The sequence below is a fragment of the Anser cygnoides genome, chromosome 8 (assembly GCF_040182565.1).
Source record: "Anser cygnoides isolate HZ-2024a breed goose chromosome 8, Taihu_goose_T2T_genome, whole genome shotgun sequence".
Classification (NCBI taxonomy): domain Eukaryota; kingdom Metazoa; phylum Chordata; class Aves; order Anseriformes; family Anatidae; genus Anser; species Anser cygnoides.
The window spans coordinates 12470989-12593615 of NC_089880.1; the positions used below are offsets into that span (position 1 = coordinate 12470989).

The 122627-nt window shown below is 44.8% G+C and overlaps 3 protein-coding genes and 1 long non-coding RNA gene across 7 annotated transcripts; 1 reads left to right on the top strand and 3 right to left on the bottom strand.

The window, feature by feature from the left end:
• Positions 1-14195: 14195 nt before the first annotated feature.
• On the top strand, positions 14196-55912 carry ABL2 (ABL proto-oncogene 2, non-receptor tyrosine kinase). Of its 3 annotated transcripts, none has more exons than XM_067001890.1 (11): positions 14196-14446; positions 44875-45045; positions 45819-46114; positions 46757-47029; positions 47797-47881; positions 49599-49776; positions 50388-50572; positions 50851-51003; positions 51500-51589; positions 52790-52963; positions 54014-55912. In XM_067001890.1, the coding sequence occupies exons 1-11, from the start codon at positions 14269-14271 to the stop codon at positions 55696-55698; spliced, it is 3468 nt and encodes a 1155-aa protein (XP_066857991.1). In that variant the 5' UTR covers positions 14196-14268; the 3' UTR covers positions 55699-55912. The 3 variants fall into 3 exon arrangements, with proteins under 3 accessions (XP_066857991.1, XP_066857993.1, XP_047929296.2); XM_067001892.1 differs by lacking the exon at positions 14196-14446 and adding an exon at positions 34596-35342; XM_048073339.2 differs by lacking the exon at positions 14196-14446 and adding an exon at positions 40447-41218.
• Positions 46003-51592, bottom strand: LOC125183931 (uncharacterized). The gene is made up of 3 exons (XR_010833400.1): positions 51457-51592; positions 49108-49211; positions 46003-46134 (listed from the first exon to the last, which is right to left on the bottom strand). It is a non-coding gene; the product is annotated as an uncharacterized lncRNA (long non-coding RNA).
• Positions 55913-58318: 2406 nt separating the features above from the next.
• Positions 58319-72144, bottom strand: TOR3A (torsin family 3 member A). Its single transcript, XM_048073342.2, has 7 exons — positions 70565-72144; positions 67951-69831; positions 67472-67585; positions 66475-66740; positions 65684-65859; positions 63631-63755; positions 58319-63112 (listed from the first exon to the last, which is right to left on the bottom strand). Exons 2-7 carry the CDS (start codon positions 68237-68239, stop codon positions 62862-62864), a joined length of 1221 nt encoding a protein of 406 aa, XP_047929299.2. The 5' UTR covers positions 68240-69831; positions 70565-72144; the 3' UTR covers positions 58319-62861.
• Positions 72145-72311: 167 nt separating this feature from the next.
• Positions 72312-97610, bottom strand: FAM20B (FAM20B glycosaminoglycan xylosylkinase). 2 transcript variants are annotated; one of them, XM_067001893.1, is made up of 8 exons: positions 97519-97610; positions 90232-90761; positions 87453-87539; positions 85006-85115; positions 82658-82829; positions 79981-80172; positions 77824-77883; positions 72312-76072 (listed from the first exon to the last, which is right to left on the bottom strand). In XM_067001893.1, the coding sequence occupies exons 2-8, from the start codon at positions 90606-90608 to the stop codon at positions 75841-75843; spliced, it is 1230 nt and encodes a 409-aa protein (XP_066857994.1). In that variant the 5' UTR covers positions 90609-90761; positions 97519-97610; the 3' UTR covers positions 72312-75840. The 2 variants fall into 2 exon arrangements, with proteins under 2 accessions (XP_066857994.1, XP_047929297.1); XM_048073340.2 differs by lacking the exon at positions 97519-97610 and adding an exon at positions 96948-97321.
• Positions 97611-122627: the final 25017 nt, after the last annotated feature.

The window sequence follows — 122627 nt, forward strand, 5'->3', positions numbered from 1 at the left end:
AAATAGCAGCATGGATGACAGCACTGGGAACTTTAACAAAACTGAGCCCATTTTTATCAACTCATTTTTAGCACAAGGCTTCTTAGAGATACTCTGAGTCAGGCTATCCATGACCACTGGTGCCCTCATGCTGAAAACGCTGTGCTAGCTTTTTACACAGAAGTGTCTTGTGGTGCCAGCATGACCTGGGTGGATGAGTGGAAAAGAAGAAGAAAAAAAAAACTCTCAAAGTTTGCTAAAGATGAAAAAATTGTTGATGAAACTGTTCCATCAAATCAGTAAAACCCCAACTCCAGACGGTAGGAAAATGAGATCCCTTTAGCAAAAAGGAAAGTGCACCTAACTTTCAGAGCTAGCCAACTTGCTTTGCTTACTTTGCCTCGAAGGGATAGGTGCCACCGTATTTTAACACCTCTTGAAAAATCTCTAAGGCCAAAGAAGCACGGTGTGGTGGGCACTTCTGGTCACTCAGCCGTTCCCTAAAAGCGCTGTTTGACAACATACCCTTCCTTTCGTTCTGAGTGCGTCTCCAGGCAGCTCACCCAAGGTGAAAAGCAAAGCAGCTCCCCTTGTTACGTATCTTCCCATCCTTTAAAAAAAATAGAAAAAGCCATTGCCACCTGTTTTTTGCCACTCATGCCTATCTTCTGTTGTTGTCTTCACAGGTCCAACCCGCTGTATTGTTTCATCATTTACTATGCCTGTCAGTAAGCTGCTTCTTGATTTTCTCGAGTGTTTTCCATTAATCCTGCTGGTTGCGTTGCTCAAAGGTTGCCTAACCACAACCGTTTCTGAGCACCCCTGGATGAATCACGGCGTGGTTGCCCCCATTTGTTGGCATGGCAGCTGGTGTCCCTGACACTCCAACCCTTTACTTATGCTTACTTGCTTCTGATGTTAACCCACACGTGCTGCCCAGGATGGACAAATACATCCGCGTGGTGACTGCTGGGGTCTGTGAGCATGGCTGGTGCTGACCGTGAGTTATGGCGAGACGGGGACAGTCAGGGAGCTGAGGCAGAGGGCTGAGGTCGTTGCAGCCCCTCTAGAAAACCTGTGCCCAGCCCTGTTCCTTTCCATCTTTCTCAGCGCTGTTGCAGCACAGATGTGATTAATGCTGCCTATTCCTTTTTCTGTATAACTGCTTTATTTACTATTTTAGTCAGCCCAGGTACTAAGTAGCTGTGGCTGTTTCTGATGCCAGCATTTATTGCCTCTAATTTTGACTGGAATCAGTAATTCCTTTAAAACTTCTATCTAGGCTTTAAATACAGTCACCTGGAAGCCTCAATACTCTCACATATTTCAGTGAAGTGTAGTTATTTCCTAGAATGTGCTGTTTACAGGTATGGTTTGTAATTTCCCAATATGCATGCACCATAGCAACATCCTACTGTATAAATGAAAGCGCTCCCTCAAGTGGTAGAAAATGTTGCTACAAGTTACACTTTTTAAATGTTGATTTTTTTCCTTTAAAAAAAAAACACAGCAGAATGAGAGTAAAGTTAGACCCATAAGGTAACGCCTATTTTAAGTACAGCAATGAATGAGCTTTTGTTTTTGCACAACCAGAAAAACAAAATGGTGCTGATGTAAGACTGAGGTCAAAACTCAATCAGGCAAGTGCTGCAGTTTAAAAAAAAAAAAAAAAGAGGCCTTTAAGAAACTGTAGAGGACTTCAGCCTGATCTGATAATGCATGACTGAATTTTGGCAAGAAAACCTAACACTGGCTCCAGCAGACATCACATCGCTGAGGATGCCTGAAGTGTTTGTAAATCATAAAAACTGCTTTTTAAACCTCCAGTACAACTTTTCACAGTTCCTGCTATCATCATGTCAAGATTTTGTGCATAATTACCCTTGTTCCTCTTTACTTTGTATGCGGCCTTGAGAGTTTTCAAAATATTTGGCAAAAGAGATTCAGATTAGCACACTTCTGAGAAAAGACAAGCAGCAGGAATTAAACTCAGACTCCAGCAAACAATTCCTCGTACAGCTACTTTCCAAGCAATGAAGTTGCTGTTTTTGCTGGCAGTTGAAACAGTCAAAGAAACAATCACATCTCTCTCGGCAGAGGGCAGTGGTTTCCTTGCTTGTGGTATCACACCACTTTTTGCTACTGAGCTGAAATCATCCTTTAAAAAAAAAAAAAAGCAAAGCCCTACTGCCTGGCAGCAGCAGGGTGCTGGATTTCTCTGCAAGCTCCGAAATTCAGGTGCTGAGCTTCTTGCTACAACCATATGCTTCTGTGAAACTTGCATTGTTTTCTGAGAGGCAAATCATTTTTCCTTTCCCTACCATTTTAAAGTAATAGGATTATTCTTGCCATCTGGGCTGGTATTTTAGTTTTATTTGTTTGCTTGTTTAAATTGAGGGCGTTCTTTCTTCAGTATAGTTAAAAAGGAGAAGATCCTTCTAATCTGGCATCAAATCATGAAAGGTATTGAATCTGTATAGGTATAACCCCTGTTTAACCCTGCCAAGCTGGACTGTTTTTTCTGCTACTGCTCTTTACCTTCTGTAACATCCCAGCTTTCTCTTTCTGTTAGGCTTGGAAACAATTTCATCTGGGTCCCAACCACATTATATATGATAATCACTCTCCGCGTGACATGAGCTCAAACCAATCTCAGATTTATTTTGCAGCATATGCTGCTGCTTATTAAAATTGCATGAAAGTATTGAACTGCCTCAGTGAGAGGGGCTCTGAAGTCATTTCAGCAGGAACACACTGCATTAAATGTGCAGTCAGCCCTGGAAGAGTGACTTCAGAGTTCAGTTCCAGAACAAACAGGCCTAGCTACTGGTATTGACTCTTCTGCTTCTAAGGGCTTTCTAAATATTTTTGTGGAAACACAGTGCTGAATTTGGCCACTGTCTCCTTCCCGTTCTTCCACCAGCAACTCTACATGCTCCTTGTGACTCCACAGACTGCCAGCTGTGTGGCACAGCTGGGGCCCTTCCTTGGGAAGGTAAGACACAGTAGGTGGAAGAGGGGATGCTTCACACCTATTTTAATGACTGCTCACTCTGTAGGTCATTTGTCCCATACTGTAGCTGTGGTGGACCTCTTGGCATGTCGTGTGGCACTGCTCTGGAGGGAGATGGCAGGGCATGTTCTGCCCCTGGCTGGAGGGGTTAACAGCTCCAGGGGTTGCTTTTTGATCCTTTCAGACACCTCCGTGCATAAACCTGGCAGACATTCTAAGTTTGGTCTTTAGTTCTGGTGTTCATTTCCAAAGGGGGATTTAGTGACAGATTAAAGGTAAGGAGAAAGCAAAAAAGAAAGAGGAATCAAACAACTGCAGAAGTACACAAATAGATACCAGGAAAAAAAAGGGGGGGGATGCAAATGTCACGTGGTATAATCCTGAAAGATGATTCTGGCCTTGCTGTGTCCTCTTTGTGGTGTTTCTTCTGAACCAAAGGCAGCCCAACACCATCTCCCAGAAGCAGCTAAGCATTTCTCTACCATAGAAAGGATGAGAGCTGAGGAGGAATTAGCATGACCTGTCATTAAAATCCATTGGTTAGCCAGTTTGGACCAGAAATCTCTTCCTCTCAATACTTCATAATAATTTGTTTCCTTTCTCTGTTTCCTAGGTAAAAATGAGGCACTCCGCTCTCCCCATAGCTGCTAAGATGCTTAGCTGGACAAAATAGCGTAAGTCAGTATTTTCTACCATTTCCTTGCCTCCCATTTATCTGTAACAGTATAAAAGCACTGACTGTTGGTGAACATGGAAGAGAATTGGTGCTTTTGTAATGACTGAGCCAGGGGAATTCCCAGGACAGGCATGTGAAGGTAAAAATCACAAAGTCCTACCTATTCTGTATGTTGCAAAGCCCATGTTATAGGGACTAATAACTTTCTGTGTGCAGTAAGCAACATTTTCATTTTCTGATGTGGGAGACTTCCATGGCTTTCCCCACCCCTCAGTTTCAGAAACAACAGCATGTTTTCAGGGCAGGGCTTTGATATGCAAACCATAATATAATTTTTTGGTGCTCTTTTAGACTGTCTTCAAAAATAACGTTATGAGGCTGTGGAAAAAGTGTGGGGAAAAAACACTGAGCTGCTATGGTGTGATCAGATCAGCTGGGTCTTCTCTTTGAGTGAATATGAGATCCCTGGGGTCATCAAGGAGAGATGTTACAGAGAAATGTCACTTAGCCACTGTGCTGGCTACTTAAAGAAACTCTGTGGGGAACACCATGGAGAAGACTAGGAGATTCCGAATGGCAGCTAAGATCAAAATGCCACGAGTGGTTGGTCTTTATAGCAAAAGCCCCCGCAAAGTAGCAAAACTATGACATATTTCTTGGAGGAGAAGATTGACTTTCCATTGTAAACTGAGAAAGAAAATGGGTTTTCAGCTTTCAGCATGAGGCATTTCCTCTTTTCCATTTTGTTTTAATCTCTGCAGAGATAGATGACGTCTACTGAAAGTAGTCCCAAGCAGGAGACATTTCTAAATCCGCCCAACCAGCTCTTTGGCTGTTTCCATAGCAATGATGCAGCCAGGCCTGCTGCTCTCCCTTCTGCAAGAACCTTTCCCAAGCCTGATGAGGACAGAGAACACCGTGCATTTGTGGCTCCCCTGCCAAAACCTTTCCTCTTCACTGCTCAAGGCCATTCCCATTTCTTCCTTTTTGCTTCTCCCTGACTTTGGAAATACCTGGCCAGAGAGGGAACCTATCCACGTGTTCTCTTCACTGCCTGCCTGATCAGGGAAAGGAGGGAGTGCTGCGGGTTGTAAAAACTTGAGAGACTGGAGAGGGCAGTACTTTCCAAGTTTCCAAGCTGCCTTGGAAAGAAGTTTGGGGTGATGGTAAGGGAGAACAGTGTAGGGGCCAGGAGCAGAAACAAAGCAGAAAGAAAGAAAATCCAGATTTCTGTCTAGTCTCCCAGAAGAATTGGACTGAAACTTGGCATCTCTGGCCATAGCAACAAGTAGAGCAGTAAAGAATGTACAGGCTTGGTACAATGCAGTGCTTTTTGAAGGAGATGACAAGCGTGAAGGAACACTTCCAAAACCCTGAATTCAGATAGATCCATGTCACAGCTGAGTCTCTGGCAGCTCTCAACAGAATTTCACTGAAAGTGAAAAAAAAAAAAAAGAAAAAACAGTCAGAGTTACAAAGCTGAAAGAGGAGCTTTAGCTATCAGCTGACGACCAGTAAAAATAGGAGATTATAATGAATCTATACTGGGAGGTGAAACAATCTGCAGGGTTTGCTGCTGCAGTTGATCGGCATTGGGCTGAGTTGATGTGGTTACAAGAACATCTTTGTGCTCAGCAATATTCCGTTGTTGGCCTAGTGCCTTGAGGCTTGCATGCTTTGGAAATATGGATGAGGAGATGAAAACTTGAGTTTGTTTAAAGGATTTAAATCTGAAGATGGCAGGCCCAGGAGAGGGATTCTGAGCTCAAGCATGTAGGTCATGCAAGAGAGGTCTTGTCTTCACTAGCAAGTTAATATGAAATATAGTAAAAGTGTTCCTGTTAGTTCAACCCTTGCCCCCACACACAAAAAAGTCCCCTCGTTGCATAAAGTGGCTGGAGAAACACGAATCAACAAACCAAGCAGAGAACAGGGTAAACCTTGAGTGAGTTCGGTTCATCCTTTGCTACTGCCATTTCTCTACAGTATGGACCCACATTAGAACCACTGAGACAGCAGCGCTTACTACCCACAGCTTTTCCACTTGTGTTTTCCTCACTGTCTGCCAGCTCCTTGCTTCCCATTTATGAGCTTATTCACCTAGTTGCAAAAGGCTTCCAGCACCCGCAATAGCAACCACCCATCTTCAGCGCGGAAGTCTGTGCTTTATTATTTTGAAAATGTGCCTCAGAAGACCTCATTTCACTGTTGCCTGCTGATCCAGCACCAAGTTATGGGAGAATCACTGGTGTGATGCTACTGTAGTCTGTGATTTTAGGGGGAAGGATCCAGGCTGAGAGCTTTCTGGAGGTAATCCAAATGAGCTGTCATGAGAAGAGAATCCAGTACACAAGACCTCAGTGCTGAGGGAAAATCAGAGGGTTTCATGTACTCAGAGAAAAAGTGTAGAACTATAAATGTTAACACAGTAACTCCCCAGGAATGAGCATGTGCCATGCTGGGACTGAATACATCATTAGCAAATCCCCGAGGCCAGCTCTCTATTTCAGACTGCACTGTATAACAACTCCAGGGAACGTACAGACACAGAGGATGCTGATAATTTCACAGTTACTGCTTCCCTGTGAGGCAGAAAATAGAAGTGCTCTGAAGCTCTTTCTCAGGAACACAAAAGTAATGTTTTCCTGAGCCATCAAAAGCTGGAGAATATAGGTGTGTTCTCTGCAAACCTGGAGAAAAGGAAACAAAATAGCTTTCTGCCCTCGCTGCAAAAGGAGCCACTCAGCTGATCAGGCAAGCTTCCTGGGCTGAAGCTATAGAACTGTTCCCTTGCAGAAGAAATACTGAGGGATGTAAAGTTGGCTTAAGTAAACAGAAATCTCAGGGTCATGTGCAATCCATGGTGGATTCATGCTATATCAGCGTCTCCCCTGGCAGCACGGACTGTTAATGCACGTCATACGTCTGCCCTTTATCACAAGCAGCCCCTGGGAAAAACTTTGAGACAGATCACTCAAGGTAATTTTGTAGTGTGACTACATCCTGAGAAAGAAGAGACAAAAAGGGAAAGGCAGACAGCAGACAGCCAGGCGGTCTCTAGCATGCTGAGGTCAAATTCCCCTTTCTGTCACTCTTGGGTATGAGAAAGTTGAGGATGACACAGATAGGTAACAGACACACTCCCGTCTCTGCTGGCAGAGACGGACAAGGCAGCAGGCAGACTTAAACATGCACTTGTGTGAGCACAGCGATATAATCTCTGACTATCAGAAAGAAGATGCCCGGGTTTCAGTCTTAAATGTCTCAACTTCTCTGCATAGTTCCCATTGCACAGTAAATATCTCAGCTGTATGAAATGTGCTGTTGGCTCTAGGGAGGTATTATTTCAGGTTGGCTGCAGCTGGGAGTACGGAGCATGGCTTCAGGCCTCATTAGGTGCACACTTGACAAGTTTTCTGAACAAACGTAAATGGAAGAAAGGTTTTCTTAAGAAGACAAGGCTTGTACAGTCATCTTGTGCGTGTGGTGAAGGGAGTGTCTGTCTGTCAGCCCCATCTGTCTTTTACCTCCAGTAACTTTCAAACCTGTTGGCTAATCTTACACAAATCAGATGGAGAAGTAGAGGTTCCAGAAATACTTAGTTCCTACGAGTTGAGGCTAGTTAGAGGACAGTCTTCATTAATGCTCTGAATGGAGGAAACATGTAGATGAAGAAGAATTTAAGTTGGCAGGGGTCACTGGAGCTCATCTAGGCCGGTCTTCTGCTCAAAGCGCAGCTAGCTTCAAAATTAGATCAGGTTGTTCAGGACCTCATTTTGGAGACCTCCAAGGTGTCAGACAGTCCACCCTGGACCTCAACACAAATGCAGAGTACAACTCCCTTGGCTCTGCTGCGCAGGCCTCAGCAAACTACTTTTCCCCTCTTTTAAAGAGGGCTTGGAAGTGGCAGCCGAAGGCAAAGTCTGCAGTGATCCCCCACACCAGGCAGCCCACAGGACTCAGCTTATGTTAAATATATTTAACCAGCAGCTAGTTACTTAATTTTGGCATTCTGTGTTAGTTAATGATTAAAAGTACAAAGGTCAAACTCAGAGACACAAGGCTTTGTATATCTCATTATTTGCTTTACCAGAAGCTACAAGGGAAGGAGCGCGGCTCTGTGTGAGTGGGAACTACGGGCTACATATCCAGCCTGACAAGCTAATGAGAACAAGTCATTCATTAACAGAAGACTTGCTGCTAGGCAAACACACACAGCTGGTATGGGAGAAGAATTTGGATGTGAAATGAGACAGTGTAGTTGTTTTTTTATAAGACATTTCCTACTTCAGCAAGTTTACAGTCTAAATAGAGACCACACAAAACACATTAAGAGCCTGATCAGAGAAAGATTAGGGCTTATGTATTTTCTGAGAGGCTTGGTAATGAGCGGAGAGGCAGAATTTGCAAAGAGAATGGAAATATTTGCATGTTTAACAGAAGGAACAAGTTTTAAACTTAAGTGAGATTTGATTACAAATGTATATGCTGATCTCTTGGGTACTATTCTATTCTGTGCACTCACACAAAGAAACACATTTGCAGAAACATCTTTAAAAACCCTGGTGCTTTCTCCTGCTTCATTTCTACAATTACATTTTTCTTTGGTTAGTTTCACATTACTGAGCACTTTTAAAGAAACAATATTCAATTTGAAAACTAAAAAATTGACATATTTAATTCTGTATTACAATATGAGGCAGGAACACTGTGTCATTTGAAAGACACAGTAATTGCTTGCAATTCTTGCATAATTAAATAAAAAAGCCTGCCAAGGAATAATCTACCAGGTCTTTGTCAAATTAAACAGTAATAATACTTGAGACTGAACTTTCACTTTAAGAAGTGATTTAATTATTTAGGACCATTGTATAGAGCATGGCATCAGTCATGGCCGGGGCACATGGGCATTTACCAAAGCAGTCCAGAGCAAGGTTGGATCCATGCCACCCTGAATTTGTAACAGAGAACACCAATCCTGCAAGAAGTTGTACACTTAGGTTTCCTGACAAGACCAGAGACTAAATTCAGAAATGTGTACGATTCAATGCCAGGAGTGCAATCACAGAGATTAATTTTTTTAACAAGGGCAACATTGCAATGTTTGGTTTTCAGTATGATTTAGAAAAGCGCAGTGAAGGTGCTGGGAACTCTGGCTGGCAAAGTGTCCTGAGCATGAGTGACAACCAGAGGGGGCAAGAAAGAAGACAGCGGTGAAGGATGCGTGAGGGGAAATCAGCATGTGAAGCAAAGAGCATGGAGAGGAATCACTGATAAGTCTTAATTCCATCTTATTTTAACCGCACATCTTAGAAAACCAAGATAAGATTTTTTTTTTCCCTTGCTAATGTAGCCTTTATTTTGTTTTGGACTACTATTGTGCTTTGCTGACTCTAATTTAAATATAGTACAGTAGTCATCAGAGGAATCTACGGTGGGATGAGTTTGGTCTTAGGGACATGGATGGAGATACAGTAAGCATTGCACTCTGAAGCATTTGCTATCCTTTAGCTAAATGTCAGCTCTTTGGCTACAAACTTCTCAGTGAGAAAAAAGCAAAAACACAAAACAAAAAGCTTCCATCTGCAGACTAGAGATCTTTCACTATCCAGTGAGCTAGTAAGACTTCAAATTAAGAACCAAAAGAATTAGGCTCCTAAACACGAATTAAGGCAATGCTGAAAGTCTGGTGGCAAAATACTCCTATTGACCCTCCCGCAGACAAATGCCTAAAGGCCTGAATCATCACCAACACTGTTGAGGGACCTCGTATTGCCTCAGCAAATGTACTTTATCAGTAGACATGCTGTGCAAGTTGAGTACTAATTTGCAATTGCCAGCAGGTGCAGAGACTTGTCATCATTTTCTGTTTGGTAGAGACATCATTTTCCAGAGAAATAGGCAAACAAACACCATTCTTAATGTTCTTATTAGCATACCCCTCTACAACCTCTCGTGCCTTAAACAGATGCTTGGGAAGGGCGGTGCGGCTGTAGCACTCACACAAATATATACCAGTCAGGAAAACAGTTACTGAAGAAGTCCTATAAGTCGCTTTTTCCATGTCCCCCCACCTCTAGCTCTGCTCCGATGGAGGCCATGAAAAGGTTAAGGGTATACGATGATGGGAATAGTTCATGCACAACCTCAGACTAGTTAATATGTTCCAGTGCACAGTTAATAGATATACACACAATGACCAGCCGCACTGTTAGGATCCTGTGAGGGTGGTTAGTTGGACAGTATACCTAATGCAAAAACAGAATGGATGTGTTTGTAGAGTTTTATTTTAACTACCTTGGAAGAAAAGAACAGTTACTAACAGAAGAAATTTCATCTGTTAAGGGCTGCACGTGAACCTTTTGTGCTGTTGGGCAAAATCTGTTAGAAAGCTGCACTTCCTGAGAAAGCTTTTATGTTTGTAGCTGCTCATTGAACAGGCCTGCAAGTACTTCAAGCAATCTTGCATGCACTGTGCATACATTCTAATTTAAATCATAGTAATGATTAAAAATAACTTTTAAAACAACACTGAAATGCTACCTATTGTGCCACGAAAGATCTCTGTGGATGGTGTATGTTAAGAGCTGTCAGTGACAGATGACAGGATGAGCGAATGTCAGAAATTACATTCTCCTTGTAAATGGCTCAGCACTTAACAAGCTTTCAGTGTTTATTGCAGGGTAACTAACTTCGTGTCACAAAGCCTTTATCAGATCTTAAAATCTTTCATTCTCTTTTTAATGTCTTTCCCTAGAACCCTTTTGTTCTGGCTCAGAGGTGGCTGCCTGCTGTTCGCACAGCTGAAGGCTGGGTGTTACAGGTAGCTGAGCGGCCATGCCGGGGCCATCTAGTGGACATCACCCTCTGCCTGTGCAGATATCCCAGGTGAGTTACAGCTGTCCTGATTTCCATGATTTGTTCTGGTATTGTAGTAAAAGCGCAATAATCTTGACGTGGGAAGCACAGGTATCCTTTACTCTTGAGGATTCTCCAAATGCCTAGGGTCAGGCCCCTGCTGTCCTAGGCAATTCACAAATACCTCAACTAATACTGGTCATATCCTAAATACAGGCCAAATGTTTAAAATACATCTGTTCCTCTGTGCAGCTTTGATACACTGAAGGTGTCTGAGCTGGAAGAAGAGCAAAGATTACTCCTAGAATTAATTTTCAAGCTGCCAATACAGTAATGCTAGTTAATTTTTCCCAAGTTACAAACAAAAACTGCCCAGTTGACTCAACACTCAGGCCCAGGAGTCTCCAATTTATCCACAGGCTTCTTCTGGCACGGAACCCACACTTCAGGCAAATGACAGCTGTGAGTTCATTACATAATGTGGAGCACATAGGACTGCTCATCCAGCAATTACTTAATCTTGTGATTTTTGGAGCACACTGTGGATGTGGAGCAATGTATTGTCAGTGCTTAGAAGAAACTCCAAGAAATGGGTATATGGTAAATATTTAAAGTCAGTTCAGAAGTGACTCTAGAAATGCCACATTTCTGGTCAGGCATATTACTGTAGTGTCAATGCTGCCTTTGTTTCTTGGTCCTATTATCCCTTACTCAAACAGCTCATGAGATGGCAGATTGACTGGAAGCCCAAAACTGCCAGGAGGGCAGTAACTATTAGGATACCACATTAACACAAAGCTGCCAGCCCTCTTCAAAAGAAATTACCTTCTGACAAACAACCTATTTCTGATAATGCATGAACCTGATAACATCACAGCTGATAATAATAGGTAGCATTGATACACATTTTACCTCTTCAAAGCACGTTGTAATCTTTGCATAGTTAATAACTGTGACACTCCATGAAGTAAATACTCATTAGCCCCTGTTCTAACAATAAGGAATGGCGTGGCTCAGTGTCATCAGTGACTCAGTAGCAAAGAGTCATTTTCAGTTTGGAAAGTTTCTTGTTTATATCCCATCGCTCTTCTAGCAGGCAATCCAGAAGAGTGGTCACCAACAAGGGCTTGGCATCCCCTGCTGTGTGGGGCCAGAGGAAACGACACCATTTAAAAGATGTGGTTGAGAGCAGCAAGTGGGGTACAGTCTGAGGACATAACTTGTTTAGCAGACTGTCCACAACCAGTAACATCTTGGGCACTGGTTTTGAAGCTTTTTAAATAGGGTATGGCACAATCTAAAAATACTACTATACAGTAGCAAATGGTAACCATGCTGCAGCCCCCTTCCCTTTGCAAGACCTTTTTAGAAAGCCCCTGCTTGACTCCATCCCCAGCTAAGACATATCTGTGTCAGACAATTTCTGTGCAGTCAGCCATTAAGAACCCACAGTAAGCTGTTATATGTGCACAAGCTGCTGATATGGAGAATGAGGGATTTCATAAGGTCTGAGGAATAAGAGCAGTGATTAAACCCAATTCTCTTTAGTGTACCTACGTATAATAGTCTCTTGATATTGGCATCTTCTTTTAAAATGCTAATAGCCTTCTTCTGTGTAGTTCTTTAGGATCAGTGAGTAAAATGGCATTAGGAAATAAAAATACTATTCCTGTTGATTGGAAAGAGTGGTTCTATCCTGCAAGGCAGCTGCAAATGGCACGAGGGAGTTTTATGTTTGTTGTCTCTCTGCAGTCTCCAGAGAACATATATTTTGATTACAAGGCAAACCATTTACAAATGCCAAACCGTGCAAATTCTAGCTGGAATGAGACCAGGAAAAATCTCCACTGCAGAGTATACCTATGTGGACCGGTTCTGCCTGAGACTGTGCGTCTTGCAGAGACACCCTCTGCTCATAGCCACATAGCCGTGTCCCTTGTAGGTCGCAGGACTTGGCAGTGCGTACCCCGTGCTACACCCCAAATATTCCCAGGGCTATTTTAGGAACTGTTTTGTTGTGTGCTATTAGCAAGCTTCTCTCTAATTCCTGATCTCTCCTGTGCTCTTAGTCCATGAATGCAGTAAGTGAAGGCATTTCTGGCTGCACAGGCTCCTCGCTCCTGTTCAACCTAGCCCATGTCAGAGAGCACACCAGTCTGGCTGGGTGAGCCACCCCTATTTCAAGGCAGAATTGTTATTGCAGCTTGGTGCATTTCAAGCACATGTGAGAGTATGGATAGCATTTTGGTAGCACGTGGTGACCCTGGGAAGGTAGAACATGACTTTAGAAGTGTCACTGGAAATTTCATACGTGAAAGCTGCTTTCCATGGAGGAGCTTCTCCTCGCCATCCCAGTCTAGGACAGCCACACGAAGGCTGATCTAGATGCGGGTTGCTGGGGCTCCTTGGAGGCTGGCTGCCAACAAGCCAATGTGACACTGCCCTTAGTGATGCAGTGAGGGCATCTGAGACTAACAGCTTTGCAGCTCATCCCCAGAGAGGCAAACATGGCCAATATATCGCTGAAATAGTAGCTAGCTTGGAGAGCGAAATACCGACAAGAACCTAGGTCTTCTAAACTGCAACAAGCACCACGATCTCTCAGGATGAAACCTCCTTCCTTCTGCTTTGAGTTGGGAAGCCTTACGCTAGAAGTAGAGAAGCTGAAAGAAGGGAGCTTAATTGCACACCAATTAGCGATGGTGTGTGCTCAGCCACCTGATGACAAGATGCTGCTGCCAGCCACACCTGTCCAGCAACACGCCTGATGTTAACTCACACCGCTGTGCCTTCCTGTTCCTCCGTGCCCTCAGCCCGGGGAGGATGAGGGCAGGTGACATGCCGCAGCCCAGGGAGTTCACCTGGGACCTGACGAGCAGTGGAAGAGGAGGCGCATGTGGTGCGGGCAATGCACAGGAGTGGGAACATGGTGCGTGCACAACAAAGGGGAGGGCCTGGAGGAGGTTGGGTTAGCCATCCAGACCTGCAGGCTGCCACCCGTGTGCCAGGGCCATGAGGAGGGTGTGAGTTCTCCTTCTGGGACTGGACCGCATGGGAAAGCGATCCCACGTTTAATCCACCTGCTTGGGCGTGTAGGCTACAGCCCAGGTAAGGGCCCAGCTTTAGCCTACAGTGAGGCTGCGTTCTGAGATTGTGGGGTCACTTTGCCATCAATGGGATAATCCCTGGGGACACGTGCAGTGACACCGATGCAAACACCAAAGTCCGAGCTCAAGCTGTGACAGACGCGTGGCCGGGCATCGCCTCGATGGCGATGGGGCTGGGCACCACCAGGACGGGGCTGAGCCCCACTCCTCGCAGGGCAGAAACACCGGGGCCTTGTTCCTGAGTGCTGCAGGTCTCACCCCAAGGTGTGAAGGAACCCGCTGGTGTGCAACATATCGCGATATGGGACGGCCACGAAAGCTGAAGGGCCACTTGGAAGGGACAGAACCCGAGCCGCCCAACGCTTGGAGGAGCACAAAACGCCCCGCCGGAGCTGCGGCTCCCCCCTCCTTCCCCGCGCCATCCATCGCGACCGCTGTCGCGACGGGCGGGGGCGGGCTCCCCGGGAGGACCGGAGGTGGCTGCGGGAGCCGCTCTGCCCGCTCCGCCGGCGCTCTGTGGTTTAAGATGGCGGCGGGGGCCGGGGGGGCGAGGCCGTGAGCGGCGGGCCGGGCCGGGCCGGGCCGGGCCGGGGGGCGGCGGCATGTGAGCGGGGGCCGCGGCCGGCAGCGCGGCGATGGGGCAGCAGGTGGGCCGCCTCGGGGAGCCGCCCGCCGGCCTCCAGCACCACCAGCAGCAGCAGCAGCAGCAGCCGCGGGCACCGCGCGGGAGCAGCGCGGGCAGGCCGGCGGGCCGCCGGCGGGAGGCGGCCGGGCGCACGGCGGAGGGCGGCTTCAACGTCTTCGCCCAGCACGGTGAGCGGGGGGAAGGGGCCGCGGGCGGCCTGCCGCCGGGCTGGGGGGGGGGGGGGGCTCGGGGGGTGGCGCCGGGCAGGGCACGGCAGCCCCGCCGCGCTGCTGCCACGTCCCGGGGGATGCTCGGCTCGGCGCGGGCCTGGCAGCGGGCTCGGGGCCGGGGGAGCTTCCCCGGGGATTGGGGGGGGGGGGGGTTCCAGGGCTCGCCCCCGTGCCCAGCGCCGCTGCGGGGAAGCGGAGCTTGCAGCGCTCCGTAGCTGTCACCGCCGAGGTTCCGAGCTCGGGGTGTGTTTACAAGAATAAACGTTACATGTGCTTGCAAGAGTTTACCGAGGAACTTATAACGTGCCCTTCTCGACCTATAACTCGCTGTTGGTATTATAGAGCCCGAAGCAGGAAAGGAGTTGGTTTTGATTGAGGTATTACAGCTGCCCTCCAGTTTGCAGCTGAAGTTATGCCTATCCATTTCTATCTTATCACTGTAAACTGATACCAGAAATGTGCAATGCAACATGATCCATTTGTAACTGCTCTTAGAAGGTGCCTAAAATTTCTAATCCCCAATGTTTTGCGATTGTTTTATTATTATCATCTCTGTGGCAGCTCCTTAATAAAATTCACAGGTTTGGGAAGGTGTGATGAACCGAAACCTGTCTGCCTCAGCAAGAAGATTGAGACTAGGTTTGTGGATGCATCCGCAATACTAAAGAAATAAATCTGCTGTGGAGAGCATCACTGGTTTGGCTTTTTGTAGTGGAGGGAGGTGTCAGTGTTTGTAGACCAAGGCTGCTTCTGACAAGCAGCCTTGTCAGAATTTCTTTTGCTCAATAGAATAAGCATAGGCAAAAAGATTAAGGAACATCCAACCAGCAGCCTAAATGTAAATATCATCTGCTGTGACTGCTGACATGTAAGTATCTATCAAAACAAGACTGCATCACTAAATTTGGTTCTTAAATTCTCAGTGTTATCACAGCTCTTGAGTTCAGGGAGCAGTATCAGCTGGGAAACCAAAACAACTCTGTGCTTGCCGAAATGCCCGACCCACTCTTACTGCTATTAAAGCTAAGGATTACTTTTTCATTGCTTCTTTCAACCATAGTTATCATCAACTTTTTACATGATTTAGTCTGTCATTGGATTGTATTTTAAAGGCACTTGGGGAGAAACATTAGTCTAAAATAGAGACTATTGTAAATTCACGATGTTAGGGAGCAGATCTCAGAAGCTACACACTTATCCTGGTTCTTTCAGTTTGCTGTAATCTACGTCTTCAGTAGCAGAACAAAATTGCTGTGTAGACTGCTAAGCATGACTTAGCAGGCAAAAGTACTTCTGCTGATGGGAATCTGTCTTTAGTGTTTTGGTACCCAGCTGACTACTTTGTTCTTGTTCTTACAAGGCAAGCATATTACGAGAAACAGCAAGGACATCTGTGGGAAGTATAGTTCGGCATGTAGGGCCTTACAGTTACTTCAGAGTAACGCAGTTAAGGTTTTCTTGACTCAAGTGCATCTTTTCATTTATTGCTGCATGTTTTAGTAGTAATTTAGTGCAGCATCCTGAACATGTCCTTCTAGCTCCTCCCTCTGTGCTACTAAATTTTAAAGGCAGAAGGTAGGGAGAATTATTTACTTGTAGTGGCAGGGAAATGGAAAGAAAAAGCTTTCTTAAGCAGGGAGGCACGCGAAACAGACAAATTAATGTGCTCTGCCAGCCCTTCTGCTCTGTCTTCCATAGAACTAGAAACAAGAATAAGCTTGGAAAGCAAACAGACTCTGAATAAAACTGTTCAGTGGCATATAAAAAGAGCGTTTCTCTCTTATAAGAGCGATCATAACTTTTAAAGTAATTTCTCTACTACTTATATTGCCTAGACTATTGCTTCAGTGGTAAGGTAATATTTTACTTAGTTTTTTGTTGCTTCTGTTATTTTCTTTGCAGACTGTAAAGGAATATTGAAAGTGCCTATTGAAAATAAGATACAGCTTTCTGTTCTTTTAGATTATAGAAATATTTTCTTCCTTTTCTTCTTTGTTTCCAATCTAGCTTTTGAGGGTTGCGCGGCAGCCTTCAAACTCTTGTCCTTGGTGAATGCTTCAACCCTGTTGAATTGTTCCCTGAGTCCACATACGTTTCAGTAGACATAAGTGAAAAGCTCACTATTAATAATCTATAGCAAATGCTAGTTAAAGTTGGGTACGTATTTAAAACGCTTGTCTTGGGCAATAACCAAAGATTCTTGTCAAGTTCCTGGATTTGGCGTTAACTTCCTTTCTCAGAGAAATTGTTCTCTTGCAATCCTGATTACCCTTGTCTGAGATTTTTTTTTTCTCTCTACTCCTATTCTTATTTTTCACTTACTGACCTTCTCCTGTTTTACTTAACCTGGCTTCCTGCTGGCTTTCCTTAAGCGCCACCCTTCTTTACTGAGACACTCTTGTTGCTGGTGGTATTTCTTGATCCGCATTCCTTTCTTCTAGTTGTTTCTTACTGAACCTGACCTGTCCTGTCTCCTGTAGGACATGTATTCACAGTATGTGGAAAGTGATGGAAAACACACAGGATTATATGCTAGCACTCTTGGACCAGTGACTAAACCAGCCAGTCTAAGGATGAGCCTAGGTTATCTGCCCTCCTTGAGATGTTCATTGAGGTGAGGAAGACCACCTCTTAACTGGGCTAGATCCTTATGGTTATACATCCCTGTTTTAGCTCACGTTGACAGGTTTCAAACTGTTGTCTCAGGAGTGACATGAACCTTGCCAAGGACTCTTGCCAAAGCTCATTTTGACGGGTTGCTGCTTCTTGACTGTTTATGAAAAGGATCGAAGTAAACGAGGTTTTCAGCCTTAGACCCGTTTTTGCCACAGGATTTTGAAGAACAGGTTGCGTCAAATGAATTAAGTATAATGTCTCTTATGCTAGGCTACCAAAAACCTGAGATGAGTATTTTTAAGCAATTAACTTGAAGTACATTTGTCTACAAAAAATGGAGATTGAGTTGAACCAGTTTGTCCCAAACTTATTTGCTGTGTTACAGAGGTTCTAGCTACAGCGGTGTAGCAGAAGCAGTACAGATATCCAGAAGTAATGCCTATATGTATTTATGGAAGAAACAAGGAATATGAAGATGTTTTCTGCTTTATGGAAGGAATATGGAAATCTGTATTGTGGCACCCCGCTATTCTGTCATGGAAACAGATACCTAGATTCCTGGGGAGTTCAACTCACTGTGGTATTGAAGTTGAACAGACCAGACCTAAGCAAGCTGATACGCACACATTATTTCTTATCAGTGGAGCAGAGTTCTCCAAGATGTAGAAGATGATGATGGATTTTGCAGCCTTTTGCAGTTAGGCCTTCAAACTGCCTCACTCTAGCATTCCTAGCACATAATCTGTGACTTATAAAAGCAAGCAATGGATCATCAAGCATGTTGGTTGCTAGTAAAGTACTAGAAAGGAAGAGTGTAAACTGAAGGATCGTTCAAACACTGCTGTTCCCATTCACACTGCTTCAGAGTTAACTGATACCACAGAGACAACAACTGAGTTGGGAGAGGCTGCAGTGAGCACTGGTTATGATCTAATTCCTACAGTCCAGTGCAGCCAGGAAAGAAAAGAAGTACTCGGTGCTGTCACAGGTCAAGCTTGCTTTCCCTTTCAGAGAAGGAACAGGGTAAAGAACAGGAACATAGTTTATCTCCTTATCCTTTCATTGGTTTGTCTGAGAGAAGGTGTACAACCAACAACAACTGACAACTTCCAAGTTGTGTCGGCTCTAGTCGGCTCCTTGTATGACCTTTAAACAGTGACATGCTCAAATTTTCTTTCTGAAGAGCAGTGATAACCGTCTACTGTACCAAGATATTCTTTGGAATGGTGTTAGCATGCTTTTCATCTCCGAAAAGACTTGCTGAGTGTTGTAGAAAACATACTGCAGGAAAATCAGATTATTTAAATCCTGGCTGGGAAGCCTTTGCTATACCTGTTTGCGATACTGCTACAGTTGCCTTGGTGATATATTTTGGGGTAATGGAAGGCGCTGCCACGCTTGAGCTTTTGATCCAGCAGGCGCAGGACATTTGTTCCCTGTTTTGTTTTCTAGAGGAGGAGTTTAGCAACCTTTTACTCAGTGCATCAAGGTCAAGCAAGATAAGCCTATACTTTTAAAAATAAAATTATCATTAAAGCTCCCCTAAGGCAGTTAGAGTGCTGTGCTACATGATAAAAACATTCTAAAACAGGAAGAAGCACAAATAACTATCCCTTTGAAATTCAGTGAAACTGAAGGGTTAGATATAGGAAAATGGAAAGAAGGAGAGAAAATAGGGACTGTTTAACAACTGTACTTTGTGGGCCTCCTAAAGTGTCCTTTATTTTTCATCCCAGTGAAAGGCAGCAAGCTTGAGCCAGAGCTACTTGCCCGCAGACTTTCCTGTCAGTAAATGCCCTACGCAGATGGAATATAATCACTGTATTCAGCGCCTGGCTCTTTGTACTGTAAATCAGAAATCTTGTGGGACCATTATGTATAAATAACTCTTAACTAATTATTTGGGAATAAAGGATAGTTCAGCTAAGCATCTAGAGAAATGTCTCCTGTAGAACATGAAATCATAGGCTCCTTGTTCTCTGCTGCATCATTCTCCATGATATCCGAATTATTCCATTATTCCTGCAAATTCGGTTGCATTCAATGCTCATTTTCATAACTGGTCTTAAGTCAGAATTTTTGCATACCGTATTTTACAAGTGAGAAGACTCTACCAACTCAATAGAAGGGACAATATAATGCAGACTACGGACCTGTTTTAATTCCTGGCAGATTATATATATATTTTTTTTTTTCTTAAAGTACTTTTCATATACACAGGGGAACACAGTCTGAAGACGACAGGAATGAAGTTACTTCAAACCATGGTAATCGGAACTATCTTAAAAATCAAATTTCAAAGCCTAGGCAGATCTCTGATTTCTCAGTTCTCTTGTAGCAGATGGTGTGGTACAAGTTGTTCTAGCAATATTTCACAAACTTGCTGTTGCTTGCAAGTGCAATGTTTTGCAGAAAAAAAATGTTGGATTTTTTTTGGAAATAAGGACACGGCCAAGTGAACATATCAATGGGAAGTGACTGTGTAAGCTATTGGACACAAATTGTCACAAACAGTTTAAATCATCTCCTTTAATCTAGCTGGACTGACAGCTCACATAATTAAGAGTTAGGAGATGGTTGGACTATCTCCTAGAGGTGCTGTGGCAGGGTTGGCTTTGGGAATATTTCATTGCTAGTGCTAATTACAGATTCTGAGACAGTAGGCTTGAAATCATGTTTTCACTGGTGTTCAGAAGAAGCGACCTGTTCTGTGACCCACTTACTTCAGCATATGTCAGGTTCCTAAAAGCAGGCTAGTCCTTGCTGAAGTCCAATCATACTTTTTAGATCTTTGTTTTTTAGGATAAAGCTAGATGATCATTAGCATGATTTATTCTAGCCCATTTCTGTTAGTTGTCACAACTGTTTCCAGTACACTTACCATTAAGCTGCCTTCTAAATGCCGGTAACAGCTGACTGGTTCACACTCGTAAGAATCCAACTAATATAAAACCAAGAGAAAGAATTTCATACTTATTCCAGTAGGGATACGTGTGAAAGTTATTAGAAGTAGTGCAGGGAAGTTGTCTTTAGTGACTTACCAAATTTATTTTCACCTGGTCGTATTTAAAAAAAAAAAGCCATGGATGGATGGCTGCAGCCTAAAGCCCCGCCTATATTATAACTGTTTCAGAATCTGATGCCCAAAATCCCAGCTTGCCAAGCAGTTAGTTGTTCTTTCAACGGTGTGTAATTATGAGTGACATGGAGCTTGGTAGCTGTAGTGAAGAGGTAGCTCTTGGCTTTGCAGGTGAATTTGCAAAGGAGAATCTGCAAGATGAACCTGCAAAGTTGAATCTGCAAGTTCCTTCTTAACAGCATTCAGAAGAGTATTTACTGATAAAGTAATATTTCTCATAGTTGCTCGGACCACCAGGAGACTGTCTCTCTCAACAGAGCAGGAAAGAAACACAAGCTTGCGCCAAGTGTGATAACACAATTGAGTTTCTGGGTCTGAAAAAATGTTTTTGTCACCATTACTGCATCGTCCCTGGCATCTGTCTGGTTTTGTGGTTATGAAATACTTTGTTTTATTTTAAAGGCTGCTCTTGGTATTGTCCATGGAGATTATTCTCAGTAGAATAAGTGACTGTTAGAAAACCATTGAGGCTTCCTGTTGGTAACACTGAAAACCACAACAACAAAGCTCAGTTATATTACCAATATCTGCTCAGGAAGTTTCCTGTGCTTTGTGGTCTTTATATAAAAGACATACACATCTCCCAGTACCAACTGTTTATCTGCAAGAGTGTAAATTAATCTTTTAGTAGACAGCTTTCATTAGCAGCTAAATCAGCACAGGAGTTTCAAAAAACAGCCCAAAAGCAACTTTGCCATTTCTTTGGGGGGAGAGGAGATGAAGATTCACAGAAATACTTCACTAACAACTGGATTGGTTTCGTTTCAATTTTTTGTGGCTCTTAAAAGGCCATTAAATTTATTTCTCACAAGAGTAAACTTTTTTTTTGTAAATTCCTTTCCCTTTCTCCTGTCTCCCTGCCCAAACATGCAGAAGTATTTCTGTCCACAAACATTGTCCTTAGAATCTTAATCTTACTGTGCTATTTCCATTAAAAAATAATTACATGTGTTAATAAACTTGGAGCTTCATTTATGCTGATTTGCAATTACTCTGTGATAATAATCACGTGAGAACTGGAACTACAATTATGTAAGAGGAAGCGGTCTTCAATGAATGAAAACTCATTTTCCATAGGGCAGTTTTGCAATCCCCCATCCTTCAATTTGAAGGATGATTACTGGTTTGGGGCTTGGCCTCTTTTCTGCCTTTTTTTTTTTTTAACAGGACAAATACTGAAGTGAAACTGAAGCAGCTGCTTCTTGATATAAGCTGAATGTGGCAAAGGCATAGGAACCATCTCCTGGTGCTATTTGGGTCAAATTAGGAATGACATTAGAGGAGGCGAGGATGAGAACATTTTGTATTTGTGACCCTATGCACATACAAGCCTATTTCTTCTTCCTTTTTCATGTAATAATTCCAGCAACAAAGGCACAGCAGAGACACACTTGATGCTATTTGTTATCATCTCACCTGGGCTATGTGGGGTGAACAACTATGGAGAAGAGTAACTCCAGAAAGACAAATAATGCTGGGAAGGGAAGAATGGGAATGAGCAAAGACTGGAAAAAGAGAAAAATGTAAAAGATCTTTCAACCTCTCCCTAATACTGCATTTTGGTACATGGGAGACTTTATCTCAGTTGCTCAGCTTTGGAGATAATCCTTTAAAATACCATCTTTGGTATATTTAATGCTTGTTGAATGAGACAGGTGGGCCTTCCACACTGATCAAAGTTAGAAGTGGGTTACTGCCTGAGGTCCCTGTAATGGGCGGCATGCCAACAGAGGGATTTCCTCATGTACCTAATGACTGATAGCAGACACTAAAATCCTGAGGTGCTGGAGCACAACCAACCACAAATCTGCAGCACTGGTCATTTTGGGAAGGAAAAACTCACTGGCAAGATCTCTCCCTTTCATCTTACCGGAGGTGGGATCAAGAACAATTGAACAGTGAATGCACATACACAGTCCTTTTATAAAGAGTTTGCACATGGGATTTACAGTGGGTAGGCAGACGATACCAACAATCACTTTTGTTGCAGGTTGTGAGCGCAGCACCATAGCTAATTTTAAATCAGGTGGCAGGCTTGGCTCTGGTTAAAAGAAATGATATCAAGATTGACTGCTATGGTGGTCGTATGTAGCACAGGTCATGAAATACATCAATTTTTCAGATTCTGTAGCCAATTAAATCCATAATTTTTGGAACAGTTGACCATAGAGGGTAGTGTGCCTGTACAGTAGATACACCAAAACATATAGGAGCTGCCAATTGAAGAAACGCTTCCCATCACAATCTGTGACCACTCCAAAGCGGCCCAGCCTAGAAGCTTGCTAAAATATTGTCATATCCAAGTAGGTTAGTATTTAAACTCCTACATTTACCTGATACCTGAGAGGTCCAAAAGACGTTTACAGAGCACGGATGTTTTCTAGAGAAAAAACAAAGCTTTGTATGTTCTAATTTTGTAGCCCCTGTATTGTGAAGATAACCCTTAAAATCCAAGCCAGAGTGTGAATTAATACAACAAGGCCTTCCTTAGCTTACAGCGTCAACTCAGTTTCTCAAGATTATTTCAAAGTCTTTGCTGCCCTGGGTTCATTTTGCTAACCAGCGATGTCACGGAGTTAACAAGACTGTTCAGTTTTACTGCTGCTATTCAGAAACCTGTGGGAGGCTGTGCAACTGATGAGAATATCAATTTTGTGTCGCTGCTTAGAAAAGCAAAGAGCAGAAGTAGAGGAGAGATACAGCTATGCTAGTATTTCGGAAGTGTATTTAATAACAGGAGGAGACTGAAGAATGATTGAGATAGAAGTCCTTGAAGGGATTTCCAAAGAAATCATTTTGAAGTGCTATTTCTGGTCCAGCGATCTAACATGCCAGAACTCGCCAATTAACGAAACGAAGATGATTGTTAAGATCTAAATGAAGTCTTTGTTTATGCAAACTTTTAAAAAAATCTGATACAAGTTATATCATCTGGGAAAAGTGAAATGAACTCTTCGTAGCCATGCGGATAGCGTTCAAGACCTTTTGAACTAGCTTGCAGCATAGCTTTCCTCCCCTACTAAATCACTGGCTCCAGCAGAACTTGAGGTTATGCTGCCCTGAGCCAGCACGGACTTACTGCTCGTGTTTAATGCAGTTTCTTCATAGAGAACCAGTTTTAATTGTAAAGCTTTCTTTGTGTCCACAGTTCACTTCAGTACAAGCGAGAGAAACGTGTCCTTTGTCTCAGAGCTGATTTGTAGTTCCTCTCTCCCATAACTTTTTTTTCCATCTTTGGAGTAGCTATAAAGCAGCAAATAAAATTGCTCAGTCTAATAGTTGGCAGTTCCCTCACTCATATCTGAAGTTAAAATAGCAACTTCTTCGAAGCTGAACTTTAAATCCCTAAGTGTCCTACATGTGCTTTTTAGAATATCCCTGTTACTAACAGAGTTGTGTCTCGGTAAGGATGCCGTTCGAATGGCGTGCTGATTACAGAAAACAGGCTGTGGTACAGATGCTCTGAAACGTTCTTTGACCACTTTGTGGTGGTATTACTCCATTCTAGTTTGTTTTCAGGCTTTTTTTCTTTTACTGTCTGGATTGGCCTCAAGTAAGCGGTGATGAGGTCGATCATTTGTGGCAGTAATATAAAAAAAATAGCGAGAGCCTGCTCTCTGTCTGCAGGCTCGGGAGAATTCTTGCACTGCCTCCTGACTAGAAAGATGAGGGGATTTGGGTATTTTTTTTTTCCTTTTTTTTTTTTTTCAGCCAGGGAGAGTTGTACAGCCTGGGGAGGGATGAACAGTGTTTTTGTAATTGATACTAGCTTGAAAGCTGTGCTCTGCCCCAATTACCCAGTGAAGCACAGCAAAATACCTTTCACTAGTTACAAGTTCTGTGCTTGTTATTCAGTACTATATTTGTTGGTTTTACTAAATTTTGATTTATGGGTGCTTTTAAAATCCCAAGAGTAAACAGAGAAAGCAGAGGTACTGTATCAGATGAAAAAGGCTTTCTCTGAGAAGATCCTTAGAATAAATAGGGAAATGGTATCTCATGTCTGCTCAAGAAGCTATGTGGGTGTTGAGGTTTACAACGTAGTTGTAAAAAAAAAAAAAGAGCTGTTTTTTCATGTTAGAAGCTGAGACTTTTTTTTTTAAATCAAAAGTCTGATTTGAGCTACAGAAGAACACCTAGCCTGCTTTTCATAGTTTTCCAGAGATGCATTAGGTGGTGTAGGATGGGTGTGCAAAAGCAGTAGATGCTCAAATGACAGTTTGCATAAGCCTGCTATAGCTATCTAATGAAACGTATCTAGCAGGTTCAACTCTTGTCCTTGTCATAACAGTACTGCTAATTTTGCTTTGTCAGAAAATGCTTTAATTTTCTGGCTTTAGATCATCATAATTATTAAATATTTAAATTATTTAGGGCAAAACCAGGAGGGCACTACGGTATAAATCCAAGCCATTTAGCTGAGCAGTACCTCACACACGTTAGCGCCACATTGAAATAAGCCAGATGTTTAAATCTGTCAAAGCTGAGCTTGTCTGGAGTCTTGCACAGAAGTTCTAATTCTTTCTTTGATAAGTCTTGATAGCTTCAGTCTGTTTTTTCATCAAATAGTTAAAGGTAAACTTTAGTGAGACACTTGCGTCATACCATGAACACAAGCTTGCACCATAACAGTAGAATTGCAACAACTTTTTTTTTCCCGTGTGCACCTTGCGGAGTGTTTCTGCTAAATCAAATATTTTTCTCATTTCAGGGTTTAGTGGCAAAGCACACAACTTTGTTTCTAGGTGCAGCCTAGCTCTTGAGTTGTGCTCACCTGGCCTCTCAGGACCCACACAGCCCCAGGTGGACAGACTTAGTGCCCCTAGTACACCCACCTGTGTGGTGGGCTATGGAGACTGGCATGCCTTACAGCAATGTAATTATGGACTGTTTAGACTCAGGTGAGCTTTGCTAGTTTTCTTGCTTTACACGTGGGGGATGGTATCCCCAGGTGCTGATTAACAGCTAACGCGCACAATTAAACTGCAGCTCATACATGAAGCATTGCTAGTTAGCATTTGTTCCTGGACAAGGACAGCACCTAAGGAACCTCTTAGACAGCCTCTTTGCTTTCTTTTGCCTTGCCCTCTCCGCACCAAGTTCGCCTCGTTGCTTTTCTTTGGAATGCCCATCGCATTGCCAGCAGGAAGCAGGTGAGTTTGAAGCAGAGCTATCCTGGTAGCTGAGGGGCAGCACACTGAACTTGAAGAAAGTAAAAGGATCAATTGCAGCTGCTTTTGTAGGAAATTATTTTCCAGCTTACCACGAGAGGGTGCTACAATGCTTTGACTTAGTTTATCTGTTACTAAAAGGTTTTTCTGTTAGTAAATTAAAAGTAGAGTTTTTCACTATTAGTGTGTTTTAAGTAACTGTTGGCTTAGGAAAGACAAGATCCAAGTTGCATAAGGCAGATGTAGCTGTTTTAAATTGTAGTGGATACATGTTTATTTTGCTTTTGCCTGTAAGAGCTGAACTGCTTCCTTTTTAGTTTTGTTTCTGTTGGGCTTTATCCTAGGTAACTTCATCTGCCAGAAGGAGAGGTTTTCCAGGCTGTTTTTGTATGAGAACGCAGGCAACCTTTTGTGCGTGAAAAGACAAAGTCTGATACTTCTGCTGGCTGACCTGAGCACTCAAATTAGAGCTGCTTCTCTTTGCTTCTGTGTGCTTTTCTCATCATGGCAATAGCACTTGCCTGTTTGTGGAGATGTTTAGACTTAACTTTAGCATAAACACACACAGGAAAGCTGTCTGCAGGCTAGAGGTTCGGTCACCCACTCTTGTCTCATCTTGTAGGCTGTTTGAGATGTGTTTGTTGTGGTTCTAGACTATTCCAAAGCACTTGTGGCATGATAATAGGTCTGAAAGGTTAGTGTTTGTGTTAGTAGTTCGACTTGTCTTGAAATGCAAACTCAAAGTACTGCTTTACTGGATGTTAAATCAAACTTGCATAAAGACCTTGCAGTTCTAGTGACTTGGCACCAGTTAGTGAACTTCAGCGTGCTATACTTGGTTGTGGGTATTACTCCACCACCAAACAAGAGTGAATTGCAGTAGGCGTTCGTGTAGTAGCATTGTTGGCTGGGAGACAGGATCTCTGCAAAGAGATCCTAAACTTGGTGTTAGGGTTTAGGCACGTAAGTACCGGAAAATCAAATCACCTGACACTACTCTGGTGTTCATCCTTGACTGCTCAGCTGTGGGGTAGTTGTTACACTACATTAGGACACATTTGTGTTTTTCTAAAAGTCACCTGTCATTCCCTTTAGTACTAGTCAGTGACAGGCCACATTAAAAGGAATACATAAAACAGACTACTGGATCATAAAGGTCATAAAACAGACTACTAGAAAGGACATAGGAAAATCCATTTAAAATATAACTAAGACTCTGGCTTGCGTATTATCATGTAAATGCAAGAGCATGAGTTCTGGTATGCAACAGCTGTCCGTTTCTTCTTCCCCCCCACTTTCTTAATTTGCTATGAGGTTGAGGTGTAAGTGCATTTCAGGCCTTGGCATCTAGCTTTGTTACATCCACCCACCCATTATTTCCTCTTACAGAAAGATTAAAACACTGTTCATCACAATTATCCCCAATGCTCCACCCCCTAGCCTCCTGGGAGATGAGCTTGTAATTTTCAAAACCATAAAAGCTGTTACAGAAGCAGCATCTTGGTTTGTTAACAGAGAAACAGGCTTTAGTATATGAACTGCTCTGGCACAGCAGCGCTTCAGTTCACCAAACGAAAGGCTAGCCTTCCAGGGGTTGCTCTACAGATTTGCTTTTAGAAATTAGGTAGTTATGCAGTGTGTTGAGAAGCAAGCAGTCTATTCTGAATACCCTTTGAAATGAGGGTTGTCTGAGGCTGAGGTAAAAGGCAGCAGAATCGAATGTCCAGCAATAGGTGCTGGTGACAAATTAGGAAGAATGACTATTTCCTTTCACATGAGCATTTAGCATTCTTATGCAGCTGCCTGTATCTTTGTTTTGAGCCATATCCCACCTGAAAATTAGGTGAAAATCATGACAAACCAGCTAAGTCTGGTCTTTCTGTTCCTTCAGTATATAACATTCAAGTCTGTGCTGTGGTATCTTCTATTACATGCTGCTGTACCACCTTTCCTTGCTTTAAGTCTGCTTTCTGGCCCTGCTTTTCCTTTCTGTGGTGTTTGACATACATGCCCCTTGTTTCTTCTGTGCTTTTAATCCTTCCTGTCACTTCAGTAACTTAATTTGCCTGTTTTTTCCTTATGTTCTCTTGTCTGGAGCAGGTCAGGCCCTCATCCTTCTTGTCCTTTTAACATGGGGTCTTCCTGTCTGTCTGTTCCTTCTCTCGATGGAAGAGTTTGTTCCCTAATCCTTTGCTGACAAATGAAGGCTGCCAACTTTAGAACCAGGAATGCAGACACCCAGGGATTGAAAAAATTTTTTCCCTTCATGAAGATACCATCTTTGCTTAAATACAAAAAGTGATATTGATAAAAATTCCTGCAGTTAAGAAAACTACTTTCTGTAGTACTTAGCTGTTTAATCTTTTTTCCTCCCGTTACAGGTAGGGTAGTAAGTATATAAAAGGAAGACAGTTTTATCATAGAGATGAGAGGCACGAGTAGAGAAGATGGTTTATGCAACAGATCTCTAGCAGAACTACTGACACTTTGAATTGTATGCTAGTGTCCTTTCCACAGGACCATGCTTTCTTTTCCAAGTTCAACCATAGGGGCTTTCTATTGTGCTTTGTCCTATGATAGAATTTCTTCCTTTTTTTTTTTTTGATGCTTGAATTTATCTTGTTTTAAACCTACTTCATTAGTATGAGGAAGTGTAGGGGAGTTTGTGGAGACAGCATCAGTAGTTTGAGACACTACCTGTTTACAAACTCTCATGCACTTTGTCTTGAAAGCTTTATTCACTAGTTAGGTACTGAAAGGATTTTGTTGTGAAATCTCTGAATATTGCATTTTAGGAAGGATGGCTGCCCAACACCAGTTTTAGTCCTGCTTTGCCACAGCTTCCAGCGTGATATTTAGCGAGTGACTGTTTTTTGCTTTATCCCTTCCTCTGTGTAGCAGGGATATCTCCCCACTCTATAGCGCTGTCAAGAGAATAAAATATCCAAACTGTGAGGCTCTGTATCAAGTGCTACAAAAATATCCCATGTAGTATCAAGTCATAATATTAGCATGCCCTGACTGAGCACGTTCTGTAGGCTGTGAATTTAGTGCATGTGTGAATAAGCATTTACTGCTAGCAGAAAGCACAGCACGCTTAGCTCTAGTGAGCGCCACCACCCACAGAGCAGGTTCAGCCTCAGCAGCAGCCCATGGTCTGGGACCTTACCCCTCTCTTTTCTCCTTTCCTACCTCCCTGCTGGGATGGAGCTGAAGACAGAGTGAATTCCTTCAGTTATTAACAAGTGTTTCAGCCAAATTTGTGGATCTTGCTGTTAATTGTGGACACTCGAGCAAGCCAAATGGTTACCTACTAGAAGGTTTGGAAACAAGTCTGACTAGAACTTTTACCCTCACTGGAAGAGATTGCTGCGTCTTGTGACAAGTCTGGAGAACAATTTTGTCCCTAGAGAGCAATTATCTGCTTTAGAGAACTTCGCTGTTTGGGATGAGATACTCATACTTGTGTTTCCTGACTGCCTCCTGTGTAAAAGAACAGACACTACCTTATGACATGTGTTCACTCTCAACATTACAAGTTAGCACTCATACAATTTTAAATCTGAAAAAAAAAAACACACCAAGAACGATTGCATCTCAGGCCTGGTCTCTGAGGAGGAATGCTCAGTCCTTTCAGCAGCGTGCCTCTGAAGACAGCTGCGCAGTTAGCGTTTGTGTCTGCCAGGGTCTGCACCCTCCGCAGTGATCCCCACCCCAAATCTCCAGACAAAAACGGGAGACGAATCTCAACAGCTGCAGAAGGCTCAGATTATGAATCTTAATAAGGGTAAGGAGTTATTTGAAGTGCTTCTTTTCATAAGTCTAATGATGGCTGTAAGGGCTACTACATATTCCCATTCAAGTTGTCAAGATAATGCTAACCTCTTCAGAGAGACGGAGTCGTGGCAGTGTGAGCCTGGGTAGATGCCACATGCCTATAAACATAAACAGTGCTCATACACAACATTGTGGTGGTTTATACTCTACCAGCGTGCCCTTTTCCTCTGCCCAAGTCACACCTTCTTTACACATGCTGATTTTTCCTTAACTAGGCTACCACCCTTACGTGATATACTGCTTTCATAACATTGGAGAAGTGCCCATTAAAACTGGGTTGAGACCTCCACACCCAGAGTTGAATATTTTTCCTCCCCAGTTTAAAGGAATGACCTGCATTTTATGTATTTGTCTTAGATTACAGCAGCCACCTTCATGTATTAAGAACAAAGCCAAGCCTGTCGGTTTCTCCGTAATTATGTTATACCTGTCATTATGTAGGAAGCCCTGCCCTGTCTTCAGAAGTCATTAGACTCCATCTATTTTAGTTGGATGAGTCATTTAGTTTCATTCCTGCCGTTCATGTGCATCTATTGTCAATTGTAATTTCACCCTAACAGGGCCAACTGTAGCAATACCAGTCATATGAAGTCCGTTATAAATAATCTCTTCACAACATTCAGTTAGGTAATTTTCAGAAGTTGCAACGAGGATTTTCAAAGTAAGAATAGTTGTCTTATTTTCTAAAATGGATGGAATTTTAAACTGATGCAAGAAATAACTAATCTCGGAAGTAAAGTTAGCCAAATGGTCAGCCTGCACCCTCAAAACCAGAGAAAACAAGTACAGTGGTTTTGTCTCTTGTGCCTGGGGGAGAGCTTTGTGAGTTGGGTTTAGGATGACTAAAAAAAACCAAAAAACTAATAGACCTTATTAGCATTGCAGTTCTTTAGCAAAGATGCTATCTGAAACAAGCCCCTTAAATAATGTCCTTTAATTTAACTCTTTGAAATTCAGAAGTGAGTTAACTCATACTTCAAGAGTGAAAGGCAGCATCTCTTCATAAGGCTACTCCTCCAAGTTTCTAGGAATAGGGATAGATCTTATCTGGTTTAAGTTTCATTTTTATTTTTTTAATGTTAGTGCTTATTGAGTTCTTAGCTCTAATGACTTTCTGCAGTGCTACACATGTATGCCTTTAATGAAAAGCTGGCTACAACCCAGTGCCCATGGACAGCAGCTCTTCATTGCACTAATTGAGCTGGTGAGATTGACAGCTGAAGGAAGAGACTGGCTGTCCTTCAAGATGAGTTAGGTGCAAACTTGAAGTAGGATAAACAAATGGATTATCTGACCAATTTTTCTGCCAAAAAAAATCTCAGTTCTGTGAACAAATCTGTTAATCTAGTTTCTCTAGTAATTAGAAATTAAGTTCTTGCACTAGTAATATTCTGCATTTTAATTAGACCAAATTCCCAATGTAGCTTTTTGACTAAACAGTCACATTTGATATTACTAATAAAAGTACATACCGACCTAGTTAGTCGGTCCTGCTGAGGACCGATTGTTTGATGTATTTGATGTGACAAGTTGATGTTTGACATTACTCAGCTTTTCCAGCTTCAGACCCTGAGGTGTGACCCTGCATATTTAAACTAAGGGTCTTTTTAGAGAAAAAGACTTCAGACTCCACACATGTCTCTGCTGGGTACTCATGAGGCTCTAATCTTTGTATTTCAGTGCTGGATTTATGTGCTGTTTTCTTCATGGGTGCTTCAGGGGGGTTTCATTTTTTGGTCACAGGCAATCTACTGTTCATGGTGAAAGAGTAACCTTAAGGGGTGATTGCCCCAGAATCTCTGCTGCTCCTTCATGCAGCAACTTCAGCATCCTTGGTGAAAGTGCTTAAGTGTGCTGAGTGCTTCTAGGTTTCTGAATTTCAGCTCTTGGTTCAGTTTCTCCAGGGACTGACTATGCGGGCTGTATAAAAATTTAACATTGTTTTGCTTATATAATTTATTTTAGATAGCGAGAGATTAAGATCTCAAAGCAATAATATGGTCATATAAATATCTTTCCTTGCCTCACTTTCCTCACTGTTTTTGACAGTTTTGGCTCAGTTCTGTAACCTATGCAGGAAGTTGTTACTCCTAAGCACCTCATGCAGCACAGTCATCTTGGCTTTAAGTGCTTAAAGTAGCTTGAAGGCAATGGGGAGGCTTTCTGGCAATGATGATGATGAGTAGGAAACATGCCATTAATTCTAAAGACCCTTCAATTAGCTTTCAAATATTAGCTAGCTTCTGATTCTCTAAAGTCTTCCTGAGCTGAGAGACCCATTTGAAGCCTACATGGTACAGCAGCTTTCAGTCTCAAGTTAATTGTATCTGCTGCTGGATGCTCCATTGCTTGCAGAGTAGCAGTTCTTCACCTGCAGCATGCCTTGTAGTTACCTCAGAGGTACTTTTTCAAAGAAATTTGGGAGTTAGGTAAAACATCCCAACAGCATGGAATTCAAAGAAATGCCCTAAAAGGCAGGGGGTTACATTTTTATAACTCAATGACATCTCAACAAGCCTGCAGTGGTGCTAAGAGGTCTCCATAAAGATGAGATAGAAAAGCCTGTATCTATGGAAGCTGTCTACATGGGATGGAAAATGTTCTGCTTTAACTACTGCACTGAGGAGGGCTATGGTTAATTTTGAAAAAAATTAAATACAGGATTGCCATAGATAACTGTTGCAAGTAGTAGAAATGTAACTGAAAATATCTTCCCCCTAGCTACCAAAAGCCAGAAGTGCTTTTGCTTCCAGTACCTGGACAAAAAGTGTAAGGCAGAACTCTGTCCCTCCATTTTAAGAGGCAAAGCCAGATGAGTTTAAGTTCACTATGTTTTTAGTTACTCAGATGTCTGATTTGGAGTAGGTTTGTATTAAAGAGGCTCAAGAGGAAGAATGATTTTGAGAAGCAGTTGCAGGACTGCCTGTTGCCTTGGAATGTCCAATTTCAAGACAGCACCTGGTGTGCTGCTATCAGCCCAGTAGTGAGCCCTGATCCCAAAGGAAGCACTTAGGGTGGCTGGTTCTTGAAGGGATACAATACAGCCCTGTGTAATCCAAGCAGTCAGCTGTCCTGACAACCTATACAGGCCAGCAACAACTGGGAATGTTTTTCAGTGGAGTGGGAGGAGGAAGGAATGAGGTGGAACTCTGTCAAATTTGAAAAAATCTTAATTTAACAAGATAAAGGAAACTTTTCTTGGCCTCTCAACCCAGAAGATGCGGGGGCACCCCATGCAAGTTCCCTTCTGGATGGTGCAGACATTGGTCTTAATCCCAGCTCAAAATTTACATTTCATGGAACTCCTAAATTAAGCAGTTTTACATATCACCCTCAAAGCTGTATGGCACAACTGGCAGAAATCTGGCCGTGAAACTGAAGGCAGCTGAAGTTCTGTTGTCAGATCTTATTTTCTACCTTAGGTTATATCATGTTGTACTTCATTAATTTCCCCACTGTTTGATGTGGTAGAGCACAGATAGCAGTCCTCCTGTGGGCTGGGGTACTCCTTTCAGCTACTGGGTTTGATTTCTCTGCTGCACGACTCACACAAGGTCACATTTTTGCTTTTGTTGGTGCATGCCCAGTATCAGTAATAATTCGTATCAAATTGGCTGTTTGTGATTCTACTTGCCACTGCTACCATTGCTGCTGGTGTAAAAACGTCTCAGTGCCCTGGGAGGCAGGGTAGTACTGGTTCATCCTCCCAGTTCGCGATGTGCTCTACTCCCTGTCTCTACAGAAAAGCCCGTTACAGACCTGATGTTGTAGACGGATGCAATTTAGGAGCTAACCAGCGCTTTACAGAGCGAGAGGAAATGAACTGCTGAGCAAGCAGCAACGTTGACCTCCCACTGGGAATTTCCAGCCCTTTCCCTCTTCCTTCCTTCCTCAGAAAACACACAGTAAATAGAGTAAATTAACCATTTGGAGAGGTGGCACCAAAGCAGTAATGGAGAGCAGAATAGCTGTCAGTTAAAAACTACTGACAAGGTAGTGCCCAATCCTCTGAGCATCCCAGTCATGCCACCACAAATACTGGCAGCAGGAGGGAAGTCTGACAGCAATGCCAGCATTAAGTGGGAGGAAGGCTCTTTAAATAACTAGCAGTGGGTCTTATTCCCGGGCTGTGTCAACATGGAGTTGTTGTTTTACCCTCTGAACAGCAGAAGTTAGTCATGTAGTTGTGTGGCAGGCAAGTGATGGAATTAAATCATTCTTGCTGCTTCTGGTTGCTGGGTCTGTTTTAGAAGAGGATACTGCCTATCATTTCACACTTCAGTTCAAGAACCTCGAAGCAACAAATGAGAAAGAATAGATTTGGTTCAAACTGGAGGAGTGGCACTATTGAACTTTATCACCGAAATAATCCAAAAGAATGCTTGTTCCCAGAGCTTCTGCATTTTGAGGGGCAAAAGCAGCATTGGTCCCTTTCCCTCTTGTTGTTAACCTTGAAATGCAACATGTTGAATGTTTGGGAAGTATTCTGGAGTAATATCATTAGCCTTTTTCCAGCGGCCTGTTGGCAATCACAAAGGCAGGATACTGGGTGGTGTGACCCAGCATGGCTGTTACATGGCTGAAGAATCCCACTTGGCAGCTAGCTGACTTGTTTGGACATCCTGAAGTGTTCTGGTAAATCCGAGAGGCAGAACTTGCTTTTCCTGTCTTACTTCCTATAAATGTGGTATAGCTTGATGTTAATAATCAAGAAGTACCTGGGCTTCTTATTAAGAAAAAGTCATCAAGTTGGTGCCTAACTTTACAGTAGATGCTACCTCCACAGAAGTGCACATACATAAAATGCACATTTGTATCTTAGCTGCACAAAGTTCCTTCAAGTTGAATATATTGGCTAATATTACCTTTATTTTAAAGCTTTTATAATTGTCTAAAAATACCAGATCTCTACTGAATAATATCCCTTACAAACTTAAGTTATACTTAATCATAATATTTTATTCATTTGCCTTTATCTTTTGTAAGGAAACTGACTATTTTATTAATACACCAGCAATTCAAACAGTGACTTTTTGTACCTTTGATTACTTTTAGATAATGAGTATTGGATGTGCTCAGTCTTACTACTGACTCTTTTCCTTCAAAACTGTATTAATTCTGCCATAACCCAGAAAGGATCTTCAGAAATTATTTAATTGAGTATATTCTTGTTTTAGTAAGGTACTGAGACACACAAGGTCTAAACACTGCTGTTAGGAGATTTGAAAAAGCAAACGTAGTGGCACAGGCTGAAACTGAAAAGCCATCTGAACTGAGCTAGGAATTCTATGGCCGAGGCTGGGGTTGTGTTACCCTGGTTATTTAGCAGCTGTTGGAAATAGCACTGGTGAATGGAGTCCCTTGTCTGGTCAGCAGAGCCAATTACAAGTGTCTGGGTTTAGCCAACAGGAAGTGGAACAGCAGCCAGTAACTAAGTTTAGTGTGATGGATGTGTTTCTGACTTCATCCATGCGTATTTACGCTGCCCCATACAAAAGTGAATCAGCCCATAGGACCGAGAAGGAGCAAGACAACTAAACCTCCCTCAGCCAGGGCTTAGCTGAAACTCAGACTGTGGCTCTCCTAACGAGAATCCATAGTAAGAGTCTTCCCTGGTGCTGAAGTTAAGACAGCATGCAATATTTGGGCAAGTATTCATGCTCAAGCTGGGCTTTTCTCGGATAAAAGGAAACGCTGGTTTATTTTCTAAGGCGTATGTATTTCAAGGAGACAAGATCACAAGAGTGTTTTAGTCAAATGAAGTAAATATTTTAAGAAGGAAAACTCTTTTTTGTTTAAGAGAAGAAAATGGCTGTGGACAATTGCTTGAACAGCATCTTGGTTGCTGACAATTGAGGTTGACAGCTTTGTGATTTATTTTTAGCTAGAGAATTTTGTTTAAAGCAGAAGTACTTCAGGCTGTGTAGCTTTGGCAGTTGCTGCATATTCAGTGTGGGTGGATGGAACTGAGAAGTCGCATCTGTGCTAACAAGCATTTTGGGATTGCATTAAAAAATTAAACTCATGTACTGGAAACTGAAGCTGTATCAGCTCACCTGGGGAGCTCTACCCTCCGAATATCCTCCAGAAGGTAAGTAGTGCTGCCTGTCCAAGGCAAAAATAACTACTTAGGCCTCAAGTTGTGACATCAGCTCAAGTTTGGGCTGTCAGATTGGCACGCTCTTTGACTTTTGAGATTACAAGTCAGTGAGTTAGACTCTACCCTCTCCATCCAAGTTTTCCCTCTGGCTAGAAAAGCTAAAAATAAATTTCAAAAAGCCAGCTGAGAAATAGATTAATGTGGTCATTGTTCCAGGTGCTGAGTCTAAGGAGAGTTCCTAATACTGTAGGACTTCTTATTAGAAGTAATTATGTCACTTGGAAAGCAGCTTGGACATTTATGTCATGTTAACTCAAAGGTCTGATCAGTTGTTGCTTTACATCTGCAAAATAAACCTCTCACCAGCTACACTTTGTTACTGTAGGTATTTCTGGCTTGCTATGGGGTCAGTTGAACCATGATTCTTTAAGTAGTCTTTTTGCAGAAGAGCTCTTCAAATGTTTGTCCTAACACTGTGTGAATAAATAGCAATTCATTTCTTTTTCTTAGAAGTAGATAATGCCTTGACTTTGATCTGGCCAGTATTACTGACTCCTCAGGAATTCCGTTGGAGTGAAGTATAATCCACATTAAGCAACTTCTCCCCAAAGCAGTGCTTAAAAAGAAAGCTAAATGACTTGCTGTGAGCTGTCATAATGTGTGGCCATCCCACCTTTCCTGGAGAAGGACTGCATGACCTAATCCTTCCTCTTTATACTGGAGAGGTTTACTGGAACTTACTGCGACTAGGGATATCAGGTAGACTTTTGATTTACATGTATACAGTTTCCCGGTTATCTCGGCTGGTGCCCTTTCATAGCACCCCTTTCCCTGAAACTGTCATTGTGGGAGTAGTTGTAGTCCACTCTAGGCAGGATTCAGAGGAACAAAGATTGGGACTTCATTGTACCGAATGGAAAGAGGTACGTAATACAGAGCACCTAAAGGTGGTGGTCTCTTCGCTTGTTTCCAGATACCAGCAATGGCAAAGCTAACTAGCTTTACAGGAGCTAAACAAATCTGTGTAATTTCAGGTAACAAACATTTTGTTAAGGTATTCAGGATCTGTGAAAAGGTTACATGTACAGTTTTTCATTCTAAAATCCTGTTTTGTCTGTCATTTTTACTTGCATTAGAATCTTTCCCACTGCAGGAGAGTGTTTTTATCTGTCATGCTGTTAGGTTTTGCTTCCTCACCCAGAGGCATACTCAAAAAAAGTCATATTGGTGCTTTGAGTTGTGTTGCCTCTGACTGTTCCCAGTTCCTGTGGCCAGGTCCATTGTGCCTTTTTTTTTAATTGATGCTATGTCCAGCTCCCGTGATCACATGAGTTCTTCACCTTAAAGCGTTTCTAAATGCATATAAAAACCTGCATCATTTTGCTAGCTGTGTTTATCCCAAAGTCACCTTCCTGCCAGAGTTCCACAAGGACAAGAAATCATCAAGGTAATAAGAGCCAATCTATTGAGTTAGCAGCATTTGTACTGAAGATGACTGATACTTATCTGCTTTGAAATCACTTAAAACTGCAATGCTGTCAAATGCTTCAGTAGAAGGTTCCGTCCCTTATAGCCTATACAGCTGATGATCTATGAAGAGATTCACGCATCTTGCATTTAGCAAGGAATGGATGAAATTTTTCAATTAATACTTCGGAACTTAAGCTTGATTTATTTCATTCTGGATTCTGTACCAAAATAACACTTTACCAAGAAGTGGAGAGAAAGTGGGGAAGTTCTACATTAGGTGATAATGGAGAAGAATGGCATACCATGTGTGTCACTAACATCTGAGCAGGGAAACGGGCTGATGGACACCTCTGGGTGTTCGATAGCATTAATAACAAATGGAGAGGATAACTGGAACCAGCGAAACAGAGGACAGGCAGTTCCTTCTCTCAGCATCTGTGTTTTCTCTTTTAATGGTTACCTAGACATGACAAGGTCTTGAATTTTTCATAGCGGTGTAATTAGCTGAGATCGATGTCTCTCTCCTTCCACCAGTTACTTCAATTCAGTGATACCAAATACCCAAACCTTGCCTTCATTTGGATTTTCATATCAAACTAGCCCAAAAGCACTACTGTGTAAAGACCCACCACTTTCACCATGAAATAACTGCAGGGGAATACCTCATGCAGCACATGTTCAAAATAAATCTATTCTTAAGAGGTGAGCTATATGGAGAGTTTTGGAGTTCTCCGTATATTTCACTCTTCAGTTATGTATTGATAATTAAGGCAAGAAGTCACTACTAGTTTGGCTTGAAACCTGATGTGAACATGATGCAATTTTGTCTCTCTGAAGTCTCCTCCCATTCTGTCTCCCTCAGCCTGGGACCATAAATAGAAACCTACTCCTTGCCCACCCCAAGCTCTTGGCTCAGAGCTGTATTTCTTGGCTTTATTCAGTGGGTTGTTTACGGTACTTAAACCTTGCACCACTCTGTGGGAGGCCCAAAGACTAACTATGGATCTGTGCTTAGCTCAAGCAAACCACGTTATTAAGAGTCTGGTTGCTTACAGGAGAGGAACACCTAGGAACAGCATTCAGTTAGGCTGCCTGTATTTTACCAAAGCCATATGGGAGCTGTCTGAATCCCTCTCAGCTGTTGTTTTTCGTGGCCACATGTATGTCAGCAGAAAGACTAGGTGGTCCGTTGAGGTGAGGCCTCAAGTCTGGTAACAGGGCAAGGAGAGTTCAGAGGTCTGTTTCTGTGCTACCACATTATTAGACAGCAGCAACTTGGCCTGCTCAGCACTGGTTTGCTCCTTAGCACGGAGTATTTTTGGTTAGTAGGAAGCACTGAGACTTGGCTACGGTAGCCTTGTTTCTGAAAAACTTGATCCTGTTCCAATCATGTCAGCAAAATAGGAAACCCACTCGCTGCTGTGTTATCAATTTTGTTTCCTTGTTAATGCAGAAAGCCTCCCACTAAAAAGCTGGTTGAAGTTCTTAAAGTCTAGTGTGTAAAGTGATGTACATTTTGAAGATTCAGTGGGAAATGCCAGTTACACCAGGAGCCACCAGTTGTTACGTGACAGTCTATTTCTTACACTCCGAGTTGACCAATGCCTGTTCTTTGGTAGTCTTTGAAGCTAGCACATAAAATGAGTCTTTGTGTAAAGTAACAGTGTGGATATTTATATGGATATTTAGTTTGAAAACCCTGAGTGGAAATAGAGTAAAAGATGTGGTATGTACAGGGGTCTTAGTGGCCTTATATTAAAGTGTCCCTTTGTATTAAAGAAATATATACACACCCCCACAGTATTGTTATTGGTGTAAAATAATATATCAAATTGACACTGTATGTAATAATCAGCATTTACCCTATAACCCTTTCTTTGTCTCTCTTCCTTCTCTTGAAAACCCAGTCACTTTGGGCTGCTGCCAGCAGCCCCAGATCCTTTTCAGGGCTGTATTGCTCTTTGCACGTTCTTTTGTTTGATTAAGAGACATTGACTGTGGGTTCATAAATTCAAAATGGAGCAAGGTTTTTTTTTAGAAGCTGCTTGAACTATACACTTCAAAGTAGTGTAGTCAGCAAGATTTCCTTGTACTTAACTTTTCCCCCATTGCTGGAAAAAAAATAGAGAAATACTTCAAAAGGGATGAAGTAAGTGGTACAGGAAGGGTAGCCACTCTCAGGAAACAGCTTTGAAGGGCACCGCAGGGAATAGTCTGAAGAGCTGCTCTGCCTGAAAGGTTTCTTCTTCCACCGAGGAAGCTGAGCGTACCAGAACGAAGAGCCTGGCTCGTCCACTGACAGCCAAGGGAATAGGAACAGGAAGCGTGTCGTGGTGGATGCAGATGTCAAGGTAACAGCCTACAGGGTAGAATAACTATCTAGGAAAATCAATTGTAAAAGAAATAGCACTTGTTCAGAGGTTGGGAAGAAGCCTGAATTTACTCTGCCTGGGTGCACACAACCGGCCCTTACAAACATCAAGGCACTGTGCAGGGACACCCATGTCCTTCCCATGCCAGTGCTGGCACCAGCTGATGGCCATCGGGAGCTCTCTAACAGGCCTGCCGGTCACAGGGCACCACTACTCAGCGAGGGGGGCTAAAAGTAACATGTTCAGTGGATTGGTTTGCAAGCTACATTTTTAATCCAACTCAGCTTTCCCCTAATCCTCCTTTATTCTGGAGATACCAGTTACTCATCTATTTTAACTAATGAGTAAATTGGTTGTTAACTTGCTTAATTATTATAGCTAATACTAATTGACATTTGCTGATGCCATTGCAGACCCACCTGAAAAGCTTATTTGCTGCAAAGCTCATCCCCATTTTTCTCAGGCTATGCTGCCTTTCTCTACAAATTCTGCTTATTCTTTGTGTATCAACAGATACACCAAGACTGCTTGAAATACCAGTGTGACTAAAGGCATCCAGAGCATATAAAAGAGAGTAGAAAACAAACTACAAGAAAAAACAAACGGGAAAAAGATAGCCTAGGGACTCCTAAGTAAAGGCATCTCAACCTCTGAGTATTGGGTAGCATGCTGCAAGGTTCACCGAGCCTCATTCTGGAGGAGAAGGAGGAAAGGTCACCCAGTTGTCTGAACTTCTGGAAGACAACAGCATGTTCCTGTCCTAAGGTATTTCCTTTGGCTGTGTTTTTCCACCTGCATTAGGTGATGGTGGAGGCACAAAACTCTTGGTACAGGCCACACAGGGAGAAGTAACTCCTTGTCACCACAGCATATCTGTTTGTTTTTTTTTTTTTAGAATGGCTTTTCACATTCACAACCTTGCACAACACAAATGCAACAATGCAACAAACCCAGTTGCTCATTTCTTACCTTTAGTCAAAGCTCCGTCCTCCTGACGTGCTGTAGCTGCCTTTCTCACGTAGCAGTGGAGTTTGCAGATTTAGAAATGCTGGTGGGCTGCAACAGCCTCTCTCCCCCTCCCAGAGGCCAAACCACTTGCTTCCCTTTCCCTGCTCCCTTTTATACCCCTTTGCAGCCCAGGTGTGAGACTGCCATGGTGAGTGCTTGTTCTTTAACTCTTCCCCTTCCACATGTTAGGAGGAACCTGGCCTGCTGCAAACCGTACAAACTTAGCTAGAAAACCAAGTCTTTTAAAGGATTCATCAAACAGATTTTAGGGTTTTGAACGGTAATTTGATGGCGTCCTTTCACAGAGCTGACCTGAACCCTATTAAATCATTAAATGTGTAGCTCAGGCATACTGTACAGCTCTTGCTTTCGGTTTCTTTCTGAAATCCTAAAATGTGTAACAGTTTACTCTTTCATTGCTCATACATCTCCTAGACTTGTATTTTCATTCATGTTTCCTGTTGATTCATGTAAATAGTGGCATTTATGTGGAGTGGAAAAATGAATCAATCTGGGCGGTCCCCGTAACGGGTGATCTGTTTTGTAATTTGTGCAAAGGAACTTCTCCAAGGAAACAATTTATTTTATTCCAAACACTTTGTTGCCTAACTCTTAACGGCACAATATTCTGTCTATAGCTCATCTCAAAATTGTTTCAACTCGCAGCCCAGTCCCCACATCCTTTGTTTGTTCAGCGTTTCGTGAGAAGCTCCACCCTTACTTCCAGCTGGTAACCCAGTAACCCGCAGCTCGATTTCCCTGGTTTTTCCTCACCCGCTCGGCAGCGCTTGCTTTTTCATTGGCCACCAGCGTTGCGAGCAGCGATCGCCTGCACGTGGTGGCGTTTGCGCAGGCAGTGGCAGTCCAGGACTTCTCGTGTCAGCCTTCTGCCTGCTGTGAGGCACAGCATGATCGTGGGGACCGTCCTGTTCCAGTCTAGCAGCTATGGCAAAGAGGGCAAGCTGCTCTGCTGCCTTGGCAATGAAGCCTCTGAGCCTGGTGTGTCAAGTTTCACAGGTAGGATGCGTAGGGATGTTACGCTGTGCCATCCCTTTCGTGCAGTACTCTGTGCGCTTAAAGGAGGACGTGGGGCCTTTCAAGTCTTTGTCTTGTAGGACAAGACTGGGTACAGGCAGGACTGAGGTTGCCTGCTTTTATCCAGGTTTGAGGATTATTTGAAATGCTCTGCTTTTATGAGCAGTTGCACAGTCAGTATTTCAGAAAAAAAAAAAAAAGAGGCTACCAGCACCTGATGTGGTTCTGAAGTTGAAGATTTAGCATTTACTAGACTCGCCCTGATCTTGAGCTGAAGAGATTGGTAACAGTAGCCTCGGTGGCAGAGGGTGGGAGACAAAAACGCCTCTTACGTGTTGACTGAATAGGAAAAGCATTCGTGTCTGGAGAGAAGCAATTTGTATTGTGGGAATAAAGAAAAGGAAGGAGGTGGGTGAAGCATAACATCCTTGCTTGATCATGCATTTCTTACTTTGCACTAAATGATGATGTAAGTTTCCAATTGTCTAGGAAATGAAAGTGGTCACGTATGATTTATGGTTAGGCTTCCAAAGGAGCTGATACAGAACAGAAGTTCCCAGCTCACTTCCTCACTCGGTGTGAATAGAGCTTTCAGACTATTTGGTTTGAGCGGCATCATTTGTGATACGCTTTGCTTATCTTAGTTTCCTTATTGAGGTCTATGCGATTGTCATGTTTAATTCACCTGTCTTATCCTTGCATATTGGATGGTATTGGATTGTATTGAGCAGCATAGGTTATTTCTTAACAGCAACCTGCAATAGGTACTTCTCTATCCCAGCAAATGCCCCTTTAGTTGATACTGGTTTACCTTACTGCTACTTGGGCAGCCGAATCACTCTAAAAATGAGAGTTCGGGAAGTTAGTGAGACATAAGCTCTTAAAAGCAGTTGATTTTTAGGTAATGTGATTTCTAGGTAAGCACTGTAGCTAAGTGATTGAAGCTCCTCATCAAACATTAACTTCTGCAGGCTTTTTCTGTACATGACGTGGGTGTTGAGAACACGTACCAACCTCCCAGGCATTCCCAAGGAAGTGGTGGAAGTCCCACATCTGCTTTGAATCCTGGCTGGCAGTCCAGCACAGCACCACAAATGGTTTCGTGTGGGCAGAGCTGCTCAGTGCTGAGCAGCAGGTGCCATTTCTGCCAGTTTTGCCTTGGCTGAAGTGCCTGGTGCTGGGCTGGCCGGGAGATTTGCTGCAGCAGCTCGGGAGCGGAGCTGACGCGGGGCTTGCCACTGAGTACGCGGCTAAATGCTTAGCTCTGTGCTTCTGCTTAGAGGGGGGTTGGATGCTCAGTTCCTGAGCTGCCGTGGCTCAAAATAGAAAAGCTATACATTGGTTATACAATAAAGCAAATACATATATTTTTGTTTAAGGCCTTTGCCGTTTCAGCAGATGTATAATTGAAAGTAGGAAGTTATTCAAACACCATTAAGGTATTCTGGAGCTGAAAGGTCAGGATATTTTATTTGGAAACACTGCCTGCTTTTGTGTTTGCTGCTTATGGCTAGCAAAGACGTAACACAGCTATTCTGGATAGCAGACTAGCTGAGTGACTTAGCTTAAGGCACCAAACCCCTCTCTCTCTTTCTAACACAAGTCATTGTAGGCATATAAAGAATATCTTATTTAATTAACGTGTTTGTACTCCGTAAAGAGAGCTGGATTTAGGAATCACTGTTATTTTCTCTTGCCATTTCATCTGTTACTGATGCTTAATAACTGCATATGCACACACCCGTCCCTAAAAAAAAAAATGCAGCAGTATGTTGGCAGCCATGCTGTCGTGTAGGTAGCAGGGCAGGCACTGGCCTTTCCTCTCTTCTCCATGAGAGCGCCAGTTGTCCTAGACTCTTTATCTGATAGGTTAGTATGTTGTAAAACTAATTGCACTTGATAGCTAGCAACAAGAAGCGTATCTAAGTACTGCATCTGCAGAAACTGAAATTAAAGAAGTGATATTTTGGTAGCTTAGTCTCTGGTCACTTCTGTTCTTGGTAGGAGAACCATGATAGGTGCTACTTTGGCAAAGCTGGGAGGCAAGAGTTCAGCAATTGCACGATGAGCGGGTTATGCCAGCAGTATAACCCCGAGTGATTACCAGAAATGCAGTCAAAAGCCACTTAGCTATGTGTTTAAGAACAAGCCAGAACAAACCTCAGCCATTTCCTTTCTCACGTACATATAATATAGTTTAAAAAAAATTGAACATGGACTCTGGGAAACACCCCCGACATTCTAGTTTTCCAGGCTTGAGCTCTGTCACGTGCACAGATTTGGCCTGTGTTTGCCTATTGCTTGGTATAGGCCTCTTCCTGTTTTGTGTCTCACCGACTTCCCAGTTTTCCTCTCCTGCATTGCATTTGGGCTCTTTGTTCTCTTACGGTGCCTTACGACTAGTTCTTGCTCGCAAACGTAGATCTCATGAGAATGTGTGTGTGTAGGGAGTGTAGTTACATGCACGCATTCTCCTGCAGTGATCTGCTTAAAAACATCCTGGGCCTGACTTCCCAGACCTGCAGAAATGGGCCAAGCCTGTTTATAATACAGTTTCAAACCCAAGTTCAACAAGAGGCTTTGGGGCAGGAACATATGTCAGTTGTGCCTTCAGAGGAAATACTTATTACTTCATTACCCTTTTATGTTTTTGGCCCCTTGAGCACCCCACATGTATGAAACTACATCTTTGCTCTTTCTTATGTTCTTACATTGAAATTTAATGAGCTACATGTTCCTGGAAAACCCCGCTATGAATTAGAAAGCCAATGATGGTCTTGACACTCATTTTTTTTAACCACAGCACGACCAGGAAGTGTTCAGATACTTTTGCTCTTTACTTTATTTCTTTACAAAACCTTGTATATTTGGATTACTTTTCATCATCACAGGAACTTTATTTTTTACTTCTGTCTGTAAAACATGTTCAAGACTGATTCTTCTTCCCACTCCCTTCTACTAACAAGTATGCATCCATTTTAATTTGAAACAGAAAAACGGAATTGCCTTGGCATTCAGTAACACCACTGCTAAATGGTTAGCATCATCCTCACTACTTTCTGCCCTGTCTGCTTTCCGCCTTTTTATGTGCATAGTCTTGAAATGTATCACAAATCACTGTCGTTTCTACTCATACTGAATCAGTTACTATTGCATATTATGTGTCATAATTCATTCGGTCTTACCTCTATTTCTAATGTTGCTTTCAAATCCAAGCCACAGAAACAATAAAGATGAAAAACATGACATTTCAGTCTTGAAAAGGATTGCTTTACTACTTCACATTGAAAAAGCACTTTTAATTTCTCCTCCATTGTTCTGTCTGTGAATACCTAAAAGCTTTCAAATAGATGTGTATGTAAATAAAAGTAATAGAATAAATACTTAGTATAAACATTCTGTACACAGCTTGCTATTTACTCTCTATGAAGTTAATCATCTTCTCTAGTCTCCTTTTAGCACTAACCTCAAGAGCCAGCAAAGTGGAGACTGAAAACTCTGATCTAAGACGTGCACGCGTTGTGTTCCCTTTCCATAAAGGGCTTATTGTGCAGTAGGAGCTTTGCTCTGCTGCACACTGGGTTTTGATTTACTTATAGTTGCACACAAAGTAATTTCCTCTTCTGTTCTTTCTTCAGAGGCCTTGCACCGCCCCTATGGCTGTGATGTTGAACCCCAGGCACTGAACGAAGCCATCAGGTGGAGCTCCAAGGAGAACCTGCTTGGAGCCACTGAGAGCGATCCCAACCTCTTTGTTGCACTTTATGATTTTGTAGCAAGCGGTGACAACACGCTCAGTATCACCAAAGGTAAGGCTCGGAATCACACGGCAGCTACTAGGCTGTAAACTTAGCAAGAGAAAATAGAAAACAGAATTCCTCTTCTGTTGTTCCATTTAACAGAATGAGTGCACCTAGAGAAGGTTACACACTCCCTCTCTCACTTGTGTTGGAGCGACACCTGCTGGGCAGTTCTCCTAGTACAGATACAGCTTCGTATAATACCAAACAATCTATCCCAGCTACATCCAGGCTCCCCAGATCACTAGCCACGTGAGACACCTATTTTGGGAAAACCTTTACATTATTGGCGAAAACAGAATTCGGCACTTTCAGCTGGAGCAAAATCAAGAATTAAGAATGGCAAAAAGATTTTCTGTTTTTGTTCAGTATGTATATAAGAATATGCTCTGCTGCACAACTGTTAAAAAAATGCCATTTTTTATATCTATATCTCTATAAATAATATAAATTATTTATTAAATGTCATGAAGATGGACACAAACCTCATCCCTCAAAAAAAAACCAAAAAAACAGCTTTCTAGTCCAGAAACGTGGACTGCGGGAAGCTTTTTGAGTTGATCATTCACACTGTGGTACTAATTTAGGAACAGTGCATAAGGAGTTCTGTCTGAAATTTTACATCATAAATCCCTTATATATAGCAATTTAGTTACAAAATCATTGCTGCAGATTTTTGTTAGCTACAAACCCAGGCTTAGAGAGACATTCCCTGTCAGCTGACTCGATGAGACCCAGTAGATTGTATTGTGCTTATTCTGCTTTTTTCCTTCTGCTCATAGGTGAGAAGTTGCGAGTCCTGGGTTACAACCAGAACGGTGAATGGAGCGAGGTACGTTCGAAGAATGGGCAGGGCTGGGTACCAAGCAACTACATCACACCAGTGAACAGCCTGGAAAAGCATTCATGGTACCATGGGCCGGTGTCACGCAGTGCAGCAGAGTATCTGCTGAGCAGTCTCATCAACGGCAGCTTCCTGGTTCGTGAAAGCGAGAGCAGCCCCGGGCAGCTATCCATCTCGCTCAGGTACGAGGGACGTGTTTACCACTACAGGATCAATACCACCTCAGATGGAAAGGTAAGGATTTCTGGACTATGCTGTGAGGAAAGGAAATAAAAATATTAAGAGGTGGTGCAGAATCTCAAGTTGCAGGCTGCTAGTTAAAGAAGGAGTGTGTGTGAGAAAGGCCCACTGGCTTATTAGTATAAGAACGAACATTTTATTCCAAGAGGTTGGTTGTAACACTCAATACCACTTTGGAAGGAGTGCAAACTGCACTTTTCTGGCTGAAAGAGTAGCTGGAGAGCAAAGCGGTTGTGTTTTTGTTTTGATGTGGTGATACCTTTCCACTGGTCTTCCTAGAATAAGCAGAGCTTTGGTGAGTCAGGAGTTTTAACCCTGATCAAATGGCAGTATTTTGTGCTGAGAGATGTAGAAACTGGACTTAGGTATGGCTACAAGAGTTCTGGTTTCTAGTCCTGTAAAGCACAAAGCAGGAGTCAGCACTGCTCTAGCCTCCCTTATGTCTCGTTTCGTTCTGCAAGCAAATGTCCTGCGGAGGAATATTCATTTGCCCAAACAGAGAACAAGTATTCTAAAATCTGGTTCTATTACTTTGTTTTTAACCTGTCAGAATGTCTTTACTGTACCTGTTTTCCAGTGTTACTGAAAGTTCTCAGCTGCCTTCAACTAAGTAGATTCCTGGACCTTTCTCAACAGGTTTATGTGACAGCAGAGAGCCGTTTCAGCACACTAGCAGAGCTAGTGCACCATCACTCTACAGTAGCTGATGGCCTGGTGACAACTTTGCATTACCCAGCACCTAAGTGCAATAAGCCCACTGTCTATGGAGTGTCCCCCATCCACGACAAGTGGGAGATGGAGCGGACTGATATCACCATGAAGCACAAACTTGGGGGCGGGCAGTATGGCGAGGTGTACGTTGGTGTCTGGAAGAGATACAATCTCACGGTCGCTGTGAAGACATTAAAGGTGAGTTTTCAGATTGTTGTGCACTGTTCATTTAGTCAGTGTAAGGGAATTGTCACATTCTCAATTATACCACCTAATGATACGAATATATGAAAACGGAGTGTACTGGTCTGCATAAATTCCATAACTGAGAGTAGCTCAAGCTAAGTTAGCTTTTCAAACTTGCAGCAGTGCATGTGGCTTAGAAACAATTTGGAATTTGGTCCAGCAAGCACCTGCTGGAACTGCATGGCCAAGTCAGATTTGTAGAAATGGTTACCCACACGTCCACTTCCCTTCCCTCAGAAGAGCTGTGGAAGCTTAAGTAATGAAAGGTGTTGGAAGTATGTTCTACCTCTCCCTTACTTCTGAAAAAAATCAGCATCTCCATTTATATTAATTTTCAAAGTCTTCTGTTTGAATGTCACCACTGTTGAATGTTAACCTTCTAGGTACCCCCTAAGTAAGGGAGATTGCAAGCTTAATTTTTATAGCTAGACAGGCGAACTAAGTCAGTGACTCTTAGAGTCATCCCCTTACTAGCCACAGCTGCTTTGGTAGCCCCAGTGGCTACCAGCTTGGTAGAGCCTAACACTTTCTGGGTACTGCAGATCCATTATTTGGCCATGCTGCAGGCCAGCTTTTCCGGGGTGTTATAGACCCTTTTTTGCTTTGGTAAAAGGCAAAACAGCAGAACAGAGATAAGAGTTATTTATATTCAGCTAAAATATGTAGTGTTAAGCAGACCTTGGTCATGAAGATTAATCTTCCCTTCTCTGTTCGTCTAGGAAGATACCATGGAGGTGGAAGAGTTCTTGAAAGAAGCTGCTGTGATGAAGGAAATCAAGCACCCAAATCTAGTGCAGTTATTAGGTTAGTGAAATACCTTCGTCTTTCTATTCTTACTCAGGCTTCTGCCAAAATGAAATCCCTCTCCTTTAAAAGGAGTGGCAGATTTTATGTATTTATATAACTTTTTGAATGAGGTCAGGTTATGAGGTGATATTTTTGGTAGCTTACTCCTTTGTGTAGTATTGAGACACCAATTTTAAATAAATCATCAAATATGGTCACATTAGTAGGCAACTTTGCTGCTGATGCATGACTGTGCCTTATATAAAGTTTGCAGTACAGTCTCCTGTCAGATTGTACCCTTGCCTTTAGCCATTCTCCAGGATTCAGATATCAGTGAAGTTAGATTTTTTTTCTACTTAGTTAACTAAGATTTATAAAATTATTTTCCATTAGTTATTTTTCTGATAGAACAGAACAAGAAAACTCAAAAAAAAAAATTACAATGGAAGTACAACAAATACTGTTCTTTGTAATTCTCAGCTCAGAGACATTTATAGAAAAAGCTGCAGTGAGTAGAAGCAATCAATCTGTAACTGAGCAGAAGACAGCCAGATCACTACTGCTGCAAAGGACCATCGTGTTATCACCAAATAAGTACATGAGATCAAGGCAGTGGAGATGCAAGTCAGATCAAACAGCATGAGTGGAAGAAAGCTGCAGGCTTTTCAGCTTGGCTGTGCCCTGTTTATCTCACCGGCACGTGCATGATACCATGATCACTAATACATAGTCTGCATAGCTGTTAATTCTACATGTACAAAGATTCTTAAGGGGACACATTAAACCTTCACTAGTGTTTGGTTGCGTCTGGACTTTTGCTGCTTTCAGGAGCAAAGCTGTCAAGCCAAGCCTAGGATAAAAGGAGAAATGTGAAGAATGTGAAGGATTTTAATAATGTCACCTATTCTGTGCCCATTTTTAAAAAATGAACACAGATGAAGTGTCTGCCTAGCCCTGTCTGGTTCCAGCAGTAGACACTAAAAAGATTGCTCATCAGAGATGCATTTTTGCTCTTTCTGATACGCAGTGTAGTCACGTTTTACTACTGAATGTAGATAACAGTATCAGCAGGAATCCAGCAGTGCTGCAGTGGGAGTTCACAGATTTGACATGAGTATCCTGTTGCCCTCCTCCTCCACTAATACATACTTTGTACATGATTGCAGTGACTGTAGCAAGGAGTCATCTGAGGAATGTGGGAGAATGCTGCTTCAGGAGTAGGTCCCACTGTGCTGATGGCTTACCCAGCTAGCACACATGGGAGTGCTTCACATTCCTCTGTAGTGACATTTCGGTCTGGAAATCTGGCCAGTTGACAGGTACCCGCTTCCACTTGGCCACTCTTTAGCTTTAAGAAAGAAGAGGGGGGAAGAAAAGCAAATCATAGGTCTTCAAAATAACTCCTATTTCATTCTGTAACCCTCCAAACAACAGTGTGTAGCAATATTCTATATATATATATGGTATACATCCTTTATGTACAGTATATAGGAATAGTGGTGCTTTAACAGACATGTTTCTCACTATCCAGAAAGTAGATGGACAGAGAGGTAGGTAGAAGCACTGAATTTTAAGTTGGGCTGCATCAATCCAGGTCTTGTAAATGAAAGTCTTCAATTTCCAGAGAAACACTCATTGGTACAAAATGCACCGAGTGGGTATAACATCGGGACCACCGATAAGCTAGGGAAGCAATGGCAGCTTTATTCACATGCCCCTTTCTCCTCACTGCTAGGTGTGTGTACCCTGGAGCCACCCTTTTACATTGTGACAGAATACATGCCATATGGGAACCTACTAGACTATTTACGGGAATGCAACCGGGAGGAAGTGAGTGCCGTTGTGTTACTCTATATGGCCACTCAGATCTCCTCTGCTATGGAGTACCTGGAGAAAAAGAACTTCATTCACAGGTGGGTGAAGTCACATCAAGGTGGTATAATCTCAGATTGTAATGGTGGACAGGCCACCAATGTGATGGCCTGGGAATTCTTGCTTTTGGGGAGATTTTTTTCCAGAGTTAGGTTTCACAGTAGGTAATGCGTTGGCTGTTTTGGCTTTAATGCTGTCTTGCAGTACCTCCTCCCCATGGCTTTCAATCTTGTGTGCATGTGCCTGATGGCTGTGAAAGTTGGTGATGTCCTGTTCCAATGTCCCCGCTCTGGGCAAGACCATGCCAACCATGGCATCCTATCCAGTTGGATAAAGCAGTGCCATAAAGCTGGTACCGGTGTGATGAGCTGCTGATCTCATCCTAATCTCCAGAAACATGAATCTCTCATTGTAGCAGCTATCGTTACTGGAAGTTTACTGGAAAGAGCCCTAATCCCAGTTTACTGCTCCTAGGAATATGTCCGCTCAGTGTCTGACACTGTTTAGAACAGAGCTCGTGTTGTCTTTACCTGCTTTATGAAGGGACTGCTTCCTCCTGCAGGAGCAGGGGGCAGGCTGTGCTAGTACTGGACTGTATTCAAAATCCCTGCTCTTGCTCCAGTAAAGGAGTGTGCCTCTTGTCTTTATACAGGGACTTGGCAGCACGGAACTGCTTAGTTGGAGAAAATCATGTGGTGAAGGTGGCTGACTTTGGCTTAAGTCGACTTATGACTGGAGATACGTATACAGCTCATGCTGGAGCCAAGTTCCCAATCAAGTGGACTGCTCCCGAGAGCTTGGCCTATAACACCTTCTCAATCAAATCAGATGTGTGGGGTAAGAAAACTCAACTGCAGTGTTTCATTTTTTTTCTTTGCTAGCCTAAAGAGTAAATTGGGTTCTATCCTGGGCAAAAACACGTGGGGAGATGCACGCCAGGCCACAGCTTCACAAATCAATAGGGTTTTTAGTGTGTGATGTCTTCACCTAGGCTGACCTGAAGTATCTGCATCAAAGAGATTCTGCCTCAAACTGCAGTAAAGGCCACAATATAACAAGCAATGTAGGAGGTGGGCAGTCTTATGACCAGGAATTTTGTTTTCTTCCTTTTGCAGCCTTTGGGGTGCTGTTATGGGAAATTGCTACTTATGGGATGTCACCGTACCCAGGCATTGACCTCTCTCAGGTGTATGATCTGCTGGAAAAGGGCTATCGGATGGAACAACCGGAGGGGTGCCCTCCAAAGGTTTATGAATTGATGAGGGCGTGTGAGTATTGTCTTCCAGCTCAGGGAACAAAGCCTGGGAGGGATGGGTGAAATCTGTGGTTAATTCTAAATCCTTGCTTCTTATGTGACATTTTGTTGGCTAACGTGGAGAAGTCCCTATCACCTGACACGTACCTGGTCACCGATGTAAAATGAGTCTGGTCTCTAAGGAACAAGAACCCTCAAAAACTGTCATCTCTGATTACAGCTGGATAGCATTTTGTGGCAAATTGTACTGTCCTTTTGTGAGCAGGATTCTTACTATGGAATCACCAAAAGAGAAAGAAATTGAGTTCTCTGCAAACATAACACCTCTGCAGGAGACAAGTCGTTGACATGGCTGCACAAAATACATCCTCCAAGTGTGTTGCTTAGTATTTGCCATGAAAAGCTCTCTAATGCTGCATAACAAATTTAAACTCTATTAATAAAAGAATAAAAAATCATCTCCTACCTGCTACAGGCATTGAGACTTACTTTGCGCTCTCACACTGCAGGTTGGAAGTGGAACCCGCCTGACCGACCTTCCTTTGCTGAGACCCACCAGGCCTTTGAAACCATGTTCCACGACTCGAGCATCTCGGAGGGTGAGAACCCCTGTTGCTTGGTTTCTGAAACAGTAGAGGAGTTTATCCCCCGGAGTGCTCTTCTGCACAGGCTCTTAAGGCTCATCTGCTCGCTCTGGAGGCTGCAATGAGGCTTCACCCTTACTTCATTTGTTATCCATAAGTCTATCAATACATCCTCTTACATTCTGCACGAATACTGAATAAAATTTAGACACTTCAATACAGAGACAGCATAGTAATTAATTTGAGCAGCCAGATAAGAGTTCATTTAAGGAATATTGTCTCTTCTATTAGAGGAAGCCTCTTGTTTCCCAGACTGGAGAGAGGGAGGAATAGTGAGTGAGAGAAAAAGGTGCATGCATATCACAGTCTATTTCTGACTGCAGAATTTAGGTCATGCAGTAGTATTCTACCAGCTTTCATTTAAAAAAAAATTAAATCTGCCTTAACCTCTGCATTTTCTACCTAGCTACTTTTAGCAGTGAATCTGCAATGCAACTTTCAAATCTAGTCAACTAGGAGGTAAATACTGGTGAGACGTGTGATACTAGGCAGCAGACAAGCACAACTGTCTAAACATCTCAAATTTGAAATTAAATATGAAGCCCATCCATCCACTTCCTCACTACCAAAAAAAACACCCAAGGGGAAATTCTACCAGGGAGGATCTATAATAGGCGCATCAAGTGGCCTACACAAATAATAACCTGCGGGTGGCCAGGAGGTTTTTTTTGGTTGTTGTTTGTTTTTAAATCACATACCTTGTGTTGATGTTGGGAAGGAAACAAGCAGTCGTCACTTCTAATAGACAGGTGCAGTGCTTTGCTTCTGACAAAGCAGCTTAGGTCCAGATGCAGAGAGGACTCAACTTTGAGGGATCAACACGAGGCACCTTAATTAGAAACAGAGATAAATGTATCCAGCGTGAGCTTTAGCTCTTGGGCAACCTTAACCCAGCATAGAGCTTGTACAGATCCTACCACCATTTCTGGCTGAATTTATAAAGATGTAAATGAGTTTGAAGTCATTATGTAAAACATCACTTACACTAAACACCTCTGGACTGGAATAAAAAACAAAAAGTTTATAAACTGCTTCCTCTTTCAGACATGTATCTCTTCTTCCTTCTCTGGGTCTGCAGTAAAGACCCATATTTGCTTTTCCTCCTCTTCTGCTGGTCCTTGTTCCAATGATTCCACTTGCTTTTTCCCCTTACAGAGGTAGCAGAGGAGCTCGGAAGAACAGCCTCCTCCTCATCCATAGTTCCGTACTTGCCCCGGTTGCCCATGCTTCCCTCCAAGACTAGAACACTGAAGAAGCAGGCAGAGAACAAGGAGAACATTGAAGGAACACAAGATACTCTGGAGCATTCAGCTTCCAGCTCAGCACCAGGTATGAGCACAAGGACAGTTGCACTGAGGCCATGTGGGTAGACTTGCTCCCGTTGTGAAGTACCAAATGGAAGAGAACAGAACATCCACCAGCTGGAGCTCTGCAACCCAGTATCCTGGCTTGTAAAATTTCATGTTCCAGTCAAGATACGATAAAGTGCGTTGGCTTTTTTCAGTTTGTAGCAGGACTTACTGTGGTACTGTGGCAGGAGAGGCAGGGCTGGACACCCCATGGCTGCATTCACTCTTCCTGGATTAGAGAGGTGGAGAGGTCACAATGATGGAAGATTTACTGAGAGACAAGATGACTTGTGGGGAGGAAATCAGCATGGCTTTGTTCTTTGGTAGCACAGAATGATACAGCACAGAGTGGGAGCTCTTGGTCACAGTACAGGTGTCATTTCTCAGTCTTGAGAAGGCAGAGACTACTCTTGAGAGCTAAGATGAGCCCACATCTGTACAGGCGCAATTCAGACTTCTCTGTTCTGCTCTCAGGTTGTGGAGCAAAGAACCAAAATCTTGAAACAACATATTGCAGGCTGGTGCCTTGAGCAGCTGTGTCATTAGGGCTGTTTGTCAGCCTACTCCTTTACAATTAAATAGAAAATGCTGCAGCTTTTTCAGTGGTTTTCTGCTAAAGCCCATTTTATTTTTTTCTTTTAAGTTTGGTTTTGCTGTATTTTTAAGATGACAGCTTCCAAACTAAACTTGACAATGCAACAAGAGATTCTCTTTTATACTTACAGTATTTGGGAAGGAGAAAAAAACTACAGGAAGTGGGTAAGAAACTGGGGAGAAAGAGTAAATTCCCTTTCTCCTGACGTCTCTCCTAAGTAGCCTCCCCAATGCAGACAACAGGCAAGTCGTACAAGCGGAACGGATTGAATAAAATCAAAAGCAGATCAGCCTTGCACAAAAATAAAAGTGCTAACCTTCTCTCGCAGTCTGTCTGTGCAGATCCTGGGCAGCTCAGCCTTTACAGCCCGCTGCAGGACAGGGGGGTGGAAATGGAAATAGATTTTGAATAGTCATGCTTGTTTCTTCTGTCTAGGTTTTATCAGAAGCACACAGCCAACAAGTGGGTCTCCCGCACTGCCTCGCAAGCAGAGGGACAAGTCACCCAGCAGCCTGCTGGAGGATGCCAAAGAGACCACTTTCACCAGGGACAGAAAAGGTGGCTTCTTCAGCTCCTTTATGAAGAAGAGGAATGCGCCCACACCTCCCAAGCGCAGCAGTTCCTTCCGGGAGATGGAGAATCAGCCCCACAAGAAATACGAGCTAACGGGTAACTTCTCATCTGTTGCTTCCTTGCAGCATGTGGATGGGTTCGCTTTTGCACCCGCGCAGCAGGACGCGAGCCTGGCACCACCCAAGTGCTACGGTGGGGGCTTTGTGCAGAGGACCTTCTACAACGATGATGGCACTGGCACCAGCAGTGGTGGGGGTGTAAGCACTGGTGGTGGGTGGTCAGGCATCACAGGTTTCTTTACACCACGGTTGATTAAAAAGACACTGGGTTTACGACCAGGAAAACCTACTGGCAGTGAAGAAACTTCAAAGCCTTTTCCAAGGTCAAACTCCACATCTTCCATGTCCTCAGGGCTTCCAGAGCAGGATAGGATGGCAATGACCCTTCCCAGAAATTCCCAGAGGTCAAAAATCCAGCTGGAACGGACAGTGTCCACCTCCTCTCAGCCTGATGAGAGCATGGGGAGGGCCAACGACCTGCTTCCCAAAAAGCTGGAAGAAGGCCCTGCTTTGACCAGAGAAAGACCAAAAGCAAAACTCTTGCCAAGGGGTGCCACAGCTCTCCCTTTCCGAACCCCCTCTGGTTTGGAAGAAAAGGAGAGTCCAGGGCTAGCAGCAGCTCCTAAGAGCAAAGAAAAAAACAGTGGCCCGCGGCAAGGGGCCCTTGAAGATGGCGAGAGACCGGGGTGGTCCTCTCCAGTCAAGGCTGCAGCAATACTTCCAACCACTCATAACCACAAAGTGCCAGTCCTAATCTCACCCACTCTAAAACACACTCCAGCAGACGTGCAGCTCATTGGCACAGACTCTCAGGGTAATAAATTTAAGCTCTTATCTGAGCATCAGGTCACTTCTTCCGGCGACAGGGACCGGCCCAGACGGGTAAAACCAAAGTGTGCTCCACCTCCACCACCAGTGATGAGGCTCCTCCAACAGCCAGCTGCTTGTGCAGATGCAGCAGAAGAACTGAGCAATGGGGCGGGAGCGCAGCATGGACTGGAATCAAGCGAAGGGAGTAAGAAGGCAGCAGCAGCACCTGTTGGTGGAAAATCCGGGAGGCCTGTGATGCCTCCACCTCAAGTGCCTCTGTCATCGTCTTCCCCAGTGAAAATGGCCAACGGCACGGCTGGCGCAAAAGTAGCGCTAAGAAAGACCAAACAGGCGGCCGAGAAAATCCCAGCAGACAAAATCAGCAAGGAAGCACTGCTGGAGTGCGCAGACCTCCTCTCGAGTGCCATCGCTGAGCCAACACCAAACAGCCAGCTGGTGGACACAGGGCATCAGCTGTTGGATTACTGCTCAGGCTACGTGGACTGCATCCCACATACACGCAACAAATTTGCCTTCCGGGAAGCCGTGAGCAAACTGGAACTCAGCCTGCAGGAACTGCAGGTGTCCTCAACAGCTGCTAGTGTCCCTGGGGCAAACCCCGTCCTTAATAACTTATTGTCGTGTGTCCAAGAAATCAGCGATGTGGTGCAAAGGTAGCTACTGTCAGTCTGGGTAAGAGACGTACACATGGGGAGGGGGGGGACTTTTTTCTGTACTGATGCTTTCAAAAGGAAAGACTGATACTTGAGTATGTGAAGTACCTCAGATCACTGAGTTCTCCTCACGTTTACAGGTTCATCTCAGAAAAGGGGGATGGAGAGGGTAGATTAAAGCTGTAAGGGGCAGAACAGCAGATGTTTGTCCCTACCTAGTCAGTCTGGTCTGCTTGGTATGGCGAGGAAAGGAGGCTCCTTGCTCCTCCCTTGGAGAGGCAGGAGAACCGACGGCAGGTTCTCTCTCTTGGAAGGACGGTTTGGGGCTGGTGGCTGGAGTACTGGCGTGGCTGCAGGATCCGCCCCGTCTGCACTACCGCATTCTGCGGCCCCCGACACCGCGTGGAAAGGCGCAGGGGTGCTGGTGGTGCCAAGGGCCGAGCAGCTCTGCGGGAGGGTGCGTGCGGCTGGGGAAGGGTCTGATGCACTGACAGTATTCAGAGCTGCTGGAGGTGGATGCACTAGCCCCGGTGGCATACTTCCACAGTGCTGTTTGCTGCTGTAACGAGAACTGCAAAATTAGTTAATATATGGAACTATCCCTTTTCCCTCCTGTCCACCTCATCCACCACGTTTGTGTCTTCGTTGTAGCTGAACGTCAGGAGTGCTGGGCAGACTTACCACTGGAGTTACCCCCACCCCACCTTCACTCAGTTGATTCCTATTTCTAGTGGTCTAGCATGGGTGCCGCTTGATAGTCGTGTGTGAGTAGTTTGAGGCTCTTGCACAACTTGCCAGTGTTGTTATTGGGACAGGGTGGGTTGGTTTTTGTTTTTTTTTAAGCTTTAAATTGTTTTTAACTCGTTACCAGGTTGACGCCCCAGTTTAGTTTCAGCACCTCGAGGCCCCATGGTAGGCGAGGCAAAGCCCCTGCCCCAGCAGCCCCTGGCTGGTCTCCGCCCTCCTCCAGCAGTCAGTGCTGTGCAGCCAGAGGCAGAAGGAGCAGCGGGCCTGCCTGCCGCCTGCCCTGCTCCTCCCGCTGTAGCACAGCCACCTCACCCAGATTTCTGGGGTTGGTGCTTCCTGTTGCTTACCGGGCCTGCAGGCTTCTACCTTCCCTGGGCATGGAGGTGACTAGGTATGTCAACACATGTGAGTCACGGCCATCTTTTAAAATTGATTTATGTGTTTTAAAGACTGGACCAGGATCTCATGCTGTGGAGCAGGAACACGCACGTAAACTGTGCACTCCGCCTAAAACGTGACAAAAGGTGTTACTGCTCCACTGGGTTATGGTCCCTGACGTTTGATGCCTGCTGACAATCCCAGAATGAAAGCAATCGTGTGGTTGGTTGGCTGCCCTGCTCCTAGCGCTGGCTGTGGACCGCTGGGGGCCTCAGAAAGCTGGCTGTGTGCGCACAGCACCCTGAGATGTAAGTGTACTGGCAAGTAGGAGGACCTCAACTAGCTGTTGGTTTAAGAGGACGCAAACAGGCCTGATACCCGTCTCCAGTACCCGTTACCCTGCATGCTGCTGCTCACTTCACACTATTTGTGATGATAGAGGATCTGGCTTGCTTTGCACCTTAAATCTTTTATTTTTTTGCTAAAATGCTTTTTTTAACTTGTTTTTAAAGTGTGACTGTGCTGCTTTTAGTTTGAGCATTTAGAGTTGAGCTGGGGCCCAGGTGTGACCGTGGACAGTTGGCACTCCAGTTCGGTCTAGAAGCGATGCCCTGTTGGTACTCGGAAGTAGGCTGGGCCATCTCGGCCCACATCCCTGTTCGTTTTCCATGGAGCATGGTGAGACAGTGGCCTGAAAAGCCTTGAGAAAGGTGCTGGTGTCTGAGACTCCTCATTCTATTACTGGTCTGTGGTAAGCAAAGGTGTGTGGCACGACGCATGAATGCACACCAGTGGAGCAGAATGCGAGGTAAAATGGACCGTGTGAGCTTCACTGTCAGAGTGAGTGAAATGATGGGAAAAAAATAAAAAATAAAAAAATAAAAACCCTCCACCCTAAGTGACAGGCATTAAAGTGAATCAGTTGTTCCTACAGGTCAGTGAGCTGGTTCCCAAGTGGCAACAAAGGAAAGTACAGCGTGGGTTAGTCAGCCTGACTCGGAGGTACCAGCCTACCTGACGAAGCCTGCTGTCTCCTCCTGCAGTAGGACTTTCAGCTTGTCCAGGATCTCCTCTGGTCCTTACGCTCCAGCCCGCACGTCAGCAGGGCAGGGGGAGGCTGCACCAGGCTTCTTCCACCGTGACACTCAGCAGTAAGGCAGAGTACCAAACCGTTATCTTGCAGACTTTACTGAGGGCTTTTGTGGTTTACTTTATCTCTTTCAGTCATCTTTACTGAACCTGGGCATCACTGCGCACCAAACTAACTGCCTTTGGAAAGGTCACCTGCAAAGGGAAAAAGTCTGACGGTGTTGCTTCATGTTGCCTTTTAAACAATCAAGGAAGGCAGGTCGTGTTTGCCTTGGCAGACAATCGTGTGGTTTCATCATTGTACTACTTCCCAGCCTAGTACAAACAGACTGAAACTGAAGTGGTTACTCTCAGGGGAAAGGTATTTTAACCAGAAAATTGTAAGAATATTAGTCCAGTTCTGATGAGTGTTTTGAAAGAAGCTTTTTTTTTTTTTTTTGAATACCAGTCTTCCAGAACAACTCCAGCAAAAGTGACAAAACAGCAAACAATTCTTGGAATTTCTAGCTATTAGAACAGATCTTTCAAGCTTTCTTACCCTTTTTAAGCAACTAATTGTGCCCCGGCAGAGGACTGGTTACCCTCCCCTGGTTATCCATGCTTTCTCTCCAGATGCTGCCTGGTTTCTGACCCCCACCGCCCCCAGGGTGGTAGTAGTGGGACAGGGCTGAGGCTGTGTTACTACAAGCCGAAGAAGCCACCTGCTTTTAGAGACTCCCAGACTGCTTGAGGCTGGCAGGGACCTCTGGGGCCCATCTGCTCCAACCCCTGCTCAGGCCACCTGGAGCAGGCTGCCCAGGACCGTGGCCAGGCAGCTTCTGAAGCTCCCCAGGGACTCCTCAGCCACTTGGAGCAACACAGAAGCCCAACCAGTTGTGATCCCTTCAGTGAAGGTAAAACACCTCGTAGTGGAATTGGAGGGATTTGCCGGTCATCACTCCTACAGGGAGCATTTTCTTTGCTGTAGCTGATTGTCATAGTCACATCAGAAAGGTTGATGGTGGCAGAGGTACTGCTGACTTGACACTAATTTTATTTTCTCCTAAATAAGAGACTGCAGACTTGCCTCTACCTCCACTGCCTCTCCTGCCCAATCTTGTTTTATTCTCAAATGAGAATTTCCCCTTGCCCTCTGGAAGGACAGCAAAAGGACGCTACCTGGAAAAGCTTGGTTGTATTGTAGCTCACATTCAGTCGTTCTTCCTTCCACATTGTTGCAGGTCCTTTTCCTTCCCTCTGCTAGATTTGACTTTGTGTTCAGCCTTCAAGGGCTCCACTGTAGCAGCTTCTGTGTTTGCCGTCGCACAGTGTGTGTAAAGCACCCGAGGGACAGTGAAGCCCTGTTACTGCTCCAGCACAGAGCACCTCTTGCTCTGCTGTTTATGGAAAAGGCAAAAACTCCTGTTGCGTTTCCTTTCTTCACCACTGTGAGAAGGCCTCGTGTGGTAAAGCTGCAATCGCAGCCAGGCTCTCTAATTAACTTGCACTAGCATGGACTAGAATTTAAAGTAGTCTTCTTTGCAGCAGGGGATGGGATCATGTAGGGCCTGGTAATGGCAAGCACAAAGCACGCGCTCGCGGGGCACTTTCCCTTCCTAGCTCCTGGGGCATTGGCTGACTCAGAGGTGTGGTTCTCCCCCTGCACTGCACCTGAAAAGCAAGCACCTAGCTGGCAGCACTTAGGGTTAATTGTACTGTTCATTAGTGCTGGCAGGGGTGAAGCTGAATTAAGAGCTTTGAGCTTGGGACTGCATCAAACTCGGCAGCTGGGAGAGCGGAGCTGAATGCAATAGCATGCCTGGCGCAGAACGTGGTGGGGAAGGTGGGGGCCTGCCTGTTCCTGTCTTTCTCATGCAGGACACCTCTGGACACCGCTTTGTGTCAGTGTGACCCAAACCGCTGCACGTTGGCATCCCATTTGGGGGTGCTTACCCCAGAGTTTTATGGCACACTGCTCTGTGGGCAGCAGGAACAAAACCCCTCAGCGTGGGGCAAGAGCTATTCCAAATCTGCTGTTACCAGAGCAGGCCCAACAACCCCTCCCCAGCAGGCAGAGGGTGCGCGAGCAGCACGCTGGGCTGGGCTGGGCTGGCAGCCTCTGTGCTCAGAGGAAACCTGAGGCTGGTGTCTTTGAGGCTGGTGTCTGCGCTGCGTACCCAAGGCAGGCCCCCCAGGCAGCTCAGGTGCTCAGCCTTTTGCTCGTTGGTGCTCCTAGGCAGCAGCAGCTGGGACAAACACTAACACATCGAGAAGCTGTTTTCTGCAGATGTAACAGACCACTGCCTTCTCCTTTAAAACACTCGGTCCAGGCCTGCTGTTCACCAGGAGCTGCCAGAAACTGAGGGGCAGCAGCTGCAGCGTGCTCGGAAACCTCCCGTGTCAGCGCAAGCAGCACCATCCAGCAGCTCCTGCACATGGGTGGGCACCAGGGTGCACTCTGGTCGCCTGTAGCATGGAACAAAGCCTTTAGCCTATTCCCTGGTGGTGGGAAGTAACAGGTTAGGGGGTACCCGGACTTAGCTGCAGTGTCTAGAAAATGAGAAATGTCTGTACCAAAGGAGGTCACGCTTCCAAATGTCTCCGTTGTGCGCAGGGGGGTAGAGCCCGCTCAGCTTGGCATGCTGTTTGTGTCAGTAGTGAACTCACTGAGGGCAGGAATGGATTAAAATGAAACACATTAATCACCAATCACTCTACCAGTGTTGTCAACTGTTTTTGTTTTTAATTGTTATTGTAATATATTTTGGTTGTTTTTCTAATTTAATTCTCTCACTATCGTCTGACTGTGAACTGCGAACAGTGTTAAACTTGATGTAAATAAGGCCCTTTGAAGGGCCTCTTTGCCTGTCGTTCCACAAAGTTTTGCCAATTTGCATTTTGTTTTAAATAAAGGTTGCAATATTTTATTGGCAAAAAAAACCCACTTGATTAGATGTTGCTTTATTTTTTTTAAAAGAATATTTGAACCTGCACAGTGGCAGCCTGAAGGCTGTTATTTGGGGTAGAAAAGACAAGCTGACTGCAAACCTGTTAGAAAGGGAAGTAATTTAATTCTGCCAGGTTGCAAAGAAAAACATTAACATTGATCTAAACGTGTCATGGAGTAGTCAGAGGAGAGTGGTTCTCACTTAGTTCTCAAACACGCGCGTGTGACCTGGCATGAGCTGGTCCTGCAGCATCAGTTTGAGAGGTGCCCTCGTTGGTAGCACCACCCCCTCCTTACTCAGTAACAGAACTGCACAACGTGCCAACTTCAGACCTGCCAGCACTGGCAAAAAGCTCGATAAAGTGACTTCCTTCCACCCCAAACAGCATCACTCTAACCTGAACAGCTAATGACTCTTCTCTATTTAAAAATAAGAAAAAGTCACCCTGGCTATACGACTGCCCAAGCACACCAGCTGGTTATAAAGCAGCGCCTGAGTTGTGCCCTCCACGGGGCTGCTGCCTCCCTCCACCAGCTCACCTTCCCCAGCTGTGCCCCAGGCCAACGCTTTAGGACTGCCACGTGGCAACATGAGCGCCCACAGACCGAGTCCCAGAAATGCCCAATAAAAGCAGATGCTGACACAGGCCCTAAAGGTCCAACCTAGAGTCAACAGCCTGGTTTAAACCAACTTTGCACAGAGAGAAGCCAGGGGTAAGACAGCAGCCAGCTCGTCTTCCTGCCGCTGCCTCAGACTATGAAGCCGCGTTAGGTAACAGCACCGACATGCCCGGAGGGAAACGTGGACTCAAAGTCTGCCAGAGCAGTAAGTGTGTCTGGTCAATCTTTTCCCAGGGTTGTGCTGCTCATCGCTGGCACGACAGAAAGGGTCAAAGCTTAAAATAGCTCAAAGGTCCGCACATGTGGCATTCAGGCAGCTAAAGCCTGTCCTTGGCATGTGCTGATTCACCTCGCTGCCGAGCACAGCTGTGTTGGAAGGGAGTTTTGACCCAGAGGTCACAGAGTGATTCCCGTAACACTGTTGAAATTTTTTGGTCCTGCTGTCAGGTACTTATCACCTGGCAAGTACCCAGACAGCAAACAGCCCCTCGGTGTAGTAATGCTGATACCAGCCAAAAAGCCACAGCATGCATACCGGGGGAAAAAAAGAAAAAAAAATCTTAATCCATCTCTGAAAGAACAGAATTCAACCGCAACCTGTTCTTTCAGCCACCATCCACCTCAGCTGCCCTTTGCCCATGAAATGGGAGATTGTCTCGCGCTAAACCAGTTCCTGCAACGAACCAAACAGGCTCTTTACCAAATCACTTAGAGAAACAATTTCAGCAGCAGCTCACCTCATCCCCACAGCTGCTTCCATAGAACGAACGACTCCAAGAGAGGGGAGAGAGGGACAGGGCAGGCCAAAGCAGCAGGCTGTGGGTTTTACAGCACCAGAGACTCTCAGTCACTCTATGCAAAGGTGTTCCTGCCCAAACCATGATCCTGGTACACGTCCCCAAGTGCCACACACCTTGTGAATGCAGGAGAGCAATACAGAAAAGCCCTCAAAAGCAGCAAACGTGTTCTGTGCAGTCTGAGAGCTTGCGAAGTGACAGAAAGCTGCAGCCAGGGAAGAGGCTGTGGCTTCCGCTGGACTCTCTCAACAGGCCCAGGCTGTTCGAGGCCCTCATTACGAGACAACGAACTGACAATGCTCTTGTTCACATGAAACAAAGTCTGTCAGCACAACCAAATCGCTACTTCAAGCTAAAAGAAGGAATTAAAAAAAACACAAGAGGGACTTCAAACACAGCCAAGCACAAGCTGTGCCAGTGCCCCACGAGTAAGGCTGGGCAGGGTGCACAGCACACCCTGCCAACAGCCCTCAGAGCAACGAGGAGTTAAGTCTCTGCCCCTGTGCAAATGTACGGCTGTGTAATCTGCTGCTTGCCTGACCTTGTGCAAGGAGAGCAACTCCTAGTGTGCAAAACCGCCTTCACCACTGGTGTAGTCCCACCTGGTGTTCAAGGAAGGAAGTAATTGATGCGCTGGGATACAGATTTACAGCCCTGTGCAGAGAAAAGCTTCTCCTCTTTAGGGACAAACACCATCGTCCTGGCCACCTCGTCGAGGGCTGCCTCTGTGTACGGCAGTCCGCGGGCCAGGAAGGCGTCCCGTGCACAGAGCTTCACGTGGTGGTACTCCAGGGGCAGGAACGGCACGAAGAAATCGATGAGGTTCTCTTCAAGGAGGTGGCTGCGGGCGTAGCCGTTCTCTGTAGCAAAAAGCAAGACAAAAGCTTCAGCCACCTGAGAGCGGGCACCCCTCTGAGACGAGGTCTGTCCTCTCTCCTGAGGCTGCCCTCCTGCCGCACCCAGCTGTACACGGCGGGGAGGCAGACATCCTTCCACCCGCAGAGCTGGCCAGCACGTAGCGTGACCACAGCACATCACCACACCTCGCCCACCGCAGGCCAAGGGAAGCCCAAATTCCCAGCGGAGACCACATTCACTGAGGCACGAGGCTGCTTGTCACAACCCGGCTATTTTCAGGACTGAAGGGGGCAGAACGACCAACAGCTCCTTTTCCACGTGCCTCGCTCGGGGCTGTGCTATGTGGATGAAGGAAGGGGCACACACCAGGGAGTGGGGGGCACATAAGTGCTTGTTCCATGGCACAGATGTTCGTGTGGCACAAGGCACACGGCACCTCATAAGCAAGGCCCCAGGGCAGTGTGGAGGGGCAGGTTTATGGCCGGACCAGTGGCCGGCTCGCAGCGAGCCGGGCTCCTACCTGCGGGCTGCAGCAGCTCCAGCCGCAGCCGCTGCTCCAGGAAGTCCAAGGAGATCTCCTCCCGCGCCCGGCCGGCCCGCCAGAAGTCCAGGGCTACCTCATTGATGGTGTTGCCACCAATATTGCTGTGGACAGAAGGAAGTCACTCCACCATGCCACCACAGAGAAATTGCTCAGAGGTGCCAGCAGCACCCCCTGCAGGCAGGCCTCAGCAATTCTGCCCGTGACAGGATTCTCTGTCTAGGATCAGCATCTGAAACACTCGCACAGGGAGGAATTTCTTCCCAAAAAAGCTCTTTCTATAGGCACCTGTACAGCTGCCCTCCATCCTGCCAGCCCAGCCCCCGGGGCAGCTGCTTTCTCCCGCGGGGTGGGACTAGCAGTCAGCTGAACCCCCCGTCCCTGTCAGTCCCCTGTCCTGGCCCCGAAGCTGTTGACCTCTCAGGTGCCGCTTGGCTCCACACCAAACCCTCGGCAAGTCGCCGCGAAGTCCAGGCCAGAGGGCAGAGCACATGGCAGGAGTCCCACTACCAGTAAAGGTCCAGGACTGGAACATCCCCTGCCTGAGGGACAAACCCTGACCACCCGCCTCAGGTGCAGCTGCCTGCTGGGGGACACGGCGTCCTGCCAGCCATCGAGGCTCCCAGGACAGCAGAACAAAAAAGCTGCGACCACCTCCCCGTGCCGCCTTGCCAGCACAGCTCGCCTGCCCCTGCTCGCCCCTGGCCTGCAGGAGAAGCACCCTTCGGGCTGAGGGTGACCAGTCCCCTCTGGTTCCCACCACCCAAACCTGGCCACAGCGCAGGCCCAGAGCAGCATCCCAAGTGCTGGGGGAGAGCCAGCCCTCCTGTGCCAGGCCGGTGTCACCCTGCCACTGTGCATGATGAAACCCCCCCAGATTACACAGTGCCGCAGTTCAAGACACCCTGCTCGCTCTGCTTGGTGACGTGGGGCCTTGGCCCAGTGTCCTGCTGTCCCCACGCCTGCACAGCTTGCCAGGTAGGGCACGAGGGCAGCTCAGCACAGCCAGCAGCACGTACACCCTGCCCAGAGCAGATGGGAAGAAAGAGCAAGGAGGGAGAACCTGCCTCCTGCACCATGGCCCACGCAGGTGGGACAGATCTGGTCAGCTCTACAGGCACCAGGCACAGACACAGCTCTTCATGAGCAGAGGAGCTGCTCTGGGGAACCACCGAGCTTGGAGGTTAGAGCATTTGTCTGGATAGCAGGATAGGGGGTAACAAATTCCCTTTCAGACAACTGAACATGGTTTCGGAACTGAACATGGTTTTCTGCTCACCTCCAGCCTGTGGGAACAGCTCTTGCCAGAACAAGGCTGAAAGCTGGAAACCAAAATGAAGGGGGACTGAAGATGCTTGTCTCTCCTGGGCATTTCTCACTGGTTAGTTCAGGCATCTGCCTACCTCATGTCTTGCTTGTGCTATGTCCCACTTCTCCTGGCCCATGTCCCGTCCCACCAAAACCTGGGTGAGGGACAGCACTGGAGCATGGAGATGCTGACAACCTCCCTCCCTCCGGATGGGAAAGGAGCCGCCCTCCATTCCCCACGCTGCAGGATGAGCTGATGCCAGGACCAGCCCTCACAGGCATACGGCACCTCAGTCTGCAGCCAGGGCCAGGCAAGTGGCACCTCCCTGCTCCCGGCTACAAGTGCTGCCTTGCACAACAACTTCCCAGCAAGACCTGCAGCCCCAGCTGTGTTCCCTGCAGCACAGGATCCCCCTGCTCAGCCATCCAGGGTGCAGGATGACACCATGCTAACTCTGAATCTCACTGCTTCCTTGCCTTGTGGCCCAGACACCAGTTCAGCTGTCCCAGCTAAGCTGGGCCTTGGCTCCTCCTGCAACTGCCCCGTACCCTGGGAGGATGCCCAGCATCAACGAGGAACACTGACCATGGAGGTAACCACTCCTTGGAGGAGTCAGTCACCTCTTCTCCCTCCTCTGCAGGCCAGGCCCCTCATATTGCACACCGTAGGGGATAAACTCCACCATTTTGTCCCTCCCCATGTGTTTGGGGCTGAAGAAGTTACCTGAGGAAGAGGAAGATGGACCTCCGGTAATCCACCTGGCCCTTGTTGCCATCACGAGCCATGAAGGGCTTGATGGCGTCCAGGAGTCCAAAATGAAGTTTTTCTGCCTCATCAAAGATGAACAGGGACTGCTTGCAGAGCTGCACAGTCTCACTTATCTGCTTCTCCAGTTGAACCTGCAGGGCAGCAGGCGGCAGAGTGAAATGCCTGGCAGCAGTCGATGGCACAGGGGCTGAGCCTGGATGTGCGGGGACAGTCCTGGCCAGCCCCGCTGTACCACACAGCCGCTTGCTCGTTCCCTCCTGCCCAGAGGGACAGGGGAAGAGAATAGGGAGAGCAAGAGAACGTGTGGGTCGAGATAAAGTTTAATATGTGAAGAGGGGGAAGAAAGAGAACAAACTGACTGATGCAAAGACAGTGATTCACCACCTCCCATGACTGATGCCTGGCGGGTCTCTCAGCAATGGCGTCCTACCCCAAAGCCCGGTCCCCTCGGATTTTCCTCCTGAGCTTGATGCTACACAAAATATCCCTCTGGTCAGCTGCCCTGGCTGTACCTCCCCCCCAGCTTCTTGCGCACCCCCAACCTACTAACTGAGGGAGCAGAGTGGGGAAAAAGGGAAAACCTCAATGCTGTGCGCACACTGCGCAGCTCAAACCTCTGTTATTTAACCCTGTTTTACTCATAAATCCAAATACAACTTGGTGGATAGCTGCTAGGGAAAAAGAAAAAACAAAACAACTCCATCCCAGCCAGACCATCCCCGCGGCACCAGGTTGTTAGCTCTCACCTTGTACGAGTCCACGTACTTGTGATGGGGGAAGTGGAAGAGCGCGATGAACACCCTGACACACTCACTCCTCAGCCCGTCCCGGTACAGGTGACTGGCCACCATCCGGGCCACAAAGTTCTTGCCTGTGCCAGACCAGCCGTGGAAGGAGAGGACCAGAGCCTTCTCCGGCTGCGGGCTCTGCAGGAAGCGTCGCACCGCCTGCAGGACGACTTCTTTGGCCAAGTGCTGCCCGTGGAGCTGCCCGTTGAGGTCCATTTCAAGCCCTGCAGTAAAGACAGTGAGAGCTCTGCCTTAATCTGCAAGCCCAGTTGCTGCTGCTGCTGCAGGTGGCAGTAAGATGAGAAAAGCCCCCAGAGCCCTGCTGGTGGGGCTGCCTGCCCGAGAGGTGTCTGGCCGGGCATTAACGCCGAGGCAGGCTGCTTACAGAAGCCTGTGGACTGCCTGTGTTGGCCAAGAACTGCAAAAAAAGATGTGGATCTTCCTCTAACTACTTTTTTCATTTGAAAACTGAAGGAAGTATTTGATGCCTGCAGAGCACTGAAGCCCAAAGGTTTTACTTAGTATTTACCGAGCTCTACGTACTACTCAGCAGAGGGTACGGTTACCACAGGTTTCAGGGCCAGCAAATGAATGACACCTGTGCAGGGCTCGCGCACAGCTCTCGGGGCACCCTCCTGCCCCAGGGCTGGATACGGGAGATACTGGGCCAGCCTGGATCCCAGACTGTGCCTGGTAACTGCCGGCTGAAGGCAGGGCTCGTGGCAAACTGGAGCAGATACATTACACTGTAAGGAGCAGGCTTTCTCACAGTCTCAGAACTGCAAATGAGTAATGAGAAACAGGGCTTAGCTCAGCCCCTCACCCTCCCAGAAGTGCCCTTTAGCTACATGACTTGCTAAAACACACTTTTTAGAAAAAAACAACAGAGACAGCAGGGAAAAGAAGCAGAGAAAAGCCCTTCCCAAGCTCTCCTGAGAGGCAGCACAGCACCTACCTGTGATATTGTTGACTATCCTGCAGTCTCCCGTCTCGCAGCACTTGCCGAAGCTGCAGTACCAGGCAGAGAGGATCTCCAGGTAATCCTGGCCCACCAGGGGCAAGCTCCAACCTGGAAAGGCAGTGGTCAGAGCAGAGACGTGCCAGCAGGTGCCTTCCCTGTGCTGTGTGTGGGCGCTCAGGTGCTCGTGGTTAACTGCTGCCCTGCCCCACAGGCTGCCCCCAGGCAGCTGGGGCACAGGAGGGGATAACGGGCTGTAGCTGGCTCAGATAGGGGCGCAGAGCCACACAGGCTGCGAGCACACCCCTGCCCCAACACACGTGTTTGTGGCACCCGCTGTGTACGAAGTGATGGGGGGAGCCCCATCCCCACGGCGGCCACGGGCGCCCGCGGTGCAGACCCCCACGCAGGCACAGGGAAGTGTTTGGTCCCGCTGCTGTTCCCAGGGCACAGAAAAGGGAGAGGAGGGAGCTTACCCGGGCTGGGACCGGCCTTCCTCTTCCCCTCCTCTTCACAGCCCTCCTGTGACACCTTGCAAGCCAGGTACTGCCAGTACTGCTTGGAGAGGGCTCCCACAGCTCCCAAGTGCTTCTTCACGGCTTCGTACCTCGCTCTGGCCCACGGGGCCGCCTCCGTCACGGCGCTCTGGTCCTCTTCCCAGGGTCCCCGCTGCTTCCCTTGGCTCCCCAGGCTTTCGGAGCCCCCCAGCAGCAGCAGCAGGCAGCAAGCCAGCCCCAGGCGGGACAGGAGCGTGCCCTGGCCCATGGCCGCGGCCACCCCGCTGGGGTGCGTGCGGATCCCCCTGGATCCCTGTGGATCCCGTCCTGCCTCAAACCGCTGGAGCCGTGATCTCACTTCCTGGCCGCCCGCAAACGGAGTGGTGCTGGGGGAAGCCGCGGGCTGGTGGCACCACCGCACCCCGCCGGGCCCAGCCAAGCCACCCCACGGCCCCTGCCCCACGCCGCGGTCCCCACACCACAGCACTGGGCTGCGACACGGCTCCTCCTCCCAGCGCCACGCAGCAAAACCGGCCCCTGGGATTGTCCCGGCCCTGCTCTGCACAGAGCTCGGGCTCCCGCCTCTCCCCGCTCAGAAGGCACCCAAGGGTGACAAACAACCTCTTGCAAGGAGCCCCGCGGCCCGGCTGAGGCGTTGCTGCTGAGCGCTTACACGGGACGGGGCGGTGGGTTTGGCTTCCAGCAGTGGGATTTTTCCAGCAGTGTGCTCGGGTGCTGGTAGGGGATTTCATTGCCCTTCTGTGGCAGCTGAAACGCGTACAAATCTAAAACACTCGCATGTTGCCAGAGACGTGAGGGGGGACTTCGGGGAAGGTCTCTACCTGCCTCTGGGCTTGCTGTTTTGGGAAAACAGCTGGTTACACAGGCCCCGGGCGCTGGCAGTTGCTCATCAGGGTCATTTCCAAGGGGACACAAAAATAACCGGCACAAACACAGGAGCAGGAGACGGGGATGAGTCAGACCGGCAGCACACGGGGCTGCAATGAGCTCTCTGGGTGTTACTCGCTGGCTGTTTGGGTGCGAGTTCGGTTTAGCAATTGTACCAAAGCTCCAGGAGACAAGATTTTGTGGCTGACTCCGTATGGGCTTGCTGTGACACTCGATGTGTCACATTCCTCATCTACAGTAAAGGGTTTCGCTGATAATTTTAACATCAGTGCATGTTTGTACACCAGTACATAAACAGGGACAGGGTGGACTTGATGCAAACAGACAGGAAAAAGGTTCAGATCAGCAGAGAATCACAAAATCATGTATGAGAGCTGTGGCACAACTCGTTACCACCACTGACCTCACCACCAACCAATTTTTTTCCAACCAGCTGTAAAACCCCTTCTGTACGGGGAAGCAGCGAGCAGTCACTAGGGCTGGCTGCTCTTGCTTTAGCAGGAGACAAGGATCCCAAGCAAAGCTTGGCTGCAATTTTGGAAGCAGGCAGTAACGGAAGGGCACACTTGAACCCTCCAGAGGAAAACTAGTCAGCACTGACATGCCAAGTACACAAACTCAGCCGTGTGGGGGAGACGAAAAGTGGATAAGTGCCTTTTATCTTGCATTTTACCCCGAGGTATACCCACTGCTGGCTTACTGTAAGAGATTCACACGAGTTACTCCAGCATCAGAACATGTCCTCCCACAACTTACCCTAAACAAAACAAGGCTGAGACGCGTTGTTTCCGACATGGAAAGTTTTCAAGGTTATCCCAAGTGCTCAGAAAAACGAAGTGGATGCTTAAATGCGATTCACTCATTCAGGTGGATGGGGAGCAGGACTGCAGCACCACCAGGGCATGGAGTGGAGCAGATCTCCATCTACAGGTGGCTATAAATACTGCAAATCTGCATGAAAAAGATACTCGTATTGATTAACATAATTGCCCCCTCCAGTTTAATAATCCTTGAGGCTAAACCCTTAACACTAGTTGCTATAATTAAACTAAACCAAAACTAAAATCAGTGCACATAAAAAACATCCCAAACCAAAAGCACTGCAGCCACAGAAAAATGAAATCGCCACCAATCTTTCTGAAAACCAACTGAAGCATCTGAATTGAAGCCTTTATGTAGGTTTATGAAAAAAAAAAAATCATAGTTGTGACATTCAAGCCCCACCCTCCTGGGATAAATGTTTTAGCTGAAAAGAGCTTATCAAAAGGGCCAGTATTCACTACCAAAAGCAGATGCTTCAATGTTCCAAAAGAAAAAAAACTTTGAAAAAGCAAATTCAGAAAGATAAAATGACTGATGGTCCCACACCAGCTCCAGGGTGCTACAGCACAGTTCCTGGGGTGTCAGCTCATGTAAGTGTAGCACATTGCAAGAGCTAGAGAGGAAAATGAAAGTCACTGTTCAGTAACCTGCCAACTACACCCTGATGACCAGGCTGAGGTTAATAATGAACTGAAGGAAAAAAAAAAAAGTAACATTAAAACATTAAAAAAATCCAAAATCCTGAATAACTCAATGCCCTTTGCACGACCTCAGGCAGGAAATTATGCCCAAGGACTAGATGGGAAGGTGCAGAAGGCTGGAAGAGACCCTAGTGCTCTGCAAGGGAAGAACTCACTCATACCTGGCTAGGAAGGACGGGGCTGGGAAGTACAGCAGACAGTCAGTGTCCTAGTGCAGCTTGCTGGGACTACATCTCTATTTTTTTTTTCCTTCCTCTGCTGAATCTCAAGCTCTTGCTACAGTATTTGCTAGTCTTCAGCTGGCAGTCTCGCAGGAAGAGGAAGCTGCAGGGGGCTGCCCAGCCCCAGACATAACAACAGTTATTCCAGAGTAGCCCTGGCAAACAGCATCCATCTGATTAAAAATCCATGATCTCGGGTCAGGTTGGGTCTGACAGCACAGATATCATCTAAAGAGAAAGAAAAATCAGTACTGCAAAAAATGTGGTTAGGTCTGGCTTATTCAGCACCTCTGACAACTTGGTACAAGCAGACAGAGGGAACCTTGCAGTCTGGGATTTTAAGCTACAGCTGTATCAGCTCAACAGGGAAATGCTGTGCATCCATCCTTTCACGCTTTTTCTCAGTTTCCATACAGTAATTCCTGCTGCACTTCCACAGATGAACTCTGACAGGAGGCAGCAGGAGGAGAGCATCTCCAGCAGCTCAGTGTAACGCAGACAACGATTAGATCAGTAAATAAAAGTTCTGGAATAAATGAGATTGGGGGAACTCTCTCCCTCTTTTTCTCCCACCAAGTCCTACCCCCAGTCTCCTAAAAATATTGAGACTACAAAGAAAGAACAGAGCACCAGTGCCACACATGCCACAAACTTCTTTTCCTTTCTACTTTTTAGAATCAACAAAAAATCGTAGGGAAAGAATCTGAAGGAAATTCAGGAAGTGGTTTTCAAAACCACGTTCTTTTCCACTGGCTCAAAGTTGTTTCTGTGTATTCTTCTGTAAAACTATGTTCATTATATAATCAGAAACATTTCAAACTTTACACTTATACGAACTCTCACCCTGTTACGCAGCAGGGTGATTTCTACAGAGAAATCAGTTTAAGAGAAAGCAGAAGCTTCTGGCCATGTAGCAACACCACGCTGATGCTACAGGCCAGGTCAGACCATTCCCCCGTTTCCATGAGCACGGTGACTCGGTGGTTTCACGGTTTGCCGGTCCCCAGGAGCCACACGGGGCCAGCAGCACGTCCTGCAGTCATCTCAAGGACAAGCAGCTCCCAGCAGCTTCCTTTGCTTCCAGATGCCCGACATTCAGAGCTGTGAGCGTCACCTCGACCTCTGAAAAGCTCAGTGCAACAGGTTATTACGAAAACAAGCTCCAATCCAGCAAGATGAGATCCCCGTGCTCTGTAGGAACAGGCCTTTGATGGCTGTTTATTTGCCATGTCTCGTAATAAGGCTTCAACAAAAGCTTAGAAAAGCCAACCACAAACACTTGCCAGTTTCTATACATACCTTTTGCCAAGTGAATACACTGTACGACAAGCCAGCCTACTGGGACGCTACCAAGAAATCAGCCTAGGTGTTTGGCAGATGCAGGGCCCTGGGATGCACGCTATAAAGCAAAATAGATTTGCTCTCTGAAGACCATTTAAGCCTAGCTGTGTTTTGTTTAGCATCGCTTTGGTATACTCTTCTTAAACACGTCCTTCCTTATCAGCAAAGCTCTCGCAACCGAGCTGCGCATTTGATCCCATTCTTGAAAATAAATACATCCCTGGAATAAATGCCATCGGTAAGCATCAGTGAAGGAATAACCGGGAAACACCAGTAGCAAAACGATTCAAACATTCAATCCAGCAAATGTAGGAAAGGGGGAGAGGGGGAAGGCATGGAGAGAAACTTAAACAATCCATCAGCGTTGCTTTATTAAAATCTTTATTCACACAATGTTGCTTTATGCAGGATTCGACCCTGGGGGATACAAGTAGAAAGTCATGATTGCATTCCGTTTTCTTATTAGCAACCTCCATTTGTGCAGCTGCTCCCAGGGGCAATCCTCTGACAGCTCCAACAGGGGCGTCTGTTTCAAGCATCTTGCTCCAGCTGCCACAGCAAATAAATTACCTTCTTAATAAATTATTATTTTTCAGTTGAAGTTTGTTTGGCAAGACACACTCCAGTTCATTAGCTGCTGGAAGAGGAGCTGATTTCAGTGTTTCCTCCAGCCCGACTGCTGCCTTCGGAAGGAGGAGATAAATAGCAGATGGCTGATGATGCTCTCTTTTTAATTGGTTCTTCATTTCTGTGCTTCAAGCGCTCTGATATTACTAATATCCACAACATAACCATTTTGTAACATCTGGAGCCAGCGAATTACAGTGTGCACAGTGAACAAGAATTAGAAGTGTCATGAAAACCTCATCGACAGACAGCGTAGCACCTGCCTCACAAACAACAACTTTTTTAGAGGTTCAAGCAGACTCTGTTTTGCATCTGGATGTTACTTCTTATTTCCTTTGCAATGGTTACAACTGACTTTAAATTTCTCAGGGTTCCATATTAAAGCGAAACAACGATCACTGCCAAAACACCAGTGATTACTACAATGCCAAAATTGGATCTTCCTGATTCTGGGGAAGAGAGGAATTGATTCTTTTTTCCTGCTGCAGAACACCAAGCTCCAGTGGTGTTTACTGTGACCAGAAGAGTCAATATGACCAAAACAAAAACAAAAAAAAAGAAGGAAAAAAGCACCTATTTCCTGCTTACTCCTAAATGATGATGCTTGACTTCATGCCCTTTGTTTACAACTAAACCAGTACAGTACTTTAAATCTTTGACATTCATACTGGGGGAAAACTTATCCCCAATTCGGATCTGACTGCAAGGTTCAGCTTAGAAGCCCACAAACAAGCAAAGTATAAGCCCTGAACATTAATTTCATTTCATAAAGACAGGGTTTTTTGGAATTTGTTACTAAGTCAAACGTGAATCATCAGCTGTGCTGAAATACAAATCTGAACTTCAAATTTCCACAGAGCCTTCCCAAAATATTAAGTGCTCATGATTTTGCTCAGAGAGGAAAAACCCACAACTTTAAAATACTTCAAGCCGCTCTCATGTGCTTCAGTGTCCCCTCTCATGTAAATCACTTTGAACTTTTTGGGAAACAAGTTTATGCCAAAATGGCTTAGTGTGGACGTATTCTGCTTCAAAACAAAAGCATTCACTCACCACCTGTTACTCACAGTACCTCCCAACCAGTCAGATGTGACTGCAGGCCACACGACGTGCCAGCCCAGGGCACTCGGCGCTGCACTAAGGGAACCCACCAGGCACCATCCACACAGGCTAAATGCACGAAGGACCATGGCTTCTTAAGCTTGTGTTATATTATCCAGTACAGCCATAGAGGCTCCAGTTTAGCACCAGTGTCCAAAAAGCTGTCTGTGCATCGGTCCTGACTAGCAACACCAATAAATAACTCTGGCTCCAATCCTGACTGTGGAGCGAGTCTGTGATGTAGCCAAGTCCAAAAGACATCTAGAAGGACATAAAAGCCCGTTTCAGGAGAACAGCTGCATTCTACTTTCAAGATATTCTGCTCAGAAAATGACAAAAAGACGTCAACAAAATAAAACTACATTTTAAAATACCCTCTTTCACTCATACCTCTTTGATCAGGTATGGCAGCAGGTGCAAGCACCAGTAAACAGCTCTTCATTTTATCTGCCTGCCACACTGCTGCAGAGGTGGAAAGATTTTGACAGACACGTCAAGGAAAAGGTCTTAAACTGACATTCTGCTGCTCTGGCTCACAAGTCCAATACGATATAATCACTTTGGGAAGTGATATGTTCCCTTACTTCTAAGGACCATACTGTGTGAACTGAAAATTGATGTAAAGCCTTTAAATTTGGAAACCTGCTGAAGAAAGTGCTTCCCCTTTTGGAGACAGATTCAGACCTACCACGAATGTGACAAGCTTCATGGCCACAAGCTCATCTGCAGTGCAGACTGACACAGTGCTGAAGGATGACAGGACTAGCACAGATGAGTGCTGTGAGGTCACCCCAAAAAGCCAACTTGCACAGACATTTTCTTGCCTTATGGCAAAACCATTAGGAGTGAAGACACCAGGATGGACACCCCGCTTCCATCAGAACATCCCAGTGGGGGTTGCAGGAAGCAGCAAGGCAGAAAAACTTACTGGAAATGCTCGCAGCTTCAGATCTCAGCCGCAAAACGGGCCAAGTAGAAGGTGGGACTGAAAAACTGCTGGCGTTCCACGCAAGGGCAGCACTGAGCTGTGACTGCAGCATCAAGCAGCATGAAGCTCTCTCTGTGGGAGACGATGAGGAAAGAGCATGGCTCAGGGTTCTCTCCATTCTTCAGGGCCTTGCCCACGGCTGTTGGTTACTGGGGAAGTTCAGCAACAAACCTCTTTTTTTTGTCAGTGTGACACGTCCAGATTCTCCAAATTAAAAGGGGCATGCAGTAAGCAGCAGTACCTCGCTAAACAGAACCTGTTTCCAAGGACAGATTCTGTCCTCCTTCTCAGCTACAACATAACAAAAATTTGGTTAACACAGACACAGGACTGCAAAGATAGTTCCTCAACTCAGACCAGGTTCCTTACCAATGGAAAACAGTGACAGGACATGTGGAAACTTACTTTAACCCCTTAACTATCAAGTGCTATACAACCACCCTGTCCTCCTTTAAATCTTCAACCCTGTGGATAAATCTTTGATAGGACTTCAGCGATAACACTGAACCTTTATCACAAGTGAGGCAACCCCCTTTCTCAGCTTTTTATCGAGGAGAGGGCAGCTGAGCAGCAGAGGTCCCCTCTCCCACCCCCAATGGCATTCAGAAGAACATCCCACCCCCCGGGGTGGGGGGTGCAACTCTTCAGTCTAGTAATTATTTTATTCACTACTTCCTCATTGTCTAAAGAAGCAGTAAAATGCCTAACCAGCTCACAGCTGATTACATACAACCCTGAATCAGACAAAACTCACACAACCGTATGTGGGGAAGAGAAGGGGAGAGGACCGTACTGTTCACCACCGTTTCACCCCTCTAGAATCAGTCCACAAATTGGTGTCTGTATTCCACGCACTTCCACCAACACCAAGAGCCATTTTCATCCAGTGCAACGTCCACTGCCGGCAATGGACACACCGCGATGGCCAAGATGCCACTACGGGTACTTAGCCATCCAAGGCTCAAACTTCCCACCTCTCACTGCTGTCAGCCCACGGTAAAAGCCAGCGTCACCTCTGTTTCTCTGGCTCGGAAGCTTCCTGTTCATTTCAGTCCATCGTGGCCACAGCCTGTCAGAACTGATTGTGCTGTTTTTCTATCGCTTTTTTTTGTTTGTTTGTTTTTTAAAAAAAAGGAGTTTCATCTGTGTTCCACTACAATTACAAATGAGACAGTGTCATCCTGTCTTCCACCAGCACAACATCTGGCCCAAACTGGTCTGTGCACTGCTTCACTGTAGCCAGAATGCTGAGAAGCCGCTGGTCTAGGGCATCCAGATGAGGGTCAGAAAGCACTGGTGAGATGGGGTCATGCGACATGGCAGTTTTTAAGGCAGACTTCAGTACTCCATTCTTCAGGTAATTGAGTCTGTTCCAGGTAGAAACCCGGATGCTGCAGAAGAAAAACAAACACGTCATCATAGCACTGTCCAGCTAAAGTCCCGTCAGCAACACCAAAAGCCAGCCTCTGGAAGGAGCCTGTAACTTCGTGATTTTATCTAAATAGAAAGGAGTTTATCACAAAAACGGTCTGGGGAGAGGGGGCGCGCAGTTATAACCACAGCATAATTCTTATATTATACAGAAATACTTTCAGCTCCTAGCAAGGAACTTCTTTAACCCTGAGGCCTTCTGGACAAAGTTCAAAACAGGAAGAAAATAAACAGTCTGTCTGTTAATGCAAAAACAAAACTCAGGTTACCTCAGGAAGAATGTAACTGACCAACAGTTAATCACAACGGACACAAGTCACTCAACTGAACTTCCACAGAAAGTGAACATGTCAGTGATCTTTCCGCTTCAATTGCCATTAACTTTGTCATGTTAGCGTATCCAAGTAGTCTTTTCTGTGAAGTCTCTTGGGATTTTCCCTCCAATTTTTGTGGTTTAGAAACATGGGTCTAAACTCTTTGCTTTTGAGGGCCTCCAAAGAAACAAGCAATGAAAGCAAGTATAATAAAAATAAACCAATAGTTAAAACAATGAAAAACCAGTAGTTAAACCAATAGTATAAACCAATAGTTAAAACAATGAAACTTATCACTTCTTATATGGCGTGTGCCTGGTATCACAAAGAAAGGGTATCTGAAAAGCAGAGAACTGCCAAGTCCGTTACATAAACTTCTCTTCTGGTTACGTTTGGGAGGATGTAGATGAGAAAAACTCAAAAAGATCCTCATAAAACAGGAAGTTAAAAATACATTCAAATACAGGAAAACTAAAGAATTTGAAAATCATTTAATTTAATTGTTCTCCATAGGGCTTCTGCAAAAACGTTGCAAAATGTAGGTCAGGTGTACTGTAGCATGCATAGAGCCTTGGCTTGGAGCAAGCAGGGCGGTGAGAACTCAGACTTTCTGCAGAGTTCCCAGGTTTCCCAGGCTGAGGAGTTCAGGAGACAGAACCCTCCAAGGACAGGCTCAAGGAACTCTCAGCTAGATACTTATTTTGGAAGGTTTAAAGGAGTTTACATTATCTTGAAGTAACAGATGCAGGAAATAGATTTATCAGTACTTTTCTTCCTGGTATTTGTATTTACTTGTTAATGAGAAGTAGCAAGGGCCTGGTGAGAGAGGGGCCACAGAAAACAGAAATCAACAGCTTGCAGGCACTAAAAATAAAATGAGCAAAACCCACAGCTCGCAAGGCCAAAATGAAAACCATATCCTGCAAAAAACTACAAACCTCTCTTTGAAAGCCACACCCTGAGCAGTGCTATAGTCCAGTTGAGAAAGAACACTTGGAAATTGAGGTGTTTAAGTTGCCAGACACGTCAAGTCCCTAGCTTCTGTCAGGGAGAACTCAAACTGCAATGTGAACTTTTATTCAGCAGGAGCTGGATGAAGACAGCTGCAGATGCAAAGTACCTGTCATACTGACTAGGAATAGATTTGACCAGTGACCTGGAGGTGAGACTACTTCCTATAGTCTACCGTCTGATTTACTACCTTAATAAAAATGTATTTCTGAGCTTCTTGAGCACTGACAGTACATCAAACACACGCAGTACTTCAAAAAAAGAAAGCACTGTGTACCTGAGTGAGTATTTCCAGGTTGCCAGAAGGCTTCAAACTTAATTGTATCGCAAATCTAAGAACAGAAATTTCATAAGTAAAGTGAACAGCATCCCTGAATTTCACTTACATGCAGCACTGATAAAGAGGAGCTAGAATGCTTCTTTCATCCAGGGCTGGGTTTCCAAAGCTGAAAAGCAAAATTAAAAAAAAAAAGTGAACCAGCTGAACACTTAATGTTGTTCTCATCATCAACAGACTTGTAAAAAATTCAAAAATCAATGCTAGGCAATTTCATGCTCCAAGAGCTTAAATCATTTAAATTAAAACATAAACAGACCATGACCAATTACAGATATAACTCTCAACAGCATCAGTTAATGTACCAGATAAATGGAAGCAACACCAGTGTACCTAGTTCTTTATCAGACCAAGGCATCTTAGAAACAAACTTCAGAGGAGTTAGGAAATTGGGCTCATCTTGCAAAGTGGGGGAAAGGAATAATTGGTATTCTGGACACAGAGCATGAGTCTTGCCTTTCTGACACAGCTGGACAGGGAATGAATGAAACAGTAGCCGTGTAATATTTTAGATGGCCAAGTTTAGACCAACAGTTCAATATACAAGGTGATCAAGCTTAACACTTCATGATCACACTTTCTAAGGGAGGCTTGCCAAAAGAATTTCATAGTATTTTAGCCTTCAACTACATATATGCCTTTTTTTTTTTTTTTTTTTTGCCAGTTTTTGTAGAATCATAGAATGGCTTGTGTTGGAAGGGACCTCAAGGATCATCCAGTTCCAACTCCCTGCCATAGGCAGGGACACCACCCACTAGATCAGGTTGCTCAGGGCCTTATCTAACCTGGCCTTGAACACCTCCAGGACACCCACAATTTCTCTGGGCAACCTGCTCCAGTGCCTCACCACCCTCTGAGTGAAGAATTTCCTCCTAAGATGTAATTTAAACCTCCCCTCTTTTAATTTAAAGCTGTTGCTCCTTTGTCCTGTCTTTGTCTGCCTGAGCAAGAAGTCGCTCTCCATCTTTTTAATAAGCCCCCTCTAAGTACTAAAAAGCTGCAATGAGGTCACCCTAGAGCCTTCTCTTCTTCAGGCCAAACATCCCCAGCTCTCTCAGCCTTTCTTCGTAGGAGAGGTGCTCCAGCCTCTGAGCATCCTCATGGCCTCCTCTGGACCCCCTCTAACAGCCCCACATCCTTCTGGTGCTGGGGGCCCCAGACCTGGACGCAGGGCTCCAGATGGGGCCTCACCAGGGCGGAGTAGAGGGGGACAATCCCCTCCCTCCCCTGCTGCCCACCCCTCTGGTGATGCAGCCCAGTTGCCCTTCTGGGCTGCAAGCACACACTGCTGGCTCACGTAGAGCTTTTCTTCTACCACAACCCCCAAGTCCTTCTCTGCAGGGCTGCTCTGTGAGTTCTTCACCCAGTCAGTCCTTTTGTCCGGGATTGCCTCATCTGACAATAAAGGTTGACCTCAAGAAGGACTTCTCATCAGTTCCTCCCATTTACTATGTGTTTCATTTTTTTCTTGACAATAGTTACCGTTTTCTATCTAAAATTATTTACAAAGTCCCTTAAGTATTTTCAAGTGTGTGGTTCTGCAAAAAATAGCATTACCGATCACCTTATCACACTTCTATGATTTTTCCTCATCTATCACAGGTATTACCAGAATTCAGTGGCTGGTGGATCCCAGCAGTAAGCACCTAGTACACTCACATCATCGTGTTTTGCTTTTACCATCAGTTCTTTCTCTACTTTAAACTTTTATACTTTTATTGCTATGGTAGACACATCCAGAAGGCACAGAATGCCAAATCACTCTGAATGACATCTTGAAGGTATCTACTTATACTATGGCACTCACTAATACTTGCTAGTAAAAAGTAAATCCTAGAAATTTATAATCTTCTACCACTTAAATGAGTACAACTCTGGGGCAGGTCTGTGGTAGGAGGAGAGACAAATAAACCTTTAAAAGCTGCTTTTGATAAACAAATTGCACTGGGCTAATTTGGGAGTTTCTGGAGTTTGATGAAGACTTAGCCCAAAGCAGGCACAGCTATGTATCTAGACCATGGAGTAAGTACAACTGCCCTTGAAAGCCCCTAATATTTGGTGAGTAATAGGGAAAGCTTTGGATTTTTAGCAAAAATGTACTAACGGAAAAGTAAGTGACAGAAAGAAAGAAAACAGAGACAGAGCAGATAAATGTGTGCCCTCATGCCTACTGAGGCCTGGCCACCAGGATTTCCCTTTGCCTCACCTTTTGGCATTATCCAGAAGGATAAGCATACTGGCTCCTTCATCATCCTGAAAACTCTCGTAGTGATGCCGGTCAGCGTTCCCAATCAAATAGTCAAATATTGCGGTGTCAATGATATCAAGCAGACGGGGACCCGAGTCATAAGGTGAAGTCTTCTTCACAGCATCACAATAGCTTTCATCATACTCCCACCTGCAGGCCACCAAGAGAAACCAAACCAAATCTTCAAGGAACAGTCATACCACAAGTACTTACAGCAGTCCCTCTACTCAACTATCAGCGCTTAAAGAAAAGTTAAATGCAGCAATCAAAGCTCTATAAAAAAGAAAGAGCTAGACAAAAATGTTTTATTAGAAGAGTAAAACCTGTATTAACACCCTAGGGTACGGAGCTATAGCTTTAGTACAAGGTTACACACCATCTTCCTACAGAAAAGGTCAGAGTTTGCTTAATTCCTGCGCACAAGGCAGCGGTGGTTGGGCTGCCTCACTGCAAGATGTCCATTGTGACTCACCTCCCCTCATTTTCTAACTAAGGACTTCGAGTATCACGTCTATTTCTACTGCCTTGATCAGCTGCCACCAGTCTTGCTTTCCAGCAACCCTCTGAACCTTTTTTTCTGCCTACTGTAAATAACCTCATTGTGGTTATTAATGACGTCCACTGGCCTAAGGGCCCCACGTGTTCATTCCCTTCCACTCACAGTTGCTTCTTTCCTCCCCATTTTCCTTTTGGAGTCTCTCACCTTCTTCTCCACTGGCAAGATTTCAAGCTTCTCTTTTCTTTCCTCTTCTGATACACATAGCCTATGCATGTACCTGCAGTCTTACAACATAGATATGTCTCAATTCTCCAAAGCTAGGATTTTAAATTTTTCTCATTTTCTTCTTTACAGTTTTCAAAGCTATTCACCACCACCACCAAATCAGCCAGATCTTTGGCATATATCCTTTCCATCTGTCTACTTAAATAACAAGTACATCTATAACATCTTCCATGTAAGGATTGAAACAATCCTCTGCAAAATAGCAGTTAACTTGGAAATGCCTTAAACCATCTGTGAATTGGAAAGAGAAATAGAGGAAATAAAAGCTGGAGAAACTCACTGATATGCTCAAAATCACACACAGTAATAAAAGCAGAGAAAAGATAAGAATTTAACTACTAGAACTGTCACATGCCCCACCTCATCTTCTAGAGATCTGGACTTCGAGCTCCAATATCCCATCTTTCCTCCAGTTATCCAAATCAGAGTGGCAAAAATTTACCTTCTCAGTGTTTTCGTTAACACATCTCTAGTTTCCCCTTTCTTTTGCATCCAGGTCAAACCAGCATTTAACTTAGAGCACAAACCCACAAGGCAGAAGTCTCAGAATGTGCTCTTCCTTGTACTTGATACACTTCCTTTATGCTATATCCCTCTCTCACTCAACTGTTTCTCTTATTTTACTTTAGATCAGTACTTAATATTCTTGGAACAATTTTTCAGATATACTATGTGCTCTTCCCATTTTTCATTCAGTCTTTCAAGACAGATCTTTCTCTGACATTTATTTCTGATCCTTAATATCATATTAGCCTAAGACTTCAAGGGTCAGGAATTTTATCTATCACATGTCCATTAAAAATTACGTAGACTAATGACACCAGACGATTTATGTTCAAAAGGCCAACTCAGGGCAGAGTAGAAGTAGTGAGACTGGGAGGAAAATGCCTACAGTTATTTTTCCATGATTATCTGACACAGAAAAAGGAAAGCAAGGCATCTAGACCTTTTAATTCTCCTGATGCCATAGAAGTCAAAAGTGCAACACACTAAGGTGCAAAACAGGACCATGCAATCCCATCCGAGCATAAGCTTAAAATACAATGTATATCAATCAAGTCAGCGTAGGTATCAGGGTAAACTCCTGCGTAAGCAGGCAGTGTAAGATGAAAAACAATCCTTCAAAAAAAAGAACACACCTCTACAAAATTCAGTCAGTTCATTACTGCAATTGACCATGTTCGAAATTCAGCTGATTCTGACCTGCTGAAAAGGAGATAATGTCTGCTGCTCAAAAATCAAGCTATACGTTTAATGCTCTAAAATAATTCAATGAAGCCTTTGGATGAAACTAAGAACAACTACATCACTGGAAATCAATGGAAATCTTAGATCAAGGACTAAAAATCTTTCTAATCACTTGTCCAGGATACAGATTAGGAAAAATTTACTAAGGTCCAAACCATCCACTCTGGTCATGGCAAAAACATCTCCAACCCAAACACTCTGACATGCTACATCTTTGTACAAGACGTTAGATCCCACGTGTGCCCTCCTACAAAAGCATTCTTCAGATGCATGGTCCCCAGGTACTGATGGTATCAAAAGGAGGTCTAGCAGCACAGGAATCTTGCATTTTCAGAGCTTGGAGTGATTTTACGGCGGAGTTAATGTACCAGACAAGAAAAAGGACAGCACTTAGTATTGTGGAAAACAACAAAGATTTCTTTCTTGCTCATTTTCATTTAAATTGCACGCTAGCCTTTTTGACTTCTACTGTTGTATCAAGAAAGCTGTCGGCAAACTCTGGATTTAGAGAAGACTTGCTCCGTTTAATTAGCCACTGTATTGCAAGGACAATTCTAGTATAGATTATCATGTACAAAGATTAACCCTGTCACGATATCATACCTGGCAAGTTTGCCTTCACGGTAAGTCCTACCCCAAGGGTGCCGATGCTTCTGAAGAGGCCAGACATCTGGTAGCCACAGAGTCACTGACCCCTCCATGATGTCCCCATCTGCACAAGCTGGCTCTGTTTCCCGACAATAGTAGCACTTTCCATAGAAGCAAGTGTTATTACCTTAAAAAGAAAAAAAAATAGAGCAGAAATTAATTTGAGGGACGACAACTGAAACTCAGGAGCATGCTGCTGCTGCAGCAGAGCCTCCCCTGCAACAGCATTTCACTGCACTTGACCTCATGCTTCCTCTCTCTAAGAGGGAGAGGCTCAAAAGGGATTAGACAGACATCCATTCATTCAAAGCAACATTAAAGACTAATACTTCGAGGTGAGAGTATTTATATTTTCTGATGTTTTTATCATGCTGAGAGATAATACAACACTGCACTATCACCAAGTTTTTTGTGATCCCTTCCTAATCCTCCAGACCTCGACTCTGCAACCTTAGCACTGCTTGTTTAACGCGCTTGTGTCAGATTTCACACTTTTTTTTTTGAAAAAGTTGACTGTGAAGAGACAACTGAAAAAAAGATTAAGCAGAACACAAATGAAGTTGGAGCCCTGACACTTGCCACACAACTCAGCTACTTGAGCTGACCCAGCAGGAGAAACAAGCCAACATTCTTAGGACCCAGGAATGCAGCTCTGTCAGAAGTTTCACTGGTGTCTTCTGACAGGAGAGAAATGATGAAGCCCAGCAGCCTTTAGTCCGTTAAGTGCTACATAGCCTGTGGGGTAAAATAATCTTTGTAGTCTGGATTAACTTCTTTAGCTTAACCTTCTCTGCCACATCCTCCTAACCTGCCTTTGCCTGACCCCTGCCAAGTCAATTCCCGTTCCATTCTCACAGATGTTCTTCCAAAACATTCTTCAACCATGTCTCACTTCCTTGCTACACCTCTTATTCCCCGTCCTCTTTCCTCCAGCTCGACATCCTCCCCAGACACCAGCATGTGCTTCTCACTTTCCATCCTTACACCGTGGGTCCCGATCTCTCCTCACAATTAGCCATGTCACGTCAGCCAGCACTCCTTTGCAGTCCCCCATTCAGAACTGGCTCTTATGCTCTTAGCATCCCACTCGGACAGCTGGAGGACATCAAGCAGACGATCACTTACAGTACTGAATTTGCAGCCCACCAGATCTCAGTTTGCATGGACAGCCCTGCAAGTCTCTCTTCCTATGAATGCAGGTTTAGCACCTAAGATTCTAGCCAGAGCTCTAGCAAATCTGTACTGAGCATTCATGAACTATCTTTCCTTCAAAACTTGAGAAACAGAGTCAAATTTGGGTTGACAAGAGATTCCCCCCCAGTGTGACAGTCACAGTTCTGACCGTTTCTTTGGTTTATGCTCTGTAGAACAAGGGGTTCCAAGGAATCTAAGAGGCAATGAAAAATTTTTGGAGCCACACTTTTCAAGTCAGCATTTGTGCTAGAAAACTGCTTAGTTATTTTGGCTGAAATGAGAAAAAGTAAAGTCTGCCTGCAGCAGACACCCAATCTAAATGCAAGAAGTTTGGCAAGGCAAAGCTACTCACTCCTGAAAGTTCAACCTTATAATTGAAAGCGTTAAGCAAACTTAGAAGGTGAGATTACCAGCAGTGTTTGTAATAGAAATATATACAGACGCATACATCACACAGATCAGCTGTAATGAAGAATCATCTCTAAATTCTTCAAAAAAAAAAAAAAAAGGTTATTAGGTATTTTATGAAAAGCCTGAAGGATTTAAGGGTGCGGGCTGAGTCCCTTGTTGCTGCTTAATGACCACCTGGTAGGAGTTCACATCAGTAATTCCCATTCGGTCCCTTTACAGCATTGTGACTGTAAACAACATAAGGAAGTTCTGACACAGTTATGAATGCTTAGCAGACTGACGTGGCACAAACACCACCTAACACCAACCAAGGCACCAACTCTATAAATTATCCCAAATACCCCTTTGTCAGCATTACACACAACTCCATTCTTTTCCTTTCAGGCCTAGTAACAGACATTTTTAACAGCCTCTGATAAAAGAAATACAATTTTTACTCAAAAAAAAAAAAAGAAAACATCTGTAACAGCAGCATTTTAGAACAGAGAAACTGCAGATGAAAAACTACTTGGAGAAAGCAGTCCTCCTCCCCCACCAGCCGGGGTTATACAAGTGTTAAGATCTCTCTTGGCACAGAAAGAGGCTTACCAGCTTCCTGTCTGATGGTTAACTGTTCTCTGTGTCAGATTCCCACAGCTCTTTTTTCCATTAAACAGATTTTTCTTTACTGGGCTGCACAATCCATGGAATCCACTTACCTACAGTCATGAAGGTGCCCAGAAGCTGCTCTGTGGCAACTGGTTTGATCTCTGTACGTAGATTCACAAACCGGCCAACCACCAGTGGAGCTCGTCGGAAACCCAGAATTCTGATTTGGGGTAAAAAACAAGCAAACAAACAAAACAACAAGAGGAAGGATGAGAATTAGTAACATAGGCAGCAGTTTTAAATTAAAAATAACCGAACAATACACTGTCTCTGTGCCACTGTGTGAAATCAAGATAATTTGAGACCAGGGAATAAAATTGGAATGCTGCAGCAACCTCCTCACTTCTCCAAGGCAAAGTAAATAAACCCCTCTTTCTGAAGTGTCTGGGTGTTCAGGTGCTTTACAGGCATCAGTGACGCTCTTTTATTAGGCTATTTGCAGCAGAGCAACACAGGATGAATCATGCTCCAACTCTGAGAAATCAGACCTCATGCCAGAAATATCTATCATCTGTCTTGTGAACAGGCTCAAGCAGTAACCATATGGCCTCTGGGCTGGTCACCTGGGAAGATCATTCCTAATTTGTGGAAATTACAATCTGATAAAATGTTATGTATAAGCCCAATTCAATCGCACTTGAAAGTAAACAATCTAGGAGTTTAAAATGGCAGAATAAAACCACATGTCTGAAAAGTGCCTGGAAAAAAAAGGTGGGAAGAATAATCATCAGACTTGCAATCACGAGATCCAGGTGCTACGCTCATGTCTGCCACAGACCCAACTCTCTTAATGTATGCTTGATACCCATTTGGTAGTCCTTGCATCTCAGACTCCTTCCCCTTTTTTGAAGGGACAATCTCCATTCCACAGTAATACTGGCAGAGTCATTCCTTAATAGCTACAAGGTTGTTTAATATTTTTCAATATTTAACAAGTAGGTCCCATAAGTATAAAATAATTCTAAGGAAGGGCTCCACAAAATGTCTGCCTGAACAAACCACGTATGCATGAAAACAAAGCTCACGGCCAGTACAGATATGCACAGTTTGAGAAAATGCAGGTGTTACAAATAGATAAATGCAGAAATCATATCCAGAACACCTGTCCATGTAGTTTCAGGCCCACAGCTGAAAGTCCAGTATTCGGGATAGCACAGCCTCCCCACCAGTGGTAAACACAGTATGATTCAGGTTCTTCTTGAAACAGTAACACTCTGGGCCAAAATATGCAACAGTCACGATTAAAACAAACGTTCATGTATGTTATATGGGCAAGTAGTTTTAGCTAGGTATTCTTGAAGAATACAGAGGTACATATACAAGAAGAGAGGGAAAGGCCTCCAAAAAAAAAAGCCAAAGAGATAACAAGGAAGAAAGAGAAGGAAGGGGTTGGACACTGGGATGGGGCTTTGAATTGCTGTCTTACAACGTTTGGTCTCATCTTTTTCAAGGAAACTGTAGCCTGAATTTTTCTGGAAAACACAAATGAGCAATAGACATTTGGCTCCATCTACAATTTTTTTGTCTTAATACACACAGGTTTTGGTCCACTACCTGAAGATTGCACCAACAGTGATGGGAAATACACAGCTAGTTATCACCAAACCAATTTCCATCACCTGTGCAATAAGTTCCACAGATGAACTAGGAGTAGCAAACATACCTTTAACCACCTACAAATTCACTCACAGTGAAGAGCCTCTTATTTATGTACTGAGAAGGGAAGACTAAAACTTAAATTAAGTAAACCACTCTAGTATTTGTCCCTACCTATTGCCTTGACCAAGGATTTACATCTCTTCATCTAAGAATTATCATCTTTAAATATCTTCAGAAGTCTTCTCCAAGGTGCCAACGTCGTCCTCTTACAATGAGGAGACCAAGACTACACTCAATTACAGAAGATGAAACTGCATCTCTAACCCATGTTTCACAACTATTGATTCTCAGTGTTTGGTATTTTCCATCCTGTTCTTCGTATTACTGTAACTTTGGATTCTTCTTTTTTTTTTTTTCCTGGTAATTTCACCTCCAGCTCAGCTCCACAGAACAACCTCAACACCCGTGAACACAATTAATAGATAAATAGCTGCTTTTCCTCCAGGGTACACCAATTCACATTTAGAACTGCAAGTCTAGACGTTAAACTTTCCTTTTAGCATAGTGGACATTAATCTATCACATTTGGCAGTTCAGACTCTTGCACAGAATTTGGCTCACTCTTTCCTCCGAATATGATATAACAGTGGTTTCAGTGCTTATTCTCCTTTCCAAATATCTCACAAAAATCCTTAATGTTAGAATCTTGCCAGATTTTTGCAATGCAGTTTCACAAAAAAATAAAAACATCACTTTTACTTTTGGCTTCAATGTGACATATTGGCAGGTCAGAAACATCTCAGATGTGAGATGTATTCTTCAAGGGACTCCTTTTCCTCCCACTCTGAGGAAGAGTTTACCAGAGACAATAAAACCACGTAGTCCAATAGTTGCATACCTATCCAAGTGAAACGCTGCCACTTCTGCGTTGTGTCTGTCATAGCCAGCATATGGTTCTCCTTCCACTACATAATCCCTGGCATACCTGTAATTGAAGTAAATCAAAAAAGTGATTCACGCAGGATTTCCATCAGTTTTGCTGTTCAGAGAAACAAGTACAATAACTGCTGAGATAAATGGTCTCTGGGTCACTTTCAAAATGATTGCTTATGGGAGAGGAAGAAATTTGTGAGATTAAATAGCGTACAGACTACTGAAGTAGTAAATAAGGAGGCAAGGTCAAAAATTTACAGTGGTCTCAAGAGCCTGGGAAGCAGGGCCCATTCAAACTAATGAGTTCTAATTCAACCATATGCCAAGTCACATCTAAGAACAAAGAACACAGACCTAGCTACAGAACAGGGGCCTATTTATACTGTAAAGCAGCAACTCTACAAATGATTCTGGGGTTAGAATAGACTGTAGATTAACATGAAAATACAATCTGATATTGTGGCAGAAATGTCAAATGCAATCTTTTGTAGTTAGAAGATCAGCAAGCGTGAATCTGAGAATAACAGATACAGAAAGTCCCTTTCTTTTGGCGAAGAACAGACAATTAACAGCAAGAAGCAGAAAACTGACACTCATTACAACACCAGCAACAGCATACCATGGTGAAGTGTTAGGCTTTTTTTTTTTTTTTTTTTTTTTTAACAGAAGTTACTTAAATAGTTGAGGCAAATAAAAGTTTCGGAGGTTCATGACATCTGAATCAGGTCTAGATACTGCTTAAGAAGCATAAAATACCACTATCAATACTGCGAAAATGAGTGAAATGCAGCACACTGTCACATAAAGCAAGGCCAAATTAGATTACCTATTTTCTCATTTCTACCTACAAATCTAATTGTGTAAACTGGATGATTTTTCAACAGACTTGGGGTTCAAGCAGAAGCAGCAGTAGTGTACGTGAAGCCACATGGCTCTACTTTGATGTTTTAAACCTGTTCAGAGAAGAGCTCTGGGGCCAGACAACATTTCACCAGTCTAAGTCTCTGCAGGGCAGCTCAAGAAAGCAGTAACCAGTGCTGGATGCTATGCAGTTTTTGGAAGGAAGATTTGACAGATTGCTGCCAAATTTGAAATTAGCTCCAAACAAGCACTTTATCTCACCTAACCCACTGGCATACAATGGTAGCAACCATTAAGCATATTAGCTTAAGCTAGATTTTGACTAATTCTGAAATAAGATAGCTACCAAAAGAACACAGCTTCAGAGTCAGGTCTTCTGCATGTACTTACAGCAGGCATTTGAAAGCAGGGTCACCTTTTGAAAGCTGCAGAGCTCAAACTGATCAGTAAAACACTATCAACTTCTTGCTTCCATACACAATAGGCATCTAGCACCTCCCAGGGTAAAGGTTTCAAATCAAGAGAATCCATTCTTTTCCAGCCAGTGAGCTCTCTCAAAAAGGTTGGTTAACACAGCAGCTTTCATACACCTTTCAGGTCAAAAGCTGAAAGTTAAGTAGACTCTCCTGCAATGACAGAACAAGACTCTACCTCCACGTCTAGCTATTCAGCAGTCACAAACAGAACAAGAGTCTATCAGCACGGCTGCGGCCAGACTGTCTAGCACTCCTATAAACATTCCCAGCAGCACATCTCCTTGATGGAGCGTAGTCAGTGATTGCCTGCACGGACATTCCACTATTGGAGTGTAACTTAGTGTTTGGTGAAACTCTTTACAGCACTCGCTTGGACAGAAAGCACTATGGAAATGTCACGTCTTGTTATGGCACGTATTGGATGAGCTGCCTGCCATACCACCAGCGCTCCTGTGCAAAAGGTTCACACGGTTAAACACTGCCTGGCCCCACAGTGAAGCTCCAGCCAGGCCAGTAACTGATCATACAGAAACAGGAGTGCAAGTTCGAGAAGTGGAGGGCAGATGTTTTTTCTCATTCTCTAATCACTCGTTAACATGTCAGAAAAACTTCGTAATTTCTCAGTCCAACATCCTTTGGAGAGAGATGTACTCATTGTGGGAGGACAACACTTTACATTTGCAATATGCTCCCATAAAACACCTTGTTACATCTTTTTTTCCTACTTTCTTTTCCCCCAAAGGCAAACAGTTCAAAAAGTTTTATAGATGTGCTCAAGATTTCATAGATGTCCAATCACATCAAGTTTCCCTTCATATCATTGTGAACAGAGGCCTTACCAAGGAAACATCCCTACCTGCTCATTCTTACTTTGCTCCTCCAGTACTCGCTACTGCCAGACAAGAAACTCATGAGTTTTCGTTTGACCTACCAAGCCATTTTTTACAGCCTACATGTAGCTACACCAGACATCCAGATCTACTTTTAAGAGCACTGTGAACTTTCCCTCCTTCCCTATTTTTGAACTGCATTCTCTCACGGCAGTTTTTATTGAGTAAGAGTAGGCAAGACTCGTCTCCACACTGCCAGAACCGGCACTTCCAGAATCGCGAAGATACTGCTCGGAAACACGTTGATTTAACCAGCACTCCCTCCAGACTGAACACAGTGATTATTCTTTCAACCTGCAGCAAGGCTGGGTCAAGCACCAAAGCTGTACAGCCTGACAGACATCTGGCACAGCAACCTAGTGTTACCAGGGGACCAGCAAAGCTCTGTATTGTCTCACAAATAACAGAATGACCTTTCCATTTGTGTGCAAATTTGTAACTTGGATTAATGCAACAACGTGGAGACAAAGAAATACATAAAGCAGTTATTAACTCAGTCACTGAAGGCAATATTTACCTCTTGGGCTTGAAGACAACCTTCTGTCCTCCTTCAAGTATTAGCAAAGCTTTCAGCTGGGTCCCTTTGTATCCCACGTCAGCTTTTATTATTTTCTTCGTTGACATGGCGTGCATAACGGCTCCTAGCTCAGGCGTCTCCTCGGGATACACCTCCCGGGGCACCACCCACTGGGCTGCAATCTCCCAGGGGGACTGCAACGTGTGGTCGAGGCGGGGGTCCAGCTCTACGCGGAGGCTCGCCATCATGCGGTGAAAGGCGCGCTGGTCCTCCCGGTTGGCAGCTGAGGTGTCCAAGTTGTCAATGAGGAAAACTTTTGTGAAGATGAAGATGACAAGGAGGATGGCCAGGAGCACGACTCGCTGCTTTAGCTTCATGGTGACTTGCAACCCTTCTCCCCTGACTCTTTCTTCCAAGAGTTCCAGGAAGTCTATCGGAGAGCAGGGTGAGGAGGGGGATGTTAGTTAATGAATTCATTCATAGCTTGCATTGTAAGAGAGAGATGGCCACTGAAGCACCTTCTGGTACTCCTAAAAGGAAACAACACAAACTTAAAGAATTGTCTTCCCACAGATCCCACCTGAAAAAAAAAGACCTGAAAAATCAAGTCTGTTCCTGGAACATTAAGTCTGGATTATCTACACTTGTATCCTAAAGCCCATGCATTTCTGTTAAACTACGTGTTTTGCTGCTTCCCCGTAGCCTTTAAGTGATCTACAAGAAAGGGGAAATTGCCCGATAACATCTCTACGGAGCCAAAATCACAACAGTGTGTGTTGCTAGCTGCAACAGGCGAGACTTTTGCAGAGAATTATAGTGTAAGTCGACGGCTCCAATTTCACAAACTCCTTTCCATTAATACAAGAACCCATGACCACCAGTCTCCTAGAGATTCGTCACTGAAGAGAGATGTCCCAGGTAGATTCTCTAACACTAATAAGCAGCTAGAACAGTTTCACTGCCTAGTTCCTGAAGCTATAAGGACTTAATTTATTGCATTTCATTTGCAACCACTGTAATTTACTCATCTTTTCTCCATTCTCAAAAAAAAAAAGCGACATCTTTACTTTCTTGTGGTTAACTCTGCATCTTAGGCAGTCAACTGTAAAACCAGTAACCACAAAAAATACACAAAGTGTCTGTAACCTCAACAACAAATTAACAGGAAAACACACAAAACACTAGCATTGTAGTCCCAGAAACGTCACCCAAAACACAGTTAGAGCAACATGCGCTTCTATATTTACCTTGGGCTGCAAGATGGGCCTCACCCCTCAACAAGTCTTTGCCCGTAAAGTTTTACCATGTAAGGACAACATAACACCGAGTTAAACAACTTTATTTCAATTATGAGGACAGGAGTTATCTCCATACTATCAACAACAGTAGTTAAAAACCAAGTGGAAACAGACACTATGGCACATCTCTGAGGAGCACCCAGAGCCAAGAGAGATTTCTCTTTGCCCAAGCTATGCTAATCATGCAAACCCCAAACGGCACCCTGAGCTGTGGTAGGACTAATATAGAAAAGCTTTCTCATGCGATTTAACAATAAGCGTATAAACCAGTCATTATTAATCATGTCACTGGAAAAACAAGCCGTGCAGGCTAAGTTCATTTACCAGCAGCAACCAAAGGACAGCGAGACCACGAGCTGCTAGCCAAACACAGATGACAGCCGGCTGAAGAAGATGAAGCCGTGCTGAAGCACCTGCGTGGACATCGTGCCCTGCTCACACGGGTCTTAAGGGGTGCAAAGGCGCTGAGGACCTGCACGCACTGCAGAGGTGCACCTCCACTGAAGATGGAGGCTGTGCCAAACGTTGAGGTGCACCCTTTGACTTTGAGCAAGTCATCAGCGCAGAAGCAGGTTTGCCCCGGTGCAAGGATACCAGTATAAAACCACAGGCAAACTAAATAATGACCTCACAGCACCTTAAACAAACGTGCATTAGGCAGACCCACCCTCCCTGCCAGCTGTGGGGCTCCCCCAGCTCCCTGTGCGTCACCGCCAGCTTTCCTACGGCCGGCTGCGAGGCAGTTCGGTGATCCCGGCTGCACACCCATCTAACCACCGACCGCCTCCTCCTGTCAGTTTTAAGCCAACCCAAAGAGAGCAGCTCTCAAAGAGAGTTCCCCTAACGGGAGATGACGACGCAGCAAGCGGCGACAGAGCCTACCCAGGTACGGAAGGGCCCTGCTGTCAGCACCGCCGCCCGCGGGGTGGTCCTGTGCTCCTCCCGTGCCCGGTGCTGCTGGCAGCCTAACGTGCAGCTGAAACCACAGCGCAACAAACGCGAGCGGCTGAGCCATCCGCTAGCAAACCCGTTACAAAAAGCCCACCAACAGGGACAAGGAAATTCTGTGACCAACTGTCAGGTCTTCTTGTTTTCACAATGACCTTTTCCAGCAGAGCCACCAAGTTGAGCACGATCCAACGTACAGGTGACAGCCTCCAAAGCTGTGAGAGGGTGGCTCCTTGCCCAGTTTACCACCTGATTTGTTTTTTTTGCCCTCCTTCAGGTGACAGCTCAGTGCACTTTGGCCCTTCCCAAGCTACACATCTTGCCTCTTAAATACTTTCTGTAAGGCCTGTCAACAGAGGCAGAGAAGAAAGTGAAAGTCTCACGGCAGTGAGTTAAAAGTGAAACGTGAACAAGGGGGTTAACGTTAAGAACAACCACTTGCAGCAACATAAAAACCCTCTGAAGGGTACTGAATAGGGTGAAAGAAGGCTTTAACCAAGCACTGTGGTCCTGAGGTAACCATGAGATGTTAACTTTAATCTACTGGAAAACAAGCACTTGTACCAATAGTGAAAGACAACAAGCCAGACGTTTATATGGTAATTAAACCAGATTATTGTTCTTCTCAGTTCTGTTTAGGCAGCCCGTATTTCTCCACACAGCAGGTCAATTTGCATACTGCAAGCATGACAATGAGAGGCACAGACGAGGAAGATGTAGCTGACCTGAGAGCCCTGTTCTAGAAATAAAGAAAAAATCTTCCCGAGAGAGCCCAAAATAATAATATTCTTAAATCTAAGAAAGGAAAGCAGATCAAGCTACAACTGTTCCCTCCGACCGTAATTTAATTTCTTTAAAACTAGTAATTCTATCATTTTGAACACTGTGGTTGTCAGGATCTGCTTTCATTCATTTTTAAAATCCACCAAAGTTTGTAAGAAGTCCCACAGAAGAACACGGTTCCTTTCAGAACAATTGCTCCTTATTATGAGAGAGGTAAACATATACGTCTTAAGAAAGCCTGACAGCCAGGGCTGGCTGACTAAAGCACTGGACAGAAACATTTCTGATCTTGGGAGCTAAAGCTGGGCACCCACTTTCCTAGGCTGCTTCTCAGGAATGCTAAGTTTCTCCAGGGGTACTTCGGGGCATGGGGAGAGGGGAGAATATAACTTGGAGCCACCGCTTAAATCAAAGGCCATTTACTTAGCCTATCCTTCGTGACAGCTCTGAAACGAATTTTGGCTGAAGGCCTCCAACTACGTAGACAGAAGTCAGCAAAAGAAATTAAATATTTGCTGTAAGACGTTTCAGTAATTCCCGTAACTGAATAACCAGTCCTCAGCAAACACTTCTCTCCATGTTATACAACCAGTCCTTGCGTCCCGCCTGAGCCCTGACCGCAAGCAGGTGAGCCCCATCCGACTCCTCACTGACAGCTGCCAAAGTGAGTCCTCAGCTGCTTTTCCCCAGCAAACACCGACCCCCCTGAGGTTGCTACGCAATCGATTTCACACACAAGCTGCAGAGCCTGCACGTTACCCGCGAGGTGCCAGCATTATGCTCGCTGCTGCGCATAGCGAGCCAACAAAAATCAATCCCTGCGCGAAGAAGTTTACCACGGAGGGCGAGAACTTAAGCTTTATTGTTTTAAATTCAAGATGGTTAAGAGTGACAGCACCGGGGTACTGTAAGAAAATATTGAGGCGGGTTTGAAAGAAATTAATTTCTTCTAAAAGGGCAATTTAATTTCTTTCCAAAGCAAAGTACAAGCGTTTGTCACGATGGATTGGCAAGGAGGATTATGAAAGCTCGGGAAGGATGAAGCTGGTCCTGAAACAAGGACGGAGATGGAAAGGGTGGCCACAGAAATAAATGAAATAACAACTAAGAAAAAAAAAAATTTTAAAGGGAGAAATAGGGTGAGTAGAACTCCACAGAACAAAGGACAGACGAGCCCAGGACAGTGACAAAATAAAGGAGAGTGATAAGCTCAAAGAAGACCCAGAAAGGAAATAGTCTCAGAAATGGAGAGGGGTGAGAGGACAAGGCAAGGATCCCCCCCTTTAAAAAAAAAAAAAAAAAAAAAAAAAGGAGCGAAGGGGCCAAGCAGCCAGTCAGTTCCACATCATGGCCACAGGAGCAGGGGGCGTATTAAACGATGCTAGATGTTCTTTAAACAAAAAGGCACCAGAGAAGGAAAAGCCAAACAAAGCTCCCAGAAGCCAAACAACTTTTAAGCCTCCAGCCAGAGCGAACAACCCAACGGCGTAACCCCAATACCTACAGCCCCAGAACCCACGCCCTTCGCCCCCTATAGGGCAGCCACACTGATCTCTTACCAAGCTCAGGTTAACTCTAACAGTGGCGGGGTTTCAGTACTTTTTTGTTTTGAGCTTCTGCTTAGCGCTATCTCCAGCTACCATCATTGAACAGAAAACAGAATCCAAAGAGTTCATTGCTTTATCACCCAAACTCTACCTCCATGTCACAGAAGTACAGGAAAAAAACCGCCTCCCTCTCTGCCATCTTACCATACTTCTGATCTGCTAGGAAAATAGAACAGAAATAAACAACCATGCCAGCTTTTCCATAGCGTAGTCAACTGCCAGGTTTGCCCCCAAAAAGTTCTTTGATTTTCACTATCTTGTCGGGCTATTTCCTCATCAGTTTTGTCTCTCATTACAGCCAGGTCTGTATTCTAAGCAAGTAACACATCTCCCCAGTCCATACCCAAACACCAGCATCTTCTAAATATCACGGTGGGGCCACTGTGCACACGAGCACCTGAACGAAAGCACACCCACTGGCGCTGGGTACCAACAGCATAGCGCTTCACTCCCAGGTCAAAAAGCAGCATGAAACTTGCCTGCTACAAACAGCAGCAAAACCTGTTACTGTCAGCAGCCCACAAAGTTAGCAGAGGACCATCTGAGCTGCCATCTCAAAACCACTTGTGTGCAATACAAAAAGATTTTGTTGTGCTCCAAGTGACAGAAAAGGTCTGAGTAGGGGCAAGAGTTTGCTCTCTGTCAGCGCTAGGACACAAGAAATCATAGTTCAGGCAATGACAATCTGATATAAATATGGTTAAGCATGCTCTAATTTTTATTTATACTCATGTTTTTGCTTCCTAAACACACCTACGGCCTTTAGGATCTCCTAGGAAAAGGTCTTCAAAAGTTCTCCAATATATCTCAGAAAATGCCTTGAAGAAACAGCGCATAGAGCAGTGACATTTTCCTCTTCCTAAAGCGTACTTCAGCCTCAGCAGATCGATCAGTCTTCCTATCCTTCCCTCTCTGGCCAGCTCCTTCGCAGCTCCTGCTTTCTCTCCCTGCATAAGCCTCAATATTTCAGTCTTTACAGCCAGGTTCCCACAGAGCTTTGCGTAGATTCATCAGACTCATTCTGTCACTTCCACTCTCTGTATGCTGCTTTGTGGACTAGTTTAGTAACCCAGTACACAAGGCTTCGTGTGTATTTGCCTGTCTGCTTTTTCTGTTAAAACCCACACTATCTATAGAAAAAATCTTAGTGACAGTCTATGCTTGAACTTCCCATGCACAACTGCATCTCTGCTTGACCATGAGAGTATAGATAAAGATCACAAGCACTTTAACCACCATGTTATCCACGCCTGTAGCTGTGAACGCCAGTAACTGCCTGAGATATTCCCATACTGAGAGAAACAAACTCATTTTGTTCACCTGTCTGTCTACCTCGCTCCCATTACATTCCTTAGTGACTTTAGAACCCATCACCTAAATTTCTGCCACATCTGTCAGAGGATTACCTCCGTGAGCTTTACGGAAATACCCAACCAGGTAGAGGACAAAAAACTCAAGGAGCCGAGGGCAACCCAGGGCATCCCCTCGAGCTGCCCAGCAGCTGGCCGGCCACTTGGCAAACTCCGCCACGGGACGGAGCTGGCTGTGCAATGAGGAGGGGGCAGCCGGGGACACGGGGAGCAGTCCTGGGGAGAGGGGGGCAACATAGGGGGCTGGGGGCAGGTGGAAGGCAGGCACGAATGGCTGTGGTAGGATGCGGCCAGCAAGGCCACAGGAAACCGGGCTTCATTAATTCTCCTCACAGAAAAACTTTCCTTCAAGCGCGGTTTCCTATGGAAACAAAGTTTATATAATCGCACTTTTCACTGGGAAGCTTTTGGAACCGTCGACTGATTTGAGACGTCTCTGGGAGAACAGCAGCCGTTTTTACGTGCTCGTTGGAGCCCGGCGGCTGGGCGCAGCGGGGGAAGGCTGCCGCACTACCTCAACAGTTGTCTGCCCGCCTGGGCCAGCAGCGTGCGCGCAGCTGGCGGGGCACGGGGCCGGGAGCGCCGCAGGGATGGCGAGGGGCAGGGGCTGAGGTCACCGCGACGGAGGGTGCGGGGACCCGGTCAGCCCGTCGGTTTTACCGTCAGGGCACAACTGCCCCTCGCCCGGATCCCGGGCACTGGGGTCCCACCTGGGCGCGTTAAGGAGGCAAGCGGCGGTGCTGCAGGGAGCCTCGTCCAGCCTGGAAGCGCTGGGGAAACGCAGCGGTCCCCATCCTCAGCTGGACGTCCTGACGCTCGCTGCAGCCCCGTGTCAGGCAGGCGCCGGAAAGGCGCCCGGGGGCTGCGCGCCCCGGTCACGTTGAGCGACACAGCCCGGTTCCGCCCCACAGACGGCGGGCAGCGGAGGAGCACCGGTGAAGGGGCGGCGCTGCTGCCGGAACCGAGCCGCCGGCGTGGGGGACCGAGGGGCAGCGCAGCCTCCCGAGGCTCCGGGCGAGCCCTCGGGGCACGAGAGGCGCCCTGCCCTGCTCCCTTGCCCGGAGGGGAACGAGGCGGGGCAGCGGCACCGGGCCTGCACCGAGCCTCCGGTGGGGCCGTCCGCGGGGGGCGCGCTGCGAGGGCCCCAACGGCCGTAACGGCCCTAACCCCCCCCGCCCCGGGGCAGGGCCGTGCCCGCCCCCAGGTGCCGCCGAGCCCCTCAGGCCCCGGCCGCTCCCCGCCACCCCCTCCCCGCCCCTCCCCAGCCCCGGCCGCACTCACCCCGCCCGACGGCCCCGCTCCATGCCCAGCGCCGCCACCGCCGCCACCGCGGCCCCCCCCCCGCCGGCCCCCCAACATGGTGCCGCCCGCCGGCCCGGCCCCGCCCCGCCGCCAATGGGCGGCCGCCCCGCCTCCCCCGCGCGGCTCGCTGCCCAATCGGCCGCCCGCCGTCGCTTGGGCGAGGGGACGCGGCGCGCCCGCTCATAGGCCGGCGGCGGGCGGCCCGCTCCGCCCTCCGCCAATGGCAGCGGCCGAGGGAGCGCCCACCTGCGGCCGGCCGAGGGGAGGGGGGGTGAGGAAGGGGAAAGGGGATTAACCCTGTCGTGCCCGGAGCCCCCCGAGCCCCCCAGGATGCCCTATAGGGGCAGGGGTCGGGGTGTATGACGGACACCCCACAGCACGGAACAGGGTTATAGAGCGTTATGTTATGTTATATAACAGTGGTGTAGTCCTACAATATCCCTCTTTTAAAGTTCACCCACAGCACTACCTCACCTACAGCCTGTAACACACAGCCCCCTGCGAACATCAGGCCGTGACACACACACACTGGGAGCCCAAGTGCCTGAGGTGGAAAATAAATGTATTTCTTCACAGGACTCCCCCTCCCCGCCTCTATGTTTAAGCTAAGGAATTTAAACCTTTTTTTTTTTTTTTTTTTAAATACAAAACTAAAAAAAAACAAACAAAAAACAACTCTTGAACACCTTTGAAAAACCACGGAGCCAATTTATGGCTTCCTGCCCTGAGCTTCCGAGCACCCCCAGCACCCATCTCCACAGACACCCCACACGGGGCACTGTTCTCGAGGGAAAGGTGCACGTATACACGTACACACAGGAGCAGTTCCATTGTTACAGGCTGCAGCCCTGCTAACTCCTCAGCAAATTAAAATTTTAAGCCCCACTACAATTACGGCTTTCATTATTAATTAGCACATCAATATTTCAGCGTCGAGCGCTTGGCTACAGCTATAGAAACATTAAAGTCTGAAGTGGCCAAGTGGTTGGGTTCGGGATAAGCCGAGGAGCTGGGGATGGCGGCTGACGGGGGACCAGGAGGCGACAGCATTGTGACAGGCCACCATCTTGTGAAGCTGGAGGCAGAAGAGCTCCGTTACCCTTTGCTATGGAGGCAGCAGACTCCAGGAAGACCAAGAGCTGACAGAACCAGGGCTACCAACAAAATCTGAACAGGTCACGGCAGCAAGGACCATCTGGGGCTGGGGAACGAGGCCCGACTGGGGAAGAGCAGGTCAAGGATGGCCTCCAAAGCTGGGGCTGGTGTGGGAAAGAGGCCAGAGAGGCTGTTAAATAATTCCATCTGATCCAGGAAAATCTCTGCATGCTCGGAAGAGAAAGCTTTAAATCAACATACACACTGTCACCAGATGCTGCACAGATCTTCCTGTTCAAAGAGGTGTGTGATCCTGGCAACAGACTGAAATCAGGTTTATAAAGTACAAATGAAATTCCTGAGTCGAGAACACCACTTAGACCCAGCAAAGTGCATTGAGTGTCGCTTTGCAGAAGGTATCTATATAAAATAAAACCACGAGGCAATGGAAAAAATAAGCTGAAGTCACAGAAACAATTTCAGACAGGGTGACACTAAAGTCAAGTACCAAGCACAAGCCCTCAAATAGAAACTCTCAAATTAAATAGGTGCTACCCCCCTCTACTTCTCTCATACAAGACAATGGTGAGAAGAACAGGTATCAACATCTGAAGAGGAATTTTTGGATTCTGTGAACTGGGAGTGGTAGAAGAACCTGAGATAGCAGGGACACCTTAACACTTGAGAGCAGCAAAGGCAAAGCAGAGCCTGGAGGAGCACAGGACAGGCGGGTTCCGGGGCACTTACACGCACAGGGTCTTCCCCATCTCTCCATGGGCTGGATCCCATCACATCAGTATGGTGTTATGGCAACCTGTGGGCCACTGTCCCCATGCCCTCCTTGGGGTGCTCTCTTCAGGCAAAAGGAAAGGCTACGAGGTCACTGTTCAGAGGAAAGAAGCCACAACAAAGCCTTCACAGGGACTAGAAAGTGGTAAAGGTGGCCCTCAGCATAAAGTCAAAAAAGGTCTGATCCTCAGTGCTAGGGTCAGATGGGTGGGACCTGGGCTTTGGACATGTAATGCATGCAGAAGTCTCCTTGATAACCAGGTCTCTGCAGCAAACTCCGGATTTGTGCTTTTCTTCCCAACTGCATGTGGCCTGCTCACCCTGCCCTCACATTGACCACTGCAGATTTAAAAAGAAGAGAGATTAGCGTAGCACACACCAGAGCTTTAACCTTCAGCTAATCCACACAGCACTTGCAGGGCAGAAGTAAAGCAGGTTTGCTGGCATCAAAGGAGCAGACAGGCCAGGCAGGGCTGGCCTCTCTCCTGGACCTTCCAGAGGGAAGTAGCAGATGCTGATTTGAGGAGAGCTTCCAGTGCTCCCCAAAAGCCAGTAAAACACAAACTGATTGCTATGCACAACAGGGTGTCCAAATTAACATATTGTCCTTATTTGTGATGCTTTTTGAACTATACCAGATTCACACTAAGATCACAAAAGGGTCATGACTTTAAGTCACAGATGTGTAACGCATGAGAACGAGACATTATTCTCTGCATAAAACTTGGTGCTCACTGCGCAGAGACCAGACCCAGACCCAGTCTGAAATACGACAACTTCTGGCTGCTGGTTGCTTCCCAGCGCCTGAAGTCTCTAGCACCAGACTTCTGCCAACAGAGAAATTCTGCATCATCACTCCCTAATCCACTTCAAGGAAAAATCAACACGGAGAGTTTGTTTAGGTGCCTAGAGCTAACTTGGGGGAATTCTGGTGATATTTCTGCATCAGCAGATTAAGAAATGCACACCTGAACTGCTCCCCAGACAAGGCTGTGAAGCAGAGCTGCCATAGGAAAACACAAGTGTTAATGTTTTCATCAAGCACCACACCCCGAAGCATAAAGTTAAGGCAGCTACACAAGAAATTAAAAAAGAAACTGGGAGGCCAACTTAAGGATGCTGAGGTGCTGGCCAGTCAGTATGCTTCTTTCCAATAGCAAAAGGAGCGTCAGGCTTGTTTACACAATTACTTTGTGATTTAATTAAATATTTTTCTCCAGAAGTTTACGTTTAACAGAAAACTCAAAAGCATACATTTAACATTTAACTTCCTTAATTGCTTTTAACCATCACTACAAATCAAACAGTTTCTGTCTGCAGCACAATCGACAAGCAGCGCTAACACATGGCCTCCCCACCTGTAGGGAAGCTGAAGGAGCTACGCAGCAACACAAATTCAGCAGGAACTGATTTCATACTCTGCCTCACATCTGTGTGTGTGTGCCCTTGCTGTGCTCATCGCCACACCTGAAACCACCTCTCGCACACCCCTGTTCCTCTCTCTCGCCTCTCACCGTGCAGCTGGCACAACAATAAGATATTTTCCAGCTCGTCCACTGACACCCTGTGAGCCTGACGGGCCCCTTCCTCGCTCCTGCCTGTTTTTCTGCCTGGTTGTTGATGAGTCCTGGCCCCATCACCTGGTGCAGCAGCAGCACCTCGCTATGGCAGGAGGGAAGAGCCAGGATCCCTTTGCCACCAACCTTTCTTGTCCAAACGGGGTCATTGTGAAGAGCTAAACAAAAAGCAGGCCAGCCAGTGAGGGTTTCCCTACACCCAGATGTTCATTCAATTGGTTTCCTACGTAGCACAATGACATCCTGCATCCTTCACACTGGAGGCTGTGCCAGGCTAATGGGGAGAACATGGGGATCGTTAAAACCTCATCAGAGCACCATGCACACTGAAAACCTGACAACAGCACTGAAGGAGCCATTTCAAATTGGTCACTAGAAAAAAAATGCAGGGAGTTTAAGGTGGTTTTCTGTGCTTTTGTGTTTTGCACAAAATGAATTAAAGATTAAAAATTCTTTTTTTGATTCAGTATTGTTAGATTAAAATGTAAGTCTGATGTGGTAGACTCATGAAGTATCACTGGCCAAAACCAGTGTTTTTAAGGTAAAAATCAAGTGGAAAAATCTGTGCATGTTATTCTAAGTCTTGTTCAAATGATTAAGGTTCAGCACAGCCTGGGAAAAAGGAAGAAGAGGCGCTGTCTTGCTTGGAAAACAAATTCCAAAAAGCAAGATGGAGCAAATGTAAAGGAACAATACTACTGCACAAACATTTTGTCTTTCTACAAATAATAGAAGTGTTAGGACACTGGATTAAACCAACAGTACTCGTGAGCTTCTTGTGACAAGTTAAGCCCTGATAACTTGACAGGTTGAAAGATGTCACCGTGCCTCAATAACATGCCAACCAGGCTGGGTGGGCTTTTGAATACCTTCGCTTCTTTTCCTGTCTTTTATGTCGGTATTAACCTAAATAATTGTAGATATTAAAATCATAACTATCTGACTTCAGATCAAACCCCGTGAATTGTACAGAGGCTCAAATGGTTCTTCCTACCACTTTTTTAGGCTGTCAGCAGTCACACAGATTTTTTTTTCAGCATGACTCTTATCTGATTCACAGTATGAAAGTTCTTCATTCTTCAAGGCAGCTTCTTGAAAGTATGCTTAGCACTTTTAGGAGAGGTCAGACAGGCTTGAGAACTGACTTTTTCCCTGAAGTAATTTAATCTGGACCCGAACTTGACTGCTTGTATGACAGTTAAGGTTCTAGGGCAGACAGATAGCTGCTTTCATGAAAAAGGCAACTAATTCCTCTCCTGGTGAGAGGGGAGACCACCCAAACTTACCTAACCTTTGTTTGAAAGGAATGATTGATGCCACTTGTACTCCGTGACTACAGGTTGAAACACTTCCTTACAGATATGACAGGCTTCCTTCAGGGCTGCAGGCACTTGCTGCAGAATACAGAGTGGCTTTATCTATCTGCTTTGGTTCAGAAAAGGGCTGCAGCACAGCTCCAAGGCAGTAAATCCAGGAGACAACTGAAAGGGAAATACACCTCCATGAATGACAGACCTTGGGGCCCACGTCGGCTCGGTGTAGGGGAAGCCCGTGTCACCCGATCTGCAGCTGGCACAGCTGGGAATATTGCATTTGGAACATACCCAGGAGTTTTCTGGGGGTGGGGGCAGGGGAAAGCACACCCAGCCATTTTGGGGCTAAGCTATTCACAGTTTGAGTCTTTAATCCTATTTCCATGAGTGTTTCCAGTCTTGGAAGCTGGATCCGTCCATAAGAATTTGTTAAATGCCTATAAATATATTTAATCTCAAAGCTTTTTACAAACAGACATGCTGGGTCTGCACAGATATCCCCTCACCAATAAGCTGGGCCAGCTCATTGCTACCTCATGTAGCTGCTTTCACACTGAATATTGAATATTGATCTTCACCCAGATCAAAGTATGGAGCTCAAGGCAGGGTTGAAGCAGCTAGTTAGTTAAGTAAAACCATTATGCAATTTGGCCACAACCCTGGAGCTGAAATATCCATTTTTATGAGAAGTGAGATGCTGTCTTTACAGGCTTCATTACACTTGAGCTTGAACTTCCTCTAAGATGCAAGGCACCTCCAAAGACAGAGAGTGGGTCTTGCACTGATGATGATCAACCAACACCACTCATTCTGTGGGAAAGCGATTCCTGAGCATAGCGTAACACTACCTGTATCCAGTCGTGCTTAGCCGCAACACCAGAGATCAACTCCTTGCAAACAGGTGCAGCAACAACAGAGTTTATATGATAACATAACTCCTACCATATATTGTCCTCACCTGGTCCAGTCTGACTCTAACAGTTTTCCCTTCTGCAGACAAAGCAAACATAAGATAATTAAATGTGATCATCCTGGTAGGAAATTATACAAGGCAATTCTCAAATGAATTGTGGACTTTGAGCACTCACGTTCACTGTGTTTGAGCGAGCACAAGTAGGAGCGCCTTCGTCCTGCAATGGCTGCACTCAAAGCACCAGGAAACTCCTTGCTACCCACCCTCTTATTCCTGATCTTTAACCCTATGTGTAGATAGGAATCCTGTGCTCAACTGGAGCAAAGAGGGAAACTTATCCCCTTTTAACTGGGACAATCTCAGCCCCGCAGCACTGTAAGAACAAACACACGACCAACGTAAGGGAGCCTCTCTTTTAAGACCCATTTGTAACGCACAAGTCTTGAAGACAGTGAAAAAAGTGATTTGCAGCACGAACAAGCAACACACAAAGCTGTTTTTCTGCAAATTAAAAATGCACACTTACAATCAGACAACCCTTTTTGCTCTCACGTTTTTAAACAATAACTCAGACCGTGGAAGGAAAATGGTTAGCATACTGACTTCAGCTCACCGTGGAGCAGTTCCCTCCGATTGTTCTAACTGTGCAGAAGAAAGTCATTAACTCATTAAGGTTGGAAGAGTTCTTTGTGAAACTCAACCCATTACAGGTACATTGTTTAGTTCTTCAAGTATATTTCTCGTTATACAAGAAATGCTCTTCTGGGCAAATGCACTGTTGCAGTTTTAGCTACAAGGCTTTAAAAAATGAATTGGTTCTAATAAAAAAACATAAAGGATTTTTTAAAGTTTTAAATTTTACTTACAAAAAGATGGAACTTTTCCCTTGAAAAAAAAGAGAAAGATAACAGTTTTATCCGGCAGAGGACATGAAAGAACCTAATTACCAGCCCTATAGTATCAAGAACAAGGACCAGCAAGACCTGCAGAATGTCCCTCCACACATAGCCACAGGGTGTCAGTGTTATTTCAAATTTGCGTCATTTTATGCTGGAATCGGACTCGCCACATTATTTTTAGGCATCTGTTCCTCAGAGAGCTGCTGCCACCACAGCCTGTTTGTTACCGCGCTCCCCCCTTCCTCCCACAGCCAGTGTTAAAAGGAAATTTCTTAAAACGGGGAGACCAGAAAGGTATAGTCATGGAGGTCTGGGGACAACTGAAGGATAGCAGAGACTTGAAAAGGGGCTGACATTCATGACTCCAGATCTGCTACCAGTTCGGTGGGTGGGATTCCCAGATCCTGCTGGGTGGTGATCTTTCAGCAGGGGATCCAAAGCACCCTTTCCTTTGTACCCACCCAGGACTGTATGTCCTTTCCTAGGCAGACATAAAGCCACAACGAGCATCCGTGGTACCTCAAGAGATTGCTGCCACCCATTCTGTGTTTTAAAGCCATTTGAAAGGCTGAATCTGAGGGAAAGTATAAAGCTGTTTAAGTTGCCCCCTGCCAAAAATTACTTTCCAGCCACGTTACTAATACGGCTCTGTTGAAACAAAGTCCCCCTGTTCTCTGGGAGCTGTGGCAGATGCGTGGCACAGCACACGTTACATCTTCCAACCTGAGTACTCCCCATGCCTGTGCTACTCCCCATGGTTCTTCTGCAGGGGCCCTGCCACCATGCCCTCCAAACCCATGTTCCCATTCTCAATGGCTTTCTTAATTTTCCATCAGTTCAGCCTACCTGCTAGCTGACCGATATTCATACAATAATTCTCCAGCTAATTGCAATTTCGGGAGACTTACTAAAGGAAGGCCTCAGTTTTGTGTCCAACGGAGATGATTCCTGGGCCAGAAGTTTATACGATTATTTGCTACTCAACATTTCATTTCTTCATTTTATTATTCTATACCGGGACATTTCTTATCAGCCTCAGGAACAACGCCCCAGAGGACTTTTCCTGAAAGCGATACTCAAGGACATGCTTGTGTAGGGACAGGCAATAAACTGGCGGTGTACTGCGTGCATAGCCCTGCAGAGGACACGCTCTGCCTTGGATATTAGGCAGTGGTTTGACCAGCAGTGGTGTCTTCCAGCACAAGAACCAGCCTAAGCTGCTCCCCCCACACCCACTTGTCACTGTTTATCCTCCCGTTCCTACACCAGCCTCTGTTGTGCCATACTGCATGGCCTCACAGGCTATTGTAAAGTGAATTGCAGAACTGACCTTGCTTAAAACTCATCTGGCAAAGAAGCGAAGTAAATGTTTAACCCAGATCAACTATCCCGCCTGTTTCGCCAACTGGCTGCACAACAGCTGTGGCACCAGGAACCAGCATGGGAAGAGCAGTGGGTAGGAAAGAGGTGCTGGCCACCCAAGTCAGCACTGCTGACAACAGAGATGTTCAGACCATACCCCCACACCCCTACAGCTTGAGCCATGGTAAGAGTAACAGAGATGAAGACCCAGAGTCCAAAAATATCTGTGGGTCTGATTTCCCATAGATTTCAATGTTTTCACATTCTCCTGCACAAGGAACCAGCTTGTTACTTTCTCTTATAAACCCATCCCAAGCTCACTAACAGACAAGCTCCGAGGTTGTGATCAGATGTGGACTCTCGATCTCCAAGTCAGTACTCACTTGACAAGCTCAGCAGCTCTCAGGTGGTCGTTCATGAGGTTACAGTCAGTCAGCAGCTGGTCTGGCTGTTCAGTGGCCACCTGTCCTTGATGTAGACCATTTCAAGGACTTTTCTATAGGATCACCACTGCCTCTACTAAATTATGACTACTTTTTCAATTTGAAGGAAGCTGGAGGAGTGGGGGCATGATGGCAGCAGGTCACATAACAGGATAAGGATCTCGCATTGGATAGGTGACCTGATAGAAGATCAGGCTATGGAACCTCTGCCAACTATTTCCAGAGGCAGTAGAGGACATTTCTTCCAGGACTAACTCTCAAGGGGAAAACAAGGAAGATCACGTGCCCCAAAGAAACTCTGGAACAAGATAGCACACTACAGACCTTCACCAAGGTTCCAGTTGTGGCAGTAGGGGGCTCATCCTGGCTGGACTGAGAGCTGGTTCTTTCTCCTCCTTCCTGCAGCAGAGCAGGGCACCAGGCAGGCCACCAGCCTCACAGCAAGCCCTGCTCTTGTTTGAAGCTACCTGGTGGTCTGCAGGACATTAAGAATTTTTGGAACAGCTGCACGAAGTGATGGTAGAGAAGGGATATTGACTGGGACCACTGTAGCTATTTCTTAGTCTTTAAAAGAGAAACATCATGGCAGCTATTTAGTATGGTTTTGAAAATTCAAATATTGACAGAAGGAAGTTTTCCAAAGGATGCCAGCAGCTTTTGCAGCAACCCCAGTAGCAGAAACACACTGCAGTGTCAGATGTGGGCTGTAGCACAGACCAAACCCACAAGCTCCACACAGGCGGGAGAACGACCAGCTGAGAACAGCAGCACTTCACCTTTCTGTAAGATATTTGACTGCACGCTGGAGAAGGAGAGGGTGGTGTTGGTGGCGAGGGTTGGAGGATGGAAGGGAGAGACTAAATGCCCTGAGGAACTACAACTGCACTTGCCAAATACTGCATTTTACTGGGAAAAGGAGAGAGTGACTTCACTTTTTACCTCCCCTTCCCCACTTCCCCTGCCCCAAATGGACAGATGTGGCTTTGCAGGAAAATTAATTACAGATGGAGGCTTAAAAAAAAAAAAAGAGGGAAAAAAACCCTCCACCACAACGCTTTTTCCTCTGCAGACTTGTCGATGGATGGGGCGACCTGGGAAAACTGGCAGATGGAAAACCCATTACAGATGTAAGGTTTGGAGAATAAGGCTGAGGGACAATTTGAGAGTTGTAAATTTTAAGTTTGGGGGTATAAATGCATTGCTTAGCAACAAGACACAAATAGGAAACAAGAAGCCTCGTGAGAGTGATGCTTAAATATTTCAGAATCCCTACTTGAAGTGAAGACTACATTACCAGAGACCTAAGGAGCTGCAATCCTCAACAGCTGAGTAGTAGAGTCGAGATAGAAGGAAAATGAGGACTTCAATCCCATTTCCACACAGAAATCAATTTGACTTAGTTGGGGAAAGAAAAGTAGTACTTCTTTGTTCCCATACATGTATTGCATGGTGCATACCTGACAAGACAGAAGACATGGTGTATCTTTAAGCACTTTGCTACTGACGAAAGATTTCTCATAATGTGCTCAAGTGTTTGCAGGGAAGCTGCTTTACTGGGGTGTACAATCATTGCTACCACATGTCTGACCCTCACTACATGGTCCAATGCCTGTTTATAGTGCTGCATAGATCTTATCCTAAAAATTCCTGACACCTCAAAGGATGGCAGGGTTGGGGGTGGGGAGGCACAGCATCTCAAGGGAGAGAAAGGGAAGGGTGAAAAAGAACAGATCACCTGGAAACAAATGCCGAATGTTTTACTCTATTTCTTCACCATGAAAAGACAAGGACAAAAAGGAAGGAAAAAAATACTGCCAGCTTTGGAAGGTTACTGCATTTTTTAAATTATTTTTTTTTTTGCTATTGTTGATACTTCGAAACTCTACCAAAGAAAAGCACAAAGCCTTCAAGTGAGGCCGTGACCAATGCTTCACCTTCTGCAGGAAAAAAAAAAAGGGAACTCATTAAGTTTTTTTTTTTTTAAATCACAAGAAACCAAAACTCCCTTTATTTTTTTTTTCTTCTAAGAGCCTGAAAAATAGTTCAAGTACACACACACACACACACCCCTATATACATAAAAGTAACCAAATGATTAAAGTCAGCATCAGGTAGTTCTTTGCCTTATTACAGAGTATTACCCCATAACATACCTCTGGGGGTGTGTTGAATTCATAGGAGCACGCTCTGATCCCCTCCTGTGCTGCTGAACATGACATCACCGCTTTTTTCATGAGGGAGGTCCACGTTAGTGGAGTTCTAAAATAAGCCAGACGTTCCCATTTGGTTTTGCTGCTCTAGCTAAAAGGGAAGCTCCAGGACCAGATATATATACTTCTTTTTTCCTACCAGTCCTGAGAAAAAAAAAAAAGTCCACAAACCCAACCTAATAAGAACTCTTGAAATAACTAAACCCCAAAGCTTGCAAGAGTTAAAATCAGTAGGAAACTTTCTTGGCAGCTTAGAACTTCAGGCCAATAAAAACAGCTGTTTGGATATATACATTACCTTCAAAATTAATGAAAAATAGAAGCATAATGGACACATCTTGTTTAATCCAGACAGCAAACAGCACTCAGAAAAAAATATATTCTGACACAGGACAAAATAGCTCATTACTTGCACAGTCTGCCTAATTTGGAAGGCTATGAGTTTTATAACTCTTTAGAAAGGGAGGACAGAGAAGCCAGTATAAAAGGAAACTAAAAACTTTCCCTAGAAATGTATTTAATTGCAGTCTTTGCTGTATGAATGAAATCAGTTCAGAGTTAAAAAAACAAACACGATATTTGGATAATGAATATTCTTTACATAAATTCAAGTTAGATTGAGGTCTGGAGGATCTGCCCTGGGTCACTGTATTCTGTCCTATTGCTGCCCTGGAATCATATATTTCTTTTAAGGAGTGCACTTAACCTTGTTTGCTAATTGAAAAAAATGAGGGAACAACACTTGAAACTGAAAATGTGAATAGTTATTGTGACAAATACCTTTAAATTTTGAAGATATATAAAACACATTACAGGCTAAGACTGTCTTTAAAGATGAGGGAAAAAAATATTTTTGTACAGATTCTCAGTGTTTTTATAACTAGTACAACGTCAGCTGAAACTACCAGATGTAAATACCATGGACAAGATTCAAAGAACTGACTCCAAGTGTGGTTAAACTTCTAGCATTAAGAGATGTAAAATCCACCAGGCTGCCATTTTGCAGGCACGCTGCGATGATGGGGTAAATCAGGAAACAGCATCTGCTGCTGGGTATCTGTACACCTGCCTAAAAGCCAGTGTTAAGCCATTCCTGGAAGACAGGCTTTGGGGAAACGGCTTGATGTTTGGCCAAAGGAGTTGTGTAGCAAAAGCTTGTATAGGAAAGACTTCAGAAGGATAATTTTAGCTTGGCCTGGGACAGGAGCAGAGACCATAAGCAGGCTTATGGTAGAAAAGTAATGCATTGAAGGTACGTGCATTTGTCCTTTGCTTCCCCAATCCCCCTTTTCTGGGGGGGGGTGAGGGGAACAGGTATGTGAACTTTTTTTGAAGGGCACTGCTGGTGTTCTATGTTTCCCACTTTAAAACTGAGGGGAGAATTTGATATAGCAATAACACTGTAGAAAGACTATGACTGGAAGAGAAAGCAGAAAGGGTAGGGAGACCAGTGCAGGCAAACAGTCACACAGGATATCAGACAGTGCTGAGAGGCAGCGAGACAAAGCACTAGGCAACCCCTTCCCCTTTCCTACCTCCCTAAACCTGTGCCAGCAGAACTAGAGACTTCTTTCCTCCACTGTCCTGCAAGAATTTTATTTTTTATTATTTTTTGCTTTGCAAACCAAAGAAGTGAAGGGACAGCTTTCCTTCAATCCCTGAATTAAAGACCACGTTATTAAATCATGCACAAATCCCATGCACATATCCCAGTGAATTTCAGGAGAAGAAAATGCTTACTGTTGCAAAAATCACTTGGCCCATCAACACCAGCAGATGACCTTAATAAACAAGGCCCCAGCAGCTTCCAGTGTTTTTTCTACACTCATTTAAAACTAGCTGACAAGTTGGTAAATACATGCCAGAAACTGATGGCCTCATCTAAGCACAGGCTCCCTGCTGCTGCTAATGCTAATAACCTGACTAACCTGGGGTAAGCTGGAAAGTTTTACAAAGTTCCCTCAGATAGCCAGGGGTTTAGATTTCTAGGATCAAAAAAGGCATGAAAACTTGAGATCTTACACAGAAACACACACACACACACACCCCTTAGCATTTCCCCCCCTACCAAAATTCAGGAGCTTTGACTGTACAATTCAAGGATGCAAAATAAAACACAGAAACTCCTTATTCCACCTTTGCCAGCTGCTTTGCTTTCTGAAGAAGCTTCTTTTTCCACAATGTTCCCATCACACAAACACTGAGAGACTGGCCTGTAGCAGCAGTGCCCTGGAGCCCAGCTTGCATTTTTTTGGAACAGAAGAGCATACAGAGGTATAACGAGAAATGAGCCTTATTCTGTTGGATTCTGTCCTGTATAAAGGTATGAACTCCTACCAAACCCCATTCACTTGCAGCCAAGATCATTCCTCTGGCCAGCGAAGCAACACCAGGTCACTTGACTCAGGGAGTTTAACAAAGGAAAAAACCCTCAGAGCTTATTCATGCTCCTGAGTGAAAACAGGCTGCTAAAAACTGCACTCAAATTAAAGAGCATTATAATGTGGAAACTGAAATCTCATCAGATATTCCACTGGAAAACAGAAGGAGCTGCTTCTCCAAGTGCAAGACAGAATTGCTGCTCTTGGAGAGTAAAAGGGGCTGAGCAGCCAAGGGGTTGGACAGTCTTGCCCAGCTCAACAAGCCTGACTTTTCTGATGCTGCTCAAACTGCCACTGCTGCTGACCCCCTGGATTTGATATGCATTTCATGCAGACATAGATTTGGGGCAGGAGAGATGATGAGAAAGAGTGTGCACAGTGATAGGAAAGGAAAGGAAAGGGGCTGCTCTGTTCCTGAACCCCTGCCTACCCCTATTCCTAGTGAAAAGGCTCCTTCAGCCAGATGTATCTGTCAGTCGCCATCTGCCTTTCAAGATTATGATGCTCTTTGATTTTATTCATTCCCGCTAGAGGTTTTGCTTAAATATAAACAGCACAGCATTTCAGCAGGAATTAAAGAAATACAAATAAAAAAATGAAATAAAAAATTCCCCAAACCTCCAGGCACATTTTAAAGCACATTAAAAAAGACACAACAGTAACAGCTTCATACATACCACAGCTGCAGTGATTTGGAGCAAAAGTAAGAAATGCTGAATGTGTTAGTGTTTTGTTTTAAAATACAGCCTATAGGCTTCACATTCAGGCGGGAGCCCTCTACAACACTGAAGCGTCCCCTTCTCAGGCCATGTCCTTTGCTAACTACACAAACATTCATTCTAGCCTTTGCCAGCTTTACCCTTCTCTTGGGCTCTCTGTTCTCCTTCCTTACCCTCAGCCCCAGTGTCTGCATCCACTCGGTGAGGCAAAAGAGAAATAAGGACATCAATGCCACGTGCTCTGTCCAGGGCGAAGGTGACAGCTGCCCCTCCTTTGGCTGTGAAAAATAAAGAAAATTGGGACCTACTTAAGAGCTGACAGTGTTTCTAGAGGAGCTGCTAGCTGCCTTCCCCACTTCCCAGAATTCACAGGAGCTTCCCTGGTGGAAGGCGAGAAATTCAGTGATTCCCACTCTTCCCACCTTCATTTCAGCTCCTTCACGTGTCCAACCGGCTGGACTCGAGGAGAGCAGAGGCTTTTGGGGGGTTCCCAGTACTCTGGGAACACAGGCAGCTTTACATTAGGATTTACAACCAGTAGGTGAAGAACAACTCAAGAGGTGTTTTATTGCTTGTGATGAGGGACTATCAAAGAAGCCACAGGGTACTTTGCCAACAGTTTAGTGTTGTTTCTTTAGTTCTTACTGGCAGCAGCCTTTGGTTATTGCTCTATTTTTCTTCCCCCCTCCCATTCACTTATCTTTCATCTTACAGCTTCCAACATGGACTTAATTGCAATGTTACTGAATGTTAGAAGTTAATCCATACAAATGCTGAAGAAATTTCAGCTGCTAAAACAAGGCAACAGCTCAAGCTCCTGACAAAGACAGGTCAGGATACCACTCCAGCACTTTATCACAACACTGGTTATGCAAACAGAATACAAAAACTTGCTTTGAACTTCAAGAATCCCAGTAACCCCGAACGAAGGGCTCTCAGCTTAGTAGCACCTCATTTTGGTTCTGCCCTGCCGACACAAGGCCCTCATTGAGACTGAGCAGGAACCAGAGATTGAACCCTTTGGCTGAACAACCCACAACTGAGAAACCCACTGGACTGTAAAAGATGAGGATGATCACAAAACTATAAGCTTCTTTAAAAAAATAACCTGGATGTTTTTCAATTCATATTTCTATTCAATACCATTTCTGTTCTTGTGTGAACCCACCTTCCTGTGGGAACCCACTTGCAGTACTGCGTTCAGCTCTGGGGTCCCCAATATAAGAAGGACATGAACCTGTTAGAGCGAGTCCAGAGGACGGCCATGAGGACGATCAGAGGGCTGGAGCACCTCTCCTGTGAAGACAGGCTGAGGGAGTTGGGGTTGTTCAGTCTAGGGAAGAGAAGGCTCCAGGGAGACTTCATAGAGGCCTTCTAGTGCCTAAAGGGGGCCTACAGGAAAGCTGGGGAGGGATTCTATCAGGGAGCGTAGTGATAGGACAAGGGGTAATGGCTTTAAACTAAATGAGGGTGGATTTAGATTAGATATAAGGAGGAAATTCTTTACTGTGAAGACAGTGAGGCCCTGGCCCAGGCTGCCCAGAGGAGCTGTGGCTGCCCCATCCCTGGCAGTGCCCAAGGCCAGGCTGGATGGGGCTGGGGGCAGCCTGGGCTGGTGGGAGGTGTCCCTGCCCATGGCAGGGGGTTGGAAATGGGTGTCTTTAAGGTTCCTTCCAACCCAGACCATTCTATAATTCTATTTACTCTGTTCAAGAATGGTTTACTGCCTTTGTCTGAAGGCCGCTCTGCAAGCCTCTCTAGCTACCAGTAAAGGCACAGACTGACGTTTCTGTTTTCTGGTTTGAAACAAAGCCAAAGGATGATGATCTTTTCCTTCAGTAAGCTCAGAGCTTTAACAATGCATTCCAACCTGCGATTAACAGTATACTGTCTTTGTTTCTTGACTCTTCTGACGTGAAAAATGGAACAAGATAACCAACAGCACGTGGAAAGTGTATGCATGTACCCTACCCTTATGCTTGTAGCATTTCTCAAATACTGTCCAAGAAGAAAGCTCAGACTTGCACTGTGAATGGCATGCATACAGTATTTCTCTCTGAAAGACAAATCAATTTGCCCATTTACGAAATGTAGCTGAATATCTACTGACATTCATTTACAGTGTGTGCAAATAAAGGGGCCAAAACAGGGCAGTTGTGTTTTCTACCATCACAAATGTCAATAGAGATGAACAAGCTCTTATGTAACTTAAAAATGAAGAGAGAGAGGTGGTATACACTCTTCATCTATGCTGGAGAATTTAGAAGCAAATAGACTTATATTAATCTTCTCAGGCTTGTATGTACAGATGTTTTACTTTTTGTAACGCTATTTTAAGTGGGACCCAGATGTTGTAAATCAAGCTGTAATGCTCATTAATGCTCCACTTCAGCATTCCACATGGTTCACCAGGGCACAGCACCCACCCTCTGCACAGATGCAGATGGTGTACTTGACCCTGGCAACTCAACCCAGTTCAGGAAGTGGGTCTCTTTGTAACTTGTTCCTCCTTGAGCCAAAACAGACTTCAAGACTCATGTCTTTAAAATGAACCCATCTTCTAAGCTGACAATAACCACAATCATTGCTCTTGCCTTTTTTTTGTGCACTGAGAGCTACAAGACATTTCACATGCCAAAACTGAATTTAAGAAGTCCTAGCAAGTCCTCTTTAAGACTACTTTTTCAAAAACCCATCTTCAGCAAGAATACCTCATATTTACGAAAATCCCTGTTCATTTTTTCCAGAGATTACATTGTTTGTAGTGACTGTTCAATTCTACACACAAACTACTACGTAAATGCCAAGACCAAGCAAACATTCATCTTATTTTTACAGTCCCACCACTACTTTTGTATTTTCTCCTGTTTATTTTCTGTTTTGCAATGCCTTTTCTTGGCCTTCCAACCACATTAGCTAGCTACTATAGTATTTTCTATTACAAAATTGTTTAAAAGAAATGCATGTGCTTTTATGTACCAAAAATTTGAAAACCCCAAAAGACAGAAAACTGCAGTAAATCATGATGGGACACTGATAATAAACCAACCTTATTCATGCAAGATAAAGAAACAAATCCTCATGTAACACACCAAATAATTTATCTTTAGCCAGAAAGACACTCAGTCTGCAATTCAAACAGCCGTCTTTGTACGTAAGGAAGCTGCCAAGTCTCCATATTTGAATGATCTCATAGACTCTGGAAAAAGAAAAAAAAATTTACCATGCTAGCTGAATACACCGGGGCAGAGAAGGATCGACTTTAAAGCATTTTAGCGGTTTGGGTCTTAATAGACATCTGTAGACAAACTCCAGGAAAGATTCTGACCACAAAGTCACAGAAAAATAAAAGACCTAAGCAAAAACTCCTTTAAGTTTTCTTGCCTACAATAGTGATGTCAATGAGAAATAATCACCCCTAAATATCTATTTCTGTTCTCTACCAAATTCATAGCAAGCACAGCTTGTACTTGTTTCACAAACAAGGACAAGGTACCTAACAAATTATGACCACTCTTGCAGAAATGAAAGTGTAAGGGCAGTAATGTTTTCCTCTGAAACATCATAAAATGTCGATCAGTTTTCATCTATTATGGCTTGCTGTTTTGGTGTCAGTAGATACAGGTTATTTAGAAGGGAAAGGAGAACAGGGGACAAGGGGCAGAGCAACGGGAGACAACACGGATCCAAGCGAACAAGAGGACATTGATCAGTGTGCTGCTACCTAGGAGAAATATGTGTGCAACCCAGTTGGCTGGTGCTTAGCACCGAGCACAGATAGTTACTGAGCTCAGCTTGATTCCCAGCTGTGTACACTGGACCTGATCCTCTACTTGGGTAAATTTCCGTAGTTCAATCAGTCTGTGAACTATGACAATTTTACCAGCTGGAGACTGGCTACCTTTTGGGTTTCTGAAAACACTGCGGTGCCTTTCATCATGCGGCTGCACATGTGAAGCCAACTTTGAATGAGTGCACGAGGTATGTCTTGCCGCGCTCAGATGGGACAAAGGCAAGCAGAAGTCACAGGCTGACAGAGCAACCGATAGATTTGGATTTCTCCTTTGCCAGTTGCTACATTAGGATGGTCTGAATGTGCTGCATACTCGAACTCCCAGTTGACAAGAGGGACTCAGGCAGTCCATTATACTGATGAAAATGACATCCCTTGAAGTGTTAAGCCAGGCACCAAATATGCGTAACCAATAAAAAAGGCATGTCACTTGCTTCACCTTGCATAACATGGAACATTATGAAGAGATAATGTGACTTTTTTTTTTTTTTGAAGCCTTACCTACAGTTATCTACAGCTTAACAGGATGGTGAAGTACTCGGCTTCACTGCTGCTTTTCGTAAGGGAGGGAAGTAACATCAGTCGCAAGTCTGGAAACTCCGTCTCGGCATCCCTCACTCCTCAGCCTCTCCATGCTGCTCCCATAAGGCAAGGCCAGGGGTGTTTCACAAGCCTCATCTGCGAGACCAAAACAGAACCGATGCTGCCAGGGCAATGCATGTGAACACGCAGCATATGATCTCAGCGCTGTCCGTCTGCGTGTGGGGACTACCTAACGGAGCTGTGTATGCATGAACCACACTGTGCCAGGCTATTGCACCCTGCTGCACACCTGCAGGTAGTTCACACTCAGCGTACAGCTCTGGAATCTCTCTCCCCAGTCCTCTCGGCATAAATCAAGCAGCAGGGAGGCTCAGAAACATGACGAATACGTTGGCTAGAATATCTCCTGCTGTAAAGACACAAGGAGGAAGGGGGATACTAAACTAACCTTGCCTTGGATGGAAAAGCAGCTGGAATTTAATGTTCTTGGAAGGCAGCCCTGGCTGTTCAGACATGGATCTGCCAGGGAAGTCCCCAGTGGAGGCATTGCTCATTCTCCAAAACTAAAATGTCAAGAGAAAGCACTGGAAATCATTAAGCACTCTGTTCAGTGTTTCTTGAACAATCTCAGGCGGATGGAGGTGTGGGGGCAGGGAACCCTCTCAGCTACAAACAAAACAGAAACAAATTCTCAGTGTTAATACAAATCAGAGAGGAGATCATCAGAAATCTGAAGCAAGATTTTGCTTAATTTTGTCCATCTGAAATGATACTGTATCAAGCCAGCCTTGGGAAAAGAGAGACAAGGAAGAGAGGAGAAGGATGGAGCAGAAAGCAGAAAAGTTAGAAAGGATTCAGGGACTTCACTACCACAACTGACCTCATGTGACTGCCACGATGTGTGGCAAGCTGTGCTTGGGGTCACTGAACACATAGAGGAAGAGGAACTGTGATCAAGTGGATGGCAGCAAGGAAAGACTCCCCTGATGAGGAGACAGCAGATCCCACAAGAGCTAAATCTCACTGGCACAACCATCACCACAAACCACGTCACTACTCCTCCCAGAGTTCAAATTAAAAAGAAAAAGAAGTCATTTTGCTATCTGCTACAAAAGCACAGCTCTAGAAAAAGTGCTTGTGACAGTTTTAATCCTACACCAATTTAGACCCACATACCCATTGGCTATTACAGAAATATGTTTCTGGAGCATACATTTCCCAGCCCTTCCACGGTGAGGGAAGATCTTACAGATGTCCCTCTCCTCCAAACACTTCACTTGCGAAGAACCTTCTAAATTACTGCCTGAAGTAATCAGGAGGGAATTTTGATACCATGCTATCAAAATGCACAGCACAGGAACCACCGCCTTTCCTTAGAAATATAAATGACTAAATCGTGGCTGTTGAAATAAATAAAAACACATTTTTGTGAAAACAGAGACCAATTTTGTAAGCCTACCTTGGTGGTTAAACTTGCAGCAGGTTAAGGTGGTTGGATTTTCTTGTTTTTGTTTGTTTGATGGTAGAGATTCATACATCCTAACAAAATATTCATGATCTGTATTTCAAGAGCTGGGTAAGGTGGTTGTTCAGTGTTGACTAATGCAGTAAGTGCCAGAAACAATTTCTCTCTCTGTACTATTTGTAAAGTATTTGGCAATGCCTTTTGGATGAAAGCTGTATCAAGAATAAAAATCACTATTGTGCTCAAGTGAAGTGCTAAATTCTCAGGAATCAACCAAAAAAGCGCCCTGCATCAGCCAAACTTGATTTTATTGTTTGAACCAGGATTAGTATCATTTCTTACAGTGCTGGAAAACACAGGTAACAGAACATTTTCCTGAATGGTCCAACCAAGCACCACTGCACATCCACAAAGCATTTCACCTAACAGCAACAGAAAAATGGACTTCATCCTACTCCCTGAACACCTGTAGAGGTTTTAGCATAATGAGTTATTACAGGACACACAGAAAGCACAGGTTTTGAGGCAGACTAAAAGAAGAGTGCCCCTTGCCAACACTATGATGAAAAGCTCATTGAAGACAGTGCACAAGCTGTACATGAATCTAGCAGCTACTACTACTGAGCATCAAATGGGGGCCAAAAGGATGGAGACCAGCAAAGCAGTCCTGGGTATCCTGGCACAGCTGTGCTACTTCTTTGAGGCCTGGGGGAGGAACAAGATAAACAGAAGTCTGAGATACAAGAGCGGATTTCCCAAATTTGTTTATACACGTGTATTGATGGACATGTTCCAGCAGAAAAGATAGATGCTGTTTAAATAAAATCAGAATCAAAAAATGAGAAACAGCCTTTGTGCATTGGGATGAGACACCTCTTCCCAGAACAGGCTTCCAAGCAGAAACAACTCACATTTATTCCAATGTCTAGCATCATATGCTGGATGTACATTGACAGAATTAAAAAAAAATGCAAAGTTTTATCCTCTCACAAGCTGACTGGTATAGCAATTTTCATCTAAAGCAGAAGCAGATCACCAAGACAAACATATTCTCAGGGATTTCCTGTCAAGAAGTCACTAATGCAAACATTTTTACTGGGAGAAAATAAAGCTCCTCAGTGACATCAGCAGAATACTATTTCCATTTAAAATGAAGAGCGTGGCAACTTCAGTTTTAATGGAAATTAAAGTGTGCTGGCACTGTCAACTAAATGTTAAGCCACTTGAGAGTTTTGTTTAATTTTTAATTTTTAAAAAATAATACTTCTGAATGGGACATACTGTCAATACTTCTACAGATCCAATCCTACTTTCCATGTGTGCTAATGGAACCCTTATGGTTCTCGATTCACGACTTCAATTTGTGTTACCACTGTAAATGTGTTAGGACTTCAAAACTCAAGCCTGAACTTTTGGGGAGAACTAAAAGAGTACTTTTCTGTAGCTTGTACTTAGTTATGCACAAAATATCTGCTTACCCGTTCTGATTCATCTTCTGGTACTAACAAAGAAGCTAGATTCCATCTTTGGAAAAGCTGCATAAATTTGTGTTTTCAGAGTAGTTTAGACCCCTACAATTTAAATAAACAAAGGTTCACATGTATTTGAATGCTCAAATTCTTTCATGTTCAGACATTACAACTTGAATTTCAATAGAAGGCAAAACCTAAGAAAAGCCTGGGCTACCTTGTGAGCTCCCAGAAAGTGGCAGATCTCACTAAGAGTTGCACCATTCTAGCCAGGCATACTTGTCCCTTCAGTACAGTTGAACTCAGATTAATATTCTGTACTGCTTACAAACAAGAACTAGCATATTCTAGAAAATACCTTTTGAAAATAGCATTTCCTTCAATGTTGAACAATCTCTGAGACTGTTCCTAAAAGACACACAGAAAAGACTTTCTACTTCACTAAGTGTTGTCTCTTGGTATTGCAGATCTATTTATACTTTCTTTCATGATCTGATTAAGTCCCACAAAAAAACACTTAAGTGTTTGGTCCCCACTGTTCCCTTGAATGTAACACAGCTTTTATTCTCAGCCAGTTTATATGCATTTGTTCGTGTGACAATCTTCTCTTACATTAGATGTTTCTTTTCCATTTGTTGTGTACCAGGGTATGGATGAAGAGCCTCTTCAAGTTTTGTGATGTGGGAATAATACATTTTTGAAATACTAAAGTGAATTAGGAAATAAATTTAAAGTAACTTAGCTTTAATAAATGAAGTGTTGGCTGCCTAAATAGCTCTTTAAAATGAACCATGAGAAATTAAAATTCGTCTAGTTACCAACATTCAGAGCTGCATTGACTTAATTCAATTTCCTTGCCAGCAGTATATTTTTATTCTAATCTAACTGCCTATTAAATTTCCATCTCAAATACTTGACACTGAAGGAACAAATATAGTGGGTTGATATCAGAGCATTCAATGTCATTATCAAACTAGAAATGACAGGGTGAATAATATATTAAAGAACTTATACCTAACTGAAAGTCTCAGTGAGCTCAAGGAAAACCAGTCTGATGCCCCACAAAAGCCTCCTTTGGAAACTCTTTGTATGCATGCACAGCAGCAGGAAAAAATCCCACTATACGTGCTCGCTTACATCCAGCACTGCAAAAGAAACCCTTCAAGGATCAAAAGGAAACACAAGGCACTGTTATAGAAAATAATAAATAAGCCTCACGTTGTTTCTGTTACCTCCTTTCACTCTTGAAAAGAACCTTAGCATGGAGGTGAATTAAGAGGCTTGTGTACTTCACTTTTTACAGTTAGACCTAGTCAATCACTTGCTCCTTACCTTGTCTATTTGAATAAACTATTTTACTAAATTTTGCTCTTATTTTCCCTTGGTCACTTTCACGCAAACAAAATGGCGAGAGGACAAATGACTTACCCCTTTCCATCTGAGACTGGCAGAAGACTTGACAGGAGCAGAGGACTATCTCACAATCCCCTGAATGCATTATTAATCTTAGGTAAACCGCTTTTTGGGAACATTAGCTGACACACTATAAGAAAACGTTCAGCTCAGTAAGCTTTGTCTAGAGACTACTTCCTTACAGTGGTTTTGATATTATAAGCGTCCTTGAGTGAAAGAGATCAAGAGATCATTCTGCCTGGAGTCCCACTGAAATCCCTTGGGCTCCACGTCTAAATACACCCACATACAACCCTGGCAGTATCAGAATTTAAATGATTTGACTTGCCCAGCATTTTTCTTGCTCTGTCTGAAAGACGTGGCCATGCCACTGATGGCTTTACCTTCACACATAATCAGTGTCAAACCATATGATTTAACCAGGATAACTGATATACTTTTGCCAGAAACACTGGAGCAGATGTGCTCTGACAAGTTCTTGCTTGATTATTTTATGCATTTATGACCCCTTGGAAAGTATAGGGTATAATCTCAGCAGAACTGGCTTAATCTCCAGCCTGGCACTATCACTGTTGCACACTGACAAACATTTTCTTCTCCATTGTGCCTCTGTTTCTCACTCTGTAGCAAAATGGCAGTACGATACCAATTCCCTCCATAAGGCACTCTGAGACCTGTTAATGAACCCCCATGGTAAAAGCAGCTATTAACTGCTTGACAGGATTAAGAACAAGACAGTAAGGCACCACTACTCTTTTGTAACAGCTTTCCCTGACATCTTATAACCATCAGGTCGCTTAATTTGAGAGTCCTCATGCAACCAAATGTGACTGGAAGAACAACAGCACAAGGAACGCAATTTAAGCAAGATGTTGTTTAGTAAATATTTGTAAGATACCATAGTAGCAAGCATGATATGGCTCTTTATAATGGCTAGCAGATATTCTCAAATAACCAAATGGCTAATACATTTATCCTCAAATAGTTTCCTTATTCCAACACCTCACAAATTAACCGCAAAGCTGTGTGCAATAACCTTATGTTTAGACATCGACTCCTAAAAAGAAAAGGAATCTACTTGAAAATAAGTAATAATATACAGATGTCTGTGACAAGACGTGAACTAAGATTTAAGACGAAGCCTGGGGCATATTTCACATTGGCTCTAAGTTTGCATGTTCATGCCACATTGGTTCTGCTCTTTATCATCTTACATGCATAGCTTCAACCCCTTTATGAAAAACATTCTTTCTGAACAGGGACAGAAAGCACTACATCTCCCCCTTCTCTCTGTTCATTCAACAAATACAGTTTGGGATTTATTATAAAGTAAGCTTCATACAAAGACCTTTATGTACAACCTTGTTTCCAGCTAAGTGACCAAATTCCTTTGCCGTTTTGGTGGTACGCAGTACAGCAGGCAAGACGCCCCTGAAAGGGATCATCTCTTCTCTATAGCTATGTTATTCAGATATTACTGGAAGCAAGACTCTAGATTAAATTAAAATAGAACAAGTAGAAAATAAGAACCATATTCTCAGTATATCTGACACTTTGCTAGTTGAACATCAAAGATATTAAATACAAAACACCGCCACATATGCTGTTGAATATGGCCTCTGAGTCATTACAGCTGATACACTTCAGGGAAAAGTTGCTGTATTCTGCAACCTTTGAGGCCTCTAGAGATACCTGCCCCCTTCCACCAACACTAGTAGTTTACTTCGAAGAAAACGTGTTTTCACTGTGAAACTGGAATGCCATGGGCTTAAAAGCAATAACCAGCTGAAGCGTTGTCGAGGTTAAATTCCCATCCCATGGCTTTTGAGGTTTAACAGACAGTTTTCTGTTGGATGGATCCTTATAAAAACACAAGAACTGGATTCTTTCTAGAAGGACCAAGATTGTTCCTAAACCATTCAATTGCTGTCCAGTCTTTAACAGATTCCTTCTGCAATGGAAGGTGGGGCTGTTGAGAGCTACCTTGTAATTTCTCATGCTGTCAATTAAATGCTTGTGATTGCTTCTGGGTCAGAACAAGATTAGAAATGGTGCCGGTATGCATTATTTTTTCTATTACTATTTATTCTTACCTGGTAAGTCCCTACTGCTCTCCTCAACTGTGCCAATAGAGCTGTGTGGGTCTGTCCTGTAATGCAGATTACTGAAACAAGTTCACCTCTAAAATGCAAAATTCTGGAGGAGGGTTATTTTAAATATACTTTTCAACATAGCTCTCATGTTTTTGTTATCAGAAGTGTTTTAATTTTCATTAACGTACATTTAGATGGATTACATCAAAGAAATTAAGAGATTAGCAGAACATTTCAATTATTACAGCCATCATAATACTGGATGACATTTAAATAATCAAACTATAATGCTTTCAGGGCATAAGCCAGTCATTAACTGTCAGAAGTTACTTACCTTGCAAAAATGCACTCCATAGCAGTACGCTTCTTTCCCCTGAAGCCTCCGGTACAGGTATCAAAAATAAGGTATTTGAATAAAAGCAGCACCAGTATAATACAACATTGTAGATTTCAAGACTGATGGCGAATTGATTACTGAGGTGAGAGTTACTCCAGTTTGGAAACTTCCTGCATACAATGTTTTGGGTATGTAGCACAAGTCAGAAGTTCCTTAAACGCTTGTGAACAGCAAATATACCCAATCAAGCTATATAACAGATCACAGTTATTGC

Coding starts and splice junctions, on each gene's coding strand:
- FAM20B (XM_067001893.1), bottom strand. CDS start 90,608: ATGAAGCTAAAGCAGCGAGTCGTGCTCCTGGCCATCCTCCTTGTCATC. Junction 85,116..87,452: donor GCAGCGTTTCACTTGGATAG/GTATGCAACTAT, acceptor ACCCCAAATCAG/AATTCTGGGTTTCCGACGAG. Junction 82,830..85,005: donor GGGCACCTTCATGACTGTAG/GTAAGTGGATTC, acceptor TTTCTTTTTAAG/GTAATAACACTTGCTTCTAT.
- TOR3A (XM_048073342.2), bottom strand. CDS start 68,239: ATGGGCCAGGGCACGCTCCTGTCCCGCCTGGGGCTGGCTTGCTGCCTG. Junction 65,860..66,474: donor AGTACGTGGACTCGTACAAG/GTGAGAGCTAAC, acceptor GCTGCCCTGCAG/GTTCAACTGGAGAAGCAGAT. Junction 63,756..65,683: donor TCCATCTTCCTCTTCCTCAG/GTAACTTCTTCA, acceptor TTCTGTCCACAG/CAATATTGGTGGCAACACCA.
- ABL2 (XM_067001890.1), top strand. CDS start 14,269: ATGGGGCAGCAGGTGGGCCGCCTCGGGGAGCCGCCCGCCGGCCTCCAG. Junction 51,004..51,499: donor TTATGAATTGATGAGGGCGT/GTGAGTATTGTC, acceptor CTCACACTGCAG/GTTGGAAGTGGAACCCGCCT. Junction 51,590..52,789: donor CGACTCGAGCATCTCGGAGG/GTGAGAACCCCT, acceptor TTCCCCTTACAG/AGGTAGCAGAGGAGCTCGGA.